This window comes from Coloeus monedula (assembly GCF_965178545.1).
Source record: "Coloeus monedula genome assembly, chromosome: 11".
Lineage (NCBI taxonomy): Eukaryota > Metazoa > Chordata > Aves > Passeriformes > Corvidae > Coloeus > Coloeus monedula.
Window position 1 is genome coordinate 6,085,607 of NC_138791.1, and position 105,790 is coordinate 6,191,396.

The following is a 105,790-nucleotide window of genomic DNA, read 5'->3' on the forward strand; positions in this document are numbered from 1 at the left end:
GCTGCTGACTGCTCTCCAGCAGGTGCCTGTGTAAAGCCCAGATCTGCTTCTCCATGAAGCTTGGGTTGACCATCTGGGCTTCTAAAGGGGTCGTTCATCCATCTCTTCTGCGTCTGGGCCCCTTCCTTTAAGGACACCTCTCCTCTTGCACGTTTCCAGCAGCCCGGGATGTGCTGTGTTGAAGCTGGGGTTATAGTAGTAGAGGATCTAAAACAGGCAAAGGAGAAGAGTTAGTTGCCACCATCCCAAGACTGGAAAGCCCCAAGTTACTCCAAATTGCAGCAGAAGATCATGGGCTCTGAGGGCCATATAGAACCTAAAGCTCAGGCTAAAGCATGTGATGGTTGTGTTCAGTCATCACCACCCCTGGGGGTTTGCCTCCTAAGAGCAGAGCAGTGTAGGATTTTCAAAAGCGTAACAACTGCTTTTGAAAATGAAATATCACTATTTTTCAGCAGCTTCAGTGCATATGTGAGCAGGCAGGTAATTCTATTGGTCCTTGGATGCATCTGCTTGGCATGGGGCAGGTGCCACAGGAAGGTTTCAGATTTGGTACAGCAAGACACAGAGCAAAGACATTCACAGAAATCAGATTATGCTGAGTTTGTCTGTCCCTTAAACAGGTTCCAACTCAGCAGATCTCACCAAAATGTATCTTATCTGCATTTCTACTAGTCAGAAAGGCTCACTCAAACCTGCCTCAGCACAGTCTGAAAAGAAAATGAAAACCAGACTGCTCACTCCCATCCCCATCCCTTCTATCACAGAATCACACAGTTTTGGGTTGGAACAGATCTTAAAGATCATCAAGTCCCAACCCTGCTGCCTTGGGCAGGGATGCCACTCATTATCTCAGGTTGCTCAGAGCCCCATCCAGCCTGGCCTTGAACACTTCAAGGGATGGGGCATCCACAGCTTCTCTGGGCAACCTGTGCCAGAGCCTCACCACACTCACAGGGAAAGATTTCTTCCTCACATCTAATCTAAACCTGGTCTCTTTCACTATACAACCACTGTTCCTTGTCCTGTCACTCTCTGCCCCTATGAAAAATCCCTCTCCCTCATTTTTATAAGCCCTCTTATAAAAAGTGGCTTCTTTTCAACCTGCAAATGGCCCTCTATGGCAAGGCCTTATTTGCTGTGAAGGTCCCTCTCCCCCCCCCCCAGACTATCACAAGTGTTGGTTGCTGTGCAGAACAGCTGCTGTACCTGGCTGTGAGCAGAAGCTGCTGCTTCCTCTGATAGGAATTCGGGCAGGGAGGCAGATCTTTGGATATCCCGCTGCACTTTGGTGAATCCATACGCGTTCAGCTGTCGCATGAAACTTTTAATTTTCTGTGTGTGGAAGACCTGTTGTCCTTCCCTACCCAGCACCTCCACTTCAAAGAGATCTTTGTTGATGGCCACACATTTTCCACCCTCACTCCACCAAATGGACTGAAACTGGTCACTTTCCAGCATTTTCCAAAGCTTCTGTGGAAAGCAAAGGGATGAGAACTCTCGCTCCATGGCCATCGCCCTGGACAGCTTGGCTGTGTCCCGCCAGCTGGCAGGCAAAGGCCAACTGGCACCAACAGACTGCAGGTTCCAATGGAATGTTCTGCCACATCACTGTGGTGCCGGTGCTGTGGCATGGGGACATTGCAGATGACATCTCAGTACTGCCCTGGCAGGGGGAGCAGCCCGAGGAAAAACTGCTGAAGGGAACTCGTTGCTTCTCCCTCCCAGAGCCACCAGTGGTGGGAGTCCAGGGCCCAGCAGTGCCCACAGAGCTGTCCTGAAGGGCTGTGAGCAAAGAGAGGCCTGGGCCGTGTCTGGCTGCACCCAGGAGTGGTTCCCCAGGGAGGAGCAGGGATGGCTGCAGCCTTGGGGCATTCCAGGGCCCTGTTTGGGAAGCTTTCCAGCTGAGCCCCTCTGACACCTGCGGGATGGTGGCTCCCTGGACCACTGCAATGCAGAAGCAGCAGCTCTGGCATGGAGAATCCTTTTCCTGACATCTCCTGCCCCAAAGCAGCAGAGATTCCTTGATGTCAACCCATCGTACTTGCAAACTTCTTGAATGGGATTGCACTTTTTTATTTTTATCTAGTGGGTTTAAAACCAGCTGGGAGGGAGGGACCAGGGGACACACTTGCTTCGTTTCTGGCAGGAGACCCAAAAGCAGGAGACCCTCTCCATACATGAATGACCCAGCAATCAGGGGCTGGGGGAACAAAGCTCAAGCCCTTGCTCAAGCCATCCAGTCAAGAGATGTTCTGGTTCACTTGATCTGAATCACTCCTGCTTTGTTCATAAATGCAGAGCCATGAACACAATCCCATGAATTTGTCTTCCCAGGGAAGCCATCCATCCTTCTCCCTGCTCTCTGCCATCCCACAGAAGACAGGCTGCTGGTTCAGGGGTGTTTGTGTGCCTGAAAAGCTCTGCATTCCCCCCTGCCCTTTGAGGTACTGTGTCTGAAGAGATACATTCCTCCCTCAGACATGGCCTTTCTGCCCACATAGCTATGGATTTTGGATCTGGAAATCTGAAGCGGTTTCCAGCATGGCCTGACCTGTTCCTCATTAAATTCTTTGGCATTTGAGTATTAACTTTTCTTCCTCTGCACTGAAGTAAAAAAAGAAGATATACATGATGCTAAATATGCCCAAGGTCTGAAAGAATCTTGTACAATCCATTTCAGAGAAATAAAAAACCAGAAACATGTTGTGATTGCACTCCCACTTATAAAAGCAGGAAATGGGAACATTTGCTTTAATTGAAGGATTCTGCCACCCAAAAAACCACCCCAAGTTGCCTTCTAGATAATACACTGGCAGCATCTATGGTGGCCATGGATGGTTACTTTGCTTACCAAGTTCTCGGCCCTGGGGTGCCACTGCATAACACCAATAGCCAGAGGTGACAGCAGATCATTGTCGAGACACTCTCACCTGTGGGAGTTCAGAGCAAATGTCAAAAGAAAACAAATTAAATTCATGTCAAGGGGCAAAAAGGTGCCCTTGGGAGCAACAAGCACACATTGGGTCCAGTGGTGGAGTGGACAGAGTCTTAAATAACCCAGTTCAGCCATTTAAACATCTTTGTGGCATTGTCTGGCCCGGGTTTGGGCAGGATGGGATTTTTCCAATCCCTCAGAAACGGTGGCCCTGGGAGCCAGCCCCCTCCTGACGCCCAGCCAGGGAGGAGGACCTCAGGCCATGCGCTGTCACCTCGGTGTCACCGCGGCTGGAGGGACTCCTGCCGTCCTTCAGATGGCCACCGGGGGGCAGGCTGGGGCCTCAAACAGCCTCCCTGGGACGGCGAGGGAAAAACGAGCAGGAAACCGGGATGAGATGCAGCACGGCTTCGTTAGGGATTAATCAAGCCAATCTGGGCAGCTTCTTTGTGAAGAATACCGTAACTCTGGGCGATAAAAGCCCTGAGCTTGCCTCTCTCAAATGCCACTTCCGAGCTTGCAACTAGGCTTTATCTAGTAATTCTCAGCAAGTCTTTCCTTGGACTTACTTGTATCACGGTGAATCAGAAAGAGACCAGAAGCCCCAGGATCTCCCCCTTCTGTCACATCGACAGAGCCTTGCACTGCCAGCCCTGCCAAGGCTCTGATCCCTGCACGATGCAAAGCAACAAAAGCTGTTGCAGAGCATCAGACACACCCAGAATTCAGGTGAGTTGTTCTTGCATGAAATTACAGTTAACCTTTGACTTCAAGCCCAGTCCACAAAGCGCTGAATTTCTCTTTAGAGTGAGTGGGTCTAAGTTTAGCAACTACACTTAATGTTTACCAATTCTATAGTGCAAACCCCAGTTCTCACGTGTCCTGTTAATACTTAAACTGCTGAGCATACCAGTCTCTATACACACCTTTGCAGTTCTAAGAATATTCTGAGGGACAGCGTGCAAAGCTTCAGAAAGCCAGCATGAGACTTTCTGAAAAAGCTGAAGTTCTCAACAAGACCAGTGGTGGGAAGAAGTATTTTGTTATCTACAAAGGAAGCTCCAAGAGACATGGAGTTGGTGTAAGCAATGCACACAAGCTAAAATGGAACCAGCACCTACATCCAGGTCTCTCAGTTGCTAGCAGCACTCAGAACAAGGTCATGCTATGATCACCATGATCCCAGCATGGGTCTTTCACAGCTGTTTTGTGTCCCATCCAGTATATCCTAGAGATGGAGGCATTGGCCCTGGGCAACCAACCCTGCAATGCTTTGGTGTAGGTCGAAATGACCATCTGCAATGTGACAGCCACCCTGGTATTGGCATTTTACATCCAGCAAGCACAGCAGGGACTTAGGCAGCCCAAGCACACAGCTACAAGGAGCCAAAGAACGTAGATGAAGATTGATACCACAGAGAGTTGTTGTCCAACCTCTTTTGCTGCTGCTGCAGACAGTTTGGACACTGCAGAAGGGACCAGATCCACCAAGCAACTCAGCTGATGACAATGACATGGTCCCTTTGCTTCCATGGGGAGAGGCTGCTTTACATCAGCTGCTTTACATCAGCTGAAGATGTAGCTTGCTGCCACATCAGTTATTTTTTCTCTTACTAATTACTTTGTCCTCCCCTGTGTGCCAAACCTGTTTATTTATAGCCCACATTCTTTTTTCTCCCACCTGCCTTTGTGCTTATTGCCCTTCCTTATAGAGTTAAGAAAAAGACAGGAGAAAAAAAACCCTTTTTCTTAAGTAAGTCCTGACCTAAATGCAAATCTGTTCAAGCAAATTCAGAGAGCTTTGATGCTACATAAGAAGAGAAAGGGAAGAGGAGCAGCCTCTGCTGCTATCAGAACAGATCTTTACTGCTGCATAACAACCAGGCAATGAAGCAAAAGCCACGGGAGTTTAAAGAGGAAGCTCAGCCAAAGGTCACCTGGCTGCCCCAGGTGCTTGTTATCAGAGCCTTGAAAAGAGGGAGGAAAGTGACATAAGCTGATTATAGCAACAGCAGGAAACAGCTGACAGGGCTGGGGGAGCCCTCTCCTCAGCATTCAGCATGCAGAGGGTCTTTGCTGTTGTAAAGTGAAAGGGGCTGCAAAGCCTGGGCTCTGGAGCTGCTCAGGACACCAAGGGAAAATACTTCTGCTTCAGATCTGAAGCATCTGCAAGGCAGAGAGTCAGAAAGCACCGTGTTAATTGCAATACTCTGTTTTATTTGTTGCCAGTCTGTGCAGTGGATTTGTACTACTTTCACTGCTCATCCATGTAGCTGAAGTGCTGAAGGGAAGGGTGACAAGGGGACAAACATGCTGGAGCACCGGAGGAATACACTGCTACTCTCTGTGAAGCAATACAGTTCTTCAGCCATCCAAGAGAGAGGGAGTAAAGGGAGCTCATGCATGCCTACAGTTTCCATAACTAGCCTAAAGGAGGAGAAGGATTCAGGAGTGAGAAAACCTGGCAAGCTGGATCCAGCCAGAACACCATCAGCAGCTTTCTCGGCATCTACAAAGTTGTCTCTGACCACTTAAATTGGTTCCAGTGTCTTAAGCCACTATAGGATCTTAAAAATCTGTTACAGAAATGTAGATCAAACCTGCCGTTAAAATGTCTCCAGCACAGATGGCCCAGCTGTGCTGATCTTGCTGACCAAGGACAGGTGGCTGCTTTCAGTCCCTGAACTTTCTCTGCTAGTGCCTGCAGGGTTGAGCAGAGTTCAGACTGTGCTGAACTCACAATTGCATCAATCCAGAGCCCAAAGTGCACAGAAACTGGTGCTAGGAAAACACTAGCTGAATTCACAGGAGGGAAGCTGAGATCTTTGGGACATGGAATTCGTCACTCATGGGGCACATGTCCTGTGCCCACACCCAGCAGGGGCATTGCCACACAGACCCTGGTGCTGGGGCAGGCCTGGCCAGGGCAGGTAATGCTGCACAGGCCAGCACCACCCACCTACAAAGCAGGTCGGTATTAGCAGTGCCATGGAAGCATGTCCCAGTATTCATCTCTCTCCATGGGGCTGCTTTCCAAACAACATTGATCACTGGGCTGGATCACATTTGGCCTTGACTTTTAAGCCTCTAGTCTTATGGAAAAGTTCTTTGTTCCAGAATATCCCAAATCTGGCCCCCCACTCTGTGGATTAGAGCAGGGTCAACCCCTGCTGAAGAGTATCAAGTGTCCATGCAAAGTGTCACATGGGAAAAACTAAAAGGATGAACACTCATCCTCAGAAAGAAGCTTCTGGCTTCCTTTCTGTCCAGTGCAAACAGGAGCTCAGCCTTTGCTGCATCTCTTGGTGCTATTAAGACATTGCCATGTTTGTGCTGGGACATCTGTCTTGCCAAGGCCACTAAAGGACAAGTGGGACATTAAACCCACAGAACTATACAAGAAGTGAGTTTTCCACTGTTCAAATAGGACAGGACAACCAGAAAGGTTTACTGTTCAAACAGTTTATTATCACCTCTATTAGGCTGTGTCTATTAGACTTTATATCCATACTGTGCTCCAGGAGGCTCTGGAAGCATGGGAACAGCTGCTGGTGGAGCTGGATGGGCTTCAGCAGACACCTGCATGTCTGACTATCTGGGCTTCTAGAGGGGCCTTTCATCCAACCCTGCTGCACCAAGGGCTCTCTGTTTGAGGGCAGCTCTCCTCGTACATGTTTCCAGCAGCCAGGGATGTGCTCTGTTGAAGCTGGGGTTATAGTAGTAGAGGATCTAGAACAAGGAGAAGAGCTAGTTGCTACTATTCCGAGACTGGAAAAACCCAAGCTACAAGAACTAGGACTCTGAATTTCTAAAGAGGAGCATGGTTAAGGAAAAGGACTCTGAGGGCCGTATGGAACATAAAGCATTATGTGACCATTGCGTTCAGCCATCACCACAACTGGGGATTTGCTGTCCTGGGGGGCAAGGCAGAACAACTGCTTTCAAAAGCTAAATATCACTATTTCTCTGCAGCTTCAAGGCAGATGTGAGCAGGCAGGTGATCCCATGATCCTTGGATGCATCTGCTTGGCATGGGGCAGGTGCCACAGGAAGGTTTCAGATTTGGTAGGAGATGGAGCAAAGACATTCAGAGAAATCAGATTACACTGAATCTGTCTGTCCCTTTAATGGGTTCAAACTCAGCAGATCACACCAAAATGTATCCTATCAGCATTTCTACTAGTCAAAGACTCACTCAAACCTGCCTCAGCATAGCCTGAAAAGGAAATGAAAGCCACTTGCTCCCATCCCCATCTCCTCTATGGCAAGGCCTTATTTGCTGTGAAGGTCCCTCTCCCCCCCCCAGACTATCACAAGTGTTGGTTGCTGTGCAGAACAGCTGCTGTACCTGGCTGTGAGCAGAAGCTGCTGCTTCCTCTGATAGGAATTCGGGCAGGGAGGCAGATCTTTGGATATCCCGCTGCACTTTGGTGAATCCATAGAGGTTCAGCTGGCGAATAACACTCCTGATGTGCCGTGTGTTAAAAACCCGCTGACGAACTCCCCTGCCCAGCACCTCCACTTTGAAGAGATCTTTGTTGATGGCCACACATTTTCCACCCTCACTCCACCAAATGGACTGAAACTGGTCACTTTCCAGCATTTTCCAAAGCTTCTGTGGAAAGCAAAGGGGCAAGAATAGATTGTCTTTGCCTGTGCTCTCACTGGAAACAGAAGGAGTTCGTTTGGTCTTGTGTCTGTCACTGCCAGGCTGGACATCCCTCTCCTCCTCCATCGCTTGTATGGCAGTGCTACAGGGCACAATTTCCCCCTGTCCTGGAAGGCCAAGAGAAGCCATGTCAGCCCACTGCCCCAGTGCATCTGGAGCAGAAAGGGGTGGTGGTTCTGTGGGAATCAGCTTGCTTTTCTATCCTCACAGGTGGACTGAAGCTTCCCTCATTGGCCAGCACCCTGCACAGCCATACCTCGTTCTCCCAGTCAATGGGCAAAAGACAACTGGCCATGGCTGACTGTGGGTTCCAATAAATGTTCTGGCATGGCACTGTGGTGCCGGTGCTGTGGGGACATTGCAGGTGACATCTCAGTGATAGTTGGCAGTGGTGCCCTGGCAGAGGGAGCAGCCCGAGGAAAAACTGCTGAAGGGAACTCGTTGCTTCTCCCTCCCAGAGCCACCAGCGGTGGGAGTCCAGGGCCCAGCAGTGCCCACAGAGCTGTCCTGAAGGGCTGTGAGCAAAGAGAGGCCTGGGCCGTGTCTGGCTGCACCCAGGAGTGGTTCCCCAGGGAGGAGCAGGGATGGCTGCAGCCTTGGGGCATTCCAGGGCCCTGTTTGGGAAGCTTTCCAGCTGAGCCCCTCTGACACCTGCAGAATGTCCTTGTGGATATCAGGGAGAGAGGCCAGCTGAGGGGACCAGTCCAAGAGACTGCACTAGACTGCACAGGGGGAAGGTGGGAAAGCCCAGCTCTTTTGCCAAAGGTGGAGGCCATCCAGGGCCTGGCTGCTGGGTGGTGGTGACAGAGATGAGGCATTCCAGACATTCTCCAGTGTGGCTGGGAAGTGTGGGAGCAGCTGTGTGTCAAGGTGTACAGGGTCTGCATATGCAGGGACACATGTTAGGGATTAGCTGCATTACCATGTCAAGTACAGGCTTTCTGTGAGCAGACACCTGTGTGTCCTGTGCAGGAGCTGGTGTGAACACCTCCTCCATGTCAGCAGCAGTTCCCTGGACAGGCGAAAGATCTTGGCAGCTTCCTGAGGGGCAGCTTTCCTCCAGCTCCTCATCTAGGCACAATGCAGCTGGGGCTCTTCTTTTGTGGCCCACTCTTGGCTTGTAGCCTTCCAGCACCTGAGGATGGTCCATCTCAAAGTTGAGGCTATAAGAGAATCACAGAAGCTAGAAAGTGCAGAGGAGGAGAGTTAGTTGTAACCAGTTCAAGCCTGAAAACCAAAAATACATGAGAACCGAGACTTTAGTCTTAGCCAAAAGCCAAACCTGGGTATTGAAGAGGACAGTTAGGGGAGTTTGAAACCTCAAGCTTGGGCTGGCTCAGATGTTACAATAAGGTTTTGTGAAGTGATAACCAGCCGTGGGTTTTCACCTGAGCAAGTCCACAGAGCTGTCCTGAACTGCTGTGGGCAAGGAGAGGCCTGGACTGTGTTCAGCTGCACCCAGGAGTGGTTCCCCAAAGAGCAGCAGGGACAGCTGCAGCCTGGGACATGCCAGTGCCCCGTTTGGAAACCTTTCCAGCTGCGCCTCTCTGACACCTGCAGAAACACCCTGACAGTCTGCACTGTCTGTGATTCACTGGAGAAACACCTTACAAGCTCCCTGGTAACAAACTAGCCTTTCAATGGGCTATGAAAAGTTCTGCCAAGCAAGGGGAAAGTGTTTTCCTTGTTGAAACACATTGCAGCAAGCCTTTGTGTCGAGTAAACACTTCATGCCAACAGAATCAATGCAAACAACCTGTCTTGGCACCCAGTTCTGAGCCGCTGCTTGCCTCTCTCTTGCAGCCCAGTGTGAGGCAGTTTGGCTGCAGCATTCTGTGGTCTCTGTGAGAGAGGAGGCTATTTCTGAGGTGACAGAGACCCAGCAGATGGCTGAGGGCCCAGAACAACCCCTGAGCTCACCTTGTTAGCACTGCCAGGTTGCTGTTCTCTAACAATCTGTTCTATGCACCGGCTAAGTTTGGAAAGAGTGCTAAAAGCAGGCTTGTCATGGTCATGCCAATGAATGAAGAGCTTGTCAACAGAGAGAGAGTCACCAGCAGCACAAGGGAAAGGTATAAACATGACTATATTTCCTCTGTAGAATGGTTTATATTTAGGTGTGAATCCTTCAAACTGCTGCAACAGAGCTTTAATACTGTATTAAGAGCTGGGAAATGGGAGGAGCAGAGGATATTTCACTGTCTAGCTCCAGTCTTTTGCAAATGGATGTGAATCCTTTATTCAAAACACAGATTCAACAAGCCAGTTCCTAACATGTTCTGACACTTAAAAAGTGCCCCTATTCAGCTTTTGACTTCAGCTTTATCTCCAGAAAGTCCTCAGCAATTTAGGCTTACTCCAAGGGGAAAGCTCACCACACATTCACAGAAGACAAGGAACATCAACATGCAATTGTTGGCAGCGGGGCAAACCCTCTGGGGTGAAGAGCCAGCACCCAGTGATCACAGCACCACCTCTCCCAACTCAGCCTTCAGGAAGTGACTTGTTGCGGTTTTTTTCCTGTGAAAGTAGAAAGGGGAAGAAAGGTGCTGGTTGTCACAGGAAGATGGACAAGTCAAAAGCAAAAAGGGAGGTGCTACAGCTGCAGGGAGTTTGGGATGTGCTGCTTTGAGTCATCCTGAGGTATAGGAAAAGCCTGTAGGTGTAGGAGTCTCCTGCAACACCTCAGGCCTTCTCAGAAGAATTTATTTCCCACTGCAAGTCACCCAGCTCTTCATTTCTTCGTCAGGTTTACTCCCTCTTGGAGAGCAGACACATTCCTCTGCCTCCACCTTTCAGCTCCATGCCAGGCCTACAATGTGTCTGATAGATAAACCAAGTGCTGGCAAGACCAAGCACATTCTTGTCTAGCACCATACCTTGACCACTGATGAGTTCTTTTTTCATCATCTCCTGGAGATATGGGAAGCAGCTGGAACCAGTATCCATGGGAGGAAGGGACAGCATCTCAGGCATTTCAAAAATAGAAAGATCAGAAAGGGTAGGCTTGAACCAAGTGAGGCAGACAAAGCCCATAACCCCTGCCAGGAGGATGAGCAACGCAAACAGTGCATGCCTGTATCTGAAGGAGAGATTTTCCCCAGTCACAGCAGAGCAGTATGTTTTAAGTAGCTGGCTTTTGCTCTTCTGTTTTGTTTACTCTTCCAAAGACAAAACCAAAAGTGATACCATGCCCCACTTTATTAAGTGCAGAAGGAAGCATCTGGGAAGGGCGGCAAAACATGACAAAGTCCACACCAGCCTAAACAGAAACACGCACAAACCCTCCTGCTCAGCCTGCTGAATATGTAGATATTTATCTATTTACAGCCTGCTACCACGGCTGAATGGAAAATACCTGCTGGGCTTCAGGATGCTCCAAGCAGCCAGGAGGAGAACAGGGGGAATATCACACTCAGCTGCTCCTCAGGGGTTGCTTGGTCCCTTGAATAACTGCTGCAGCACAGAAGGACCAGACCCTCAGCTGGTGGGAGCAGACCCCACAGCCTCTGCCATAGCTGCATTTGTGCTGGCTCCACTTCAAGGGCTGTATGGCTACTGCCCAGTTGTCAAGCTCCTGGCAACTTTTAGCGTGTGCCAAGTAGAAGCTGAGGAGCAGAATGAGGAAGTGATCTACTGAAACTTGTTCTGTGTGGGGGACTTCCCCAGGGAACCAGCACAAGAAAGATAATTCCTGCCCAGGAAAGTGCTACGCTAAACCTGGAGAATGCCCAAGCACTGGTTCAAGCTGGCTGATTTGATCACAGAAGCCAGTATCTCTGCCAAGTACATGCACTGGCTGAACACTGTTATAATTAGAGCTGAGGTGCCAGGCCAGTTGTTTCTAACTCCTGTTATTTTTATTATGTATCTTTCAGTATTTGGTGTTAATCTGAAGAGAGATGGTGTCCAATTTCAGGGGGTAGGGGCACTTCATGTTAAGAACATCCAGTTTTGTTTTCCTAGTTAAGCAGAGTGGTCCTCATTGCAAACCTAGGAGCACCAAAAAGGTCCTAACTATAAGGCAAAGGGGAAGGACTTCACTTGCTAAATCAACTTATTGAACCATTAGGACTGGCAGCATTTAGTTCTGTCAAATTGCCCCAAAGGTGATTATTCTAATCAGCAAACATTTATTAGAAATTGCAGAGGTACGGTCAAGGACCAGCAGAGGAAGGGATTGGCTATTTCATCTGCAACTGTTCTGACCTTCAGGGAAAAATCTCTCTAGCACAACATGGTTGCCATAAATACTTACACCATGACAAAAGATGTCAGAAATGCAAGCTGTTGACATTACAGGATACTCAGCCAAAGCAAAACCGTATGGCTTTCAAACTGTGAGTTTAAAGACCAGCAAGTTTTAGGACAGTGTGATATGCTATTCTAGAGTTTAGAGGGCAGGAAAGTGCAGCTGACATTGAACAAAAACATACTCTTTTCTTTTGAGGAAGTTCGTTTCCAAATGACACAGAACTGTTTAACTCATTGCCATGTTTCAGATCTAAACTAAGCAAGTTCATAAAAGTTCATCAAGGAAGAATGAGTTCACCAGAACTTTTATTCTTTTAATGCTTAACACTTATTTTTTTAAATTTCTGGTCTATATCCTCTGGCTCAGGGGATTGCCAGGAGCACAGTGCACAACAGCATCTTCGTTCAGAGTCTGCTGCTAGCCGGATGGACATTTGCTCTGACTCACTTGTCACATACAGTCAGCCAAGACTGAAGTATTCAAGGCTCAGTGTTGTTTGTACAAAACAAAGCCTTGCTTGGCAGTGTGGGATTTCACAGGCTCGTTTTTCAATGTCTTCTCAAAGCGTTCAGTTCCTCCTTCTGTCTCTTGTGAGCCTGAAAAGACAGGCCACCATCCTCAAAGAGGGCAGACACAGGGCCGCTCTGCTTCTTGTGTGCAAAGTATTACAACACTGTGCAAGCAAATGATCTAACCTCGCATGAAAAGACATCTTAGATAAATCCCATGCATGGGATTAATCACACTGGTGTTGCAATCATTGGTGTCATGGATAAAAATGACCCAAACAACAGGAGGATGACAATTTTCCATCATGGCTTATTTACTCTAATTATAAACAAAGATTCCCAGCTCTCTTAAGCTAGGCCAAACAACTAGCACCTGTCTGTGGCCTGTTTTCTTAGCTGAGGACTATGCTAGAGTGGATTTTCTGCCACACATCTGGAGTGGGCTGCCTTGATCTTACAACTTCAACCAAACAGCAAAAGCATCATTTTACTCATACTGCTAAATATATGTTTCTTGCATATATGTTACAGAAACAATTCCTTGCTACTATAAAGAGGTACCCTCATCTCACCTCCAGACGTCATGATTATAAGGTAAAGGTTCCAACCCCACCATAAGCTCTTGTTCAGTGTGGTACCAAATGCTGCCCTTGAGCTGAGCTGTGGTCTCTGCTGTGCTGGTGACACCAGCACTCGCAATGAGGTTCTGGGCTTAGACTGTGAAGAGGAAGCTTTAGCATTAAAAAATAAAATCATGAGTAACCACATTAAATTGTTTTAAGTTGAACATATCTTTTATGCAACCCCTGTCCTTCCCAAGTGAAATGCAGCTGTATGCATGTGGTGCTCTTACAGCTTTTGACCTAATGCTTTTATGCAGTAAGGGAGGTAGAAAGATGATACAAAGGCCAGACATGGTAAAACACCTCTGCAGCGGGAAAATCAAACCCTCTACATAGTAAAAGCAGGTAGAGAGTCAGGTCTTTGGGCTCAAGCAATTAGTCAGGCAGACAACCTGAGATAACTCTATGGTTTTCATAGGAATGGGTGACTACTCACACAGATTTTGCAACTGCTTTGCCTCTGCTCTGCAAACACAGCCTGATGTCCAAACAGCAGTGTCTGTAACAGCCTGGCTCTGCATTGATGTCATTTTGCATGCACTTTGTAAATAAACAAATGGTGATTCACAAGTGACAGGCTTGGAGAAACCCAGGGCAGGGGTTATAGCACAGGTTAAGTCATCAACTTCTCGTCTGTCCAGATACACAGTGCAGAATGGCTGCAGCAGGGTAACTCCACAGTGGCAGCAACCCTGGTTGCCAAGGCCAAACCCTCGCTCCGACAGCTCAGTGACATTTGGCCTAACTGGCAACAGCAGCCCTGGCCTGGCAGGATCTCCCCCAAAGGTGGACATTCACGCTATATCCTCACCCAAAAGCACCTCTCCCCCCAGCCCTGCATGTGCCATCCACCCTCCAGATTGCTACACTGAATTAGCACTGGGCAAGTGAAAAAAGTACAGAAGAGATAGATAGAAGTTAATGTTTAACCTTCTCATGCCTTACACTACTGTCAAATAGCTGTAGGCAATCCAGAAATTTTTTTCCACTCATTTAGTTTCTACTTCGTGAGCAACTCTGTTTCCTCTGCCGTGCAAAGAGCTCCATCAACAGCAGACCTAAGGAAGCCAGGTTCCTCATGGATTTAGTGTTTGGATAATTAGTTTCTGGTTTGATTTTTTCCTCATGGCTGCCACGGTTCAAGTTTGCTACAGCCTGTTTCTTGGTCAGTGGATTGCAAGGTCTCCATCCGCTGGCTTTGTGGTTTCAGAGATCCCTGAGGAACCTTTAAAAGCTTGACTGTTCTTTGAGATTTTCACTGAACTGAAGCGTGGCCACCATGTTCAAAGCTGCTGGCAGGCAGTCAGCACAACCACAGCACAACTGTGTGCTCTCATGCGGTTCAACTTGAAACAAATGGAAAAGGAAGCCAATAGAAAATCATATCCATAGCCTAGCAAAAATCCTTTAAAACACAAGAGAATTGCAAAACCAAATCTGAAAAGGCACCAAATCAGAAAATTCTTGTTTGTAGGCTCATCTCCTCAATTCTTAGAGATGTAGCCTGAACCTCCAAACCAAAGCACTTGAACAGCCATGATCTAGTGACTGGATCTTCAGCCCTGAATACTCAGAGTGTAGGGAAGCTCTTCAGTCCGAGTCTCCTTCTCCTATCACCAACAGTAGCCAGCCACAACTGCCTGGCATAAACGCTCCTGTCACAAGAGGAGAGTTGGTCCTTTATCCTTGCAGCCCATCACCGTGCAGGACTGCCTGGTACTGCTGAAGAAGCTGGACATAAATGGATGGCTGATTCATGCTGGGACACTGGGCTATTTTCTTGTCCCCCCAGCACGATCTCACCCAGCACAAGAGAGCTGTGAAACCAGTTCCCTGCATGGTCCCACTCCACTGGGCTGAGCAACCAGAGACGTCAGAGGCTTACGTGGAGGCTGCGATCCTTAAGGCTTTGTCTGGTTGTAATTAAACCACCTGCTAGGGAGGGTGTCCTGCCTGCTTTACCCAGCAGTGTCTGGGCAAGGCTGTGCAGGGACAGAGACAGGGCTTGCAAGGGCCTACTTTGCAGGCTGCAGCAAGAGCAGAGGCATGCTATGACCAACACATTGAGGTTCCAGTGAACTCATCCTGCCTCAACTTGCATCCAGAGGTCCACAGTCATCTCCAAATCCTTCTTTGCTTGCCCAGCAGGGCCCAGTTGTGCTCCTCACTCACTCCTGCCCTGGGCAAGCCAGGTCTGTATTGGGGCCACTGCACCACCCCAGAGGTGGAAGCCAAGACCTGAGCACTGGCAGGCTGGGGGTGTGCAGGAAAGAACAACCCCAGGTTGCAGAGCCCACTGCAACACAAATAGCCAAGGGTGATTTATTTCTTCAAGCACCCTTTATTTTGAGATTAATTCAAATTAAAAGTTGTTTCATTCATAGGATAACTGAAGCTTGCAAGACAAGTAACTGGTGGCACAACTACTTGCTAGCAGCCCAAATCATTATTCAAGACTCAGGCTGGTGTTTACTTTAAAGACCCTCCATGTTCCAGTACAGCTCACCCACTGCCCACAAGTTTGACAAGATCTGAGGCTAATAACCGTTAAACTGTTGCTCCTGGTTTGGGCAAAAACCTACATTGAACAATATCAAGACTTATCTTGATATTAGCAAAGCAAAGTTGAGCAAATGGGAGACGTGCTATTGCAACAGAAAGCTGTGCAGAACCCCAGACCAGGCAGAGTGCTGTCAAGGCCTCCATGCCTAGGGGTCAAGTCCAAGGGCCACCTAACCTCATCTCTTATCCAGACCAACACCACACAATTCCCAAAGAGGTGCAAGAACCTCAGACTGCCTGCACAGGTCCTGATCTGGCCTCCAGCATCTCAGGACTGGTTTATGTCTGGACGGTAACACCCAAGATTCCCTCAGGAAAGCATCACTGTTCATTCCAACATCAGGTTGCCTTGCTTCCCATTTAAGAACCTGAGCTGGACCCTCCATCTTGCTAAATTTATGGTCTCACCAACTTCTAAAGACAATGAGACACACACAAGTCAACTTAGTTAACCAGTGGCTAAAAGGATTTTCTCACAGCCCAATCATCCTTTAGTTAAGTTCCACAATTTCATGGCAACAAGCCCAAGATGGGCTGGAGATGTTGGGAACAGGAGGTTCTTCCCAGCTACCACACAATACATATTTTTCCTGGGTGGTTATTTGTTGCCACCAATCATGCTGAGAACAGCACTGTTCCCTGCGGCACAGTAAATTAAATTTATAATAAAACCAAAACGAGAAAAAATAGGGCAGCCTTGACAAGATCTGCTTGACTCACCCCTGCTGCTGTGTTTAATATTGTTGTAGAATTGCTCCATGCAGGGAGCAATTTAGAAAAAGTTTGATGAGGAAAAGCTTGTGATGAGGAAAGCTCATCTGCTTTCCTTTAGAGCAGCTGCCTGCCCAGGACAGATGCACTTGTCATGTATGTGGAGATGGCTCATGCATACTAAAGGAGCAACTCATTCAATAACCACACATTTATGAGACAGTTTCTAATCAAACCCTTCCTCCAAGCACAGATAACAAGCCATCCTCAACACTCTCACCACAAGTACATGACAGCTCCAGCACTCTGCTGTCTCCAGCACACAGCAGCCTCATTGTGCAAGGGCCCACCAAGCCAGTGTGACAATCCCAGCCTCAGGGCACCCATCCCCTGCTAACTCAGAAAATCTTATGCTAGGAATGTACCCTAATCCTACATCTTGACTGAGACTTCCAAGCTGTGTGCAGTACACTGGCAGATCACATGGCAGTGCCTCCAGCTAAGACACATGCCTGCTGCCTGCTTCCTTAGTGCTCTGTTCCATGTGCTTTCACAAAGCACAGGAGATGTCCTGTTACTGCAGGTGAAAAGATGTCGTTCTGTTCAAAATTTCATTGCTGTATTGCTTCCTGCATTGACTGCTCCAGACTACCGTGGTGTGATGAGACAAGGACTGCCTACCCTTGGGTTAGAGAGTGGGAGAGCTGGGATCTGCAGAGAGCTCTTCAAATATTAAATAGAAACCACCAAGATCAAGACACTGAAGAGGAAGGACAGTCCAGTCCCAGACCAATATGCTTTATCAAGCCAGCACAGCAGATGCTGCTACAAAGCAAGGAGCAAAGGCTGCAGGAGCCTGTATCTGAAACAGAGTGAGCAGCTCTGCAAGAACCTGTAATCTGGGCAAAAGTCACTGCACCTTCAAGCACAGGAGCCTCCTGCAGCTGGAGAGGCTTCAAACGCTCCACTTTAGGCCGGGTGAATGGGGAGGGGATCCAGCAAGGCACATGCAGACAGAGCCCTCTGCTCACTGCACAACCCACCTCCCCATACACCTTTTCATCACCAAAAATGCAGCATACTGAAATCTCATTTTACAATTACAAGATTGTGTTGCCTCACCTTGATTATGAGTGAAGCATTTGAGTGATTTTAGCTTCTCCTGTCAAGCCTGGCTGTCTCAAAAACATGGTGTTTCTACATGTTTTGAAGGGAAAGAGAAATGCCTTAGTGAGCAGGGAGAGAGGGGAGCTACATTCCTGCTCCTGCCAAGAGCTGCAGCTCTCACCTACCTGCTGGCTGGCCAGCAAGCACAAACACACACACACACTTTCTCAAGTGAGAATTAGCCAAGGCACAGGGTGTCTCCCACCAAGCTGATATTTATTAGGTGATTTGGGAGAGAAGCGAGCATAGTGAGGGATATTAAGATTTACTGCATAAGAGGAAAGAACGAGTGAAGTTGGACTTCACCAGACCTTTTGTGCACAGAGCAACTTGTCCCTTGCTTAGGTTACAGTCAGGAGTTTATGCTAAGGGCTTTCTCTTTTCTCAGTGGGTATCACAAGGTGTCAGCTCTGCTACAAGCACAGTGGAGCAGCCCCAGGGTAATGGCACCGGCACAACACTGAGATGAACTTTGGTTGAGGTCCCAGTTTTACTTTTGGCATCCAAAGGCATTTGCTTGCTCTGTGTCCCCTTTTCACCCCGGTGGGACAGCTGTCTCCCAGCAGGGACTGCTCCTCCAGCAACATGGCACCACTCTCTGCTGTGCACACACATGACCAAGGTTAAGACCAGCAGAAACCTCCTCCTCTTTACCAAAACCAAGCCCAAGAAAGTCAGTAAAGGACAAACAACCCCCAACCACTCAAGTTCCTGTTGCCTACCTCAATGCACTGTTTCCCCCATCACAGAGCACACTTGCTTTCAGGGTATCACACATCCCTACAGCCACAGAGCTTCCCCTCTCCAACTGCTCTGCCCGGGGGGGTGGAAGAACAGGCCATGCTGCCTGCTGCTTCCCCCAGGAAACCTTTCCTTGCTTTTGCAGAAAGAACTGCTCCATGGAGGATTCATGCTAGATTTCTCCTACTTTTCAAGTTGTTTTTCTTTTCCGGTTGATGCTGACCTACATAATAAGCAGGTCACTGGAACACGAGAGATGTTTTTCAAGGCAGAGGAGGAAAGCCAGGCAGCTCCCCCTCCACGCAGGCTTCTGAGGACAAAGTGCTGCTTCCCTGGGGTCCTACTCCACAGCCTCCTTCATGGTCCTCTATCCAAAACCAGCAGGAGCTGCTGAGATCCCACTGGGGATAGGGTCAGACCCTGAGCAGAACATCAGGGTGGTAAAGCTGCATGGGGGGCTGAGGGGAGCTTCAGGAACACAAACCTTCCTCACCTGAACAGTGCATAGGCCGTGTGCAGTCCCTGGGCTGGGAGCTCATGCAATGGCCTGGCTGCATGGGACTCAATCCAGTGGGCAAGGCAAACTCTCACCAAATGAGCAGCAACCGGAGGGAGGAAGAGAGCAAGAAGATCCCTGTGGTGCAAACCTCTCCCCAGCTGAAGGAAGGATTGGGCTGTAGCAGGTCTGCAGAGCACAGGTATACAGGACATTGTCAGCTGGAACACTGCTCTACCTGAAAATCTGGCAGGTGAAAAGCAGGGTTAGAAGAGCTTGAACTCAATTTGCTTCTCATGCTCTAGTCATCATTGCTACTTCTTTATGGGGAGCATCCCTAAAGGCTTGCTACAATAAAGCACAAACTAGAAATGAGAAAGATTTGAGTAGCCAAGAGAAGAGAGGCCCCGGGATAACCTTTCAGTATCCATATGGTTTCAGGTATGGCAGCATGGAACTGGAATGTCTCAGGATATTGTCTCCAGCACCATCCTCCCTCATCTTGCAGCTGATCTCTCCCTGCTCCCAAACAGGAGACAACCCTGGGAAAGGTGTGTGTCAGCATATCTAATCCTCACACCAACTGTAGGGATTAGATATGCACTGCAAGCAGGAAGCAGCGAGTTACCTACCCAGGTATAGCAGGGATCTATTAGAGAAATTAATGTAATGTGATCCTGCCTGGGGCTCAGAGGCCGTCCCAGAAGGATACACAGAGCAAGTAACCAGAGCAGGACAGGGTAAGAAGCTGTCTCAAACAGCCTGATGGCTCAGAGAATTCCAGTGACAATAATGCAAGTCTGGTAACTAGGTCACAGTTATGATCCTTAATTAATCCTGAAGAGACCCCATCTGCCATGGGGAACATGACTGATAAGGTGGCTCATTAAGCACAGAAGCAGGCCAGGGGTAATGCCAGGCCCCAACCAAGCAGCAGCTGCTTTGTCCAGCCTGCTCCCTGCCAAGCTTTTAGCCAGCAGAGACACCAGGCTCTCCTCATCTCCCCTGAGGAAGCCACAGCAGCCCAGAGCCTGTTCACAAGCTCCTGCCCAAACCACACTGACATAATCCATGACACAGGAGAGAGACTGAAAACAGACCAGGGCAGGCAGACATGAGGCTTCAGCAGAGGAACTGTACCAAATCCTGATGGACAGCTGAACCCTGGCTCCCTGGGCTGTGCTTCACCTGCAGCCCTGCTTTTCTCCCCTGTGTGTCCCTGCGCTGGATGGGGTGTGCTATCCCAAGCCACTTCTTCCCACCATTCCTCTGGGAGGAGCTAAGAGGTACCAGCTTCTCTGCTTGCGCTGCCTCAGCTGGCACAGAGGCAGTCACAGCCCTGGGAGCTGCAAAGGGGCATCAAGGCCAGTGGAGAAAAGGGCCTGACACTGCAGCTGGTGCTAGCAGAGGTCACATGCTGGCAAAGCCAGGTTGTTCACTTGGCAGAAAGGGCTGGCCCTGACCATGACAGTGGAGAGCCCATCCGCCAGCAGGGAGCAGAGACTGACTGAGGGCGAGGGCATGGACAGCTGGCACTTGGGACAGCAGTCTAGGTAAATGTCATCTGCCCTGGCCTCTACAGCTGGTTGTGTTTTGCTTCTACACATGATCCATATGAATGTCTTGATCTGCTTAAATCCACTGGTGACAGCGAGATAAGCCAAGATAATGCTGATTGAGTTTTCAAGGCCTGCTGCTGCTACCTGAGCAATTAGAAAGCAGCCACTGTCAGCAAAACCAGCAACACCTAACAGGGCTTCTGAGGACTCAGCACAGAGCAGGAGCATTAAAAATAGTTGTTTCAAAGGAGAGATGGGTGACTAATAAGCCCCACACTGACAACTGTTGGGAGATGGGGACAGCTTAGTATTAAAGCCATGTCTACAAGGACCCTTATTAAGGTGTCACTTTACTCACTGCCACCCCCAAAGGCATTGTATTCCCCAACATGCACAACTGACAGCACACCAGGGAACAGACACAATTAAACCAGGGCAAGTAGAAAGGAGAAATGCTGACAAGTAAATATAAAACAGTATTTTTACCCAAGGAAACTTTGAAAAGCAGAGCAATCAAATTCACAGTATATGCACCATCACTGTAGACATGCACTGTTCTACCTCATCCAAATGCAGCTGGGTGAGGGACTGCACTACCGTGAGATCACTCCATGAAAACTGGGTCACTGGCTATCAAACCCAAGAGACAGAGCCAGGACTTTGGGAAGGATGCACTGAAACCACTTCTTCCAATTAAAATATGAGCTTAGGAAGCATCTCTAGTTTATTTGCTCTTGTAATTAGAGCTTTAAATTTCAATTACTTGCTCAAAATCTCATTGTTCTTCATGGTAAATAACCCTGACAGGGTTTTTACTGTGGAGGAGACAGGCAGTTTTGGGAACAAAGCTGAAATAAATGCAGGAAAGATTAGCACCTTTCCAAGACAGAAGTACAGAGAGCACAGGCCTCACAGAGCAATCCATGGTCTCAAAGGCTCACAAGTAAACTCAGAGCCTGACCCCATCACTCACCCCCCAAACAACAGCACAGCTGTTTGCTGTGCCAAGCACCAGCCTCGTCTCTCCCTCTTCCAATCAAAGTGCAAGGCCAGGTGCTACACAAACCCTGAAGATCCTTCTGGATTTCAGCACTAGAGAGCACAAGGATCCAGACGGTTTGCACATCTTCACTTGTTAGAGTTGTTGGCTCCTGTTTTGTGGTTGAAATGGTGGCTGTCCTCTTCTCAGGCACTCCACCCTCCACTACAGTGGCTCATTCCTGCTGCAGGTTGGAGAGGATGAACAACTGCTCCATATCAGAGCCTGGCCTAGTAAGTGTGCATTGCCCAGCATGGCATCTCTCCCCAAAATTACTTCTTTGAAGATATTGTTGCCTCACAAAATTCAGCTTGGCAAAAAACCCCTACCTCACACCCACCTGGACACAGATATTGCTCGACACACTCCATCAGAGGCAGAAGAATTAACCTTTAAGTAGTGAATGGGCTGTGGAAAAACATTGCAAACCAACCACCCCTCTACTTGTTTAACACTGCAGTAATACATTACCTGTGCTGTACTGGCAGACTTCAAAGTGCCAAAGAACAGAAATACAAACTGCCATCAGGGCTTTTGGGGAAACAGTTCAGGCACTGCCAGCAAGAGCCTTGTGCAGTGGAGCTAATTGGAAAGTTTGCTGGTGCTACTGATGGCTGGAGAGCCAGTTATGCTTTGCCCCGAGTTCCCTCTCCACACAGAGCCACCACACCTCACTCACAGGGCTCAGTACTTCCTCCCTGTGTGATCAGTCATCCTTACCAGTGCCTAGAGGGGGTGTCTCATAACAGGCCACCTGGAGTAACATTGAATTATTTTTAGTTTGTATTAATTAATGCATTACTAAATTTCACAGTGAAAACACAATGCATCTTTTTGAGAACATGAATTCTGAATTGCTTTTTCAAGTTAAACTTTGAAGCAGACACTTCTCAAGACTAGAGGTCTTTAAAAAAAAAGATAAGGAAGTACAAAACTAAATCATCACAACTACACTCCAGTTTTCCTAAAAGCTTGTGGGATGTCTGCAGGAATTTTTGGGCTGCAAGTCTGAAGAGACTAGATTATCTAATGTATATAAAAGCTCCATAAGATTATCAGAGCTTTCTATAAAACCACAGCACACAGGTTAATCACATGGTCCATCACTAGTGCTAAGCCAGCAACAACCCTCCACTCTCCCTTGGTCTGCTCTTACAGTCAGTGTGACATGAGAAACCAGGCACAGAAGTACAGAGAATGACTTAACCTCAGGTTTGTATTTTTGCCATTTCAGTCTTAATGTCTCAGCTGATCCCTCTCAACCTCTTTTTTGTGTTATGTAATGTTTGCACTTCCACCTCTTTCTAGGACATTCCCTAGAATCAGTTTTGATCTTCTTTGCCCAGGGCTGGGACAAGATGCATTTCCAAGAGAGAGCACATGCATCTCCCCTGATTCAGCAGAAAGATTCCTGAAAAGAAGAACTTAAAAGCTCTAAGTTCTTTACCACATCTCCTAGAGACACAAGAGCAACATATTTTCCCACCATTACCATCACCCCAAGCCAACACGACACAACTAGGTTTGCTCAGCACACCAAGCCAGACAGCTCACTCCTTTGAGTCCTCTAGTCCCACAGATCTCAGCTAGAATGATGTTCAAAGCAGCTGCAAAACCATCAGGTCTAATAAACCAATGCATACAAGGCTGCCAGCAAGGTCACAGTACCCCAAGAAATCTCCCAGTCCAGCTGTCCTGGCATCCTCACTCGCACTCCTCCTGGTACTGCCTGTGCTGCTTGGCAGGCAGAGTGGCCCAGGAGCCTTGGAAGTAGAGCCCAGAGCTTTGCATGACTGAGGCTGTTTGTAAGACAGTGCACACAGAGCACTTGGCAGCTTTTGGGAGAGTTCACTACAAAAGCAAACAAGGAATGGAAGCCTTGTATACTCCAATAATCTCAATAAGTCACAGAGTTTCTCTGATCTGCAGCTTTCAAGTTCAGATTTGGAGATACGATGTGCTAATTTCCTCCCTTAATATTTCAGCACAAGGCCCCTTCTTCCCTAGAGCTGACACTCTTCTCATTTTAATACCTTATCACTGCCCTCTAGCTTTATCTGTAATCTTCAGTGCACAAGGAGGAATAGTATGTCTTGCACCTCACGGGTTAAGCAACAAGAGCTATTGCAAAACAGCACAGCAAACCCCCTGGGCAGAATGCACACTGGGAGGTGGAAACGTTTGGAGTTGGACCCCAAGAAGGCTGTAAGCTCATCCTTCCACCTTTCTGGTATGCACACAGGCTGTGGTATTACACAGACTCTTCCACTCACAGGAGAGGGTTTGGCTCTGTGAAGTTTTATATCCCCTGTCACCACACACTTTCACACTATTTTCATGTCTGGAACACCTCTACTTAAATGTGAGGCACCTTTCTGCTCTACTGCTTGGCCACTTCATCTCAACCCTTTGGATTACTTCCTTCAAGGAGCTAATTCTGACTGTACAACTATAGCATCTAGTATTAACTATAACAACTAATTATAGAACTATAAAGTTTCCCTGGCTACTGATGAAACAATCAAAACTGCTTTACACTTTACTCTGTTACTGCTTGCTTTCTCCAAGATAGTTCTTAAAACTGCCTCACAACCAGCAATATCTAATGCTATGGAATAACTGGAAAAGGAGGAAAGCCACCCAGGTGAGAGAGTTCTGTTGCCTCACTGGGTACTCATTCATGGGATAACACCTACACAGAAACACCCAGCTTGGCTCTAGTCAGGAGCGGGATTTTTCCCCACCTTCTCATGTCATCAGCAGGATTTCATTCTGAAATGCTACTCCTTACTTCACTGAATTTCACTGATCTTTGCAGAAGAAATTACATTACCAGATGTATAAAAGAAGAACAAGCCTTTGCTGAAACAAACCAAAACAATGAGCCTTACTAGTAGGTGTACTATGACTATTAGGACTTCACTGGATGCCTTTATCCCTTCTCCCAGGCTGAAAAGGCAATCTTACTTGTATTGCTACACCTGCTACAGGCTGCAGGAAATAGTACTGATTAAAAACTGCCTAGTGAGGGAATCTTCATTTTGACAAACAAAACAACATCCATTATACAAAGGATTTAACTTACTGTATCAAACTGAGCCTGCAGTGACTGGGGAGAAGTGAGGGCACTTTTATTATGCTACTGCCTTCTCAGGTGTCCATGGCAGGCCCGTGGGACAGGTAGACAAGTCAGAGACAGGATTTTTGGTTGTGATTTAACCCCAGTAAACACCAAATCCCCACACAGCCCCTACTCAGTCACCCCTTTTTGTCAGACGGGGGAGCTAATCAGAAGGGTGAAAGTGTAAAATCTTGTGGGTTGAGATAAAGTCAGTTCAATAACTGAAAAAGAGGACAAAAGCAACAGAGAGAAAATAAATGACGCAAAAGAAAACAATTGCTTACCACCAACTGACTGATGTCTTGCCAGTCCCTGAGCTATGACAGCCCCAGCCAACCTCCACCCTCCCAGTTTAACTGCTGACTTTGATGTCATACAGTGTGGAATATCCCTCTGCTCAATTGGGGTTGTCCCCTTCCAATTTCTTGTGCACCCCCAGCCTACTTGCTGGCAGGGCAGTGTAAGAGACAGAAAAGCCCTTGACACTGCACAAGCACTGTCCAGCAATGACTAAAACATCCCTCTGTTATCATTGCTGTTTTCATCAGAAACCCAAAGCACAGAGTATACAAGCTGCTCTAAAGAAAACTAACTCTACCCCAGCCAAACCCAGCACATTTTTAGAGGACAAGAGGGAGAGAACAAGGCATGCTCCTTGATTTCTAGCAATCTTCTGCCTGACAGAAAACTCCTCACACTGACATTGCTTTAAGGGAGAGAGCCCATAGGCTCCAGCACAGCATTTTTCACTGCTGTAGGTTGATTTCTTGTTTTCAAGGACTTGGAAAATCCCCCTTCTGCTTTGACTTCCACCTTCCTGCCAAAGCCCACAGTACGAGCAGCACTAGGGACTCTCACTAGAGATACCTGGTGTAGCGAAGATGCTTTACTGCAAGAGCATGCCTTGAGCATCTTTATGAACCTAAAGCATTTAAATTCAAAGAGGAGACACAAACTTCTCTCTTCTGACAGCTGTCCTTCCTATACAGAGAGGAGCAGACTACCTACATAAATCCTTTCTGGAAACCCCAGTTCCAGATTGCTATAGAGAGCTCTGACTAAAGAGCTAAGTCTTTTCTCCACCCTCTCACACCTTCAATACAGGAAGCACTCGAATTCACATTTTCTAAGGTATTTCTGCTCTCTGTTAAGTAGACTTCAAGCTCCTAAACTGAATGTAGAAGGTGCTGTCTCTACCTGAGTACCTAATGAGGAGAAATGGGGGCTGAGATATGCAAGAAAAATGACAGGCTGAATAACTTCAATAACCATAACTAAAAATACACTGGTTGGGGTCCACTGGTTCTTTCTAAGAGAAGGAGGAAAACTGTGTGAGAGAGGAGGAAATGAGGGTGTGGAGGCAAGTCATGGCAAGTGCAGCAAAGCTCACAGTAGCTGGAAGGATTAGTGTATCATTTCCTGCTGTGTGCTGCACAAAGCAAGACAAACTCAACAATGAAGGATGGAAAAAAATACTACTGTGTTATTTTCCACATCTGAAGCAACTGGAGAGACATCAAGGAGATATTCTGGACTTAGGATAAGCCACTGCTGGATGTGTCAGTCAGCTGGGCTATAGACTGCAGCAGCACTGTGGGGTGGTGCCCTTCAGTGGGACAGCAAGGTACCTTGTATGAGGGTGGCAACAGCTTCTGCTGTCCGGACTCATGAGCCTGACTCATGCCCCTGTGATGGGACTTTGTCAGGAAACCAAACTCCTCTGCATCAGTGGGCAGCTCCTGGGGCCTGGCAGACAGGAGAAGTGTCCTGACTCAACAGCCTTGTGAGAGCCCACCCACAGTCCATGAATTTTAAGAGATCCGTTACAGTAGGGAACACAACAACTCACACTTGTTTGTACGAGATGGGTACGGATCCATGTAGCCCATGTCAGTGAGACAGGGCTGCTGCTCAGTCACTCTGCAACACGAGCCTCAGCATCCAGCAGCTCCTCCAGCTTGCTCAAATTCTCTGCTGCTTAGAGGGTCCTAGAAAGAAATGAGATTTCCTGTTCTGTCATGTAAAGAAGACACTGGCTCCAAATCAGGAAATATGTTAAAGAAATTGAGCATGGGAAGAACTGTCACTATGCAGCTGCTATCACAAGCCTCCAATTTTGCCTTAAAAGGTAAATAAACTAAATCTTCTCTAAGAACTGCTGGTCTCAGGACCGGAGGTGGAAGTTCCCAGATCTAAGCCTGGAATCTGAGTCTGGACTAAATCCAGATGTCAGGATCACACCCACTCCCTTGGAAAATTCAGGTCTCAATATAGACAGGGGTTTGTATGTGGGGAGGGGGAATTGTTTTTCTGTCTTGCCCTCTCTGACACTGACTGGATGGGAAAAAATTAGGAATATGCACAGCCCTGACTTCAGAAGTGGGCAAAAGGGATTAGATGTTGCTAATTATGGCATAGTTATAGGCTTTCATTTGAATGGGCCGAATGCAGAGGGGCTCTGACCCTTGCTTTTCTGCTGAGTGTCTAAATGCTTTCTTCAAAGCATCAAATTCATGAAAATCCTATGAAAGGAGCTACCTGCAGACAAATGCAAGGGCAGATGAATGCTACAAACCTGTGAATCAAGTTCTGTTTCCAGGAATATTGGGCCAAACATGCTTGAAAGAAGAGGGATGGAAATATTCAAGGTAACTTACACCTGACCCTGCATGGTAAACCAGTAACACAGAAAGAGCAACTCTTTCATAGACATCAGCAGACATCAACTTGATCTTGTGGCAGAGAATTTTTCCCCATTTTAATTTCTATATGGGAAGCACTTTCTGTGGCTTCTCACCCACCTCCCAAACGGCTGGAATTTAACCTTGTTTTCCATTAACCTTTATTTAGCTAAGAAACTGACGAATCATCAGAACAGAATGGGCTTTAGCAAACTAAAATCAGCAGAGGCTCTCAGGATAGCAGAGAGCCTTCCCTTCTCTTCCTCTGCCACTGCAACACACAGGCCTTTCAGGCAGATTGAGCTTCCTCTGCTGAATCCATCTGGTCTCAGGGACCAGCTCCAAAGGCTGCTCCAATACACAGGTACACCAAGGAACTACCCACTTTCTGACCTAAATTTTGTCAGGGCCAGCTGAATTTGTTCTCACACCAGTGCTATCCCCTGTGCTTAAACCCTTTTCCTCCTTTATTCCATGTTACTCTGCCCCTTCCGTACTCTCAAGCAGCCATTCCTTCTCCCCTGCCCTGTGCACCTGCTGCCTCTCTCCAGTCTAAGCCTGCTTTTTCTCTCAGGATGGGCTTCCTGTTCCCTCCGGAGCAGCCACTGGCCCTGCTGCACTGTCCTCCTCCTGCACTGTGGCAAAAAGCATTTGTGGGGCACCTCACATCAGTTTCTCCTGAGCCCTGTAGGATGGCAGTAATACATTGCCACAATTAACATCCTTAAAGACCGTTTAATTAATCCACTGAAGCCCTAAGAAATTTTAATTAACGGCAGCTTTATTAGTATTTACTTCACCTTCAACACGTAAGCTGTGGCAGCATTTCCCAAGGGAGGGCACGGGCAGAGCAGTTGACAAAGACACCCTTTCCCGACTTTTCCCTGCTCTGTTGCTCCCAGGGCTCACAGCCAGCTCTGTGCAGTGACAAGGACACGTTCCTTCAGCAGCCCTACAAGATGAGGGTCAAGTTAATGTCGTTCTGTTGCTCTGCGCAATTCCTGTCATGCACAAGGTTAAACAAATTCACCAAAACCAAGCTTTAAAAGAAGTGTTATTGCAGTGTTTGATTAACAGCACAGATTGGAAGGGAGTCTGACAGGAAAGCTGAGAGTTCTGCTCCATTCAGAGATCTCCACATCATAGCCAAGGTCACCATGTCTCAGCTGCCAGCCTTGAATGATGTTTGTGTAAAAAGCAGATGCTCTTCAGGCTTCACATGCGCTTCTGAATACAAACCCATAGTCTCTGAATTCCAGCAACCAAGCAGACTCTTGTACTTCAATCCCTCAGCCCTACAAAATGGCAAGATGCTGCTGTTCAGATTACCAGGATAAAGAAGGATTATGAGATTTCTGAGGGATCTAACCTGCTGTGGCAGGTGTCCAGGCAGACGAGCTCTGCAGCCTCTTGCAGCACGTTTGTGCTCATTTGCACACCTTTCTCTGGTGTCTCTTACAACGAAACACATGTTCACTCTGGGCTAGGTATCATGGACAATTAATAAGGGAAAAATAGGAGGAGAAAGAAAAATACTCTCAACATACTATAAATCAAGCATATGGGACTTGATTTTTGTTGCTAAAACTGCAATTAACCCCAGGAGCACAGGAGTAATCCCTTAGGCCCAGACACATTAACTGTGCTCTAAGGACACTTGTCAGGTATCCACGTTAGAATGCTGTGATGCTCCCTCAATTTTTAGAGTAACTGATGTGATACAAAACTTCAGGGTAGGGACTCAAATGCTGATGTTCCAGGGAACAGGCACAGCAGTAATCTGAAACACAGATCAGGTGTCTTTAAACTTCAAGTACTAATTAACTATTATTTCGATAAATACTTGAGGCATGTAACACTAGCAAATACCCAGTTGTGGGGGAAAATAATTCGAAACACTATCCTGGTATTACCAAATGACCAGGATTCCTGCTATCTTAACTGCTATAGAGGCTGAGGTCAAATACCACTGCCCTGCTTTAATCATTTATCTACAGAACAAATTATAACTACATGTACCTGGCATAACGATGCCAATGATGCATTACACTGACAAATACTGAGTTAAGATCTTAGCACTGAGATTTCTTACATGATACTGTGTTTAATTTCTAATAAGCAAGAAGTGAACTGTGCTTAAAAAACACCTACTAAAGCCCTGCTAAAACCCAGATCCCACACCCTGCCTTGTAAAGCTCCAGCTAACTTCTTCAGGGCTTTTTAAGTAGTACATGAGGGCAGAACTCTGTCCCATTTCCTACCTTAGAGCTTAGTAACACACTGGAGCTGACATCAAATCTGACATTTGCCTATAAGGTTTTCCTTCTGATCAACTTACTCAGATCCTGAAGTTTACATACTGCATGCAGCATCCTCAAAGCAAGTCAGTGCTGAATACAGGAGGGTCAAGCAAACACCTTTCTGGTTTGTCTCCCTGCCCTCTGAAAGAGGATTTGTCTAAAGATTAATTTGCAGCATCTAAATGCTAACCAACAATTTTAGAAGTGTTTTTTACAGCCAAACTTGTGTTCAGCAGCCACAGTCCTACACAGGCTTTGTATTTCTCTAATCACTCTACATGAGCACCTTCTAGCAACTACACAGTGTGACTTCATGCAAAGCAACAGTCAAGTAACAGTGACCTTTACAAAAGCTCTCCTCCAAGCTCCACACCTGTTACAAAACCCACTTCTGCCCCAAAGTGCCCAAAACGGCTCTTGGCTCTCTACCCAAATCCTGCCTTCCGTGAAATTGTTTCACAAGATGAGGGAAAAAATGTGTTGTCATTTTTCCTTCTCCATTCTTTCCACACTTGAGCAGTCAGTGCTTACAGGAAGTCGCACTACCGTGGTTTGAATGGCCACACACATTAGGACAACTCCTTTTACCATTACCAACCCCCCTCCACGCCGCAAAATACTCTTTTAAGCAAATAAGCTTGAATGTCCATTGTAAACCAGAGGGTGAAGGGTTCCATTTTACTTCTTGCTCTTGTTCTTTCCTTCAAAACCTGGCAAAAATGCAATGGTGGAAGTCTGAGCATCACCGACAGAGAAGCTGTTAGATTTATATCAGCTGTAGGAAAAGTGAGAGGAGTTCAGGATCCCACCACCACCACCTGAGCCCCCGGGCAGGAGCTCTGCAGGGAGTCAGAGGTGCATTTAGGAAGAAGACACCAGACGCGTCCGAGCAGCGCTGGATTTCCCCCACGCAGCTGACTCAGAGCTCGCCTCTTCCCACGAACAGGCGCTCTGGCGTGACCCCCAATCTCCTGTCCTGGAGGCAAGGGACTCCAAAACTTCTGGGAAGCAAGCACTGCACAGCCTGGGGCTCCGGGGAAACCCAGAGCAGCACTTCCCGTGCGGACCATGCCCACACAGCCCCCGCTCAGAGCCGGCTGCCCCCTTCCCCTCACACACCCCCGGCAGCTACCCAAGCCCCCTCCGTGCCCTCACGGCACCGCGGGAGCAGCTCAGCCGCTCCCACACCCTCACAGCGCCTCCATTCCCCCAAGGCGTACACACCCACTCCAGCCCCTCACGACCCCCGGGACTTTCTCCCTGTCCTCGGAACTCCTCCAGTCCCTCATGACCCCCAGGGTTCTCTCCCTATCCTCGGAACGCCTCCAGCCCCTCACGACCCCCGGAGGTCTCTCCATACCCTCAGGACGCCTCCAGCCCCTCACACCAACCCTCAACAGCCCAGAGCCGCTGGGTGCCGGCTCCCGGTCCCTCCCCGCGCCTGCGCAGCCCCACCGCGCCTGCGCCGCGCCCCCGGGACTATAAAGGCGGCAGTGCGGGAGCATATCCCGGTGTCGCCTCCCCGTCGCCGCTGTCACTTTGCCGTCACCTCCGGTGTCCCGTCCGGCAGCAAGGATGGAGGCGGTGGTGCGGCGCTGCCCGTTCCTGGCCCGTGTGTCCCAGGCGTTCCTGCAGAAGGCCGGGCCGTCGCTGCTGCTGTACGCCCAGCACTGCCCTCGCATGATGGAGGCGGCCCCGGCGGCCGCCCGCGCCCTCGCCACGTCCGCCGCCCGCGGGCAGCAGGCGGAGGAGGAGACCCCCGCGGGCCGCCGCGGTGAGTACGGCCGGGGGAGCGAGCCGAGGGTCACACACGGCCCCCCTGAAGGGGAAAAAAATAGCACAGACATGGGATGTCACAGGAGGAAACTTCTGGAATAGGCAGCGCTGAGGCAGGGGTTGCTTAATCCTTGAAATGTCCGCGGTAATGAAATTTGTGACCGTGGCACGAATCAGGGACCGGCCTGTTGGGGGGGTCCAGCGGCGAGCCCCGGGTGGGGATCCGGGATCCTGGAGCTCGGAGTGGTGTTTCTCGTGGTACAGTGGCCCCTTCACGCCACTCGGGAACATTCCTTGGGAATTGTTCCCCAGGCACTCAGGGGAAGGAGCTGAGGCTTGCAGCAGAGGAAGCTGCATGGCTGAAAAATCTCTGAACTCCTCGAAAAAAAAAAAAAAAAAAATCACAAGATCACAGTTAGGTTAGGAAAGATCTCTGAGGTCGAGTCCAACCTATGACTGAACACCACCATGTCAAATAAACCATGGCAGTGCCACATCCAGTCCTTTCTTAAATATTCCCTTGGGAATGAAAGAGAGATATTTTTACCCCTCAGAGGGTACAGTGCTAGATCTAGCATTTTAAATCAGATGTCCCTTGGGTGTTACTGAGATTTTGTGCTTGTATAAATAAAATGTGACTGCTCAGTTAAATAGTTCTGAATGGATCTTGCTAAATTAATTGCAAAAGTAGTGGATTGAAGAGTTTAAGTCAGTGTATTAAAATGATGAAGCTGAAATGTTTTCCCTTCACTGCCCCCATTCAGAGGCCAAAAATGTCAAAGAGGTGGCCCAGCAGCATGCAGATGGAACCCAGCCTCCTGCTGGCCACCCACCTGCCAGCACTAGCCAGAGTACAGCTACCAAATGCCCATTCCTGGCAGCTCAGATGAATCACAAGAACAGCAACGTTTTCTGCAAAGCCAGCCTGGAACTGCAGGAGGATGTGCAGGAAATGCAGGCGGACAGGAAAGGTATGTTCTGTGTGTACTGAGGCAGTGATTCCTCTTGAGAGCTTCTGGTGCCTGACTTGGCTCTGGAGTGTGCCAGGCCTGACATGCTCAGGGCCTGCACCACTGAAATGATGCAGCTGGGATTATGGGAGACTGCAGGGAAAAGCTGCTGGAGAATGTAGGTGTTAATGACATACCTGTGACATTGTGCAGGGTTTCCCTGGGTGATCTTGAAGTGGGAATACCATGAGCTGTACTTCGATGTGCTGGCTGGCTCTAGATGTGTGAGTCAAGCTGTTACACTTGCACCCAAGCAGATGCTTGGATCTGAAGAGAGCTTTGCCAGCATGCTGGTTTAGACAAAGGTTTTATACCCAAAGATGGAGAAAAGTGTTGAGACACCAGGCAAGTACCAGCCCAAATCCAAGCTTGAAAGCAGGCAAATGGTTTTGGGGTGGGTTTTTTGTGTTTATGGAACTAAAGGGTGTTGGCTGGCTCGCAGTGGTAGTGCGGAAGGGCTGTCCTTCAAAGGAAGGAACTTTTCAGCAGTATCAGTAAAGCCCTGCTGCCTGTCTCAGGAGGCTTATTTTACTTTTCTGTTTGCCTTCTGTGGCATAGTTTTTAGAAAAATAAACCTGTGCTAACAGAACAAAAAGGAAGCAGCTGACTAGAACTCTGCCTTCAATTAGGTGTGTACCAGTCCTTTCAGATAAATGCTGTAGCTGTATAGTGTGGTTCTCTGAGTCATTATGAACCAAATATGTTGTAAGGAAATTGCCTGTTGTATTGTGATTGATTAGCAAGACTAATCCTTCCATCTTGTCCAATGCAAATTTGTAAGCAAATAAAACAGTTGATCCTAGCAGGATCAACATGGGGTTTTGGGCATGTCCTTCCTAAAGATTGAAGTGTTGGTTTAACTTAAAATGTTTGCTCTCCTGAATTCAACTTACTTCACTTTGTTTTAAACCAAACAAACTCACTGGAATTTATTACAATGTCTGTAGGTACAGAATTTGCCAAAATACCAACTACTTCCACAGTGAGAAAGATTGAGACTGAGGGACAAGAGCAGAGTGACCTGCTCAAGAAGTTTAAGGATATTATGCTGAAGCAAAGACCGGAAAGTGTCTCTCATCTGCTTCAGGATAACTTGCCAAAATGTAAGAATGTCTGGCAAAACCCCCCCCAGGCCTGGTCTGTTGTGATTATTTCCTGTGCGCTGAAGTCTGTCTCCTTTCAGCTGTATCCACCTTCCAGTATGATCAGTTCTTTGAGAAAAAGATAGATGAGAAGAAGAAGGATCACACCTACCGAGTGTTCAAGACCGTGAACCGGAAGGCGCAGATCTTCCCCATGGCAGACGACTACACTGATTCCCTGATCACCAAGAAGGAGGTGTCTGTCTGGTGCAGCAATGACTACCTGGGCATGAGCCGGCACCCTCGTGTCTGTGGAGCAGTTATGTGAGTAGTGCCATGTTCTTAAGAGGTGTTTTCAAGCTGTATTTTGTGGGAAGGCTTCTGAAGAATCGATTTCTGTGCTGTGGTACATAAGTTGCTTCTGATGTGATTCTTGGTGTGCAGTTAAGATTACACTCATCTCTTGAGCTGGGGTGGGTCGCTTAGTGTTGAGATCCAGGGCTGCACCGTATGCATTGGTCACTGATTGTGCTCCTTGGATCTTCCTTAGAAGTCCCCAGATGTTACCAGATAAACTGGATATTATATTGCAGCTGTACTTGGTCACTGATTTCTGACCTCACTGGACTCCTGAGTGTGCAGGTGGCTCAAAGATCCAACAGCTGCTTTTTGCTGACTGTTCTTTTTTAGAACAGTCCTGATTATGTACTAGAATGTTTTCAGCAACGATCCTTTATTCTTCTATGCTAATGCCTCTCTTGGGCCCTCTTTAGGGAAACACTGAAACAACATGGTGCTGGAGCAGGAGGCACAAGAAACATATCAGGAACAAGTAAATTTCATGTCGACTTGGAAAAAGAACTAGCTGATCTTCATGGAAAAGATGCAGCACTGTTGTTCTCATCTTGCTTTGTAGCCAATGACTCCACTCTCTTCACTCTAGCTAAAATGCTGCCAGGTGAGATGTCAAACTGCCCCTCTGTTGCCACAAAAACACAGCCTTGCCCCAAGCTGTTGGGAGTATGTTTTGCAAATAGCTGTCCAAAGTGAGGATTCATCCTAATCCATCAGCAGAGTATGGTTAGATACTTTTAATATAATATTCAAGTTATGTTCAACACAAATCACAGTATCAGCCTACTGAGATTGAGATCTATGAGCCAGGAACTGCTGGAGGAATTAGACAAGCAGAGTCTTCTGTTCTTGCATTTAAACTCTACCTGGAAATGAGACAGTGGATCTTCACTGTCCTCCCCCTGGAGGGGGTGAGCTTCTCTCTCGCTTCAGAAGTTAGGGGAGTTAGATATCTAACTATTTTCTCAACCTCTCATTTGTGTTAGTTTGAACACCTAAAATAAACCTTAAATACTATTCTTGCTTCATGATCTGTAACTTGCTCTTCTGATCAAGAGCAAGCATTACTTTCAAGAACAAGCTACCCTTGTTTCCCGAACTCTTCCTATACATAATGCAATGCTAGGAATCAGTTAATGCTTTCTATACTTAAAATGTAACTGGGCTGTTTCCTCAGGTTGTGAGATCTACTCTGATTCTGGAAACCATGCCTCCATGATCCAGGGGATCCGTAACAGTAGGGTGCCAAAACACATATTTCGCCATAACGATGTCAACCATCTTCGAGAGCTATTGAAAAAGTCCGATCCATCCACCCCTAAAATTGTTGCATTTGAAACTGTTCACTCAATGGATGGTAAGTGAACATCAAAGCCTCCTCTCTGCTTCTAGTGCAGTTAGTCCTCAAATCATCTGTTTTAGGTCTCAATGTGTACAGTGCTATAAGGGTTGTTATGGGGTACTTCTGGGGTTTATCCAGTCATGCAGAAAATCCTAAACTGCCAGTCACTGCTTTGGTTCCCAGGTGCTGTTTGTCCTCTGGAAGAGCTGTGTGACGTGGCCCATGAGCACGGGGCCATCACCTTTGTGGATGAAGTGCATGCTGTGGGGCTGTATGGAGCCCGAGGAGGTGGGATAGGAGACCGGGATGGGATCATGCACAAGATGGACATCATCTCTGGAACGCTCGGTATGCACAGCCTGGCACTTCTGCAGGAGCTGAGGCAGCAAAGCTGCTGAGCAGCCAAATTAAATGGGTTAGCTCAAAAGCAGTCTAGTCAAATGAACTTGTTAAGGGCTGCTGGGGCCTAGGATTTTTCAAAAAGCCCAAGGGATTTAAGTGTGCCCCACAGTTTGAAAAGCTTCTGTTAAGCTACTTACACTGCCTTACAAATAGTTAAGGTAGATTGGTTTGGGGTTTTTCTTTAAGCAAGCTAGCAAAAAGTCCTCCAGTAGCATGTTATACAACTCAAGAAGAAATTCAGGTGAGAATGCTAGTAGAGCAGTTCTCTATATTTAGTAGTACTTAGTTCCTTTATGTGAAATGGAATGCTCCTAATCTAGAAACCTGAGATGGGGAGTTATGTAAAGAGATTTGGCAAGTACTGAAGCAACTGCTATTATCTGAGTAGAATGCAGGCTCAGGAGTAAGTTTACTGCTGCAAATTGGAAGGTTGTTTAAACAGCTTTCAAAACATAAATAAAACTGACTAGGAAAGTTCGTGCCTTTGGAACTTAAAGTCTTGGGTTACAGACTAATAGGAGCAGAAGCATTCACCAGACACCCTAGTTCTGTCTGTGGCTGTGTTCTGCACTCTGAACATTTGGAAAGGAGGGCTGGTATCAACTGCACAATTACACTAACAGCCTTCTGTGCTCCTTAGGAGCATGGGCTATTTCTAGCATCTCTGAAACAGATTATTTTAAATCTGCTGAGAGACTTAGTGTTGATCACTTGGGGTCACTATTGAAGTCCCTGCTTGATGATTGGGCTTGTAAGGTCTTCCCCAAAATCAAAACTTGAGTATTTGAGAGAGGCATAAACCATGCTTGCTGTGCAGTAACTAGATCCATATTACCAAGATTGGCTTAAAAACAAAGCTGTCCCATGTGCTGAGTAAATACAAGATTATGGGGGGGGGGGGTTGTTACATGCCATGACCACATTAAGTGTGCAGCCAAAATAACCCATTCCTCCAAGTGAAAAGCCCCAATACTTCACGCCATTCCAATAGGTGGAAAGAACCAGCCCAGTTACCTTTTTCTTTGGTTTTTTTTTTTTTTTCCCTTCAGGCAAAGCATTTGGCTGTGTGGGAGGCTACATCTCCAGCACCAGTTCTCTGATTGACACGGTTCGCTCGTACGCTGCCGGGTTCATTTTCACCACGTCCCTGCCCCCCATGCTGCTGGCGGGGGCCCTGGAGTCCGTGCGGACGCTGAAGAGCGCCGAGGGGCAGCTGCTGAGGCGCCAGCACCAGCGCAATGTCAAGCTCATGAGGCAGATGCTGATGGATGCGGGGCTGCCCGTGGTGCACTGCCCCAGCCACATCATTCCCATAAGGGTGAGCACTTAGGGTGCTGTTAGCACAGGGCTGTGGTGCTCATTTTACTGTCCATGAGCACATTGCACCGTCAGGTATTAGTTGCTGCCTTCACAAAGTTCAGACTCATCCTGTTATTCAGCAGTGATGTGCCTGGAGTCTGGCTGAAGCCTGGTGTAAATATAAAATAGAGGGAGAAAGTGTGTGAAACCCACAGTCTAACAGTGTACAGAGAATAAGGAAACTGCTGACAAGCTAGTAAAAAGATTTGGGGTATAAACAGCTACCTGCCTAGGCTGCAGCAGTGATCTTGTGCCCAGAGTACTCTGCAATGCATACTTTTAACCTTTCTTTCTGACATACATGTTACTTACCAGCCCCACTGGATTCCTATGGCTTGCTAAGTTGGGCTGACAGTTTTACCAACTCTCATCTTTTGGTTGATCTTGTAACTTAAGATTTTGAACTTCAGGTTGCAGATGCTGCTAAGAATACAGAGATCTGTGACAAGCTGATGAGCCAGCACAGCATCTATGTCCAAGCCATCAACTACCCGACGGTTCCCCGTGGAGAGGAGCTGCTCCGAATCGCCCCTACACCTCACCACACCCCTCAGATGATGAGTTATTTTATTGGTGAGTGGACTCCTGCATCAGTGCAGTGAAGATACTGCCTGTCTGTGCAGTCTTTGTACTGAAGATGAGACTGGGAAGCACTTAAGTTTTAGATGTCATGAGCTGGACAGTGTCTTTCCACTGCTGCAGCACATCCTGCACGCTTCCCTGCTTGGAATGTGACAAGTGAAGGGCAGTGCACTGTGATGTGGAACAGAGGGTGCAAGGCCAGTGCAGACCTACACCCAGCCAGGGCTCTGCTCATGCATCGTCCAAACCAATCTTCACATGTTATGTGGATCCCAAAGAACTCTGCTGTCCTCAGCTGAGCTGTTAGCTTACCTTAAACATGGATCTGTCCAGAGACGGTAGATCCTTCTTGATCCTGTCAGGAGAGGTGGTAGGAGGATAGCTGAGACTTAGTTGCAGCCATTGTTTCAAGAGGTAGATTGTGTCAGAGTGAAATCCTATTATCCCTGCTCACTTGTTAGGAGAATAAATATGCTGACACTTCTGCTTCTCTAAAGCAATCCAGTCTTAAGCTTTGATCTTGATAAACTTTTCTTAACAGAAAAACTCCTGGCTACATGGAAGGATGTTGGTCTGGAGCTGAAACCACACTCCTCAGCCGAATGCAACTTCTGTAGACGACCGCTGCATTTTGAAGTGATGAGTGAACGAGAACGAGCCTACTTCAGTGGCATGAGCAAACTAGTATCTGTCAGTGCATGAGAGTAACAGTGTTAGGTGTTGTCTAGCTCTAGTATCCAGTCAGTAGCATTTTTTAATTGCTCAAGTATTTTAATTGTAGCTGAAACACTATGCTCTGAAAATAAATTTCTAGAGCCATGATGCCCAGTTGTGTTTGTGTGCTTCTCTGTGTCCCATCCATAACTGGAACTGAAGTGTCAGGGGCTGGGAGGGCATTTGCTGGAATAAAACTGCTCTACAGCTTAATGTCCTTCAGCTGAACTACTACCTGTCCAATGACTATACCCAAAGAACTTCTATAGTGCTTCCTGCATGGGATTTATTTATTATGAAAAGAGAAAATAGCTTCTGTGGGGCATCTCCCTGAAAGCCTTTGAAAACATGCACATGTAGTACTACATGCCCACTAAAACTTAAGCCCCTTAAAAACGTTGTATAAGCAGCTTGCCTCCATGTTGTGGGAGGCAGGCATTTAAATGGGTTCTGCTGGATGTTCCTCCTTTGTAGTTTTGTGCACAAGCATTCCCCTTCTGGCATTTGCTACTCTGAGGGAGAAGGTGCTAATGGGGTTAATTAAGTGGAATTTTCTGACTACCTGACAGAAAAGCAAGGTGGTGGTGTGGCAGGGCTGGAGAAGGAAGGCGTGTTCACCACTCCAGGTGGGCAATGCAGGTTGGCTCTGGCTGCCTCTGTCTCTGCAGGTCTGTATGAGCTGCTGTTCAGTGCACTCAGACCTAGATTGGTGTAAAAACTGTCAGCAAGCAATTTAATAGTTCAGGTCTCTGAGAAGTCATTGTAGGAGAGCATCACTACTCCCTTTGCAGCCCTTCTGAAACCTTAGGCCTGTTAACACCCAATTGCCATCTTATTTCATGTTTTGGTGAAAATAGCAAAGGCCTGCTTTGAACAGGGGGAGGTTATTCTGTGGGTAAGCACATGGACTTGGAGGTCAGTATTGCTGTGAAGTCAAGCAGAGCACTGAGCTGCTCCTTGCATGTGCAGGCAAGTCCAAGAATGGCTCCAGTGGCTTTCACAAGCCCCTAACAGCCACTCTGTCCCAGGGACTCTTGTTTTCTGGCTGTAAGGAGCCACCCTGGCACTTCCCCCTGCTGTCACACTCACATGTGTGCTGTGAGGCTCCCTCCCACTAGGGATCCATATCACAAATAGCCACGTGTTGGGGAGATAGAATCCCAAATTAAAGCAAAATCAGCAGCTCCATCAGCTGGAAGTCACCAGTTGCTTAAGCATTTACTGAAGCACCCTGCTATTCTCAGAAGAGCTCTTATAAAACATTTGGCTTCCCAAGCAGTCAAGCTACTTTTAAAAAGCCCTTGTCCAGCCCACCAAGGGTCTGCTGCTGCCTCTGCCACCTGCTGCCTCTGCCACCTGCAGGTGTTCTGGAGAAGGGAAGATGTGACACATCTGTCCTTGCCATGAACAATTTGTGGCCCAAGACTCAATGAATATGCATCTGTCACAGAGCTCTTCTCATTATCTTTTAGGTTATATGACTACATTAACTGGAGACATGAAGTAAAAAGCCACAGCTCCTCCATCAGCCTCTCCCTAGGACCTTGTCCCCAGCACCACAACGTGCCAACAATGTCATGGCACACTCTGGCAACAATCAGTAAACAGCTGTAAGCAATCAGTGTGTGGGGGAGATAACACAACATGTTGACTCACATATGGCCATGTTCTGACAGTACCAGGTCACTTGCATTTCTGGTTTTTTTTCACTGAAAACTTTAAGAATTGGCCCAGTCCATTTTACAAACTAGTTAATAAACCCAGTTTTTCTTCCTAGTTTTTATAAAAGCAACTCAACACTTCGTACTACCAAGAAGAAATAAGACATAGAAAGGTACCAGCTATCAGAAATCTCCAAAGTTCCTCCTCCAAATCAATCACAGGAGAGAACCAAACCCCAGGATTCAAACCTGGCAACCTCTGAAATGACAGGAACACGAATAACCTCAGCACGTGGCAGTCAGTACCTCCACACCTCTTAACTTCAGCTGTGACAAATTACCTTTAGCAGTGGTGTTGGCAAGCAAGAGTGTGAAAGGAGAACCAGGGCACAGTAAGGGGCCAGCAGATGTCCATCACTTAACTGCAAGATTAATCCAATGGCACATTGAAAGGATAAATTCTCCTCAATGAAAAAGACAAAGAAATAAAAAATAAACACATATTGTTTCCCAGCAAATAAAAATTGAATGGGGTGTTGCATAACTAGGGATACGTTATGTAAACTTTAGTTTGGTTCCTGGAAAAAAATAATAGAGGAAGTAATCAGTAAAATATGTTTAAAGCTAGACAATGGCAGTGACAGAGTGAGGAAGCAAGAATTCAGCCATAAAGCCATGGCTAACATTTGTCTGGGGCAAAATAATTCATCTAGTTAAACGTTGCATAGCCCTAAACTCATACCCTCCTCCATTTCCCAACCTATTTACACAAAGGAGAAACCCCAGGTTGCTACAGGAGCAGCAAAACCATTCCAAGTGCAAGCAGGAGCACGTGTTCCCCATTGCTGGGAGGAGGCTGCAGGGGGGTCCTCTTCCCACCACGGCCAGGGGCATTATTAACACCACCAAATTCACCACTCTGGTGTCCCATTTTGCACCCATTTATTTTGGGTCACATCCCTTGCACTGCACCTTGGCCTGCTGCCAGCAGCTGGGATGGGGGAATGTGTGTGTAGGCTCACCCCAAACTACTGTTGTTGGGGCACACACTGGCTCAAGGCACCAAAAGCCTAATGCAAGGCAGCCCCTGGCCCAGAGCTGCTAGCACAGCACCAGCATGGCTGGACTTCTGGTTATTTAGGATGTTCTGTGCCCCAGCCACCCTCCAGCTTGATCCCAAACCCTCATCATCCCCAGGTTAGGTTAGGCACCCTCCTCTCCACCCAGACCCCCAGTCTTGCACAGTCCCAAGGGGGCTGATCCCAGATAGCCTTACGCCCACAGGTAAATAGCCTTACACTCCCTGCTACTCCTACCTGCTTCCTGCCATTCCCCAAGGGTTGTGGGCAGGGCACAGAGCTCTTGAGAGGACAAGGGCTCATCTCCCTTTCCCACAGACACCTGAGGTTTCACAGCCCAGGTGCCAGCTGACTCTTAATTCAAACATTCAGCTTACAAACAGGTGTAACTCTTTTGCAGCCCCTCTGCTTCAGCTCTCACAGGAGTGGAAGCCAAAGGAGTTAGCTCCTCTGAGATTTTGACTTTTCCCACCTGGGAACCCCATAAGGAAAACCATCATGGTCCTATCATTTACCCTGCAGCTCATTTGCTGTGGAGTCCATGAACCTTTGTCTCTGAGTCTTAAAAAACCTGAGCACTCGGGCTGGCTGTGTGGGTGTTCAGACACAGCCCCCTGCAGCTGCCCCTTTTCTATTTGAAGCAGGTGCCCTGCGGTGGCACAAATCACTGCTGACCAAATGTGGGTTTCCCAAGCATTGCCTCAAACCCCAGATGCCCGACAATGCAGCAGCCGAGACTTTTAGCTCAAACCTTGAAGAGAAGCTGGGACAGGAAAGGAGGGCAGGAGATGGAAAGAGATGGGGGACATGAGATAGGATGTGAGGGGACAGGTGACAACAGAATAGGAAGGGATGGAAGATGGAGAATGGGCTGGAGGACAGGATAGGACACAGAATGGGATGGGACAGGAGACAGGATGAGATAGGATGAGAAGGAAAGGGTGCCCAGCCTCTGAGCTGCTCCTGGCCATCTGTCTCATGACCATGCATCATGGTCCTTTGGCACGGGGGCTGTCACCTGGAATGGCTGCACTGGCAGGGGGTGGGACAGGTGGGAAAAGGGGCACAGCCCTCACTCCCCCTCAATACTTGGGCAAGTTAAAAATTACCGAGCACAGAAGGGGAGCAAGATCCGGAGGAGAAGGGTGACTCAGCTTGTCAAATGACTCTGGTGGCGTCAGCCTGGCTTATTAGCATTTATATACAGAGGGAGCTCTCCTGCGCTGAGGCTGCTTCCCGCACAGCGGCATCTTCCCCCCTTCTCCTCCTCCATGTCAAAGGGAAGCTGATTCAGGGTTGGTTTCTTTGCATTAAACTTTTTTTTTTAAAACGTTTTACAGCCGGCTTCGCAGATCTTCTATCTCATCGTGGGCACAGAGGGTAAAGTTGAGACACGGCAATGCCCTGACCTGGATGAGGAGTTGGGAGGATTGGGAGCCTGGGATGCAGGCAGACCCCATTGCGTTCCTGATTCTTCTCTTGGCTCTGCATCCTTCTGCTTTCCCATCCCATGGCCAGGCAGGAATTCACTCCAGGCAAGAGAACAGCCCCAGAAGCAGCTTTACAACCTGGCAAAATATTCACCAGCAATTAAAACAAGGAAAGCCGGGCTGAGCGGGGATGCTGCCTCCTGCAGCCGGCTCTAGCTCTGGGCATTGCTGGAGTGCAAAAATCTCTGCCAGGCATTAAACGGTTGCGCCAGACCCCTGGATTGCAGTGTGGATGTCCTTCAAGGTGGTGAGGGCTGGACTGAGCCAGGGCAGGCGGGCTGTGAGAGTTGCTGGCTCCTGGCTCACCATGTCCAAGCAATTTGCTTTGCAGCTCTGGAATCCACAGCTGCTAAATGCCCAAACACGAGGAACCCAGGGGATCTCCAAAGAGCATCAGACTGTTTTAAAAATACTTTATTCTTTAGAAAATACAGCGTTCAGTACAGTGTGCTCTGCTCCCCCCAGCTTCAACCCCCTGACTCCGCCGAGGCCAAGGCAACATCGGCACGTTCACCGCCACAGCTGGACAGCAGAGGGCAGTTTCACTGACCCCTTTTCCATCCTCTCAGGGAGGCAGGTGGCTCTCGAGCCCTCGCTGGTACCCAGCAGCAAGGTGCTCTCCCCCCAAGCCCCCAGTGCAGCCCAAATCACAGTGCCAAGCTCAGACCATGGAGCTGACGATGGTCCTTGGTGGCTGGGGACATCCCCGGGGGCACACAGGGGCTGTCATGCTCCCCCACACAAGGATTTAGGGTAGCCCATGTGATTATTGAGACATGGGGCTGCCCCAGACCAGAGACCCAGCTGAGAACCTGGGGGGTAAGGTAATGGTGGGGGCTGGGGAATGGGGAGTTGGGGACCAGGGCTCAGGAACCCCTCAGCTCCCATCCTGAACAGGGATAGGGCTGAGTCAGGGCTGTAACAGCTCTTTTTGAGGGGGAAAACCTTACTGGGGCAGTTCAAAAAGGGGATGCAAACATCACCCAAAGGCAGAGTGACCTTTCTCCAGGTCCAGGCTGAGCTCAGGACTCAGTGGGGAACTTCCACCTCCTGCTGCCTGGCTCTCCACAGGGAGAAACTCCCATCCCACAGGAAGCAAAGCCCACCCCACAGGGGGTCCTGCCCACACCCTGAAGGGGTGCGGGATCGCTCCAGGCCTGGGGCAGAGGGGCTGTGCACACCAAGAGCGGGACAGGGGAACAAAGTCTGGAGGCTGGGGGAGCAGGGGAAGAAACATTTTCTCTTTTCAAACAGGATTCCCCAACGCTACCCCCTTCCCTTTGCATAGAGCAGCTTTCAGGTGAGCGTGTCCTTCAGTCACCCAGGGGACACCGAGAGCAGTGGCTGTGACCCTGAGGGGGACAGGAGCAAGGCTGGGGCCATGGCTCTGCTGCTCCCATCCTCCTCCTGCAGCCCCGGGGCTTGCACAAGGACACAGGAAAAGAAACACCAACAACCCTGAACCCTCCCCATCGCTCTGCCCCCAGGTGCAACAAGCCATCCAGATGTTTAAAAAAAGGAATGAAATAGGAAAAAAAAAGGAAAAAAAAAAAAAAAAAGGCTGAGATGGAGGGAAAGATCCCCAGGTCAGCGGAGAGGAAGGCGGGAAGCGCCGCAGGGATGGTGTCCGTTCGCCGCCGGCCCTGCGGGATCTAACTGTCCTCGCCATTCTCGCCCGGCCCCTTGATCAGCCGCTTCTGTCCCCGCTTGCCCACGGGCCCCTTGGGCTTGGCGAAGGCCTGCTTGAAGGCGTGCTGCTTGGGGTGCACCTCCTCGTACAGGAACTCGGCCGTCAGCTCCGCTCCGTCGTCGATCTCGATCTGCGCCCAGCAACGGGGAACGGGGGCTTAGCGGCTCCCTTGGGATTTGACACCCACCTTTGGGCACCTAACTTCCCCCAAGCTCACCAGAGGGGCTGGACCAAGGCTGCAGCACAGTCCTTTGGCAATGCCCAGCTCCATCACCTCTGGGGGGGGGTCACACTCACCTTCTTGGCTATCTCCAGGCAAAACTCCTGCTCCACAGTGTCCAGCAACCGGCTCTTGCAGCTGGAGTAGAGCATGCGCTCCTTGATGCTGCACTTGTACCCAGGCATGGAGTAGATAAAGACTGCAAGAAGAGAGCAGGGCTTGCCCAGGCCCATGGCCAGGGAGCACCAGCTGCATCCCACCCTGCTCCCGACTTTTCCAGCCCCAAGAATCCCAGATAACATCCAGTAACAGAGGGTGAGCCATGCCATCCATCACCACTCCCAAGTCTCCCATGGTAGTCCTGCAACACCAGAGGAAACCAAACTGCCCGCACAAATCCTCTGTGGCAGCACCCAGAGACCTGCACTGCACATGGCACCCAAGGGCTTGCCAGCACCCACCACGGGAGGGAACTGACTCAAGGCTCCCTGATGCACCATCCCTATCCCCATCCCTGCTTGCTCCCCATGAGACCAGTGGTCCAGGGAAAACAGGGATTGGCACAGGCTTGAATCAGCCTTTCCCAGTGCCGAGGCTCTCACCAACAGACTCCAGGTAGTCTCCCTCGTGTGAGTGCTTGTACAGGAAGAAGTGGTAGCGAGCAGAGTCCTGGGGGATCCTCTTGGGCAGGTCAGCGATCTCCGTGGGGCTTGTGTGCACCAGGTCGATGGTCTCCCGCTCTAGATCCAGCTTCTGATGGACACAGGGGACAGAGAGCAGATGGGAGTGAGAGACAGCAGCAGGAGGTGGGGAGTGGGGCACACAGAAGCCATGTGAGGGACCTACCAGCTGGATGTAGTTGATTTTCTTCTGCTTGAGAGCCTGGATGGCTTGCTGGGCATCTAGCTGCAGGGGGAAGGCCAGGCCCTGCAGCGTCTGGTGCTTGCTCTCCACGCTGATCTCCGTCTTCACCTGGGGATGGAGACCACCTCGAGCGTCAGGACACAGTGGCAAAGGGTGGGGAAGGAAGAAACAGGAAATCCAGCTGGTTCTGCAGCTAAAGGCTTCTCATCCAAGGAGCTGTCTGTCTCCTGTCTCACAGGGACCACGGCATTAAACCACTGAGAGTCAGCCAGCCTCAGGATGGTGGTGCTTGTCACCATCCCACCTCTCCAGGACATCACCCAGCCCCAGCCATGCACCCCCACACCCCCTGCTTCACTCTCAGCAAAGACCAGCTTGAAACATTTCCCAGTGAGTCACTGGCAGGGATGCTGCGACCAACGCTGGCACGTGTCCTCTCCGATCATCTCCAACTGCAACCTGTGGGTGACAGGGGAAGCCCTGAAATCACAGCACTCAGCTGGGCACCCCACCCTCCTCAGTGGGTTTAACTGCAGCAGACAGGCATTCCCTCCAGTGCTGGAGTTGGGGATTGGAGATCCACACCTCTGAAAGATCCCAGCTGCTCTTTTCCCCACAACCCCTACAAGGCAGAGGCCACTGGCTGTATCTCGAGCAAACCCCCTAGTCCAGGAGACTGAACCCCACTTCAAAGAGGGGAGAGAAAGAGATTGCAGAGACATCACATCGCTCCAGGTGCCTCCATCCAGCCGCAGCAGGGGTCCCTGGTGGGACTGGGGGGAAGGGGCAGCACGCGGCGGGCACACCATACCTCCTCGGGGTCGGGGTACTCTACCAGCGATGGGCAGCAGCAACAGCCCCCCACCATCTGCCACAGAATACAGGGAGACGGTGTCACCCCGATGGCAGAGGAGCCCCTCCCACCTCAAGACCCCCTCCCAGGGAAACACTCCAGCAACACTATCCCAGGTGCTCTGCAACGAGCATGGGTTCCTTTCCTTTGGGATCAGTTTTGGGATTTTGGATAGAGGCCAACCTTTATGGTTTTTTTACTTTCTTCACTTCCCTCCCCCTGACAGAGAAAAGGAAGAGAAGTCAAGGCATGCCAAGAGAAACACAAGAGTTGGAGCTGACATCTCAAAACCACTCGGCAGCACCAAAGTGGGTCTCGTTACAGGCTGCCCTTTGTTACAGCAGCCCCACGCAGCACCCACACTCTGGGGGGATGATGGAGCCAGATGCCCGGAGCAGAGCATGCAGGAAAACACTGCCAGAAGGAAAAACCGGGCATCAAGCGGGCAGAGCAGCCTACCATCTCAGTGCTCGAGTCTTGGGAACAGGAATCCTGCGAGCGTGGGGAGAGGAGACACACTGTCAATGGCACCCGGAGCAGGGACAGCAGGGTCTCGTGTGACCGGAGAAGGGGTTGGGGACACACAGATATGCCAGGAGGAGGAAGCTGTGCCACCTCTCTGCTGGAGGACAGGGGAGGCTGATCCCGGTGATGTGGGCAGGGAGAGCAGCAAAAAGCAACACAGGAGATGCCAGTGCTGGGGAGGAGCGGGAGGGAGAGCCTGGGCAGCCCCAGCCCGGGCATGCAGGGTCTCCACCAACATCCCTGTGCACAGCCCATCCCTGCCACATCTCCTCCTGGCTCCCCAGCCAGGGTGGCCCCAACCCAGGGTCTGGAGGAGTTCCAGCACTCGCAGCAATAGCTTTCGGACTATCCTCCACCAAGGAGCACATACAGAAGGTGTGGGAGGGAAAATATGCCCAAGCTTCTATCCATGCTAAGCATCCTGGAGGATGAGCAGGGTGTTAATGTGCAGCTCTTGGGAAAGGGAAATATTGCTCAGGTGCGCACAAAGTCCAGCTGACCTCCAGCTCTGCTGTCCTACCATCCCCCAGGGTGCCGAGGCACCAGCAAGGAACTGAGGGCAAGCACCCAGGGATTCAGGACACACACAGGATCACCTGGTCCCACCCTGTGGAGAGGTGCAGCACAAGGACACTACCACTGCCAACACCTCCAGAGCCCCAGCTTTCTCCCCCATAAAGGCAAGGAGACCAGCAGAGTTATGTAGAGACCTTAGCTCTGACACAAAGCACACTGAAGTCCAAAAACACCAAGAGATGGGAATTTGTCCCTTATACCTCTGTATTTTCTACTCCTTCCCTTTTCAAAAGCATTAAAAACCAGCTGTCTGAAACACTCCCCAGGGCACAGCCTGGGAGCAGTGCCTGGGACAGCTGAGCATGTGCTGCATCCCAGCCTCCCAGCCTTGCCAGCAGCAGGCTTCCCTGGGAGGTTATTTTATCTCCTTTTCTTTAGGTTAGGTTTTCTCCCCCTTTTTCCCTCCTGGCATGGTGCTGACCCTGCCTAAGGAGCATTTCTCTGTCTCACAGCAAAATCCTCATGGGAGGGTTCTGGGGAGGCCTCTGCTCTACCCATCAACACTGCGGGGCAGCTGTGAAGGACACCCCCACCTTTGGCTCCTCTCAGTTCTCCTGCCTCCTCCCCCAGCTCCAAGGCTGCCTTCCTCTTCCCCAAGGGCCCTCCAGTGGGATATGCCCAGCTCCCCCCTGCCTGTGTTTCTGAACCTGCAACACTTCTACAAAGACTCCCCAGTCGTGGGTGTTGAGCTCAATGCCAAATTCAAAGCTGTTTCTTAGCCCACGGTCTGCTGACAACTATCAGCTCAGTAAAGCTGGCATTTTCCAGCTATTAAAAATATATATATACATAAAGCAGGTGGCAAATTTCCGTGAGCTCCCACACAGCTATCAAAAAGGGGGTTAACTCACAACATCACCTCTGTCCATCCAATCCTCAAACCACAGGGAAAGCTTGCCTCATGCAGCCTAAAACCAAAAGTCTGGGCAGCTCCCTGGGGGATGTGCAAACCTGAGTCCTTCCTTGCTCAGTGCCAAAGGCTGTTCTGCTGGCCCTGAAGCTGCAGCCCTGCAGTTCTCACGTGTCCCTTTGGGCCATGTTGCTGCCCTTCTCTTCCCATCCCCTCTCTGCACTCATCTGGTGGCTGGGGAGGATCCCAGGCAGCTTCTGCCTGACCAGAAACACAGCCATGTGTGGGGTTGAAGGCTACAAATCTGTAGTAGATTCCAAGACAAACTGTGTCTTGGAAGGTTGTGAGTCAACAGCGTGAGAGGGGCGGGAAGTGGGCCCCAGCAGCAGCTCCAGGCGAGGGGCACAGCAAAACACTTGTGGGCCAGTGGCTTTTAAAGAAACCATGTCCCTTGTGTCACCTCTGAAACCCTAAGGGATTGGCTGAACACAGGGGGATGCACATGGTCCTGGACCTTGCAGGGGCCTGGGCAGACACACAGCAGTGCTGAGGTCAGGGCTTGCCCCAGGGCCGATTCCCAGGTCACTGCTGGCCCTCACCACTCGTTCCCACGCACTGGATCTGCTCCCCCAAACTCAGCTGTCATGTGCAAGCACATTGCAGGCCCCCCAGCCTGTGCAAGGGACCCTGCAAGCTGCAGGCAATGAACAAGGCTGGAGGCATTACTGTACTGAGCAGGGTGCCACAGGTTGTGAGCTGCTCCCACACACCCTCCTTGATCACAGCCCTCTGCTTTGTGGGGCTCCAGAAACTCTCTCAAAACTGCATTTAATGGAAGTCCTGAGATTTCCCACGCTGGGGAGGCCAGAACAGCACCAAGCACCCAAATCATAGCTCCCACTGCCTCCTGCTCCATGTCCAAGGCTGAGCAGCTGCAACACCAACACAGAGACCCCTTAGCACACCCAGCACTTGGCTGCTTCCCACCTTTAAATCCACAGGAAAAAATATATCCATCTTCATCTCTTTCTAAATGTCAGTGACTCTTCCCTCTGGCCTGGGCTGACACAGGGGACCATGTACCGTTAAAATAACCCCCAACAAACCAGACAGCAGCAGCACCTCCAGCCAGCTGCTGCATCTCACAAAGGCGAGGGTGGGAGGGAAGCAGAATGGGGCAGATCAACGAGCATCACAAGCACCACTTACCTGGGCCACACGACCCTGTAAGACACCCTAAAAGCCCCCCAAAACCACTTAATCCTGCAGCACTGGCCAGACAAGGTGATGGTGGCACAGATCACAGAATCAGCTGAGTCAAAAGGGACCCTCAAGGATCATCGAGTCCAGATGTCCCAAGGTGCCAAACAAGCCACAGAACCACCATCAGCACCTCTCTCTTCTCCAAGCATGGGCATCTCCTTGGATCCACCAGAACAAATTCTGCCCAGGCCCTCCAGGCTGGGAGCTGGGATAACTCCACTAAGACCCATCTGGTGGAGACCACCCCTTGGTGGCATCTCCCAAATGTCCCTCAACTTTTCCACCTACAGACCTTCTTTGACAGGTAGAAACCTCCTGCCTCATCTGTGCCATTAATTAATGCCACAAGGCTGATTGGCTTCACATCTCCCACACATATCCTGATCCATCCATGAGCACCACAGCCTCAGCACAAGTGGAAAAGAGGGATGCTCCTCTAGAGAGGAAGGTGTTCCATGCATCTAAGGGAAATCCCCCCATCCCAAAAAAATACTGCTTCCAGGTGGTCTTCCCACACAGTGAGCCCACCCCCTTTTCTGCCTCAGTGTATCACAGCACCACAGAGGCTGGCATGAGTGCTGTGAAAGGCCACCAGGGAACAAGGGTGTCACAGCCTTGTGTGCCCTCAGCCCTACCCTGCGTCACTTCAACATCCTTTCCAGCACATAAGCCCCCAAATTTAGGCTAAGATCTGTATTTCTTGGGACAGCATCCCTCATATTTATAGCCATAAAGGAAGTGTATGGGAGAGGATGCTGCTGCACCCCAAAGATAAGCCTGAATTCTTCCTGCCTTCCATATCTTCAAACTCAGCTCTGGCTTTTGCTCCAATACCCACAGGTCAGAGACCTGCCTTCAGCCCCAAACCATCTTCTGACTGTCTGCAGAACGCAGTCCTGAGCTCATGTCCAAGCAAGGGGGAAAAAAAGAGAATAGTGTAAATGTCCTAATTTGACTGTGAGGGTGCTCATCCACCTTGAGAAGGGCAGGAATAGTTTAAATGGCAGAGAGCGAAGTAAAAATGAGCGATCCCTTTCAGCTGAATGCTCACTCCCTGCATTCTTCATCTCTTTGTGCCCAGAGGGCCTCAAGCTCCTCTCCCAGGGCTGCTGGACACCCACCTCTGCTGGACACCCACCTCTGCTGGACACCCACCTCGTTGATGCGGATCTGCTGGAGCTCCTGCTCAGCTGCGGTCAGCGGGGCCGGGGCAGAGCAGGAGGACATGTGCTTCTGGTAACCACTCAGGGACACGTCCTCCTGCAGACAGAGGCACAGGACGAGTGTCACGGGTGGCCATCGCTGCAGGGCTGGATGTACCCCCAGCCTTGAGGTCAGCCTGAGCAACCCAGTGAGTCTCGGGCACCCTCCTGACCAGGAGGATCAACCTCAAGGCTCTTGGATGCCTCCATGCAAATCCCACACTCGGTTTGTCTGTTCTGACCACCCTGCCCCTCCCCAGTCACCCATGGCTGTGGCACTGGGCTCCTCTGGCTGTTTCATGAAGCACACGAGCATGGAAGTAAGAGGGAAAGACAGAGCCCATAGCCCAGGAGCAGCAGAGGAACCCTGGAGAAGAGCAAGAATGCTCCCTGGCTTCAACCAGCACCATCAGTCCCAGCAGGACTGATGTCCAGGAGGCCCTGGCTGTGCAGCTCCCTCTGCCCATGGAAGAGAAGGAGAAACCTCCATCCAAGGCAGGGATAACCCTGGCGTGGAGGCAGCTCTCACTGCTGGAGTGACACTGCCACCACCTGGCACTTCTCCCACTCAGAGTAAAATTCCACATCTTGCAGCCTTCCTCCCACCTCTTCCACGCTCTCTGTCACAGACGGCAGCCACGCAGGCAGGAGAAAGTGGCCACCCAGGGAGCAGTGTGGAGGACCAACACCCTGCTGTTCCTCCACCAAACACCAGCATCCCACATCCCACCATCCCCATGCTGAGCTCCAGGCAGGCTGCTGAAGCTCAGGGTCAGACCCAAAAGGCCGCCCAGGACCCACCACTGTACCTTCACTGTGCCAAACATCTCGTCCTTTATGTGCCCCCCGCCAAACTCCTTCTTCACAGTGGCTCTGGTGGCAGCGTACAGCATCTTCAGCCGGACCTGCCAGGACAGGGGTGGCAGTGCTGTCACGGGTGCTCAGTCTCACAGTCACCATCCCACCACAGGCTCTACACACCTCAGCCTCTCCTGGGAGCACCCACCTAGTTTCTAGCTCTCTGATTTCTAATGGCAGCATCCCTAGGTAGGGAGCAGCTGGGAAAACCCACCAGCACTATTTCCGGGGCTGCAGCCTTGCCAAGTGCTGCCCACAATCCAACAGTTTATTCCATGCCTTGCTTCCAATCCCTAAGCTCCAGAGCACCATTTCCCACCCACACCTGGGTTAGAGGAAGCACAAATACCACCAGAGCCACTTAAAAGTGACTTTTGCCTTTGGCACTTCTATTGCATCATTCTGCAAAATGCAGGGAAGAGCTTTGGCAAGTGCTCCTGGGCACATTGTGCTCCTGCAGTGAGAGCCTCTGTGGTTTGTTGAAAGATATACATATTTAAAATAGATATTATTATACATCCATGTGCATATGTACATGTACACATGCACAAATATGTACATGCGTATAAAACTACATATGTATCACCTGTATACATATTTTTATATATGTGACCAGTGCATGTATTAACATGGCAGTAAATCTATCTAGCCTATAGATCATACTAAATATATACCAAATATATATAGAATTATATATATATATACACCTATACATACACACACATGTATGTACATATATATACACACATAAATATGTATATAGAAGACAAGCACACGGGTTAATACATCAGTAAATCTCAGGCCCATTACAGTGACATGCTCAACAGGATGGCATTTTCCAAGCTGTGCCACTGACATCCTCTAAACCTGCTTCCCATCCAACCAGCCCTTTTGTGCCCACTCTCCAACAGCTGATTTAGGAGCCAGGCCTGGAGAAGGGCTGGCAGCCACTCTGCATCAGCCTCAAGCAGAGCAGGGCCAGGCTGGAGCCAAATCAGTCAGTGCCAGCTCTTCTTCCAAGCAATGGTCAGAGCCATGGTGGGATGTCTCCATCCTGGTCCCATGGTCCACACCATTCCCCCCTCTACATCCCAGCCCCCCCACCTCCTCACTGCAGCACTGCAAAGAGGACAGAGACATAGTCCCAGTGTATCTCTCTGTGTCTTAAAATTCCCCATCCCCACAGCAGTCTCCATTTCTCAACCCAGGCACACCGAGGGTGTGAATGCTGCTGCTCAGCCCCAGGGCAAAGTCCCCTTGGCCAGCACCTCCTCCCCCCTGCATGTCCCTGTGCCCAGGCTGGGTGCCAGGAGCAGGAGCTCACCGGGGAGCTGTCAGGGGACCAGGAGATGAAGAGCCACTCGTAGCCCTGGGCGTTCTGGCTGTCCAGGCGGTACAGGACGTAGCAGGGCTGCTGCTCGTCCAGCAAGGGCAGCACCAAGGCGTCGTAGTCGGCGTCCCAGCGCCGGGACAGCTCTTTGTGGGCTCCCAGCACGAGCTGCTCTGCAAGGAGAAGACAGGAAAGGTGGGGTTAGACGAAGGCAAGGCTCACCTTGCAGGACCAGGTGGCAGCTCACTAAGGGTTCACTGCAGCTCCAGCACCAACAACGATGCTGTATTGCAGAACAAATTATGACCTTGAATCACATGCAGGAGTGTACACCCCCAGGGATGGCCCCCCAGGAGAGGCTGTGGGGCTGTGGCTGCTGTGGAGGGCTGGTTTTCTGCCAGCCTCCTGTTAACCATCTCCTCCCCTCCTGTGTTCCTCACCAGCAAGGTCTCCTCCCTAGTGACCACCCGAGGCCTCCTTCCACTCTGCTCCCTCCAGCTCTGCAGTCCCCAACCATCCCTCTTTGCTCACAGGGGAACACAAGACCTCCCCCATCCCACCTGGACAAGCTCTAGGGGCACTAGAACACCTCACCAGGGACATGAACAACCACCAACATTTTGGGTGCTGAGAAAGTAATGGTCTCAGCAAAATCCAGGATGATGAGCCAAAGCTGCTCTCACTGGGTTCCCTGTAACCTCACAGGGGTCAAAATCAGAGCTGATACCCAGAGCCTGTGTCTGTGGGCACCAGAGATGTCCCACAGTCCCCAGCCTGGAGGAGGACCATGCTGCCAGGAGAGCTGCAGCCTCTGGAAGCAACCTGTGTATTTCACACACATCTCAAGGTATTATTTTCAGCTGCTACACAAGGGGCAGTGGGACTGGGAGCCCTGTGAGCTGGGCACTGCTCAGCTGAGATTTAAACACTGGTGCAAGCATCATACTGACATGAATCCACACCCTGGCAAAGGGTCAAGCCAAGCTTTGGGATGGCTGGGTGGTAAAGTGGTGGTGCTGGCAATACCAGCATAGGTTGCTGGAAAACAGCCTGTATTTTTATTCTATTTGTAGATGCAGAAAGGTCTGGGGGGAGATTACGGGACTCACAACAAGATGTAGGAAAATCTGGAGGTGCCAAAGCAAAAGGTGCTGGGGCCTTGGACAATTGGCACTTGAGGGCATACTTGGCCTGGCACGTGCCCTGCCAGGACCTCTGCCCACAGCCCTGCTGCCCACTGGGAGCCAAAGAGCCCCTTGGCTGGAGCACAGCTCTCTCCCTCCCAACCCATTCATGTCAGCAGCTCCAAATCCCACGGCAGGAAAGCTTTTAAAGAAAACAGTTGAGGAATGAAGGGTTTGGGAGGAATTGCTCTCACCCCTTGTTCTGACCCAGGCAGGACATTCCCTGTGACAGCAGCGTAGCCCTCCCCTGCCCAGCGCTGCCCTGGCATCTGCCACCACTACTGAATCCAGTCATTTATGCACAGGTGGCACAAGTTGCTGGTTCAATAACAAGGACAGCAGAGAACAAGGTGCTGGAAATACTTTACCTTTGGCAAAACTACCTGTTTCGAGAAAGAGAAGCTAAAGACCTCAATGTACCCCTAAAACAAACACAAAGCCCTGTGAATGGATTTGTGCATCACAAAGGCCTGAGATCCTGAAGAAACTGCAGGAATTTCGAAGGGCCAACCTCACTGGCATCTCGAGGGCATCTCTGTCTGCAAAACAAACCAACACCTCTTGCACAAAGCCATCAGTGCTGAGTCACCCCAGGCTATTCCCGGGCTGTGACTCAGCCGGACCCCAGCCGTGCTGCCAGGAGCTGGCAGCCTTCAACTTTCCCCTGAGCTCTTTGCAGGTCTGTTCAATCCATTCAGGGACAAATTTTCTTCCTTGGGAAGCGTTAAAAAAGGGAAACTCAGAGCAAACGCCCTTCAGCAGAGTTATACAGCACTGGCTATATCAGGCTCTGTTTGTACCAGGAGCTGCTGCTGGAAAAGCAGAGCTGGGAGTGTTTCTGGCCCTCGAGGTGCCCCCAGCACTCCCTGCCTTGCTCTGAAATGCCTCTGCAAGGCAACCCTGCTGCAGCTCTGGTGGGTGCCAATCTGCACAACTCAGTGCACAGCATCACCTGTGAGTAAAGAAATGCATCCAAGAGGGAAGTCCACAAAGCCAATCTTGCCCCAAATCCTGCTGACAGTGAGGAACAGAGCATCATCTAAAAGCACACTGGACCACAAGCTGCTCTCGTGCCAGGAAACTGCTGCTGAGCCTTGGGGCACATCCTGCTCCCCTCCTCCCTCCAATCTCAGCTCTTCCCAGTAGCTCTCCAAAGGCCAAATGATCTCAAATTGCTCCCAAAGTGTCGCTCAGTCACAACGGTGGTTTTGGGGATGCCTGGACACAGAGCATCTGCCATAAAGCTCCTTGTACCACCTTCCTCTCCTTTTACTCGCTGCCACCTGCTCCAAAATGCCCCAAGACAATTTCCCCATAGGGCACAAGGTGCTGCAAGCCGTCCAGCAGAGAGGGAGGCTCCTGTTCCACATCCCCTGTTCAGGCAGGGCAGCTGGCATGTCCTCCCCAGCCAGCTCTGGACACCTCCCTTCCAGGGTGAGCATCCTTCTGTCTGGCTGTGACATCTGCCTGGCCACTCATTATTGCCCAAAGGTCCTTCTCTGCTGGGTACCAGCAGGCTGATGTCCCCTGTGTGACAGAAGAGTGGTGGCCCTGCTGCTGACGACACATTGGACAGATAAATAAATCCCATTCAGCCAGAGCAGAGATGGCAGGAAATGTTTTCCACTGGGGATAAAAAGTCTCCCTCGCTGGCATCAGCAGGCACAACCCAAAACCAGTGGCACAAGCCCTAAGCATCCCAAGTCCAAGCTTAGGGACATGCACAGCTGATCCTAACACAAACCTGATTTCCACTTTTTAACAGCAAAAGAAGCTGCCAGCACAAAATTGCTGTCAAAGACACTCCAAAGAAACAATGTGGATGTTTCATCCCCCAACGATGGGGACCTTGCCAAGGACAAAGCCAACATTGCTGGGCCCTGCTGCAGCTCCACTGATGTGTCCCATGTATTTCAAGCCACACTGCTCTTCTGAGCAGGATGTCATGGCCTCTCCAAAAGTCAGGTGGGTTCCTTATGACCACATCCACCTCAGTGTTTGCACTGGTGGCTCACCCAAGGGAGGTGGTGACAGCAGCTTGGCAGGGCAGTAATATCCCCACTGCTGTGAGAAACAAGTCATTCATATGCAATTGTATGAGGCCGAGGTGATGGAAAACCTACACCAGGGCAGCTCCCTGCCCGCTGGGACCTTCAATCAGTGCTGTGCTCTGCTCACTTGCTTGGCAGATGCAGAGGCCACCCAAAGGCACTGTTCCATGGGACAAACACGGGCAAGGTTGGTGCCAGCCTGTATCCTGGGCTAGGGACAGCCCCACGGGATGGGATGGGTCTCAGAGCGTGGCATTCCTCACAGGATGCCACTGTGGCCCTGTGCTGGGCCCTGAGCCACAGAGCACCCCCCTGTCCTGAGCATCTCTTTGCCAGGTGTGGGATGACACATCCAAGGAAGAAGATGCTTGGGCATCACCCCCAACAAAGGTCCCAGGGTCCCTGCAGTAGCCTGTCACAGGGATCCCATAACAAAATATCACACAGCAGCAGCAAAAGCCCCCACAGAGCACTGATCCCAGGCTGGTATTGCTCTGCTGGCAAAGTCACTGCTACCCACTGGAGCTGCCCTGGGGCTCCAAGAGCTGCTCACCAGCACACCCAGATTTTGGGCTTGTATTTCAAGTCTGGGTTGCCACATGCCCAGAAGCCCCAACAGCATTTTCCTTGAGGTTTCCAAAAACACAAGCTGGCACCACAGTGGTGAAAAAGAAAGGAGGAGAGGAAACAGAGAATAGACAGAGAGTAAATCAAAGCACTTAAAAATGGGACTTACCGTCCTCAATGATGACCTTGATGAGCCGAACTGAACCATTTCGGGCTTTGGCAAAAAAGTCCCTTAATTCTGTGGTGGCTGAAAGAACCAAAAACATCGTGATCAGATTTAGCAATCAAAGCAGGTGCTGGGTTGCTCAGTGACTGACCAGAAAGGGGACCAATTTGGCAGGATAGAAATTTAGAATTTAAAAAAAAAAAAAAAAATTAAATCTCTGGCGCCAAAAAAAAAGATAATAAAAAATAACAATAATACAAAACCCGAAAAGCTGGGAGAGAAGTGCTGTGTCTCCCTGAGGCATCAGAGTTAAATAGCAGCTGGGAGCACATGTGATCCAGAGAACTTGATACTTGGCCTGGGTGAACATAATCACCCAAATTTAGACGATGGCTTGGCCAGTGCAGGCAGGGAGAGCTCAAGTGACAAGCTGATTTGCTTTACAGAGCGGCAGGGTTGGCATAGTCGGGGTGGCTGGAAGATGTCCTGACAGGCTGTGATGTCCTGGGCTTGTGACACACGGTGGGACGCTGCTCCCGAGCAGCTGGGAACCAGCACAACTCCAAACTGGAGATGCTGGTTTGAAGCTGAGCCCGTGGGGAAGGGAAAGGCAACAGCCCCAGGGTTTTGCTCCAGAGCCAGCAGGGCTTAGATTGCAGAAGGCTTTTGGGAAGTGTTTTGGGGAGTGTTTATCGCCACCCTGTTCCCTGAGCACTTCAGCATCCTACCAGGAGGCAACTGGAGGCACTGGATGTTGAAGGAGCAGCCCACAGCCAGCACTGGAGGCTTCATCTGCCCACCCTGGAAGCATCTCTGGCACAGAGCTCCCTGTCCCACCCACAACATGCTCCGTGCGAAGGCAAAGCCCAGGAGAAGGGGCTCGGAGGGGCTGACCCCCCTGACAAGGATCAACTCCCTGCCTGGCTCCCCCTAAAGCCCCCTTGGTTACACACACGAGCCCTTTCCTGGATGCAGCCGTGCAGCAAAGGAGGCCCTGTGAGCTCAAAGCTGTTGTGCTTGTTAGAAATACTCAAGAAACTGGTGTTGCAAAGATCAGAGACCTGGGCAAACGCCCCTCAGCCCACACCAGGATCCATGCTAGGAATCTCCATCAGCAGCCCCCCCATTCCTGGTGCTTTGCTGTGCCAGAACAGCCAGCAGCAGGAAAGAACCTGGAGCCCAAGAGCATCCACAGCTAAGGCACTTGGCAAAGGAAGGCATCCCTACAAGGGCTGTATCCATTCCCTGCAGACCCTCCAGCGCTGGGTGCCACCCTCGGCACAGTCCCAGGAAGAGCATGGATGCCACCTGGCACCTGTCCAAGGGACATGGGCGGCCACTGACTGTCACTCAGCGGTGCCCTCAGTCCCCTGGAGGCACACCCTGGGCCGGGGCACAGCCCGCAGTTCCCCCAGCCCCAAGGGAGAAGGAATCCCTGGGGAGCTCCCAGGGAACTCCTGCCTGTCCCCCACAAGTGACATCTCTGCGATGCATCTGCTCCACCAGCTCAAAGTGTGCCCTGATCAGAGGTCTGGGTGGCTTCTGCTGTGCCCAGCTCCTGCTGTGCCCAGCCAAGGATATTCCGATATTTTTAGCCCCTTTCCCCGCTGAGAGCGGCTGTTTCCTTCCGGCAGCATCTGTGGTTATTGCACACACACAAGGCGGGAAGAGCAAGAGAGAAAGAGACACTGATAACACCCAGGAAACCTCGTGCAGGAGACAAAAGCTCCTAACAAGCATGAAGTTTCACCAATTCCTATTACACTGCAAAACTAGGAGAGAATAACATCGTTCTTGGATGTTTCTATAGCATCAGCTTCAGGGAAGAAATAGGAAAGCTCTGCAGCACTAACCAGCTTACAAATCCCTCCAGTCCGACCCCATCCTTCCCAGAACCCAAGGGCAGGCAGGGGGTCTGGAAAATCAGGAGTCTGGGCAAATGCTACCCTGTAGCCCACTTGGAAGTGCGAGGAGTGCCCTGAAGAACTGGATCAACAGCCGGTAGTTGAGTGGTTGACAAGTGACAGCCAAGCACTGGGATCTGTGTAGGTACCGAGGGGTTGAAGGGGATGAGGAAAAGCCTGGATGCTGCCAGAGAAGCCGAGCGCACCACAGGAAATACCACAAGGTCTGCCAAGGAGGGAGACTATTTCCAGAGAAGACAGCAGCAAAGCTTTCAAAAAAACCTCAGAGGGGGCTTGCAAGATTTAATTCTGCTGAAATATATATATATATTTTTAAAGCAACTTTCATTTAAATAAAAACACCAGAGTGTCTTCAACATCCTCTTCTGCTCTCACAACGCAGAGCCAAGAGCCAGTGAGGAGGGAGAGGAATAAACCAGGGAAGGTTTGAGCACGAGCTCAGCAACTGCTTCATTACTGCATGATTACGACTTAATTGGCACAACAGACTTGACGAGATGGCTCGTGTGCCTGAAATATTAATGGAGAAGTCCACAGCCAGCTCTGGAAGAAAAGCCAGAGGAGACCTCACCCTGGAGATGGCACCTCATGGCATCCCCTGCCAGGGAGTCTCCAGGACACAACTCAAGGGCTGAAAAACCCATGTGTGGGGAAACCATAAAAACCAAGGGAAAGGGAGGAGCAACAGACCCACACTTCAACTCACCCTCTAGACATGGGTTCCTGGAAAATCCTGGAACAAATAATCCAGAAACAAATCCAAGCTGGGCTACAGCCAGTGTGGATCTACTGAGGCCAAGATACATGAGATCCCTCATGCTTCCTCCAGCAGAGCCACAGACCTGTGGGCTTCAGGGGTCTCAGCTCAGCTTCTAAGTGTCTCCAAGTGTCAAAAGCCAGCTTGGGAACCTGGTGGTGGTGAACTCCATGGCATGGACACAAAACCACATGGATAACTCACTCAGGGAGGTACCAGAGGTGGGATCAAGCAAGGTGTCCTGAGCACCTGTGGTGGGTCCAGGTTTATCCACATTTCCATGAACACTTCTGGCAGCTGCAGTAGTGCTTCCTGCAGCTGTAAGGTGGGAAGCTAGAGGAGATGCAAGTGTGCACCAGAGAAAAATTCACCGTTCTCTCAGGAGACTGGAGAAATGGGCTGGGAAAAAAAGAAATAGGATGAAACTCAATAGGAAGCAAAGTACCATAACTGGGGATAGGACCAGACACAGGGCAGGGGGCAGGGTCCAGCAGCTCCAGAGAAGAGAGGTGGGTCACAAGCCAAGTCCAGGTTAGTCACTTCACGCTGCTGCAGGCAAAGTCATTTGTGAAGGCACGAACAAGAGCATGACCACGTTATCTGGTGCTGACAAGGCTGCAGGCACAGCACAAACAGCACACCCTGCTCAGCATCGTGCAAGGAGCAAGGCACAGCACAGACAGCACCTGTGCCAGAGGGCACAATGTGCAGGAGCCCAAAGGAACCGCAGCTGGTCGGCCCAGGGAAGAGGAGAAAAATTATGAACAGCTTGTACTGGTTTTGCAGCCAGAAACATCAAGACCCACCTTGGTGTTTGGGAAATCTCATGATGAGGGTGACCAAACCCTGGGAAGGACACCATGTCTCTATCCCTGCCCTGAAAAATGGATGCTGCTGCTCGGAATGTTGCTGCTTTGAGGCAGCAGGAGCTCAGTGGCATCTGAGGAACCTTCTGGCCTTTCCACAAGGCAGCCTTGCTGTCAACCCTCCTGGCAGACCTGGTGGGCACACACACCCCCCTCATGCCTCCTCAGCCCAGAATCGCCTTCAGCCACCGAGTCGTGCAGCACCTCCCTCTCCCACTTGTTTGTAGGCTGCAGATGAGTTGTCCCCCATTCACGAGCCACCTGCACTTAGCAGCCTGATAACAGCATGTCCCAGGCCCCCTTGCCCCACACAACCTTCCAGCCCAGAGGCACCTGCCACCCATTTGGGATGGAGGGCTGAGCACAGCCAGCTGATGGCACTGGGGCACCCAGGCTGGGCAGCTCACAGTGTGGCAGGGAGGCGATGGTTGCCCAGCAGTGGCCTTCAGACGGCCCTGACCCTGCAGGCAAACTGCCAGAGGAGAACTGGAGCTGGTCGGGGGAGGGCAGGACGCTGCCTCCCCTCTGGCAGCACTGAGCAGGCACAGACCAAAGCCTGAAGCCCTCAGCTCAGGGCAGCCAGATCTTTGCACCTACTGATAGACGTGCTGCTTGCAGCCAGAACAGGCACTGCCCTGTGCTGGGATGTGCCCGTTTGGGTCAGTCCCCAGGAGATTTCAGTGCTGGGCTCGAAGCATCGCGCTTGTCTTAAGCTGCTGAACGATGCTGCTTGCAGGTACCACCGCTGTTCCCAAACTGAGCCTTCTTCTGCTGTTTACAGCCCCAATTAGCTTGCAAGGAGCCCGGAGGGGGAGAGAGGCAGCGATGACAGCCGTAGCCACAGCAACGGCCACTCTCTCCCTGGGGATGCCCGGGTGCCAGCGGAGGCGCCTGTGCAATCCCCGGGGAAGCACCGCGGGGACGGGGATGGAGGCCACAGCCACAGCGTCACCCCCGCATGTCCCCTCCTCCAGCCTCTCGCCCACCTGTTGAGGCAGCAACAGGTTTTTGCGTGTTTGACCCTTCCCAATCGCCCCCACACAGTGCCCAGCTCCCGGATCAATAATAAATGCTCCCTGAAACAGATGCCTCTCTCAATACATCGAGTCACCTTGCCCTCCCGACGGGAAACCCGAGCCTCCAGCCATCAATCTTTCATTCCCTGGACGTAATCTTCAACTCGATTCGACTGCAAGTGGCTGCTTCCCTTTCACTGTCCGGGGCACAGCGTGCCTGGGATGCAACAGGGAAACTCAGCCAAAAATCAGGCCACAAACCCAGGCAAAACTTGTCCAAGTTCCAGGGATGATGCTTGGCCAGACAGAAGTCAAGATGCTGATGAATAAAACATGGTTATACCTGCATTACCCACACTTTCCCTGCCCAGACAGCTCTGCCCTGCTCCTGATCTGGGCATCCAAGAAAGGACATAACTGCAACAGGCACAAAATAGCTTTTGCTGCTGCTAAAATTCCTTCCTTTTAGCCTATCCCAGTGTAACTCCTTTACACAGTGCCTGCTCAACACACTTGCTGCAGAGAGCTTTTCTGCTGATGGACACGGATGGCCAGTTTAAGCAGTAAGAGGATTTTATTTCTCACCATGGAAAAAATAAATATGTCCTTGCAGGGAATCTTTTCTGAGGAAAAAAGCTACGGATGTCAGAAGAAAATAGAAAGAAGGGAGCTGGGTGGGGGGAGGGAAGGGGAGCAAGAGAGGAGACAAGCAAAGCTTTTCTCCCAATTTTCTGTGGGGCTAGACTGTATTCCTGCAGGATTTCATATGGACAGCTCCTGGTCCTTAGTGCAAGTCCTGCCCAGAGACTTTCAGCCACCTGCCTGACATCAGACATTTGCTTCTCAATACCTAATTTGCCAAGGGTGCCCAGGACCTGTCTTGTCTGCACTTGGTCACCTTGGATTGGAGTTAATTTGTCCCTTCCCTCGCTCCAGGGCAGGCAGCACTCACCCTGCAGGCAGCATCAGCTGGATCCTGGGGCAAAGTGGTGGTGCAGCACACATGGTCCTTCCTTGCCTGCAGAAGCTGCTGGCTGCTGTTCCTTTTCTGTGCCCAGTAAAGCCACCAGCAGAGCACTGGTTCGTGCATTGGAGGGAGCAGGCACCCAGGGACACACCCTGGCCATGATCTCATTGCATTTCGTCTCTCACTGCGCACCTTCCAAAGGACTTCCTGTATCCCACCACTTTAGGTGCTTGACTTCAAGGGGTTTGACATCTCACGTCTGGCCATCCTGACGTGCCATCCACTTGGCTATGGGCCATTCCCTGAAGTGGGCATCAACCTCCAAGGTTGCCCCAGAAAAGAGCCTGGGTCTGGCTCCTCCAAAATATCCTTGCAGCAGCCCAGTGCCCTCCGTTCCCCATGAATAACAGGGGCCATGAACCAGCCATCCTTTCTCCTTCTCCTCCTTTGCTGATGGCACCTTGTGACACGTCCCTGGTTAGGGGGTGCCTCCAGCATTCCAAAGCTGCCTCCAAATTTGTGCATCTAGGCACCTCAGGAGCCAGTGCTGCCTGCCAGCACAACCAGAGCAGAGGGGCTGAGGATGTGGTGGATGGGCACAGAAGGTCCTTCTTTCTTCTCACTGAAAAGCTGGGAAGCCACCTGCTTTCCAAGAAGACTTTTGCAGACCCAGCAGCTCCTGGGTCCCACCTCTCTGCTCTTTTTTTATCCATCTGACAGCATTCCTGCCCGTGTGCATCATGGTTATGCTTCTCCTGAAGCAAACATCCATTCCTACCAGATGCTCTCCCAAAGCAAGATCCAGACCTGGGGTAAAGTGGCAGTTCAGCTGTGGATGGGAGCAAAGGTCCTCCCCCATCCCCAGATCTTGCCACCTCCCCCAGAAAGAGCAGGTACCAAATTCTATTTTTGGGTTGAAAAAAAATACCCTCTAAGAGACTTTTTCTCTCTACCCAGTGGTCTTGAAAGAGATCCCAGAAGCAACTGAAAGCAGATGACCTCCCATCAGCATCAAAGCCCTGGTTCAGCATCGCCTTCCCAAGGTTCTAAGCTCAGGCAGCAAATGCTGTTCCAATCTAATGCCACTCAGAGCAAAACAGGGACTGCAAAAACACTACACTCCCAGCTGTAGCTAAAAAGCAGGTTTCCAGCCCCAGAAAGCCCACAGCACCCTTTGATAGCTTCCAACCGCCTCCCCAGCCTGGCAGTCTCCATGGCAGCCTGGTTTTCTCGCCAGCATCTTCAAGAGAGCTGCCTGGGATACCCAAAAAAATAATAATTAGCCTCTTGCCCCTGCATGAAAGGCTCCAGTCTGATTGCACTCCCTGAACCTGCAGCTCTCATTGCCATTTCTTCCCCTCCACCAAAGCTGGGATGACGTGGGAGTGTCACAGCAGGGGCTGCTCCGGGGGTTCCCCACCACCACGTCACCTTGCTCTCACACAGACCTAGCAGAGTGTCAAGCAAAATCCCTCGCCAGCTTGTCTGCAACCTCCCCTAAGCCAGCCACGGAATCTGATCATAATTCCCCCGGGAGCAGATGTCTTCCTGAAAATACAGGAGAAATGGGAATGAAAAAACCAGGAAACACTGGGTGCTCACAAAGGCCCCAGAAACCAGGAAGAGGTGGAAAATCTCTCCTCCTCAGCAAACAACAGACCTCAGTGCCTCAGCAGAGGCGATGAAAGTAGCCGTGGGATTGCTGTTCCTCATTCGATATGGAATCTGCTCTTTGCTGAGCAAACAGAATAATGCGATCACTGTGACGGGGTGGGGCAGACTGAAATATCCCAAACCCACCTCGGGGGAGTTCCCTTAAAGCCTGGAGCACCCCAGTTGTGCCTCACAGGTGTCGGAAGGGCAGATTTGCCTTCGGAGAGGAAACAGCAGCTTCCCGGAAGAGAGACGGCGCAACAGGGCACGGACAGAAAGCCCAGAGGTGTCTAAGATGCTGCAACAGCCAGAGCACCCAACAAAAGCTGTTTTCCATGAGCACAGGGAGGTTTTTACACCACCCCCAGCTCAGGGATCTGCTGCCAGGGCAGAGTCATGAGGTCCATCCCCACCCTGCACCATTGCAGCTCGCTGGGGGAAGCCGAGTCCCTTCCCCTTTCCCGCTGACAGGGCACGTCACGTCCTACGGCCACCAGTGCCCCACGGTGACTCCCAGCACTGGCCACAGTTTGCCAAGCAGTGGGCAACCAAGGTCAGCGAAGGTCAGTGCTCTCAGAGAGAGCCGAGCTGGCTCATCTCCCTCCCCGCCAGCCGCAGGGTGCCAGGAAGGACAGCACCAGCAGCACAGGAGCAGCTGGGCATGGCCAGTGAGCAACAGGCAGCAGCCTCCTGGGGCACACAGTGCAACAGGCCATGCCTGCCCAAACCCCACGGGCAGCTCTGCAGGTGCTGGGGTGGGTGCTGGGGTCCATCCTGCTGATTTTTAACTTTTTAAATTATTGTCATATTTTTACAAAACAAGGAAGATTTAATTAGAGCCTGAACTTCAGGATCTCAGCTTAAGCCAGAAGCAATAAACCTGAACCCAAAAGCCATCAACCACCAGCTCTCCTGAGCAAAAGCACAAGAAACATCTAAGCATCATTGCTGGCCACTTCTCAGCTATAGCCCCTCCAGAAGCAACTGGAGCGGAAGGATGTTCTCGACCATGCTCAAGGAACAAGGATGCTCATGCCATGAAGGACCAGCAGGCACAAATTCCCACCCTGGCACAAAGGTGCTAACCAGAGGGAGCTGATGTCCCAGCTCCCCTCCCGGGACACGCTGCGGGGCTGCATTCACACTCGACCGCACAGAGCAGGGCTCCAGGGGCAGCTACTCTCACATCCCTGCTCGCATATTGATTCGGTTACATAAATTATGCAGCACCTCTACTCCTGATTAATACTGCTAATTGAGCTGGCAAGGCGGGGGGCAGGAGGGAAATACCGTGAGGACACACAGTTAGTCATGCACCAAGCACACTCAGAAATGCAAAAGCCATCGTGTCGGGGTGCTGGCTGGGTCCTGCGGGGAGCGGGCGGAGAAATCGGGAAGCAGGAATTTCCTCGGGCTCTCCGCAGCTCCCCTGTGCTGGGGGGCAGCTGGGGCCGAGCATCCCCGTAGGCAAGGGAGCGGTGGCCGGGGCTGCGGCCAGGCAGATGTGCGTGACACATCTGTCCGAGCACGTCGCGGCGGGTGTTGAGCATCAGCCCAGACAAAGGATGCGGGAGAGCCCCGCACCGGCGGCACCCGGGGCCAGACCCCCTCCCGCACCTCCTCCCGGCACCCAAACGCTCCGAGCCTGACTCAGTGTCCCCCTCCCCCGCTACTCGCAGGAAACCTGCCGGCTCTTTCGGGAAGCTTCATCCTATCGCCCCCATCGCCGCCGCTGTCGCGACACCGCCCGCAGCCCGCCGCGGCGGGGCCGGGGATGCGCGGGGCGCGGCCCCGGGGGTGCCGATGGCGGGGGGCGCAGCAGGGCAGCCCAGCCCGGGGCGGGGGCCGAGCACCGGGGGCAGCCCTCGGGATGGGGCGGGGGGACACGAGCGCTCGGCGGGCGCCGCTCACCGTGGATGCCGGTCTGGTGAGTCATGGCTCCGCTCGGCTCCGCTCGGCTCCGCTCCGCTCCGCCGCGTCCCGGGCAGGAAACGGCTGGGGAGGCAGCACCGCCCGTTCCGGAGCGCGGGGCCGCTCCGCTCCGCGCCGCCCCGGGGCGGGACCGCGGCGGGGCCGGGAGGAGCCGCACCTGCCCCGCCATGTCGGGCGAGTGGCTGCGGCGCTGGCGGCGGGGCGGCCCCGCCGAGCGCCCCGGGGGATCCCCGGCACCGGCACCGGGCCCGCCGCCCCCCGCCCTGCGCTACCGCCGGCCCAAGTTCCTGCCCGGCGGCGGCGAGGAGGCCCCGCGGGGCGGGCGGGCCGTGAGGGGCGCCGGGCCCGAGCGGCCCCTGCCCTGGGGCGCGGGATACGCCGAGTGAGTGGGGCCGGCAGCGGGGCCGCTCCGGGAGGGGCTCCGGGAGAGCCCCGGGGTGGCCGGGCGGGGTTAGGGGCTCTCCCGGGGTGCTGATACCGGGGCGTAGTGCAGGTTTAGGGCGTGTGGAGGGGGCGGGGGAGGCTTGGAGGGCTCCTGGCGAGGTGCCGCTGGTGGTCGCACCCCACCTACCCGCGCTGCGCCCCTCGGCTGCAGCCGCCCCTGCCCGGAGTGGCCGCCCGCAGGCACAGCTCGCCCTCCCGCACCATCCGCGGGCGAGGAGGGAGCGGCTTCCTGCTCCAGAGGAGGTTTGGCGTGGCAGTGAATCCTCCAGCCCCTCTCCTTCCCTGGCGGGGGTGGCGGGGACACCCCTACCCACCCCCTGCCAGCTGCAAGGCGGGCACCAGGACTGTGACAAGTGGCCGGGGCAGCCCCGAGAGCAGCACCGTTCTTAGCAAAGCGTCTTTAAAACAAAGGAAGGGGAAGACCACATTTTTAGAAATCTCTTGGTTTGCTGTTTTAATGGCAGAGGGGATAGATCAGGCAGAACAACTCCAGCCAGGGGCTGTCCCCACGTCCTGGCGAGACCACGTCATGACCCCATGGTCTTGGGATGGCACAGCGTGAAATGCAAGGAGAGCATGTCCGTCCCGGGACAAGCATTAGCAAGGCTAGAAGAAAAAGCAAGTGTGGTGATTTTGCAATGCACTGTGTCAACAAGGAAATGGCACGCTCTGGGCTGCTGACAAGCGCTGCCTGAGGCCAGGGTGCAGGTCTCTGTGTCCCCAGCTGGGCTTTTCCCTGCTGCACTTAAAGGACTTATTATTGCAGTCACCAGCAAAGAGATCCTTGAGTTTGAAAAGGGAGCAGGGAGCATGGGGCTGGAAAGGAGGGGCAAGGTGCAGCTGTTTGCAGTGACTGCGGGGAGCAGGAGAGGTGTAGTGTGTCCCCACACCTTACCTGGAGTGTTTGCAGGGTTATCAATGCCGAGAAGTCAGAGTTCAATGAGGACCAGGCAGCCTGCTGTCAGATCTCTGTCCGGAGGAGAGAGCCAGGCTTGGAGGAGGATGAGGAATGGCTGATCCTGTGCTCCACGCAGGTATTGCCCCCAGGCAGGCTGTGCTCACCCTGCTGCCAGCCTTTTGCTGCCACACAAGGGCGAAGGTTCAAGAAACACAGGATTACTCCATCAGTCCTATGCCCACGTGCTGAAACCCTTCCTTGGATGTGTTATGGGGACCCCATGTACCCTGCAGCCAGCCAATACATAGCTCTGTCTGTAAATGTAATTTCTACTTCCATGGCCCATGACTTGCAGCATTTAAGGTCATCCAAGCCCTTTGTGCCCTCGCCTCTCCTGTCCTCCTGCTTTCAAGGGCTAGCATGTCTTGCCATCACTTGGGGCAGCAGGGGGAGCTGGGCACACAGGATGCTCTCACCACGCTCTGCCTCACTTCTTGTGAAATGGCCCCAACTCCCCTAACACATAGGAACAGCGCATGAGGGTGGGTGGTGCACATGCAGATGCTCAGAGCTCAGATGATGGGTCTGGCAGAGCAGCACGTGGGCATCGCTTGAGTTTGAGCTGCCCAGAGATTTACAAGTAGCAGGGAAGGGTAGCTGGGGTGGAAAAGCCAGGCAAAACCCACAGTGGCATCCTGGCTGTGAGCCTTCCATCTGTACAACCTCTTCAGCCCCTGTCTTGTCCCTCTTCCGCACGGCAGTTTCTGACTGGTCACTACTGGGCATTGTTTGATGGCCACGGTGGCCCAGACGCTGCCATCATCGCCTCCAACTATTTGCACTACTGCATCAAGCAGAAGCTGGAGGAGGTTGTGGGAGGCATCACCGAGGCCCAGCCCCCCATGCACCTCAGCGGACGCTGCGTTTGTGACAGTGACCCCCAGTTCGTGGAGGAGAAGCACATCCACGCAGCAGACTTGGTGGTGGGAGCCCTGGAGAATGCCTTCCAGGAATGTGTGAGTACCCCGTGCAGGGCACCAGTCCTGCTGGCCTAGGCAGTCAGTCTGTCCCTCTCTGTGCCCTGGAAGGGCAGGGTCTGCACTTCTGCTGCTCGCTGAGTAGGCTGGAACTTTGGGCCAAACCTTTAAATGTGCTGAGATCATGCTGGATCAGACCCCCGGGTCCCCTCAGAGTTGTATGTTGGCAGTGCTGACCCAGAGCAAAGCTGCAGTAGCTCTGTACAATTGTGTAGGGCAGGAAGGTGGCTACTGTCACACTCATACAGCACGTACAAGTGTGAGCTCTCCCCATCACCCTCCTAAAGCACCCACAGTCCAGGAGCAACAGCTGTGTAGGCTGTACAGAGGCAACACTGTCGCTTTGCTGGTTTTCTGTGGCCCTTCCACAGTCAGTTTTGGTTCTGGATTTCTGCTGGGAGGGATGAGACAGTGTGTAGAAAGCAGCAGCCCAGATCACGTCAGTCTCCAAACTTGTATAAACCAACAGGATGAAGTCATTGGCCAGGAGATGGAAGCTACGAACCAGACAGGAGGTTGCACTGCTCTGGCTGCCCTTTATTTCCAGGGAAAGCTGTATGTGGCCAATGCTGGGGACAGCAGGTGAGTCATAATAAAAGGGGGAAGTTGCTGGGGATGAGAGCTGAGAATTAAGCGAGGTTTCCAGCATCTTACTGTCCTGGTTTCAGCCGGGACAGAGTTCTAGAGAACACTGTTGAAAACCCACTGATGTTTAAGTTGTGCAGGCACTGCTCAGCAACAGACTCAGGGACTTTTCAGCTTCTCACCCTACCAGCAAAGAGGTCTGGAGGCATAAGAAGCTGGGAGGGGACACAGCTAGGACAGCTGACCCCAACTGACCCAAGGGATGTTCCAGACCACGTGGCACCATGCTCCGTGTGTGAACTGAGGGGAAAGCTGGCCTGGGGCCACTGCTGGGGAATTGGCTGGGCATCGATCACTGGGTGGTGAGCAACTGCACTGTGCATCGGTTGTTTTCTATATTCTAATCCTTTTCTCATTATTATTTTCCCTTCCATTTCTGTCCTATTAAACTTTCTCTCAACCCACAGATTTTACTCTCCTTTTTCCCAGTTATCCTCCCCCATCCCACTGGATGTGGGGGGAGTGAATAAGTAGCTGTGGGGTGTTCAGCTGCCTGCCAGGTTAAACCACAGCTCTGATTTAATCCTACAGACAGTAAATGTGCAGCCCAGCCATCCCCCTCCTGCTTTCCAACAGGCACAGGACCTGCTGGAAGAAAGGTGCTCTCATGCCTTCTGGAACAGTTTGGGGATTTCAAGGGATTAGAGCTGCCCAGACCCAGCATTGGGGTGGCAATGCAGCAGTACACTCAGCCTGGCAGGTGTTTAAAAGTGAAGGGTGATTTCCCTCACTTGGCTGTGGCCTCCCATTCCTCTAAGAGTGAGCTCAACCACTGTCAAACCAGGCAAGCACAGTTCTCTGCTGCAACAGTGCAATTGCAATGGAGTTATTTGAAATACAGTGGCCTTTTTTAACAGTTTTGGGTGCACAGCTATTCTGTGGCACAGCTGAGCGTTGCCTCTTCCCCTTTGTAGGGCAATTCTTGTCCTGAAGGACAACATTGTACCCATGAGCAGCGAGTTCACCCCTGAGTCAGAGAGGCAGCGAATCCAACACTTGGTGAGTGACTCCATCAGACAATCCAGCTGTGAGCATCCCACTGGGTCAGAGAGGGCATGTGGCAAGAGGACCTCCAGCTTTCCTTGAAGGCCACTGTGTGGCCATAATGTCAGCTGACACTAGCCAGGGAGGGCTGGGGTAGAAATTCAGCCGACAGTCTTTAGTATATGGGAGATGTTCACGTCCTCATTGGAACATGCTTTCCCAGTTCTGGTCTCCATTCTGCTGCTGGGAGTGCCAGTCCTGAGGCAGAAGCAGCTCTGGTGCCCTACTGCACTGAAGCAGAACCTGTGCATGCTCACCCCTCCATTCCCTCCTTCAGGCTTTCCTTTTTCCCAAGCTTCTGGATGGTGAGTTCACACGCTTTGAGTTTCCACGGAGGTTGAAGGGAGATGATGTGGGCCAGAAAGTCTTGTACCGGGATTACTTCATGGAGGGCTGGTGAGTCCCTTCTGCCTGAGGGTAAGGCTGCAGCACAGGACAGCTTAACCTGCTCATAGCAAAGGGAAGGTGAAGGGAGAAAGGGCACCTGCTGCTGGTGAGAGGAGCAGCAGGATGGTAGGGAAGGGTGCTGTGAGCAGCTCCCTCCAACTGAAGGACCAGGGCCCTGGCAGGGTGGTTAGAAAACAGTCAGGATGGTCCTTCTGTCATCCACCGAGGTGGGGCTGGTGCAGGAGTCCCAGCCTGGTGCAGGTACAAGCTGGGGAGGAAGGGGAGAGTGAGGGTCACTTTGCCCTTTCCTCAGTGAGCTGCCTGTGCGTGGGGACACCACAAGGATTCAGAGTCAAAATGCTCTGGCTGGGTTGTACTATCAAGTCAGACAAATCCCAAATCAGCAGTGAATTCTCTGTTCCAGGGGGTACAAGATGGTGGAGAAAGCTGACCTCAAGTATCCTCTCGTCCATGGTCATGGGAAGCAGGTAGCTTAATGCTTTACACACTGGCAAGGCACAGGCAAGTCTGCTGGGGGTCCTCAGTGTCCCTGTCACTCATGTCACACTCTGGGGCACTAGAGCAGACCCGGAGCTCTCGTGTTCTCCAGCACAGCGCAGTCCCACAGCCCAGATACAGCAGCTTCCTTTGCTGCCTGGCTGGTGCAACCCAGAGCCCTCTGGAGCAGAGTCTGCACCCTCCTCCAGAGTACAGCAGAGCAGACAGCAGTCCTGAGGCAGCCTGCCCTTTCCTCATCTCCCCTTGCACACAACAACTCGATTCAGATGAGAACAAACTTCCTCAGCTCCCACTTGGGACTGTCTCCTTTGGCTCTACTGCCTTTCCCACAAATTCTCCTCCTCGAGGAGAGGCTGAGAAATGAGCCTGGAGAGGGAAGGAGGAGGTGGGGAGAAGCAACGACTGCACCCATCCAGCATCTGCCTGCAGGGGTTGAGCAGAAGGCCCCATCACCTCCCCCAGCACTAAACCCCCATGCCACCTCCTTTACAGAGTCAGTGCAAAACCTCCTTTGCCAGGACAAGGGGACACCCCCAAACCAACCCAACTGTCTTTCTTGGCACCTCAAGTCAAGAGCAGATGCCACCATGGGCTTCCTGAGGTCTGTAGCATTACCCAGAGCACATGTACTCCAGAGCACACCATGGACCACATGGAGCCATTCACAATCAGGCCATTCCTTCTGATCATTCCTCCATCTCCAAAGTCTCCAGAGGCTGTTCTGGGTGATGCCTGGAGAAGGGTCCTAAAGGCAATACATAGATCAGTCAGGACAAGCCACACATCAGCTTTTAAAGGCACCACACCCAGATGTTTCAATCCTGTTTTGCTTTGTTTGTGGCCAGGCTCGCCTGCTGGGGACTCTGGCTGTCTCTCGAGGCCTGGGGGATCATCAACTCAAGGTCATTGACACCAACATTGAAGTCAAACCTTTCCTCTCCTGCATTCCTAAGGTCAGTCACAGCACATGGGAATTGTAGGGTGGAATTAAACAAGCTGCTGCTCTGCATGCAGCTTCTACAGACTTGGCAGGTCTTAGCCTTTCTCCAAGCACCCTGGTCCCAGTGTGTCACCTCTCAGGGGAAGCCTCATCTCCCTGACCCCTCTGCTCCATTGCAGGAGTTGTCACGGATTTACTCCTCTGTTTTCCAGGTGAACGTATTTGACTTTGCTCTGCATGACATTCAGGAAGATGACGTCCTCATCATGGCAACTGATGGCCTTTGGGATGTTCTGTGCAACGACGAGGTCGCCCATGTGGTCAGGAGCTTCCTTGCAGAAAACAGGACAGATCCTCAAAGGTAATACCAGCTTTGTCTTTGTTTTCCCTTCCAAAGAATCTGGTCAGACCTAAAGCAGGCTGAGATCCCACTGCTTCCAGGTCAGCTCTGGCATGACCACTCTTTTGTGTGACTTTGGAAACTGCCTGCTAATCTGTCTCCATCCCGAAGTAACAATTAAAAAGCTGACATCTTAAAAAACTTTGTTATTTTGACAACATAAAGCCACATCTCAACATTGTTCTTAAAGGGAATAGTTGCTACATTAACCCAAGCCTTGCATTTTTCTACCCACAGGTTTTCAGAACTGGCCAAGTGCTTGGTATGCAGAGCAAGGGGAAAGAAGAGAGGCCATCAGTGGATGCTGGATGACAGCCACGAGGCATCCTACGATGACATCTCTGTATTTGTCATCCCACTACAGAACAGGGAAGAGGACTGACTGCCAGGATGACACACAGCATCTGTGTGTTCCGTTACTGTGGTGCCATTCAGCATCAACCTGAGACTGAGGGATTTCTGCTGCACGTGTACGCTCTCTTCCAGCAAAACCATTTGCAGTGGAACCTGAAATGCACAGCCAGCACTTGGCACAGAATGAACAAGATTAGCTCCTTAAGAACATGCCAGAAAAGCACAGTGGGCAACAAAGCACTCCCCTTTCTCATTGATGGACCAAAGAGAACCTTTAAAGGGGGCCATATGCAAGCCGAAGGGCACTTCTAAGATCTTTGCGGTACAGTGACACTGAAATCCTTATTTCTACTGATCCCTCTCCCTTTTTAATACTGAACAATAAGGATCAATTGAGATCCAGCCAGTCTGAAGAGCTGGCTTTTAATCAGACTTGAACTAAGCTGAACTGGATGCATAAGCTAAAGCATCTCTCGTATCCATTTGCTGTAACGTGAGATGTGCTAAAACCTGGGAGCTGCTGCCAAGACAGCGTTGGGCACAGCCATGCCAGTGGCATGGGAATGCTGGAGCAGTAGCCCAGACCTCTTGAGACAGTTGCCAGTTGTAGGCAGCACCACCTCAAGCCCAGAGGATGTAGCCAAGTGAAGCTTCACCCTGGTGTACAGGAGCCTCCTGTGCAAAGCTTTGTGCCTTACTTAAGAACATTGAAGTGTATTAGTAACACAGTGTACAGACTTCTAACAAATCTTAATCCACACTTGCTGACACTTTTTCTATTCAGGTCATTTCTGACAGCAAAGCAGGTTTTGTAGCAGCAGCACTGATGAGAACCAGGGTGTTTCAATACATCAGCTGATTCAGCAGAAGAGCTCCAGGTAAAATAAAACTGGTTTGTTGCAATTTGTCTGCAGTGCTGAATCTCAAGCACTTATTCCAGCAGACACACCAGAGTTGTCTTAAACTCTGAGGATCTGCTTCCCAACCTGTTTATTAGCCAGGCAAATACAGGTCTGGACAAGCTTCCCATCTCCCTGAGTCCCCACTTTGGTTTTCATTATTCATTACATAGGTTCCAAGATTCCCTAGAAAAGCAGCCAAACCCCAGTGTGTGTTTAAGTTCCACAAGGATGAAAGTCCAAATAAAAGTACTTTGGTTTTTTTTCCCATGCATCTTACTGTGGTGGTATTCCTGCTGGGGATTTTACACAGACCTGGGCTGGAGAAAAACAGCCCCAGAAAATCACAGGGGAGTTCTTGCTTTTAATTTGTCTTTGCTTGTCACCAGAAGCATTCCCTTACCAGAACTGCCACAAGAGCTTGGTGTCAAAAGATGATTTCCTGCAGTGGGGGGAAATTCCCCCCAGGAATGGGGCAGCCTTCTCAGCTATCTGCTCGTGGTTTAAGGAAGGGGTAGAACAAAAACATTTCTCTCCAGCTTCACTTTCCCCCCATCCTCCTCAGCTTCACCTGAAAACAATGCAGGGTTTACCCATGTTAATGATGCTGGCTGCTGTCCTCCCTTCAGCAGCTATAACACTGTATTTATATGCATTGACTGTAATAATCCAAGATTCCTGTTACTCAAATCCAACAAGTTATTTTCTCACCTTCTTGCTGAGAAAGAGCTCGCCTCTTCCATCCAGACCACAGGCTGCTGTGGACACCTCTTCACCTAGGGTACCACAGCTCCAAAAGTAGCTGTCACAAGGCTTCCCTACCCTGATACATTCATTGGCAAAAAAAAAAAACCCTCTTCAAATGGGCAATTTATGGAGGGGTAACTTCAAAGAATCAGAATTTCCACTACAGAGCTTCTGACTCTTCAAAACAAAGGGAATTTTAAAAAAACTAGATGAGCTTAACATTCCCCCTCTAAGAAACCAGCAAGTTGTATCCCACTGGACAAATGCAGAAGTTACAGCACTCAAGTGGTATCTCTACAAAATATTTATTGGTCACAGCCACAACATTGAATTCTCCACATATGTAGTATTTTGTGACAAAGCATAATTTGACTTTATGTATTTACACTCACTGGCAGATACCACCGAGGAGTCCAACTCCCTATAGCAGCTCACAACCACAGAGACCAGTTTCTGAAAGGCTCGCCAGGTTCCTGCCGCTGACCCAAAACCAAGGTGAAGTCTCTTAAAGTGCTAATACAGCCAAGAGGCACTGGAAAATATACACTGCTGCTTCCAAATTTGTCACTCAATTGCTCCTGCACCCTCCAAAGCAGGGATTGGGGCATGAATCCAGGACCTGGGAGCTTCAAGAAAGTAATAAAAACCTTTCAAGACTGACTTGGAGAATTACACCCCAGGCAGATGTGCTCACCCACCACACTGCTTACTCAGAAGTGGGATCTCGAGTCTCACTTCCCCTTGTTTTGAAAAAAGGTCTTTATTTCATCCCAAAGAATATGGGGTGGATTTAAATGTCAGATTTGGAGGGGGAATGCTGTTTCCAGCTTGGCCACTGTCAGACCTGGGAAGGCTGTTTTTCATCAGATCTGTTTCTCATTAGCTGGCGGCCCTAAAGAAGACAGGAATTGCAGCCCTGAGACTCCTAGAGAAGCATATAGAAGCTGAAAGCTAAAAGTTTTATTCACCTTTCTTGTCCAACTGTCTGAAACACACAGTTCTCAAGTTCCCTGACAAAACTTGGCACATTCCCCTCTTTTAAATCCAGATAGAAAGCACTCCATGCTACATCAACAGAGATGTCTCTGCCTGTGTGGGTGGCAGTGGGCCCTGGGAAGGCACTCAGCTGCCATCCTGAACAGAGCACTAGTGCTCTTGTGCATGAGCCTGAACATTCCTCTTCACTCCAGAATGCCACTGATGTGCTTGTGTGTCTACCCTCCTAAACCACTCCTCTGCTTCCCTTTTCCTTAAACATTCCATGCCACAATGTACCATGTTTTACATCACTGCAGGCAGAGGAGAGCCAAACAACGACCTCCAGACAAGCGCTCAAACCACATTAACAAAGAGCTTTTATAGAATAAAAAACTTCCAAATGCTTCCCTGTGAAAAGTAACAAGGAATATGGCCAGAGGCTATCTGTTCACTTCCTCAGGCAAAAGACTTTAAAAACTTCAAAGATGATTTACTACTGGACGCTGTAGTTTGACTGTTAAAACACACTACAAACCCCAAAAATCTGTATTTTACAAACCACTGCCAACACCGACGAAGGTAAAATAGCACCAAGCAGCCTGAAATACAACACTGCTGAGTTAAAGTGACTGAGGCCCCAGAAAACCACCTCCCTTTGCACGGGGCAGTTTTATTTATAGGCGACGGTGGGACAGCACAGGAAGACGGGGGTGGCATGAACCTCTCATCTGTATCTCCAGAAGCAGGCCTGTGTGGCAGAGGGAAAGCATCTATCACTCTGCTGGAGGATGGCAAACTCCCGTGTGGTTAGAAATGCCCCGTGTGGCAGCAGAGATGAGCCACAACCACAGCACAGATGGAGCACCACGGTGTGAGCCTGCCCTGTGTGGGCAGCATTCCTGCACTGCCACAGGCAGGCGCTGCAACCTGAACAGAACCAGCAGCACAGAAATGCTCAGTGCCCATCCCCAGCTCTTAGCACAGCACCTTTCCATGGATGAGGACTGGGAGGGGAAAAAAACAAAAGGCAACAAGGAGCAAAACAGAAACAGCTGTGCTACAAGGCATTTACTTTTCCAGGGAGCCATGATGTGAATTGTATACAGCTGAGATGAACTTTGCTCTAACACAGGAACATCAGGACAACTGACCTAAGGAAAACGCTCCAGCACAGTTTGCCAGTATGGAGTGGCACTAGAGAGCAGAGAGAACATGCCCATTTACTGTCTTGTCACCTTGCCAGCTTTTCGTATTTATGAGCAGGGAAGCACATGTGACTGGGCGAGGGAAAGAACAGACTTCCCAAGCTGTGGCCCAGCACAAACCCAAGTGTGTTTGGAAAGGCAAGAATAATGAACACTACATTTTCGCCAGGCCTGTCCCAGCTTGCTGGTGGATGCATTCCATTGAAGCAGCATTTCAGGGAAAAGAAACTGGAACTGGGCTTGAAGACCAGCCTGCCAGCTTTTCTGTGCTACAAGCTGCTGAGGCAGGAGAGCGTGTCCCTCCCCATCTCTTTGCAGGGGCATTCCTTGGAGAAGGGCCACAGCAAAGCAGTGTCAGCACAGTCATGCCTAAGATTCTTAGAATTCATTTCTGAAGACGCCATCTGAGAAAGGATGCTCTTTTGGAGCTATCACTGGAAACCTGCAGACCAGTAACAAACTATGTGATGGACTACCCACGTGTCAGTTTTACCAACAGGGGATACAGATCTAAGCCTGGTGTGGGACAAATTTCATGGAGCTTATTTACAGACCGGGGAGCGGAAAACTGCATCAGTGAAAGTAAACAGCCTAGACACCTCACAATACTGGCCCACATCATATTCTTTTATATCTAAAAGTAAAAAAATATGGCCCATTCCCACTGCCCACCCACCCCATGATATTTACAAGTAAGATCAGCCAAGATGGTACATAAGGAAGGTACACAGGCAGACTGTGCTTTCAGTCTCAGTGTGGTTTCTCCGTCTTCCTGCTGACAGACTCCTTTATTGCTTGGGACACTGGCCGGACCTCAGCAGTGCTGTCTGCACCTCCAGGATGTTGACACAGCAAACAGTAGGGAGGCTTTGGCAACCTCTGACAGTGGATGAAACCCGTGCAGTTGCACACTAAATCGCCAAAGAAAAGGATGACAAGATGTATGAGGTACATTCACAGCTACCCACGTGCTTCTGGTGCATGTTCCACTGCAAGAGAATCCAGCATCTGTGCTGAAAACTGTCAGTGTTCACATTTGGCACAGAAGTATTTGCATCTGTGGACTGCAGTGAAACCAGAGATCCCAGACGTTAAAAACATGCACTTACGGAAAGGAACTGCACGTTCCACGTTGGAACATCAATAGCCTTGTGCACTTACAGCAGGAAAACACATAATTACAGCTTTAAAAAAATGCCACGAACATTTTGTAGATAAAACAGACTTCACCGTTCTAAGAAATAATACTGTGTCAGTTCCATCTTGGGCTGAAGCCTGCCGGGCGTGGACTGGAAGGTAAGAACTTGTAGCATGCTGCTTCTTGAGCGTGCCAGGAGGCCAAGAGGAGCAGTCCCCACAACGGAATGCTGTAGATAAAGGTAAGACATGGAAAATACGCAGGAACAGGAACACAGTCTAGATGTAGGCAATTCCAAAACTATGCTTGCAATGACGTGCTGCTGTTAGCAGTATGGGAGCCATCCAACAGCAGCCGCAGTGTAGGAATTAGTCGTCAATAGTTGGCAACCAGAAGGCCTACAGAGGAGGAAAGAACACATCTTTTCATAGCAGAACACAAATCTCTCCTACAGCACCCCATAGGAGCTGGCACCTTCTGTAAGCACACATGAGAGGCACTGAGACTTCTCAGATTCATCTCTGGAAGGGTCAGCACCTCATGGAGCTCAGAGGAACTTAAAGCCCATTTCCTTACCATATTGGAACATGCGCTAGCAAAAGTCATGAATTTTGGATTGAACTGCAGACAGGTTATAGGACCTGTGTGTTTTCCATCTAGGACAGCCACCTTCATCCCACTTTCCCCATTCCAAACGTGGATCTTCCCATCCTCCGAACCTGAAGGTAAGAGTGGAAAACAAGATATGCAAGATGCACTGGAGAGGTCAGCAGAGGAAATGAAGAGCATTTTTTTCTGTCAGAACTTTAGGAACAGGCAGGTCTCAACTTTGTAACACAACCTTTAGAGTTCTCCAAGTGTCACAAGGTCACGTACAAAACATCAGAGAGTTAACACACCTGTATCCAAACAGCAGGTTTGTACTTTTGCACTGCAGAGACTCAACTACACAACAGGGCAACACTGTTCAGGCAAAGATGTTAACTACTGTCACCCAGTAGAAAAGGAGAGCTGACACCTCCAGCAATGCAGGAGAGACCCTGGCCAATCTGCACCAATGTGCAGAGGACAAGTGCTGGGGGAAGAGTCATTGTTCACACAAGTTCTCAGTTCAGACACAGGTAAATGTCTCACTCAGTGGGCACAGAATCAAACCAAAGCCTGTACCATGGAAGGTAACCAGATTTCAATGCACTAAGCCAAATACCAAAAGCTTCCCTGGAGATGTCAACTCTCCACATTACTATAATGGGATAAGTTTTCACTTTAAAATTACGTTTTTCAAACTCTGAGGCTGAGAACTTTACATTTTTATAATTCAGTTCAGCTTTAGACTCATTTTAAATAGGATTCCTAACAAATATGCAAAGCATTTTCTTCTGCTTCTGTATTTACACCTGTAGCCTTTCAGGAAAAAAAAAATTAAGAAGCACAAGTTGCAACTTAACTGTAGGGAAAAACTGAAGAGGAATAAGTGGTTTGGAACTTCTACTACTGTTTTAATTTGAAAGAGAACAAAAGGAAGGTAAATATGTGCAATAAAGTGCTCTCCAGAGACAGACTAAACAAAAAACCCCACCCCTCTTCTCTGCAATCAGGAAGTTCTCAGCCAGAACAAAAGAAAAGAAGTTTTGCCAAGATCATCAGTCATCCAGAAAAAACGAGGATCTGGATACCAAATTACCACAAAGTTAAACATATTTGATATATCAGCCACAGAAATAAGAACAAAATTAAAGTTCTAGGAAGGGGCAGCACCACACAGACTCATCTGACTCGTGTCCACAGGTCCTGTTGGGCAGCAGGCAACTGAAGTGCTTATTTTGGGGTGCCCAAGGTGCAGCACCAGGCTGTACAAGAGTTTCAAACTGCTTTTTGCCACCTGCTTCCCTCAGGAGTCCATCTGCAGAGGGCCGGGGAATCATACACTGGGAGCCACCAGGGCGATGCCTACAGCTTCTATCAAGGGTTTAAGAAGTTGTTCCACAGACATGGGGGGTTACAAGAGCCACATGAACAAACTGCAGCTGCCCCAGCATGTCACCAGAGCAGGAACACCCCTGGGAGTGGTACAAATGCACCAAGCTACAAGACCAGTCACCCAAGCACAAACAGGTGCTTTGGTCATCAGGAAACAGGGGATGGCCACAACACAGCCACAAAATGCTTTGAGGAAGCACATGAGGGCATCCTAGCCACAGGGTGAGGACCACTGACAAATTATGTGACAGGTCTTCCCACATTACAACAGTTTCCTGGTTTCTTATCTATTTTGGAACAGCATTTATATGTAAGTAAAAACGATAAGACTTATTGCAGGCTCTTTTACATTTCAGTCTAGAGAACACTGAGCAATCTAACAGAACACTGTCAGTGCAAAGAAAGCTTACAGCTGCATTGTATTATTTAAATACATTCTGCTTCCCAACAGACACAGCTTTAGCCCTACATAACACACCTAATTTCAGAGCACTGAAATTTTTGCCAAGAATTATCTTACCTATCATGATGAACTGAGAGTCTGGTGTGAATGATGCCTCCAGCGTGACAGCCTTACTATTGTTATAACCCTATGGCACAAAAAAGGAGAATATGTAGTAGAGAGTGTGTCCACAGCAAGCTCACAGCCAAAGGGCACCTGCTCCCCAAACTAACACCAAGTTTTCCAGGAAGTACCACAGGCAGCAGGCTCACCCCAAACGTGTGCAGGACAGCTCCTTTGAAGGCATCAATCAGCCGAATGAAACCGCCGTTCGTCGAGATGAGGATGAGTTTCCCATCATTGCTGAACTTCAGGCCTGTCCACTCACATGTGCGGTCATATTGCATCTTAAATGTAGCAAATGGCCCCTGCAGAGAGAAAGTGGGAAATATGAAGAAGACTCTGCATTGCTGTTAACAAGAATCTGCTTTTAACCTTTAAAAGAAAATCCTTAGCCCTAAGATACCAAAAGACAGTGTCAAGGCAAACAAGTCACTGCATGTGTAAGTTTCAACAGATGAATCCAGTTTCCAAAGCAAAAAAAGAGTGCAATAGGCTGTTTCAATCCAACAGTTTCACACTCTACCACAATCAACAGCAGAAATTAAATTAAGAAAGGAAGACGTTTTTGAACAAGGCTGCTAAATGAACTTAGAGAAAGAGTTTGAGCCAGTGTAATCATCATCTGAGTTTTGAAAACCACAGACCTAACTATGCTGAGTACTTATTCAGTTCAGCTGCTCATGCCAGTACAGTTTCCTTTGAAATTTTCATCCTTTCTGACACTCCTGGCTCAATCTCTGCCTGTGTTCTTCTGGAATAAGCAGCAAGGAAAGAAAGGCCAAAACCACACAAAAAAGAGCCTATGTTGGAGTCACTGAGCCAACAGCTGAGCCAGCTGGTGGGCCAGAGAACCCTGAAATAGCAAATGCCTGCTGGTGGAAAAACTCAGATATTGGAGACACCACTCTCACCTTTGTGTGAATAAAGGAAAGGCCTTTCCCACAATGTCTTCTGGATGAAATGTAACCTTACACACCCCCAGACCCTGGTTAAGTAAACTACCTCTCCCAGCAGCCTGTGCTGTTGCATATCCGACCTGATCCCCCAACTCTGCCCCTTCCCTCGCTCATTGGTTCCCTTCCCTGGTCCCGCCTTTGTACCGCCCCCATGCCCTCAGATCACTGTAACTCTACGTAAACCTGAGCACGAGCACGCTGGGCCCTCTCTCGCATTGGGTCCCCTCTGCGGAGGATGAAATAAACCTCGTCTGTGGAACGTGCCATGCGGAGAGCGCTCCTTGGCTCCTTATTTCTGGTAATATTGAGCTATCTGGCTTAAGAGTGTGTGTGTGTGTGTGTCCTCAGCACTAAACATCTGCGGGGCTGAAAGGAGAAGCTTGCTAGTGGCTATACTGCTGCACCTGAGCATTTTTGTGCCCAAGACAGTTTTGGGGAACACAGCAGCGATCTCCCTATTGCCCTAACACCACGCACTTCTATATAAGCCTAAACTGGAGTTTGGAGCAGGTTCAAGAGTTAGCACTTTAACACTGGTTAAGAGTGTACCTCAGGATTTGTATCCCTTTCTGTCCATCAGATGTGTGCTTACTGAGAACTCTGTAGATGCCAAGGAGGCACCCTAGACAGTAAGCTCGAGTACACAAATCCAGCCTCTGAGCACTGAGTTTAGATTATTTCTTGCAAGATAAAAGTGTAAGAAGGGAAGTTAGGGTACCTCACCTTGTCGAAAGAGCGGAGATCATAAAGCTTCACCATTTCAGAATTGACTCCAGCAGCAAAAATCAACCCTTCTGGGTCAAAAGAACACACAGGCTTCCCTTGGAGATGCATTAAACCCTAGAAAGAGAAATAGCCAGAATTAACTTGCAAGACTGATGCTCACATTTCTACCACCATCCTTTGAGCCCACTGTGAGCAGGACAGCAGATTAGGGGTGGAACAAATTAATTTCAATTGTAAATATTGAGGTTTTACAAAGGTTCAGAACTCTGCTTTCTCAACTTCAAGTCACCATACAGAGCTTCCAATTTGCTTCACTGACAAAGTTTACACCAAAACAAATCAAAACCTCATGTCATGCACTCCAAAAGTCCCCAGAGAAGGGAGGCTCATATGGCTGTCTTAACAACCATACCAGGGAGCACCACAAAACACTGCTGCTGGGATCAACAGCAATGCTCTACGATTTATGGCTGCACAAGAGAGGAAAAAAAATACTTAGAAAGCAAGGGAATATCGCTGCTGAGCTTTACATGCCTGTTTAATGAAAACTCATACCTGCTGGAAGCCAACAGACCTTACATATTAAAATTGACAGGTTGCTACCAGTGCTTATTTTTAATGTTACCTTTTCCTTAAGTCATATAGTAGAAAACAGTTGACAAAATTTGGTAAAAGCCCACAAAATATTTTAATTTTAATTGTAATTTTCTGTATCCTGACTAGCAGTCTGTGCATGTTAGTCAAGCATTTTTATGAACATACTGTATGCACCTACACAAGAACACACCTTTGAGTAAATATACGTAATACATTGAACAAGTTTCTGCGTTTTTCTTTCTTTCTGCATTCTTCTCTACATAAAGTCTAGAGACTTTACTACTTATCTTCTTTCCCACGTAGGTCAGTTTTCCCTGTGCTCTCTGTCGATGAGGCAGTGAGCTTAGCCAATGCTAAGGGGCTCTGGTGAGTGGGTCAGCTCTGGTTTCCCAGGAATGGGAATATTTCCAGGTAGTATGGCTGCCATCTCACGGACCAACTGAAAACTACAAGTAACACTTCCTCAACCTGTTTCCCAAACTTGGCTGGATGCAGCTTCCAGTAACAAGTCCTTGTTTTATCATTCTTACACGTTCAGGCATTAGCATAAATCACAGAATTGTTACTGTACTTACAACCCTACCTCATCTGCAGCAACTTGGAGATGAAGATACATCCCAAGGGAAACCTACACACTGGAGTTAAAGGCATACTCCCCCAAAAATAGCAGAATTAAGATCTGCCAGAAAAGGCTTGAAGAAAGATTTTGTAATTTACAAAATGTAAAACATTTTGTAAGAAATGTAACTTTTTTCTTTCTCTTTCATTTACAGTTCCATCATCTGGAATAAGCAAACAGCCCCCTCTTGTTAGCAAAATGGTCCCGGGGAGATGGGGAAATAACAGAACACAACACTACGTATCCAGATACCAGGAGAAAACAACTGAGCACCACTAAAGGTGGAGATTCTACTTCCAGTCTTTCATTCCTGCCACTGCTGCCAGTTCTGGTATTTTTCTCAGCCCTTACAAGCCTGCTTCCACTAAAACAAGTAAAGTACTCCAGCAAAATAAGTAAACAAAACCAAACAGTGTTCCATCTTGCTAGCAAGTCAAATCTGCTCACAAACAGTTCTGATGAACAACAGCAGTGATGCAAGGAAGTGCCAGACCATATGGCTGCTGTGTTACTTTAGCTCACCAGTTTCTTAATCAAATTTAATTGCATCAAGGCACCAATTTTAGACACACACTACAAACACTCAGATAAGATGAATTCACAACACAGGAGGGATGCCTGCTCTGAGAGAACACCCTCTGCATAAGGTAGCAGCCTGATGAACAAGCTGATGACACCCAGCCCTTCTCTTGTTTCATCAGCTGTGAGTGTTATTTCTTGCTCTCCCCAGTGCCTCTCCAGCAGAGACACAGGTGAGAGCAAGTGGTGTTACACAATGTGACACACCACACACATTGCACAGAGATTCCTGATCCAGGCTTCTTTGGGAAGGTGTCAACACTGAATCAGCAGCACACACTTCTAGCAGTCTTTTTAGTTTGTTACAAACACACATCCATTTTTTATTCTTCCAACTGAAAATTCAATGCATTGTGCACATGAATTTTATAACCTACCTGGCAATTTGGAGAGCGGAGATCCCAAAGTCGAATAGTTTTATCCAGGGATCCAGAAATAAAAGTATCATCTACTGGAGACATTGAAAGAGCAACCACTCTGCAATACAGAATCCCACATGCATCAGAGACAAACCAAAGACGTGAATGGAGCAACACCCACCCCAACAGCTGTGTACAAACCCATAACTGAACAAAGCAGTAAGTAGCATGAACCAAGTGTAATGGAACTCGAGCTCATTACCATTCTTATTTCAATTTCTCTTCTCCTGTCCCCAAGCCACATCTCACCTTTTTGTGTGCCCCGGGAAATACCGAATGTATTTGTTGTCATGCAGGGATAGGTATCGGATAGTGTCTGAAACATAAACAAACCATAAGCTTTATTATTCCATGAGTCCAAGGTCATCTGAAAGTGATCACATACTAACTTGCTCCCCAGAGCAACAGTAATCTCACCACAGTGATTAAGTCTGGTCATTTGATTTTAAGTCAGACTTCAGAAGAGAATCAAGTTAGAAACAGACAAAAACCAACTCTGTTCTTAAGCAGAACTGAAAATCAGCCAACAGGAAAAGATACTTCCCACATTTGGAAGTCATGTTACATTTTAAAAACAACTGTCATGTGATCTAGGCAAGGTAATTTCAAAGGTGCTAAAATTTAAGTAGCAGCAGGTTTTAGTCCATCACTCTCACAAAATGGAGAGTATCAAATTTACAGAGTTTACTCTGCAAATTTACTTTGTATTGCTTTGCAGCATGAATACTGCTCTTTCCTACATACACATTCAGCAAACAAATTTCCAACTAAGCAGTACACACAGGAAATGTACAAATTCTGCACTCAGCTAAAGATAAAAAACCCGTAACTTCAAAGCCAGGACAAGACCATTAAAAACAAGCAAATCTCTCTTCTCTTTGTTTAATCTGACAATCAACAGCTTCACACTTTCTCTGCACTTAGAGCAGCTAAGCTCTAAGAAGAGGACAGAGGAGTAATCTAAAGCTTAGTGTACTTCAAGCAACCTTAAACATAAATTGAATAGATGAGAGCAGCAGCACAACATTTCTCAAGTGCCAATTTTATCCTGAGTATAGGTGAACATACCAAGAGTAGCCCACGATTCTGAAGATGCTGCTGAGACTTTCTCCCAAAATTAAAATAAATCCTTCTAAGAGGAAACAATTATTAAACAACCGAAGCCACTTTTCAATCTTTATGTGCAGACACTGTACTGTTGGAACAAGTCCTGCTGAGGGTCAAGGATACTTTTACTTTTGACTAAGAAGAACATGTGCCAAGAGGATGCAACATGTACTGGGTGTATTGACGGTCAAAGGGGTTACTGTGTTCAGAATGTTTTGAAAGGCCCATTCAGCAAAATTTTCTATCTGTGAAAAAATTACTGAGTTCCTATTTTTGCCTGAGGTTGCTCATCAAGCTGAGGTCAGAGGTCTAAACCACCCTCCAGTATCTGACAAGCAAACTGAAGCTGATGGAACAAGCTGGAAATGTGGTACTGGTGACACACAGTTCTGAAAGGCTCTAAGTGACTGGAGGTGATTATCCAAAATACAAATCCCTAACACCAGTGTCACATCCCACACTGGATAAAACCAACATGCTTCAAACTTCCTGTGAAGACACGTCTCTATTTTTTCCTGCAAGAACTGTCATTACCTGATCTCCGAAGTATCCATGAAGAATTCCATCTTCCTTTGCTAAAGAGGAAGCACTGGGGAATTGTGCTCCTTCAGGATCCTCACTGCTGGCAGTGCTCTGTCCCAGGCAAGGCAGTGGCCTGTACAGTTATCTCCTGTACCGGGTGGTATCATAGACCCTCAAACTGTACAAACTACTACCTCAGCCTGGAATCAGGCAACAGGAACTAAGTCCAGAGGTCTTGAGGAAATCTTCACAACTAGATTGGTAGCAATTCAACACAAAAAATGTTTGGAAACAAGCACCAGCATTCCTATAGCATGTTCCTGAGGTAATTTTCCTTCCCAATACCTGCAAAACAGGTTAATACAATGCACCTTGCCCATGACCACATGCATTAGGGACTAAACAGTATCTGGAATCCTACAGAACACCCTGTTGGGTTTATTAATCTTACCATTTGTAACAGCAACAAACATTCTCACATTGTATCTTTTTCTTTTCTTCTGATTAAGTGTTTAGCATAATACTACCCTGCAGCACAAAGACTTAAGTCTTAAGGCTTACCAGTGCTTATAAACAAAAACTCAGTACTCAAAATGGCATTAAAAATGCTTCATTAAATTGCTAATTATTAGTTATTGTAAATTAAATAACAGCCAAATAAAAAATGTGACACAAAATAATAACATAATTAAAAAAATAAGTAGGTTCTGAAACACACTAAAAAGGCACGTGCTTCCTGTGACACTTTTAATCCTTTTACACCATTAAATCCAATTCTGGTGGAGACTTCCCTGTTCCTCTAGTTTCAGGCCCAGCTCGTTCTACTTTAACCTGACTTCCTAACTCTTAACTTCCATCTTCTCTAAATTCACCGTCTTTGAAATTACTTTAGTAGCCCAGCATACATCACAAGGAACCAGCATCTCTACTGTTAAGCTTCACCTCCACAAAGGAAAAACCAAACCAAGACCTCTGTTCCAGAAATTATGAATCTACAAGCACAACATTAAAAGCCATTTGTAAAGTGCTGCGCTGAGAGACTTGGTCATTGCAGAATTCTCAGACATTGACTACAACAAACAAAACCACAATTGAGCTCTGTGACCTCCTCCAGGCTTGGCTGGTGATCTGTTGAGTTACCTGAACCTCCTGCCCTCCCTTCCTCTGCAGCTAAGTTGTGTGTACCAGACAGAGCTGTGGCATTCAGCCCAGATGCTCCTTCCACCTCACTCACACGAAAGAAGTGAAGGTGCAGAGGCTGCCTGACAGCACTGACCCAACACCAACTGAACAGCACAATGAAGAACCGAGTTGTATCTCCATAACAATGTTTAACCCTCCAGTTATTGCAGCAGCGAACAAACACACGTAAGGATGCTCAAAGGACTAGCACCAAGCTGTGCATCAGTGTTGGACATTAATTCCTTCCCCTGTCTCTGTCTGACAGAGTTCTTACCACTGAAGAGCTGTTATAACTTTTTCCCCAATCTTTAGAGCTAATTATCCAGACATGAAGTGTAAGGAGATTAATATGCTCCACTCCAGTGGATCACTCACCATCTATTTTGTTGGAGCTGTACACGACAGTGTTGGCAGCATGTGTATATCTGATGAGATCCACTCCATACTTCTTACTGTACAGGGTCCTCTTTGGTCTGTCAGGAGGAAGCAGAAATAATTGTACTCTCTGCAACAAAAACCTCGAAACAAAACTCACATCAACAAGGCCTATTCCCATTGAGGCATTACACGGTTGTTTCAAGTAGTCAGATGTTTTTATACAAAAAAACATCTTACACATATACAAAAAAACCATTTTATACAAAAAAAATTTTATTTGATTTTCAAACACGGATATTGGTATTTCTCCAAGACTATCCCTAGGCTTGAAGAATTCCCTGTAGCACCTGCAAAATGCACTTGCTCCTCCAAAAATTCCTTTTCCTATGATGTCTACTGCAAAAAGAAAAGGAGGAGCTAACATAATGAGCACAGCAAGCAGCACTGCCTCACTGTGCCCTTGCCCATTCAAATCTCCCATTCATCTGCTGCTCATTTCTGATTGAGTATAATTTGTCTTTGTTCTCTGTTACTTCAAAACCTAGAACAGGGTGTCTCGTTCACGGGATATTAACCCAACACATCTATATACCAGTCATCTATAAAAGACATAGTAACACAGGGACTTTTCCAAACCACTGCAGAATTCTACTTGTATCCAACCTTAAGGCAAGAAATGCAAATTTAATATTTTGCAACACAATGAAAGACACTCTAGTGAGAGTGAACACAATCTACAGAACTGTGTTTCTGGGGGTCTGGGACGCAGGTGATACACTGCAGTGCTAGAATTTTAAACTGCAGATTAAGCTTAGAAGCAGCTGGCTAATAATGTTGTGAGGGTATCTCACAACAGTGGTACCTGTTTGAGCAGTGCAAGGTCTCCACCACCCTCCTTACCCTTTCATCCCCAACTGAGGGAGCACAAAGGTTTCAGAGCTGGGCAGTCAACCAGCGAGGGTATTGATCAACACCAGAAATACCATCTCTTCCAGGAGCTATTTTTAATCCAGAAATTCATAACTCTGGTTATTATACAGGCCCATGAAATATTTTACCCACACGACCAAAGAGGACAGCATGGGAATGGAAACAAACAGCAGGAGCAGTCGAAACCAAGAGAAAAGTTTGTCAGACTACACCCTTAGACAAGCTATTTCTAACATGCTGAACTTTTTCCTTTTTTCACTAGCCTCAACCTGACACACCCAACAAGAGCACAAGTCGGAGACTTTTCATAACATAACAAAAACAGACACTCATTCTTAAAGATTAGTTCTCAAGCAGCAGAAGCCATAGGGCTCTGACTTCAAACAAACTTGCTGGGGACAAGTTCCCACGAAGTGAAAGCCAACACAGAAAGTGCAGTAAAAACCCACACACCACCTGTACCACAGACCAAATCTCAACTGGTTCTTCCCCTGTTCCTCCAGCAGTTCTTTAAATCGTTCTTCAGATGCAAACATGCAACACACTTAAAAATCACACCTAATTTAAAGTTTGACACACTCTAACATTATGTCTGATACGCTTCCCCACACTGCTTTCTGAAGTTACCTCAGCTATGCTGTTGACCAATCTAGTGGGGATAATACCCAACAACAAACCAAGAAAAAAATCCCAATCTCAAAACATACTATATTAGACACTCTCATGCCTAGTTTGGCTTTCCTTTTCTATTACAAGTATAAAACTTAGAAGATCTATTTAGAATAAATTAATATAGACAGAGACAATATCAACACACAGACAAAAGCACATTTACCAAAAAGAAAGAGAGTTCTGTATTTTAGGAAAGGTGAAGTTTTCATGTAAACTGACACAAACAGAAGTGTGTCACTGCACACAAGACCTGTTGCCAATCAACTATTTCAAACACAAACGAGAAAACTAAGTACTTTTAAACAACAAATCACAATCACTAAACATAATTCCAAGGTCAAGGTTAATCTATCCATCCCACCTACAAACCAAGCAATATCGACAAAGAAAAATACAAGAGCTCAGTCAAATCTGCTACAAAGATGAAACAAAACAGAGGCAAGGTTTGTAATATCATCCATGCCTTGGTTTGAATCAGTGCTGCTACGGGTAAACATCACCCACAACGAGGAATGTGGATGTGCCCAGCAAACACCACAGCTAAGCAGGAGTCCAGATCCATCACTTTATTTATATCAATAATACACAATTGATATGCACTAAAATACAAGCTAAACCTTTGCTAGAGCACCATTCTATCACAGCAGGGTTACCAATGTGCAGCCAGGCTGCTTCCAGCCTCAGGGATTGCTGTACATCCCAACATACAACTGTCCTACAAGTTTTCAGAATCCCTCCTTAAGTCCCAACAGACTCCAGTGAGCCTCTTAGTTATGCTTCCAAGCCAGCCTACTGTGGAGGGATTTGGTGATGTAGGATGGGCTAACAATTTAATAACCATTTATTAATTTTATATCAATAAATTGTTATAAATAAATTTGTAACAATTATTTCTTTGAAATAGAAGTGGAATCTCGGGACCAAAATTACTGGATGCTCATGAATAAGCAGTTGCCTAAGCCCAGAACATACATGATAAGGACATAATCTTGTCCTGTCAGTCCTTGGCTGCACAGCACTGTTTCAACTGTCCTGACACTGTTAGAAGCTGAAGCTCACCAAGGTGAGGTTGGCCATACTCTCACAGAGCTGTACAACTCATTCTGGTGTGGCAACACAGCCAACTAGGTGAGCATTCACCTAAAGTACAACCAAACACCTGCATTTTAATTCTGCCAGCAGAACTGCTCATTAACAGAGGACACACACCAAATTTTCCTTCTTTTAGACAGGGAAAGGCATTAATTTTCTGGCCATTTGATGAAGTAGAGTATCCTACATTGATTCCCAGCAAGCAGGACATTTAACTTCCTCCTGGCCATTATATCCAAGCAGGTGAGAGTTCTAGGCTCTTGCAGCTGTGACTTATAAGGAAAAATAAGCCAACTACAAGCCTGAAGCTGCCACAACAATGATCATTCAGACACCTGAGGTTTCATCTTCACACGAATTTCTAGTGACAACGTAATTCAAAGCAAAACTTTCCAGGTTAGAGAACAAGTGTGTCCTGCATCCCTAGTTACCTCTAAAAATCACAGCTACACTTCTAAGCCAGCTGATAGTGCATGAGCAGCTTTCAAATAATTTTAAAATTTTATAACCGCCAGAGAACACAGCAGTTACCTTGAAACTACTCTCACTGCCCTACAGCTCCACAGTAAAGGACCATTGATCTACATTTAACTTAATTAAAGCAAACCCTCTGACTATAAAGCACATCAGGATTAGATGGAGATTGGAGTGAAAGGGCCAAATGCCTCCCAACCCATCAAACCATTCTTTACAAGTTTAAAGGGGAAGAGCAATCAATACCATCTGCATTAACATCACTCAGCCCTGCTACTACTGTATATAATTAGGATCTGGGATACGATCCACGGCACACTCCATACAAACAGAGTTACCTGTTGTTACATAAATAAAAATTCAATATTTTCACGTCACAGTTCATTCTAGCAGGTGGGGAACACCAACAACTTTAATGTGTAAAGTAAGCAAACTAACTAGAAGCTGAAAATAATGTATAAATAGGTGTCCCAGAAAATTAAGAGAATATGCAGGAAGCAATCTTTCCTCCCAGCAAGTACAATGTCTTGGCCTGCTTGGAAAAGCAGGAGGGTTACGAATACCTGGTTTACTAGAAAATATATACAACACTGACATATCTTTCCTGGATACTCCCAAGCCATTTCTTTTTCATTCCTGCATTACCTTGTCCTTTTTATTCCCTCTCCCATAATACACATAACTTGCTATCCGTTCACTTTCTGTGTGGCTGTGATGCTTCCCAGTCCTGACTTTACAAAAAAACCCACAAAACACCTCAGAACTACGTCTCTACGCCAATAAGCACAGGTAAAACTTAAAATCTGAAGGAATTTAAAGCAGACAAACACACACTTGTACCAACTGAGAAAGATTTTAATGGCATAATGACACCATTTGGCTCAAATTGTTCCAGCTGTCATAGACTTCAAACACCCATGGCGTAGGTTTCCATCCTCTGAACAGATCTCAAGTGCTCTGCAAATTTCTGGGGATTTATCCGAAAAACAAGACGAGCACCATGTGATCAATAGCAGAAGAAGGATAAAACCAGACAGTTAAATGAGAAACAGAAACACACTCTTAACTCATTACCCTTACATAACAGAAATCAATAAACACCTTGATTGATTACATCTAAACTAAGACAATGTTTGGAGACAAAACAAATCACACGTATTTTAACTGTGCTTTAGAGATAAGGACAAAACTAGAGAAAATTATCTAAAACACAGAGGACCACGTTTGCCTGCAGCGATCCAAGACACCACTTAGGAACTGGGTTTTATGGAAAACACCATCAGGTTTTGAGAAGTTATAGTAATATACACCACACCACCTGCACCTTTTGGCTTAAAGCATTTAGCCAAGAAGTTACACTCAAATGAGGCGTTTAAAAGGGCACATCTGCACATTGCTCACAACAATCGCTTCTCTACTAATTAGCGAGACTTAAGCCCAGAGAAGTCAGTTCCACACCTGCAGCAATCCCAAGACCTGGAGATGTGACCAGACCTGAATCCTTTAGGCTTTGCAACTGTTTAGCTCTCACAGAAGTGAACTTTCGCTTACACATAGGAAATTATCACCACTGTCTCCAGCCTACCAAGATAACAAGTACACTCGCAGAGCAGACAAACCCACGCTGCTGCTATCCCTGCCGCTGGGATTCTATTCACAAGCCTACGCTAAAAAACAACAGGAGAGAAGCTCAAGCCAAAGCTCACCGGCCAGACCTGCGGGGCCAGGCAGCGCTTGTCCCCAAAGGCCACCGTGGGCAGCCCCCACGGCCCCTCATCCCCCCGTGCCCCAGGCACTGCCCCAGACCCCGAGGGCTGCACCCCCGGCCCCGCCACTCACTTGCCCTCCTGGCAGTCGTAGAGAACGATGGAGTCATCGTCGCTGCTGGAAATGACGGTCTCGCCGTTGGGGCTGAAGTCGAAGCAGTTGATCTTGTCCGAGTTCTCGCGGAAGACCTTGGCCACGCGGAAGCTCCGCAGCACGTTGTCCGTCAGCTTCATCCCGCCCGCCGGGCCGCGCCGAACGAGGGCGGCGGCGGCGCTGAGGGCAGCCGGGCGGGGCTCCGGGCGGTGGCGGGAACGGCCGAGCTAGGCGGGGCGGGGCGGGGCGGGGCGGTGAGGGGCCGCGAGGGGCCGTGGCGGGTGGCGGAGGGCGGCGGGCGCGGCGGGCTCGGCGCGGTCAGGCCGCGGAGAGGCGGCTCCCCCTCATTGTGCCCGCCATCTTGCGGCTCCGGCGGGGCCGCGCGGGGCACCCTGGGAACGGGGTGTTGTGCGGGGAGGGGGAGCGTGCGCATGGGCTGCTGGGACGGGGGAGGGCGGGGTGTCCCGTACCCAGCGGCCATATTGAGTGTGGCAGGAACGGCAGAAGGGCCTGCGCTCTCCTGGCCCGCCGTGGCTGTCAGCATCTGTCACCATTCCCGCCGCTTCCGGGGCCCGAGGTGGGAAGGGGCGGCGCAGGGCAGGGCTGGGCGGCTGTGGCGGGGTCGGGGTTCATTGCCAGTTCAGTACCCGCCCGCCCGTCCGTGCCTATTGTGGGGTCGGGGGGGGGGGGGGGAGGGTTGAGGGCATGACGTCATCCCGTAGAGCGGGAATGGCTTCGCGCGGCGGGAGCGCGTCACTTCCGGTGCCGGGCAGGGCGGGCGGCCTCGCGTTGCTCTGGGCTGTGAGGGGCCGCGGGAGCCCTGGGACAGCCTCACCCCACGCGGGATATTCCCCATATTGTGTCGATTTAAGGCGGTTTTCGGAGTTTCCACTGGAAACTAGAGAGAAATGCAGCCGGCTGAACATGAACCCAGACGTGCCCAGGTGGCCAAGAAGGCCAGTGGCATCTGGCCTGTATCAATAGTGTGGCCAGCAGGACCAGGGCAGTGGTTGTCTCAGTGTACTGGGCACTGGTGAGGCCACACTTTGAATGCTGTGTCCAGTTCTGGGCCTCTCAATTCAGGAAGGAGATTGAAATACTGGAGCAGGTCCAAAGAAGGGCAACAGAGCTGGGGAAGGGTTTGGAGCACAAGTGACGTGAGGAGCGGCTGAGAGAGCTGGGGGTATTTACCCTGGAGAAAAGGAGGCTCAGGGGTGACCTTTTTGCTCTCTACAACTCCCCAACAGGAGGTTGTAGCTGGGTGGGGGTTGGCCTCCCAGGATGAGAGGACACAGCCTCAAGCTGTGCCAGGAGAGGTTTAGGTTGGACATCAGGAGGAATTTCTTTACAGAAAGGGGGCTTAGACATTGGAATGGGCTGCCCAGGGAGATGGTGGAGTCACTGTCCCTGGAGGTCTTCAAGGAAAGGCTGGATGTGGCACTCGGTGCCATGGTCTGGTTGACACTGTGGTGTTGGGTTGTAGGTTGGACTTGATGTCTCAGGGTTCTTTTCCAAGACAGTTGATTCTGTGGTTCTGTGAAATCATTTATGGGGCACACATGCTGTGCCAGCCTCTCGGCAGAGCCTGGCAGGAACAGCCTCTGGACAGCCCAGGGCAGCCAGGGAGCATCAGTCAGCTCCCCCTCCTTTGAAAATACACTGTAAACACTTTATCACCCTTCCCCTCCTCCTTTCAGTCCAGCTGTTGCACATTTTTATTTCCCAGTATTTTTTTATTCCTCTAAAAGCTTGTTGGCAGTACTACAGGAACATCACAGCTATAGCACCGTGTTCCTACACCACATAAGCTCTCAGGTAGAGGTGGGCAGCACACACTTAAGCCTTTGAGAAGCACACTGTGGCTTTTCAGGCTGCTGCTCCAGTACACACACCTTGGAACTGCTTTTTTCTATCACGAATCCTGATGACACGCTCAGTGTGCAAGTTTTTGTGTATTTCTTACCTTAAAAAGCTGTTCTTGGAGTATAAGAGTTGCTGTGAGAATCTCACCCTGCAAAGTTTTCTGCTATTTTACATTTACAACACCAGCAGATCTTCTTGTCATTTTGGTCACCCAGAAACTCAGAATTAAAAGAAAAATAATAGACCGTAGATGCCTTCCTGAACGTTAATTGCATTTCCTTTCACAGTGTCCAGCATAGAGTTTGATTTTGCGTTTGGATCCTGTTGCCCTCCTGTGGTCAAACCTCGGCAAGTCCTGTTAAAGCTCTGCACGTCGTTCAAACAGGCTGAATTATTTTGTGTGCATGTCTGATTTAGTTAAATACTACTTTTCTCAGATTCCTTGCCCTTGCTGTTTGCCTGCTGGAGCTCCCCGTTGCATGTTTAGAGATCTCACACAACTCATCTTTTCACGCTGCGGTGGGACTGGCTCCTCAGAATGAGTTTCCTTTTTTACTTTGAAACAAAGTCAAACTTTCACACCAGAGTCCAGGGATACTCAAAACACACCCTCATTACTCCTGAGGGTCTCAGGGTCAGCTGCCCCTTTGTTAGGCCAGTTCAAAACCCAAAACTGGTTTTCGTGTGATGAGAGGTTTTAGAAAAGCTCGGAATGTCGTGCCTCCTGCACACTCTAAATTGCAGGATCAAAGCCTGGATTATCTCCTGCAGGCCCGGGAGGTGACTCACCAATAACATCATAAGACAATTTACTTCAAAACACCTACAATACTTAGCTAAGTTTTAGAGTTGTATAACACCGTGGGTTGTTGATTTGATATTTTGTCACTTCCTTTTTATTCTTCTGCCTTTCTTCCTAATCGTTGGAACCTAGTTTGTCAGTTTATACCAAGCTGGAATTTAGCTGGCAGGATAATTGAATCTCCAAGAAAAATGTCATATTAAGTAGGAATTATGGATAATGCCCCTGCAAAATTAGTTAATGGAAAAAATGTTTAATTGCTGCTTGAGTAATATCGATCAAATGCAGTTATTCTACCTATGCATTTCTGTATTAGATACCACTGGAACCTGCACAATACAGGAACTTGTGCTTGCTCAGCAGCAAAAATTCACACTTCTCCCTGTGGAGTGTCCTGAGGTTTCTGTGGGCCCTGACCTTGAGTTTATCACAGTTCCTCTGGAAGGTGCCTCCAGCAGCAGCTCCCCCAAATTAAGCGTTCTGTGCTACTCTCCGGGTCACTAATGAAGCCGTGGGGTGACACGAACCCCAGCAGAGTCCCTGTTGATTACCAGATGTCAGCTGGACCCCGAGCCACTGCTTTCTGCCCTCTGAGCCCAGTGGTCAGGCTGGTTTCCAGCGGGGCTGGCTGTGATTGCCCAGCCCACCCGCCAGCGTGCTCACGGGAATGATGTCAAAAACCTCAGCAAAGTCCAGGCAGTTCACATCTGCTGCTTTCCACATTCCCCACAGCCTCTTGTCTCAGCCCAGAGGGCAGCTGTAATTGTCATCCTGTGACTGATTAAGATTCCTGGCTCTTTCTCCTCTTATGTTATTTCCAACTGAGGAGCTCATAATTTTCTGCTATTAATCCCAAAGACCATGACCTTGTATTTCGCAGCACTGAATTTCAACCCCTTTCTACTATTCCAGTCCTCAAGGCTCGCAGCTTTTCATCTTCTCTAGAATACTGTGATCCTTCCCTGTATTTTAAATGACTCTCATCTTTGATGGCAAGTTGTCTCAGAATAGGGAGTTTGAGAAATTACAGCATGAAAGGAAGTAGACTTGGCATGGGCTTGGCTTCAGGGTAGTGGTGTTCTGTGTTGAGCTACAGAAGAATTTTTAGTGAAACATTTTTCTTCCTTGCAATCCCCAGTGCATGGGAAAATCATTTCCAAAAGGTATATAGGGAGTGAAGGGAGTGTGACCTAGAAAAACTAGTAAGATTCATATGTCAAATCCAGTTAATTTTTTTTTTTTGCTAATGATACTGATCTATATATATAAAATGCTGAACAGAACACTTATCTTCCCTGTGTTTGGCCTTAAGCCACACTTCCCATCAAAGGCAAAGAGACCCTGTTGACACTTTCCTGGTGAGTAAATCAGTCATGAGAGCAACATATTTCTTTTCCAAGCAACATAGAGAAAGCCATGTATTGGAAACTAGGACTCCTGGGTTTCCCAGAGCTCAGCATATTCTTAAAACAAAGGTATCCAGGCTCCATCCTACCTTCTCCTGTGCCTGCCTGGCAAACCCTCTGCTCTCATCATACTGCTGCTGTCCACCCTTATCCTCTTTCCCACTTACGGATGCAGGAGCACTGCAGTAAGTGGGGGCAAAGGGCCTTTTACCCTGTCCCTGCACACCCACTTCATAGCTGCCCATCCTTGCTGCAGACGTTTTCTCTTTTACCAAACGCGAATGAGGCGGTGCAGTAATTTTATGCAAATCCATGTGCAGATTAAAAAATTAATCAAATTCTGAAATTTTCATTTAAAGAGATTAGTCTTGAAAAATCCCCCCTCTAATCCTCCCAGAATAGTCACTTGGAACAAGACTTCACTGGTTTGTTTCCTTCCTGGGTTCAGTGCATCTCCTGGAAAATTTTCTTGTAATGCTTTTGGGACCGCGTGGAGCAGCAAGCTTGGGTTTGAGCAGGGCTCACCAGGCAAATTAAAGTTGATATATCAAATGATAGTGAAGATGTGTCAGTAAGTGGGAACGGGGGAGTTTAAGGCAGTAAAATCTCCACTCCGTTGTACTTGATAGGTAAATTCCCCTGGTGATGCAGGAGAAATGGAAGTGGGGAGCCTTGGTGAGTCTGTCAGTAATTTACATGCCAAGAGGCCAGAAAAAAGTCGTGCAGCAAGAAAAACGAGGAGCAAGAGACACTGCTAAAACTTGCTGTGTCTGGGAGTTTACTACTGTAATCTGTCTTTTAGAGCTTGAGCTCAAAATTATCCTCGAACAATTGGGGTTTGATCCAGTGCCATCTCAAATATTTTCCTAGCCCTTCAGGGATTTTGAAGTTGACCCTGTACAAGGTGGGCCAGCCACCAGTCCTGGAGGAAATCCAGAGGCATCCTGATGGCATTGAAGCTAAAGTAACTTAGATCCCTGAAGTTCTCAGTTAAACCAGACATTCTGGCACAGTGTCCTCTGATCTCACAGCACCTGAAAAGCTCAGGATGTGCATGTGGTTGGGTTGGCCTGCAACAAGCTCTATTGCCCTGACTTCAAAAAAAGCCACAAGCCCAAGATGCAAATCCTTGAGCAAACCTCCAACCACAGCACCTGGAATAGCTCAGCTCTGCCCAGTGATGGCAGACTGGCCCCTAGAAAGGAGTATTTTTCTGGCTTTCAAGTACCTGCCATGGAGTGAGGTGCTGGCTCATTTTTCTCACTGCATGGGCGCGGCCAGCTCATTTGTTCACTGTTTTCCTCCCCAGTGTGACTCCAAGTTTATGGCTTGGACTCTGCCCTGCTACGTCCATGCTTTTGGTCTCTTGCCACTATCCAATTTACTTGGCAGCTTTACCACATTTCTGCCCCTACTGCTGGATTGTTTCTGTCTCCCTCTGACTTTGGCTCCTTGCCTACAGAATTGCTTTAATTAAAAAGTTAATGAAAGGTAATGCAAACGAGCATTTTGCCTGTATTTTATCACAGTCCAGCTCCTTTCCCTCCCTCTTTCCCAGAGAAGGTGAAAATGAGAAGCTGGGGTTTTGCTGCTTTTTGGTGTGAGAGCTAACAGTGGAAATTTCTACAGGCTTAGGAGGAGCCCTCTGAAGAAAGGGCTTATAATGGTGTGCGTAGATTATAATAAGTGCGTAGATTATTCATCAATGAAAGCTGAGGAAGTTTTCATTTAAAGGGGATTAATCTAAACCCCTTACAATCCTCCAGCTCTCTTTGGAACAGGCAATTCTTAGCATCATTTTCATCCTAAGCTTACTGCGAACTTACAGAAAACTTTTCAAAAGACTGTCTATATCCCAACTCCAAATTATACCAACCAGGGACAAAGGGAAGGTGTGAAACCTGAACCCCACTCCTGCCTATAGCATGTCACCTTATATCCGTGTAGAAGAGGGCTCATTCATCCCTAGGTGATTTTCCTGAGAAACTGGGAAACTAAGATTAGTGCGTGAAGAAATATGAGTCACATCATCAGCCCCTTCTCCCAGCCCAGATTCCTCCCAGCCAGCAGTGGGAAGAGGAAAATGCAGGGATGTGAGGGTGTAATTTCCCCTCATGCAATATGTAGCAGCTAACAGGCAATTACACCACTTCTAAACCCACCATCTGGGGGGGGGAGCCTGAGAGCTGCCATTTGGGTTATTTTTCTTTCCACAACTGCCTGTGTTTTGGGGTGATATTCAGTTCTCTCGATCTTGTTTTTAAAGCCTTAGTAAAATGAGTGGGAGTTTTATTTTTTGCTGATATCTACAGTGGATTTCATAGCACTGATTTATAGCTGTTCCCTGATGACATTTAGTACCCAGTGCCTGAGACTGTATAAATAAATTACATAAAAACAGATTTGTGGTATCATTAGCAGCACCCCCATTCCAAGGGGAGCCTCCAGTGAGCCTGCGTGTCTAATCAGAGCTGACAAGGAGCAGAGTCACACACTGAGACATCCAAAGCAAATGGATCTGTGCCAAATTCACCTCTCTGTTGCATTGGTATAAAATTGGATAACCTCTGATTGCAAGGGGGTTTTACACTCTGTTTACTCTGCCTTTATACCTGTGCTCTCAGATCAGTGCCAGGCAGTGGACCCAAAAATCCCAAGAAGCAATGGAAAGGCACTTGCTGACTTGCACAGACTCTGGATCAGGCCTCGATGGTTAAAATATAATCTGAGTTCAGAGTGCAGAAAACAGATTACATGCCTGCTATTGTACTGAAATGCTTTCCAGAGTAAGCATTAGCAGTATGTACACAAGTGCCAGATGAATTACGCTGGCATTTAGTTTTTCCAGCTCCAGTAGGAGAGGATTGCTTTTAAAGAACTCACGTCTGCTGTGTCGTGTCTGGAGCTGGAGCTGAACGGGGCTGCCAGGAGGGCACGTGTGACAGGAGCCACGGTTGCAGGTCTGGTTGTGCTCAATTCCCCCGGGCTTCAGGGTCAGCCGTGCACAGAAACATCAAGGCAGAGACAAAGCCTGTTAAAAACTTTGGGGCTTTATTTTCTTAAACTCCCCAGGCTCCATTTAAGCTTTTTTTCTGCAGCCATTCCTGCAAACCCTGTATCGAAGCTCAGACGAGGTGACCTGGGGTGTGATGCACCTCTGCTTTGTAGCACCTTCCTCCGATTGCACTGTGCTGCCAGGTGAATCAGACACCTGCTGGGAGCAGAGATGCTTATCTCGGTGCCTGAGAGGTGCACAGCTGACTTCACTGCGGTCAGCACAGTTACCCTGGCCCTCACTGAAGTGGGGTCAGTGGCTTAAACCGCTGGCAGCATCAGCTGCCGTGAAGTTTAAGAGTCTGGTAACAAAGTGGTCGGGGCACCCTGTCTTTTGTTCTCCTAGCTCCTCGTGGTTGAAAAGCCAGTCTTTCTGACCAGCACCTAAAGGGAGTACAGATAGGTAGTTAATCTGCCTTGGCTTTTGCCTTTAAAATCTGTTCTCCTAAGCATTAAATCGTTTACTGTTACCCTTGTTCTTAAGGGTCTTTTCCCACTTCAGTGATTCTTGGGGTTCTTTCTCTGACAAACCTTTGATTCTCCATATGGCCTTACCTACAAGTCCCTTGTCCAAAAATTTCAGAATGTGCCCAAGTTTCAGTGCCTGAGAAGGTACTTGTGTAAGGGGGTTTTCTGTAGATCCTTTGGGTCCCTGCAGCAAAATAAGGCAGATTTAGACTCGGAGGAGCTGTTGAAAAGCTTGTCCAGCTTAATGATTAACACCTTGCAATGCTATGGGAGTGTCAGGACAAAGAGACCTCTGGACTCCTGAGCTCTCCTAAAAGAAGCCCTTGGACAAAACACATCGGCTTACTAGAGAGAGGATTAACTCTCTCAGGTCGTTTCAATGGGTCTGTGATCAAGTGTGTCGCTTGGACTGCTTCAGCTTCCTGGCATCCTTCCTTAAATGCCATGAGCAGGAGAGATGCAGATACCAAGGATCTTTGATCCTCAGAAACCAGCAGTGAACTTGCTGCCAGTTAACAGAAGGAAGGAGAAATGCTGGGAGGGAATGAATGTGTGTTTGCTGGCAGGGGCTGCCTTTCCTCTGTCAAGACAAGTATCTGCCCTTGAGCAGCTGAGATCTTTTGGTCCATGCACAGATCTGTTGCATATAATGCTAATGCTCTGTGGAGAACAGCTCAAATGGGCTTTCACAGACACGGCTGGCAACTTTACTTGGATATGTAGTCTTATTTGGGCTCTAAATCTGATTTTAATGGATAATGAGGACTAAAAGAGAAAGGTAAATGAAGCCTGGTGTTAATTTGCTGTTTGGTGAGGAAACCTCATTACTGGTCTCTCTGTGGCCACCAGCAGCGAGGGATGAGGCAGCCAGCAAGGCTGTTGTTTCTCCTCAGTCCATGTCTGATGCTGCAGGGACACATGGGGCAATGCACAGCCAGAGGATGAGATCAGCATTTGGCTAGCATTGAGGAAGGGAGTTAATGTAGTGAAAAGCTGTTCCACCCAGATGCCCTGCTCTCTCCAGGACAGAGAGCAGCTTCCACAGTTTGGAAAGGTGTCAAATGCTAAGCAAATAGAAATGATGGCTTGCCAGTGGCAAAGCTACAGTGATGGAGAAGCTGGCTGGCAGAGCTCGCCTTCCCTGCAGGAGGTGATGAGATTGCAGGGGAATCACAAGCTGACAGGTAGTTTGAATGTGACACTGTCCTTCCCTTCATCCTGCCTGGGGAAAAGTTAGAAAATGCTGCTCATATGGCACCTTAATCTAGGGGAAACAGGAGCTAGAGTTCCATAGTTCATGTTTTGACCTCTCTGTTCTTTCTGTGACAGCCCTGTCTCTTCTACTAGCAAAAATGTTCACTCTCCCTTGCAGGTTGGAGGCTGCTGGCTGTCCCAGCCCTTGAGGCCTTGCCAGTGCTGGCAGAGAGTGCACAAGCCCACCCCACAAGGCAGAGTGGCTCAGCCCTGCCAGCCTGTGTACCATGTCTCTCCGCGAGCACGCGCTGTCCCTGTTCCGTGGCGCTGTGGGCACCGTCCGCCCGGCTCCCATGCTGAAGAAGGCTCTGAAGCTCCAGGGAGATGGGTGCCCTCAGCTGCTGGTGAAGGGCCAGGCCTTTCCAGTGAAGAGGGATCTGTACCTGGTGGGTTTTGGAAAAGCTGTGCTGGGGATGGCCGCAGCAGCAGAAGAGATCCTGGGAGACCACCTCACTCGGGGCATCATCAATGTGCCGCTAGGGATCCAGGAGAGCCTGCAGCGAGCAGGAATGCAGTAAGGACTGTTTCTGGACAATTCTGGGGAGCAGGAAGGAGGGGTGTAGGCTGCTGGATTTGTCCTCTGTGGGATGTTTCTGAGACCACCTTAAGTCCTTTCCAGCTGTCCTTGTGCTGTTGCCCACCCTGTCAACCCCACCGCTCTCATCTTCAACCACCATCACGTCCCAGTGACACCAGTGACACAGCCCACCTCTTGTGCTGGTAGTGCTGCCTCTCCAGCTGTGGGGAACACTCAGCAAAGGCCATCTCCCTGTCCTGGTCACTCACTGTATGCCACTGGTACACCAGGCACCCGCAGGTGACAGCCTGGCTGCCTGTGTGGGTGCACAGATCCGTGGTGTGATTGCCTCTCTTACCTCACCAGGGAGATGCTGCTGAAGCCACACAGCAAAATCCAGGTCATTGAAGGCGCCAAGAACAACCTCCCAGATGCAGAGGCTCTGAAGGGAGCAGCTGCCATCCAGGAGCTGGCTGAGGGTCTGACTGCAGATGACCTGCTCCTTGTGCTCATCTCAGGTAGAGTGGGGATCCCAGAGAATGGGATCTGCTGAGGGCCCCCAGCTGCCTGCCCACCCACAGCCGTGCAGCAGGGGAGCACTGTGCTGTGCCAGCCCCTTCAGCGTGGACGCTTGCACCTCTGATTTTTCCTCCCTCTTCTGCCATCCTTTCTCCAGGGATGCAGCCCTTTCTCCAGGGCTTCCTGCTGCTGCAGTGGACACGCCTCCCAGCACTGGAAAGAGGCTGAGCTGCACAGGCTGGGTCCTGCCATTGTGCCACCACAGTGAAGTGGCACCTCTGGGCACAGCCTGGCAGCTGTTCTCACCTCTTGGCAAGGAGGCACTTTCTTCCTGCCCCCTCCTTACATTTGGGGATGCAGACTTGGAGAAGCAAGCACTTGGTGGACTTGCATGCTCTGAATTTGTGCAGGAGTGTGTGTCTGAAAGCTGAAATTTGGGACTGACCTTTCCCAGGGCTTGGCTCCTTCCCAGCCAATGGAAATGAGGCCTCCAGGTACCACACAGTAAGCTGCCTGCCTTGCAGGGGCAGCCCTGCACACCCCCAGGGCCTGGCTGCTGGCCCCCAGGCTGTCCTCAGATCCAGGGCTGTGTAAGAAGGTGCATCAGAGGGATGCAGTGACATCACCTCATCCTGAGCTCAGTGGGTGTGACAGGGCAAAAGCATGCAGGGGCTGAGAGCAGCTCTGCAGAACTGCCTTGGTCTCCTCTGCTCAGTGTTTATTCCTCTGTGGATGCTGAAGCCTGATCCAGTACAGAGAGAGCAGTGCCATTAGGCAAACACCCAAGTGATTGGAAGCTAGCTGTGCTTTCTGGGGATTCCCCTGAGCTTCCTCCTGTCTTTTGGCTACAGGGATCTCCAAGAGACTCCTCAGCCCTTCAGGGAGCTGGTACAGGATCTCCCCGTGGCTGTGACTCCCTATGCATGTGCACTCCCACACAGCAGCCGGTCCCCAACTGCTCCTGCCTCTCAGCTAGATCCCTGGCTATTGACTGAAACACAGGCATTTGCATTTGTTTTTCTTGCTCATCATGTTTTATTGATGCTGATTTGTCTCAAGCCTCTGAGCAGCCTTTGCATTTTGACAGTAGCTTTCAGCTGTACTTCTGTGCGTGTTCACTCTCTGCACAGACCTTGCTCTTTTCTCCTCTGTGTTTTCCATCCATTCCACTTTTCCATTAGAACCTTGCCTTCTTTTCCACATTTCCAGTGCCTGCTTGTATCAGACAGAATTCCCATCAGTGAAGCTATCACTCTGGACTCTGGGTGTGCTTTGTGCTTTGCATTACTGTCCCACCTTTTCTTTCCTCCCAGGCCTAGATGAGTGCGGTTCAGCACTTTCCAATCTTGCTGCATCCCTAGCCAGTGTTTTTACACACTATCCTGAATAAATGGAGCCACCAAAGCAGGCAGTGTCCCCATATGCCCAGCACTGACTGCAGTGTGAGCTGTGGAGGCCGTGCTCCCTGCTCACCCATCCAGGCAGACATTGAATATCAGTGTGAGGACCCACTTGTAGCCCAGTGCAGAGGTGAGGGTAGTTGCTGTCCCTTTTCTGTCATCCCCACAACACTGCAGGCTTGTGGTGCCCCCATCCAGCCAGGCTCACACTGCCTGGGTGAAGTGTAGCTGACTGCAGAGAGTGCAGGACAGCAGTAAATAAAACCCATTGGTGAAGATGACTGAATTCTCCAGAGATGTTAGCTTAGGTCCCCAATCACCTCTGCCTTCCCTCCAGACACTGGTGAGGGAAGAGAAAAGGTTCAAGCCTTGCTCTCCTTTGTCCTCCTTTTCCTTCTATCCTGACATCCTTACCATCTCTTCTGCATCCTAGGGGGTGGATCAGCCCTACTGCCTGCTCCCATCCCTCCCATGCTCCTTGAAGAGAAGGAGAAACTCACAAAGCTGTTGGCTTCCCGAGGAGCTGCCATACAGGAGCTGAACATTGTCCGGAAGACTCTGTCCGTGCTGAAGGGTGGAGGGTTGGCCCAGCTGGCACATCCTGCACGGGTAACCAAGGGAAAGCCCCTGCTTGCCCAGAGATCACCCATCTACCCTCAAAATAGAGGTTTAATCAACTTGCAAGGTTTTTCTCTATACTGAGTGAACTCTGCACACTGTTTTGGGGCCCTCTGGCTGAGGTTTCACTAAGGACCGAAACTCTCAGGGAGACAGAGATGGAAGAGTGGGAATTCAGACTTGGGAAACATCAGCCATCCCATCACGCCACTCTCTGCAGACCACAGCCCACACCCAGCAGGCACTTCCAAGTGTTGGTGCCTCAGCACAGCACTTTCAAGGCTGACTCTGACCCCTGGCTCCCCTGGGGGCTGTTCTCAGCGTGTGCCATTGCTGAATCCACACTGGGTTGGGCCTGACAAGTGCAGTGTCACAGGCTACATCTTCCAACATGATGGTCCAACTTCAAAGGGGACTGCAAATCTGTGGGTTTGAGAAGGGCAAAGTGACACTCACAGGTCCATAAAATAAAAATAGTCACAAACCTACCCTGTTTCCATCTGCTTTGATGTGGGGGTGGCACTCAGAGCAGTGCTTATGCCAGGGCTCTTGTGTGGTCACCTGTCTTTGCCTCCTGCAATAATCTGTGGGCATTTCTTTCCACAGGTGGTGAGTCTCATCCTGTCTGACGTGATAGGTGACCCCCTGGACATCATAGCAAGTGGGCCCACTGCTGCCAGCTCCCACAGTGTCCAAGACTGCCTTCAGATACTCACCAAATACAACCTGCTGCACAACCTGCCCAAGTCAGTGGAAACGGTCCTCTCCAGCTCTCCCACCAAGCCCACTGCTCCAGAAAACTACTCCCACGTTTCCAACATCATCCTTGGGTCAAACACACTGGCTTTGGAAGAGGCCAAACGCCAGGCCGAGGGCCTGGGCTATGCAGCTCTGGTCCTGAGTGCAGCAGTCCATGGGGAAGTCGGCCGTGTTGCCACGCTGTACTGCCAGCTGATCCAGCTGGTCTGCCTGGGCTTCGCCGGCCTCGGAGATGGGCCCCTGAGTGACAAGCTGAGGGGGAATCTCCTGCAGCTGGCAGCAGAGCTACAGATCCCAGGTTTGGAGCTTGATGAGTTTCTACAGGCCCTGCGAGGATTAGGGCCTGACAGACCAGTCTGCATCCTGGCCGGTGGAGAAACCACAGTCCAGCTCCAAGGAACCGGCAAGGGAGGGAGAAACCAGGAGCTGGCCCTGCGTGTGGCGCTGGGGCTGCACAGGGCTCGGGCCACAGGAGCCAGCAGCCCCCAAAGGAGGTGTGAGATCCTCTTCCTCAGCGGGGGAACAGACGGGCAGGACGGGCCAACGGAGGCAGCAGGAGCCTTCTGCAGCCCAGGGCTGGTGGCTGAGGCGCTTCAGGAGGGCTTGGATGTGGAGGCCTTTCTCAGGAACAATGACTCCTACACGTTCTTCAGCCACTTCCAAGGTGGGCATCACCTCCTGGTGACAGGCTTGACAGGCACCAATGTCATGGACATCCAGGCCATTTTAATTAGAGCCATGGAGAGATCATGAGAGCTCCCTCTGCAGATATCCAGATGCAGTTAATTAGGAGCAGGAGTATATGAACGCACCAATGCTGCAGACAAATGCAAACTACTTAAATTAGGGCTCACTGTCGAGGCTGCTACTGTCTTTGACAGAAAGAATCCACTAATTAGACACGAGTGGATGTCCACAGCAAAAACAAGCACTTATAATTGGGGGGATCAGAGGAAGGTAAGAGGTCACATTACAGACAAGGAGACTGGATTTAAGACTTGTGACTGTTTCAACTATAGTTAATTTAAGAGTGTGGGGAAGTTACCACAGGCTACCAAGAGGAAGTTACCAAGAGGCTGTGGCATGGTTACCAGGGAGAGCCCTTGATGCACTGTTGTACTTCCAGTGCTCCCAGCTCAAGAGCAGCTCAGCAGTGGGGTTTTAGGGGTTCACTAGAGCAAATTACAGTGACTGAAGGATGTAAAAGCAATAACAGCAAGGCCTGCTCACCTGAGGCATGGAGGTGCTGGGGGAGTGTGGTGGGAAGGGGACTCCAGCACCTGCCCCACATGCCAGAACA

General features: G+C 49.6%; 5 protein-coding genes and 1 long non-coding RNA gene across 7 annotated transcripts; 3 read left to right on the forward strand and 3 right to left on the reverse strand.

Annotated features, from left to right (window-relative positions):
• Nucleotides 1–7,430: 7,430 nt before the first annotated feature.
• LOC309576900 lies at nt 7,431–28,011 on the reverse strand. The gene is made up of 4 exons (XR_014226724.1): nt 27,872–28,011; nt 26,240–26,378; nt 8,530–8,790; nt 7,431–7,553 (listed from the first exon to the last, which is right to left on the reverse strand). It is a non-coding gene; the product is annotated as an uncharacterized lncRNA (long non-coding RNA).
• A 2,847-nt stretch (nt 28,012–30,858) lies between these two features.
• On the forward strand, nt 30,859–38,100 carry ALAS1 (5'-aminolevulinate synthase 1). The gene is made up of 10 exons (XM_082288686.1): nt 30,859–31,145; nt 31,912–32,118; nt 33,105–33,260; nt 33,341–33,563; nt 34,013–34,197; nt 34,771–34,950; nt 35,119–35,283; nt 36,387–36,655; nt 37,107–37,269; nt 37,820–38,100. Exons 1-10 carry the CDS (start codon nt 30,947–30,949, stop codon nt 37,978–37,980), a joined length of 1,908 nt encoding a protein of 635 aa, XP_082144812.1. The 5' UTR covers nt 30,859–30,946; the 3' UTR covers nt 37,981–38,100.
• Nucleotides 38,101–42,620: 4,520 nt separating this feature from the next.
• Nucleotides 42,621–65,592, reverse strand: TWF2 (twinfilin actin binding protein 2). Of its 2 annotated transcripts, none has more exons than XM_082288877.1 (9): nt 65,517–65,592; nt 56,425–56,502; nt 52,448–52,626; nt 51,075–51,170; nt 50,219–50,323; nt 44,979–45,104; nt 44,735–44,885; nt 44,210–44,331; nt 42,621–44,042 (listed from the first exon to the last, which is right to left on the reverse strand). In XM_082288877.1, the coding sequence occupies exons 1-9, from the start codon at nt 65,539–65,541 to the stop codon at nt 43,875–43,877; spliced, it is 1,050 nt and encodes a 349-aa protein (XP_082145003.1). In that variant the 5' UTR covers nt 65,542–65,592; the 3' UTR covers nt 42,621–43,874. The 2 variants fall into 2 exon arrangements, with proteins under 2 accessions (XP_082145003.1, XP_082145002.1); XM_082288876.1 differs by lacking the exon at nt 65,517–65,592 and adding an exon at nt 59,053–59,344.
• A 112-nt stretch (nt 65,593–65,704) lies between these two features.
• PPM1M (protein phosphatase, Mg2+/Mn2+ dependent 1M) lies at nt 65,705–73,342 on the forward strand (the record flags this gene model as incomplete). The annotated part of the gene is made up of 10 exons (XM_082289088.1): nt 65,705–65,919; nt 66,892–67,015; nt 67,641–67,895; nt 68,386–68,498; nt 69,476–69,560; nt 69,883–70,001; nt 70,417–70,480; nt 71,357–71,464; nt 71,664–71,812; nt 72,089–73,342. 10 exons carry the CDS (start codon nt 65,705–65,707, stop codon nt 72,231–72,233), a joined length of 1,377 nt encoding a protein of 458 aa, XP_082145214.1. The 3' UTR covers nt 72,234–73,342.
• Nucleotides 73,343–74,137: 795 nt separating this feature from the next.
• On the reverse strand, nt 74,138–92,200 carry WDR82 (WD repeat domain 82). Its single transcript, XM_082288647.1, has 9 exons — nt 91,810–92,200; nt 86,800–86,897; nt 83,863–83,929; nt 83,572–83,671; nt 81,397–81,513; nt 79,867–80,022; nt 79,673–79,742; nt 77,749–77,891; nt 74,138–77,570 (listed from the first exon to the last, which is right to left on the reverse strand). Exons 1-9 carry the CDS (start codon nt 91,968–91,970, stop codon nt 77,541–77,543), a joined length of 942 nt encoding a protein of 313 aa, XP_082144773.1. The 5' UTR covers nt 91,971–92,200; the 3' UTR covers nt 74,138–77,540.
• Nucleotides 92,201–100,904: 8,704 nt separating this feature from the next.
• On the forward strand, nt 100,905–105,243 carry GLYCTK (glycerate kinase; the record flags this gene model as incomplete). Its single annotated transcript, XM_082288489.1, has 4 exons — nt 100,905–101,191; nt 101,561–101,712; nt 103,547–103,722; nt 104,338–105,243. 4 exons carry the CDS (start codon nt 100,905–100,907, stop codon nt 105,241–105,243), a joined length of 1,521 nt encoding a protein of 506 aa, XP_082144615.1.
• Between the last annotated feature and the right edge of the window lie 547 nt (nt 105,244–105,790).

Coding starts and splice junctions, on each gene's coding strand:
- ALAS1 (XM_082288686.1), top strand. CDS start 30,947: ATGGAGGCGGTGGTGCGGCGCTGCCCGTTCCTGGCCCGTGTGTCCCAG. Junction 31,146..31,911: donor GACCCCCGCGGGCCGCCGCG/GTGAGTACGGCC, acceptor GCCCCCATTCAG/AGGCCAAAAATGTCAAAGAG. Junction 32,119..33,104: donor AATGCAGGCGGACAGGAAAG/GTATGTTCTGTG, acceptor CAATGTCTGTAG/GTACAGAATTTGCCAAAATA.
- TWF2 (XM_082288876.1), bottom strand. CDS start 59,164: ATGAGGGATCTCATGTATCTTGGCCTCAGTAGATCCACACTGGCTGTA. Junction 51,171..52,447: donor GGTCCCCTGACAGCTCCCCG/GTGAGCTCCTGC, acceptor CTGTCCTGGCAG/GTCCGGCTGAAGATGCTGTA. Junction 44,332..44,734: donor AGACTACCTGGAGTCTGTTG/GTGAGAGCCTCG, acceptor CTCTTCTTGCAG/TCTTTATCTACTCCATGCCT.
- WDR82 (XM_082288647.1), bottom strand. CDS start 91,970: ATGAAGCTGACGGACAACGTGCTGCGGAGCTTCCGCGTGGCCAAGGTC. Junction 86,898..91,809: donor TACGACTGCCAGGAGGGCAA/GTGAGTGGCGGG, acceptor TCCTCCTGACAG/ACCAAAGAGGACCCTGTACA. Junction 77,571..77,748: donor CTAGCGCATGTTCCAATATG/GTAAGGAAATGG, acceptor CCTCCTCTGTAG/GCCTTCTGGTTGCCAACTAT.